We start from the raw sequence: 144179 nt of genomic DNA, 5'->3' as shown, positions 1-144179 counted from the left end.
TGTCGGCGGTTATGTGTAGAAGCGCTTCAGTAGATCTCCATTCCATGCTCGTGGCTCGTCCGTTTCCCTGTCGAGGTTGTAGAGTCGATATGCTCTGTTGTTCAGCACCTTAGAAATGATGAACGGTCCTTCCCAGGCGGGAGCCAACTTGTGTGGTCTCTGTTGATCCACTCGGAGTACCAGGTCGCCTGCTTGGAACGTGCGGCTCCTGATGTGCCGCGCATGAAATCGCCGTAGATCTTGTTGATAAATTGTTGAATGGATCAGTGCGATCTTGTGCTCCTCTTCTGAAAGGTCCACTCCGTCTTGCCTGGCTTGCTCTGCTTCGGCTTCGGAGAAGAGTTTGACTCGTGGAGAGTTGTGAAGCAAGTCACTCGGAAGGACTGCCTCTGCTCCATAAACAAGGAAAAACGGGGATCGCCCTGTCGATCTGTTCGGAGTTGTTCGGAGGCCCCACAGCACCGAAGGCAGCTCGGTGACCCATGTGCCGGCTGCATGTCCAACTTCCCGGAGGAGTCGAGGTTTCAACCCTTGAAGAATGAGTCCATTCGCCCGCTCCGCTTGTCCATTTATTTGGGGGTGCGCGACGGAAGCAAAATCCACTCGGATACCTTGGCCTGCGCAAAAACCTTTGAACCTGTCCGAGTCAAAGTTTGTGCCATTGTCGGTGATTATGCTGTGCGGAACCCCGTATCTGGCGATGATGTCTCTGATAAATTTGATGGCCGTAAGGGCATCAAGCTTCTTGATAGGCTTGGCTTCAATCCACTTGGTAAACTTGTCGACTGCTACCAGCAGATGGGAGAATCCTCCTTGGACTGTCCTGAATGGCCCGACTGTATCTAATCCCCACACGGCAAATGGCCAAGCGAGAGGAATTTTCTTCAGCGCAGACGTTGGCTTGTGGGACTTGTTTGAATAGAACTCACAACCTTCGCAACAGTCGACTATATCTTTTGCCATTTCATTCGCCTGCAACCAGAAGAAACCAGCTCTGAATGCTTTGGCGACGATTGCCCTTGAGGAGGCATGATGGCCGCAAGTTCCCGAGTGAATTTCTTCCAAGATTAACTGCCCCTCTTCAGGAGAGATACACCGCTGAAGGACGCCTGAAACACTTTCCCTGTATAACTGGTCATCAATGACGGTGAAGGACTTCGACCTGCGAACGATCTGCCTAGCTTGGACTTCGTCTTCTGGTAGCTCTTGCCTCATGATGTACGCAATGAATGACACAGTCCATTCGGGAATGACAGCTAGAATCTCCATGATCAAATCAACCACAGCGGGAACCTTGACTTCAGTCTGATCTGTTGAGCTCTTCGGTTGTACAGGTTCCTCTGTAAAAGGTTCTTCTTTTACCGAGGGGAGGTGTAGGTGCTGGAGGCAGACATCACTCGGGACCGGTCTCCGTGTGGATCCAAGTTTTGCCAATTCATCTGCTGCTTGGTTTTTCAGTCGAGGAACATGGTGAAGTTCCAGAACTTCGAACTTCTTCTCGAGCTTCCTTATTGCGTTGCAGTATGCATTCATGGTGTGGTTCCTTACATCCCACTCCTTCATTACTTCATTAACCACTAGATCTGAGTCGCCATAGACCATCACGCGACGGACGCCGAGTGTGATGGCCATGCGCAACCCGTAAAGGAGAGCTTCGTACTCTGCTTCGTTGTTGGAAGAATCAAAATGGATCTACAACACATACTTGAGTTTATCACCTTTTAGGGATATGAGCACTACGCCGGCACCGGAGCCATTCAACATCTTGGACCCATCGAAGAACATGGTCCAATGAGCCGAGTAGATGTGAGTCGGTTGCTGTTGTTCTACCCATTCCGCTATGAAATCAGCAAGAGCTTGAGACTTTATAACTTTCTTGGCTTCGAACTTGATGTCGCAGTATAGCATCTCCATTGCCCACTTTGCCACTCGGCCTGATGCGTCCCGATTGTGGAGAATTTCCGACAACGGAGCATCAGATATGACAGATACCGAGTGTCCTTGTAAATAATGAGCCACCTTCTTTGCAGTCATGTAGATCCCATAAATAAGCTTCTGATAATGGGGATACCTCTGCTTGGAAGGAGTCAGGACTTCGGAAACAATGAGGAATCCGATAGATCCAAGAACTGAAGTCTTGTCCTCAACTACGAGGACAGGTAAGGAACTGCCATCTAGCTCTGCACTTGATTCACCTTCAATTATGAGTAAGTTTGCGACACCACCTCCTGCTAGAAATCTTGATATGTCGTCTGTGCTTGATGATGCTACTTCTGCTACCCATGATGCTTATGATGATGCTATGCTTGATACTGCTTTCCCTAATGATGTTATGCTTGATACTGCTTTGCCACTAGGCGCATTCCTTGATGCACAAATTGCTAGAGTTGCTGCTAGATGTGATGATACTTCTGAAACTGCTGATACTATTGAAGTAGAACCTACTATTTTGCGTGCTAGAACTAGCTCTCCTAGACATGAATTGCCTGATATGCCTGAGTGTTATGTTATGGAGGGAGATATAGCTGAGGATTTTCTTGCGTGTAAGGATAGCTACAATGTTGAGAAACTACTACTCAAGTGGAAAGAAAAATCTCTGAACGCTAGGATGAAATATGACCCGAAGTTTGCTACTTCGCCTATCTTTGTGACCGACAAGGATTATGAATTCTATGTCCACACTGAGTTAATCACTCTGGTCGAATCTGATCCTTTTCACGGTTATGAGTCTGAAACGGTTCTAGCCCATCTTACCAAACTGCACGATATAGCCACCCTATTGACTAGTGAGGAAAAGATTCGCCACTACTATATCCTCAAACTGTTTTCTTTCTCGCTAAAGGATGATGCTAAGACTTGGTTCACTTCCCTTGCTCCTGGTTGTGTGCGTAGCCCCCAGGATATGGTCTACTACTTCTCTGAAACATATTTCCCTGCCCATAAGAAGCAAGCTGCCTTGCAGGAAATATACAACTTTGCACATGCTGGAGAAGAGAGTCTCCCACAAGCTTGGGGGAGGCTCGTCCACCTACTGAATGCTTTGCCTGATCACCCTCTTGAGAAGAATGAAATACTTGATATCTTCTATAATGGACTTACTGATGCTTGTAGAGACCATCTAGATAGTTGTGCCGGTTGTGTTTTTAGGGAATGAACTCTAGAACAAGCTGAGATCCTATTGAATAATATCTTGTGCAATGAGAATGCTTGGACTATTCCCGAACCACCTCCTAAGCCAACTCCGAAGAAAAGAGGTATTCTATTCCTCGGTCCTGAAGATATGCAAGAAGCTAGGAAATATATGAAAGAGAAAGGCATTAGATCTGAAGATGTCAAAAATCTACCACCTATCAAAGAGATCCATGGTCTCGATAACCCGATACAGGTAGTAGAAGTAAATTCTCTACGTAGGTTTGATGAAAGTGATATTCCTTTTGATAAACCTGCTAGCCTATGCCTGGATGAATTCGATTACTTTGTTGCCAAACAACAGAGTTTCAATGATTATGTTAGCGGACAATTGGAACAGAATGCTCGTATGCTTAGTCATTTAAGTGCTTGTGTGGACAGAAATGTCAATGATCTTAAGCTTCTGAGTAAACATGCCTCTATGGTTACTACTCAGGTAGAACAAGTACTTAAGGCTCAGAATGACCTGCTCAATGAGTTGAATGACAATTCCGTCAAAGTCTTCACTAGAGGCAGTAGAATGACTCAGGAACCTTTGTATCCTGTGGGTCACACAAAGAGAATTGAACAAGATTCTCAAGGAGTTAGCGCTGATGCACCTAGTCATCCTAGGAAGAAGAAGAGAGATGATAGGAACTTGCACACTCGCAACCCAGATGCTACAACACCTGAGAGTCCAAACGATGTCTCTGTTTCTGATGCCGAAACACAATCTGGTGATGAACATGAGCCTAATGATAATATCAATAGTGATGTTCAGGTTGATGCTCAACCTAGAAATGATAAGGATGTGGAGATTGAACTTGTTGATCTTGATAACCCACCGCCTAAGAATAGAAGATATGATAAGAATGACTTCACTACTAGGAAGCGCGGTGAAGAAAGGGAACCATGGGTTCATAAACCCATGCCCTTACCTCCCAAACCATCCAAGAAAAAGGATGATGAGGATTTTGAGCGCTTTGTTGAAATGATTAGACCTGTCTTCCTGCAAATGTGTTCGACAGATATGCTCAAAATGTCTCCGTATGCTAAGTACATGAAGGATATTGTTACTAATAAGAGGAGGATACCCGAGGTTGAGATTTCCACCATGCTTGCTAACTATACCTTCAAGGGTGGAACTCCTAAGAAACTAGGTGATCCCGGAGTGCCCACTATACTTTGCTCCATTAAAGGCAACTACGTTAGAACTGCTTTATGCGACCTTGGAGCCGGTGTTAGCGTTATGCCTCTTTCTCTTTATCGTAGACTTGAACTGGATAAGTTGACACCCACTGAAATCTCTCTGCAAATGGCCGACAAATCAACTGCCTTCCCTATTGGCATTTCTGAGGATGTGCCTCTTCTGGTTGCTAACGTTGCTATCTCAACGGACTTTGTTATTCTGGATATTCCCGAGGACGATGCCATGGCGGTCATCCTTGGAAGACCCTTTTTAAACACTGCAGGGGCTGTTATAGATTGCAACAAAGGCAATGTCACTTTCCATGTCAACGGTAATGAGCATACGGTGCACTTTCCGAAGAAACAATATCGAGTACATTGCATCAATGCTATGGAAAAAACTTCATCGATTCTTACTAGGAGCCTTGAATGCCTATACCTCATGTTAAGATGAAGTATGATATGCTTGTTGGAGAGATACACATCCCCATTGAGGTAACCTAGTGACTTTACGAAAATTCTCCGTCTTCTTTTGCGATTCAAAAAAGCTTGTCAAGGAGACTTGATCAACCTCACTGACGGATTTCTTTCGATGACCATGAGATGGATGAATCGAGGAGTCACAAACCTCTGTTCCAAGCTTTCACCTTCGGTTGCTTAGAAGACAAATGATAGGTTTAGTTTAGTTTTCCCTGTTTTTTGTCTTAGCGTCCCGTAGAAAAGTACCCCGAAAATAAAAGTTCTCCGAACGTCCTGAAAATCAAGTATGGTTTTTTCTGGAATTTTTTAAAAATATTGAGACGAAGAGCTAGTCTGGGGGATGCGCTAGTGGGTCACAAGCCCAGGAGGCCCGGCCACCCCCCTGGCCGGGCCTGGCAGGCTTGTGGGACCCACATGCACCCCCTGCACTCATTCTATCTCTCATCCACTTCTCCTACCTCCAGAAAAAATTGTTTCGCAGCTCAAACCCGTGTTCTTGCTCCCCTTGCTGGGATTTTCGATGTCCTAGCTCAAAGCACCATTATCCGAACTGTTTTGGGGAAATTACTCCTTGGTAAGTGACTTCTCCATTGGTCCAATTAGTCTTTGCTCTAGTGCCTTATACTTCGTGTATTTTTGGTGCCTTGGTGACCATGTTCTTGAGCTTTGCATACTAATTTTAGCTGGTCCCATGTAGTTTTGATGCGTAATATGGCCTCTAGGCACTTGTGGGAGTAGTTGCTATGAGTTTTGTTGAGCCTTGTTCACTTTTCCTTAGAATTACTAAAAATTTCAGAAATTTTCAGAGATAGAAAAGGGAAAAGATGAGGAGGTTCTTAAGAGGCTCTTCAAGCCGTGACCCCAAGGATGATGGAAGTGAGAAGAAGCCCAAGTATCCGGTCCCTCGAGTTGCAGAAGTTCGAGCGTGCGAATGGCCAAGCAATGTGTTCTTACGCGCCGCCGGACTTTATGAGGACTTTTACTACCTGGTGGACAACGCAGGCCTTACCGCCTACGTTGAAGATAAGTGTCCGCAATACCTCCTCCTCACTAATATCTTCGTACAAAGCGTCAACTTCTACCCGAGGAAGAATCCTCCTATGGTTGAGTTCAAACTTTATGATATCCCCCAGCGCATGTCACTCCAGGATTTTCGCAATGTTTGCAAATTACCTTACGTTGGGGATATTCATGAACCTCGTACATGGGACTTGGAAGATTTCATCGATAATATTGTTGTAGGAGAGGAGAGAGGAGTGTCTTGCATTAGAGCTGCTAGCATACATTTTCCCGTGTTTCGGTACTTCTCACTATTTGTGGGAAAATGTTTGATTGGCCGTGGGAAAGTTGGATCACTTAGCTCCCCAGATCTTGCGGTCTTGCACGAAGCCCTTTATAACGATAAAACTTATAGCTTGGGCGCTATAGTAGCTCATAGGTTGAACACGAACCGTTCTAAAGGCGTTGTCTATGGAGGTATCTATGCTACTCGTCTTGCTAGACATTTTGAGATACCTATTAGACTGGACGAGGAAGAAGAGATTCTTCTTCCTGAGAGATATCTAGATTATGATAGCATGGTTCGCCATGACTTTCTTGATAGAGATATAAATAGAAGGATGATTTATAACCTGGTATTTAGTCAGGGTACTCGTGAGACTATTACTTTGCCTGCTCCTTCTTTGTTCAATCTTCATGCAGGCAGGTACATTATTATGCCCTCAGAAATCTACGCATATTGGGGCTTAGCCCAACCACAGGTGCCCGTGCCCGAGCCACCAGTCAAGTACCAAACGCCGGTTTATTAGTCGGAGCCAGAGGAGCTCACACAGTAGTGGCATCCTCAGTCCACTCCGGAGTACCCGGAGCTGGTTATTTCCCTCCTTGGGAGTAGACTGACTTAGGCCAAAACCCTAAGCTTGCGGGAGTACGTGTTTCTCGCCGACTTTACATTCTTGCTTATGCTTTCACTTTGTTAGTCGGTGTTCACGCTTTGCCACTCTATCAGCCATGCTAGTTTATTTCTTTTTCTACTTCTCTTTTCGTTTCTCTGTCTAGTTTGAGAAAACCCAAAAAGATTTTCTTGTTCTTCTTTTGCTTGTTGGGAGCTTTCCCGTGTAAATAATTTTCTTTTTCTTTGGGTCAAGGTAGAAGATCATGGTTACAATGTTTAGTGGCTCTCGCATGCATATCTGCTTATATGTTAAAGATCCATATTACTTTGTCTTCTCCTTTGTGTTTGCCTGCAGATTCCAGCTTAGTCCAATGCACGAGCACTCTTATTATTGTTCACATCGTTCGATCGTGCAAGCGAAAGGCAATAATGACGATATATGATGAAATGACTGAGCCTGGAAAAGCTGGTATGGACTCGATCTATTTTGTTTTTGTAAATATGACTAGCTCATCGTTTCTAGTTCAGCTTTGTTGTGAGAGAAACATGTTTGCAATGACAACTTAGAGATCATAGTTTCTGATGCCATGCTAAATTAGCTAGGAGCTTATAATGGTTTGTCTTGGATGCCCACATGAATGTTGAGATGACTATGATGTAGTATGATAGGATGGTATCCTCCTTTGAATGATTTAAGTGGCTTGACTTGGCGCATGTTTACGCATGTAGTTGAAACAAAATCAACATAGCCTCTATGATATTCATGTTCATGGTGATTTATGTCCTACTCATGCTTGCACTCAATGTTAGTTAATCTCAATGCATTTTGATGACTGATGTCGCTCTCTACTTGGTCGCTTCACAGTCTTTTGCTAGTCTTCACTTGTACTAAGCGGGAATACTGCTTGTGCATCCACTTCCCTAAACCCAAAGTTGTTCCATATGAGTCCACCATACCTACCTATATGCGGTATCTACCTGCCGTTCCAAGTAAATTTGCATGTGTCACTCCTTAAATCTTCAAGAAATAATTTGATTTGCATGCCCGAAACGGTCATATGGTGACAGGGGCCTATGAGTATCTTCCATGCTAGGCGTGGTATCCTCGATATGTGTTTCTTCACTATCATTCACGAGAAAGGGACCGGTAATTGGAATGCCCAGTTCCATGCTCAAATTGAAGAGATAATTGCAAACAAAACTCCCCCTGGATTGATGTTGGTATGGACGGCACCCGAGTATTCGGCTAGTCGTGGAGTGTGATTGATTGGTGGTGGGGGAGTCAAAACTTTACTTTTTGTTTGGGAACCGCCTATAGCATGTGTAGCGTGGAAGATGGTGAGAACTCTTAGTCATTACGTTGACAATGAAAGTATGCCACCCAAAATTATTATCTCTGTTTTCAAAGCTTGAGCTCTAGCACCTCTGCAAATCAATGCTTCCCTCTGCGATGGGCCTATCTATTTATGTTCCTGTTGAGTCGTCCTCTTCTTATAAAAGCACCAATTAGAGAGCACCTCGGTAACTTTTATGCTTTGCTTTTAACTGTGTTGAGTATGACTGTGACTGGATCTTCTTTGCCATGAATTACAATGTTTAGTCAGCCCTTGGTCTTTGAAGGTGCTTTGAATTTATGTTTTGGGGTCTCAGAAAGACCTAGCGAGATACCATCTATTCGTACTGCTTCATGATTGTTTTGATTGAAGTGTTTACGTTTGAAACTTATTATTATTTGCTCGCTAGTTGATTATGCCATTGATATGAGTTTATCGTGAGACCTAGATGTCATTTGGTTTTGTGGTTTGCTTATGATCTTGCTGAAATTCTGGATATGGGTTAGGCATAATTGCAACAACAAGATCAAACAGAGTTCGTAAAAGTTTTTCTTTTGTCTCTTTCAGTTTGTCAACTGAATTGCTTGAGGACAAGCAAGGCTTTAAGCTTGGGGGAGTTGATACATCTCCGTCGTATCTACTTTTCCAAACTCCTTTGCCCTTGTTTTGGTCTCTAATTTGCATGATTTTAATGGAACTAACCCGGACTGACGTTGTTTTCAGTAGAATTGCCATGGTGTTGTTTTTGCGCAGAAATAAAAGTTCTCGGAATGACCTGGAAATCTACGAGGATTTTTTGTGGAATGTATAAAAAATATTGGCGCAAGAATCAACTGGAGGGACGGAGCCAGGAGCTCACAAACCCACTAGGCCCGCCCCTCGAGGCTCCGCCGCCCCCAATTCCAGCTCTATATATCCTCTTTCGTCCGGAAAAAAATCAAGGAGAAGAGTTCATTGCGTTTTACGATACGGAGGCACCTCCACCTCCTCTTCTTCCTCTGGAGGGCAGATCTGGAATCCGTTCTAGGCTCCAGAGAGGGGAGGTCGTCGCCATCGTCATCATCAACCTTCCTTCATCGCCAATTCCATGATGCTCTTCACCGTTCGTGAGTAATCTCATCGTAGGCTTGCTGGACGATGATGGGTTGGATGACATCTATCATGTAATCGAGTTAGTTTTGATGGGGATTGATCCCTAGTATCCACTATGTTCTGAGATTGATGTTGCTACTACTTTGCCATGCTTAATGCTTGTCACTAGGGCCCGAGTGTCATGATTTCAGATCTGAACCTATTATGTTGTCGCCAATATATGTGTGTTTTAGATCCTATCATGCAAGTTGTAATCACCTACTATGTGTTATGACCCGGCAACCTCGGAGTGACAATAGCCGGAACCACTCCTGGAGATGACCATAGTATGAGGAGTTCATGTATTCACCAAGTGTTAATGCGTTGGTCCGGTTCTTTATCAAAAGGACAAACTTAATATCCCATAGTTTCCATTAGGACCCCGCTGCCACGGGAGGGATGGACAATAGATGTCATGCAAGTTCTTTTCCCTAAGCATGTATGACTACATACGGAATACATGCCTACATTAGATTGACGAACTGAAGCTAGTTACTTATCTCTCCGTGTTATAACTGTTGCATTATGAATAGCATCCGGCATAATCATCCATCACCGATGCAATGCCTACGAGTCTTTCCTACTGGTCCTTGCTACGTTACTTTGCCGCTACTGCTGTCACTCCTGCTACTGTTACTGTGTTGCTACTGTTGTTACTTTGCTACTACTGGTTACTGTTGCTACTGCTGCTATCATACTACCTTGCTACTAATACTTTGCTGCAGATACTAAATCTTTCAGGTGTGGTTGAATTGACAACTCAACTGCTAATACTTGAGAGTATTCTTTGGCTTCCCCTTGAGTCGAATCAATAAATTAGGGTTGAATATTCTACCCTCGAAAACTGTTGTGATCCCCTATACTCGTGGGTTATCAGTATGTTATATACCACGAGTCATGGATGACATGGAATTTTCCCGGATCTCGTGGGTCCAGCGTACTACCTCTGTAGACTGTAAACTATTCGAATAGCCGTGTCCATGGTCAAGGACAGTTGGGTAATCTTGCTTAAACTACGTCCAGACGTTTCTGCATAAACCAAGTGTGTGTGAGTGATGATAAAAAGGTGTTATTATGGTAGTAATGATATGACCAAGTTTGGTGACTTGGCATATAGGGTGAGCCCGGATGGTTCAGCCCTCGGCAGATGTATTGATATATGTAACATGTTCTTCAAAAGTAATTATTTAACTTGATGCATATTCATGATCATTCCACCAAAGATGCATGTTATTGTTATCCTTCACTTTCAATGTTCATATCATTGGTTGTTTGCGAGTACAGTCCAAAGTACTCATTGGCTTGCCACTGGTTATATTATTGACCAGACATGGAAGGACCGGAGTTTGGAGATGAGTATGTCTTCGGAGACGCCCCTGCAAACTAGGACGATTCCGAGTCAGAAAGTCTGTCGGTGTAGGTTTGATGGCATGGACACACGCTTAGCCCCTATGATTTCCGATATTAGTTATATCAGTATGATTTGGCCTTAGGCCCCACCTTGTGAACTTGACCATTCGATCATGTGATGTAATAATTCGGTACTCGGATGTAAGACTCTTATTATTCAGTATCTTTGTGTTCGGTGAGCATTGATCTCTGGGATCACTGAGCACGATCATTCGGCAATCTCGACTTGTAAGTCGGGGTCCTCACAACATCCCCCCAAGAGGGATAATCTAATCTTGGATTTTGTCGTAGAAGGCTTCAAATAGGTGAAGTAGTGGTGGGTGCTCATTGTTGATGAAGATCATCTTGAGTTGGCAGCAATCCTTGTCGTTTCTTACTCTTCTCACCTACATGGAGTTTGTCACAAAGAAAAAGGAACAAATGCAAAGATATAAATGGACATGGAGTGAAATACATGGGAGGTGATGTCCAAAGATACATTAATTACGTTGTCCATTGCTCACCTTTGAGGGAATGTGTGACTCCTTGAACTAATGCATATGGTTATAGTTGATTGCATATAGTTTTTGCCAAAATGTACAAGTGTGAATTTCATTGGCGGATTCACCCCTCAAGAACTTTGTAGTTCCTCCTCTTGGGGACCCACATCACCTTTATGGGGATCCTTGGAGTTGTGGTAGCACTAGATGAGGTAGTACGAGAAGTGTCCTTGGGAACCCACTAAACCTTGGCTTGGCGTTCTTCCTCAAATGAGTCAATCTCCTCTTGAACATTTCCCTTGTCCTTGTGGTCTTGTGGTAGAATGCCATCTTGAAAGCTTGTTCCATTGGGAGGAGTAGGATAATACTTCTCCTCTTGAGGAACAAACTTGGGAATGGGATATGGACCTTCTTCCCGAACTTCTTCATTGATGTTGAAGTATCCAACACCTTGCTTCTTCAGATGTCCTCCTTGCTTGCGAACAATTTCCGCGAATTGCTTACTTCCCGCAAGACTCTTGAAGACACCTCTCTCTATAATCCCTTTCAATAAATCGTTTTCTTGCTGAACTGTAACTTGGATAAGATAATCATTAGAGGAATCAAGATATCTACTAGCAACAACATCATTTGATATAGCTTTAGCATTGTAGTTACTAGATGAAGAAACTTTCTTGTCTTTGTTACTAGTGTTCTTAGGTTTAACTTGTGGAACAAAAGTAGACAAGAGTAATCATTTGGCTAGATAAGAAAAACTCTTCTTTCGAAGATCATCATTGATTTCTTTTAGAAACTCATGTTCCTGCTCTAAATTTAGCTTCTCGAAGCATAGCTTCTCATGAGTTCCTGCAAGCTCTCTATGATCTTCTAGAGTAGTTTAATGATCTGACTTAAAGTGGTTAATTCTTTAGTTAGTCGTTCAATCTCATTCTTATCATCATCATTCGATTTTTTCGAACTAGCATGAATAATTTCAAGTTCATTTTCAATATTATCACTAGTCTTATCAAAGATCAAGTCATCTTCTCCAAACAACTAATCCTCATCACTATCAATGTCAAAGTACTCGGGGTGTGATACCTTGGGGACTTTTGCCATGAAGCAGTTTCAAATCCCTTCATTTGGTGAACCAAATAAGTCGTAGGAGTTGGAGGAAACATGTGCAATGCCAACAACACCTTCATCTTGACTGTAGTTGGAGTTGGAGTGATAGCTTCTCTTGGATTGGTTCTCAGAATCGTAGCCAGAAACCCATTCACCAACGTGAGATTGATTTCTTCTTCTTGAATTGCTCTTTGTGTACTTGTCCTTCTTCTTCGATTCCTTGCCTCTCCATGAGTGTCTTCGTTCATAACGATCTCCTTTACTCATTCTCTCTCTACGATGTGACTCATCTCTTGAGATTTGTCTTCTAGGTGACTCTTCTCTTCGTTTGTGAGGAGCCGAGCACTCATTGGAAAAGTGTCTAGGCTTTCAAAAGTTGTAGCAGTTTCGGTCATGACTAGATGAACACTTCTCATCATATCTTTAGATTGAGATTCTCTCTTTGCCTCTACTCTTGTAAAACTTGTTGAACTTTATGACCATGTGGCTGATCTCTTCATTGGTAACAAGGTTGTCACTTGAAGTAGCGGGAGAATCGACTGAAGCTTTGTAAGCACCGCTTGACTTGTTGTGCAACTCATCTTTGTCCTGAGTGACATTTCATGAGGAACAATACCTCCAAAGACTTCAGTTGAATTGAGATCCTTCTAATTCGGCATCATTTGGATTAATGTGCACAAGGTGTCGTATCTTCCCTCCAAGGCTCTAAGTATCTTCTTGATGATGAATTTGTCGGTCATCTCTTTGCTTCCTAAGCCGGCAAACTCATTTGTGATGAGAGCTAGCCTAGATAACATCTCAGCGACTCCTTCACCATCCTTCATCTTGAACTTGTCAAGCTGACTTTGAAGCACATCCAACTTACATTCCCTGATAGAATCAGTCCCTTCGTGCATATCAATCAAAGTATTCCGAATTTCTTTTGCATTCTCAAGGCAACTGATTTTGTTAAATTCTTCGGGACACAAGCAGTTGAAAAGGATATCACGGGCTTGAGCATTGTATTGCAACATCTTCACCTCATCCGCTATGGCATCACAATCTGGTTCTTTTCCTTCTCCTAAGAAAACACCATGCACACCAACACGAACAACAACCTAAATGGCAGGATTATGACCAAGAATATGCATTTTAATTTTATGCTTCCAACTAGCAAAATTAGTGCCATCGAAATATGGAACTCTAGGGTAATAATTTCCCTCACTAGACGCCATACTATCCTAGGTTGTGAAACCAATACAATGGAGACCAAAGCTCTGATACCACTTGTAAGATTGAAAGTATGTCTAAAAGGGGGTGATTAGACTACTTGACAGGATAAAAACTTAGCCTTTTCCCAATTTTAAGTGTGACCAGTTCTAGCAATTATGACTAGTCAAGTACACCCTACACATGGCATCTAAGAGTATAGCAGCGGAAAGTAAACACATGCAAGTGTAAACAAGAGGGTAAGGTAGGGAGATCAAACACAAAGGTTGACACGTCGATTTTTGGCATGGTTTTGATAGATGGCACTATCGTACGTTCATGTTAGTAGAGACTTAAACCCACGAAGGGTAACGGCTGCGGGAGTCCACGAAGGGCTCCACCTACAAGGGGTCCACAAAGAAGCGGCCTTGTCTATTCCACCACGGCTTCCGTCCACATAGGACTAGCCTCACTGACGGTAGATCTTCACGAAGTAGGCGATCTCCTTTCCGTTACAAACATCTTGGTTCAACTCCACAACAAGAAGTTGGAGGCTCCCAAGCAACACCTAACCAACCTAGGAGGCACCACCCTCCGAAAGGTAATAGATGTGGTAGAAGGATGTACTCCTTGCTCTTGTGCTTCAAAAGATAGTCTCCTCAACACTCAGTCACTCTCTCTCGGATTTGGCAGGGATTGGAAAGATTGATCTTGTGGAAAGCAACTTGGGCAGGCTAGAAATCAAGGTTCAAATGGTTGGAGTCAAATCTCTTGATCTCAACAAATGAGTAGGAGGCTCTCTCCCAAATAATGGATCTGACATATGTATGTGTGTTCTGAGTGCTTCCTCTATGAATGAGCGGTAGGTGGAGGGGTATACATATGCATCCCCCAAAATACAATCGTTACAAGATTATTTCCCAACTAGGTGAAACCGAAATGAATCTCAGTGGTACCGAGTTGCACTAAATGTGGCAACTTTTGAATTCTCGATGAAACCGAAATAGGAATCTTGGTGGTATGTATACCATGTCCTAGGTTGGTTTCCAAATCTCGGTGAGACCAATTTCAAACTCGAATATTCCAAAACTTGAGATCTTCTCAATAGAAAGTTGGTCACACAATCTCGATGGCATAGGTTCTGTCAAGTGTAAAATCGGTAGGGTCGAATGGCAATTGTTGGTGGCACCGATTTTGCTGGTTTGGGTTTGGACGGAGATATTTTGTGGGAGAATGGTTGAGTAATTTTGGTGGCTACCTCTAATCACTTGAGCAATCAATTCATCATAATACCTCATCCTCTTTTAATAGTATTGGATTTCCTATGGACTCAAAGTGATTTCTCACAAAGTATGAAATGAAGAGTCTTCTTGCGTGAAGCTTGAGACAATCCTCTTCCTTCCTTGCATCCAGAGGCATATCCTCACAATCCTATAGCCAAAGCATCTTTAAACTTTTCTGAAATATACTTGAGTGGTCTCATTAGTCCAATGATTCATATGATGTGATTAATTACCAAAACCACCTTAGGGAGCAATTGTGCTTTCACCAAAGGACACATAGTCCCACGACACACGATCCTTAATGTAATCTCCTCGAGCTAAGGACACACAGTCCTCGCCCAACACTCGTGGTATCTCTTCAGGGCACACTTCCAAACTCTCACAAACTCGGCCACCCAATGATCCACAATTTACTGTTGGATGCTCTAGACCATGACGGCTAACCATGTGGAGGATGCATAGTCTTCAAAGGTAACAGGCGTCGGTTTTACACATGAACAATATCTTCAGTGATGCTCAATTACTTTGGGGTTTTTGGGTTTTGGTTTGGGTGTTTGGGGTTTTTCCTCACTAATGATTATCTCTCAAAGTCTTCGAGGAATGGGTTGCTCTGAAATAACAAGTTTTAGTTTGTCTCGCAGAGCAGCCAACTAGCTAGTGATTATGGGGGCGGATATTTATAGCTGGGGAACAATCCCGACTTGATTTGACATAAATACCCCAATGATATGACCGTTATGTGGATAAGGTTAGGGACAGCTGGCACGCGGTGCAGCAACTGTGAAAGTCCTCATGTCACTCATGTTCCTCACTAGTAGGTAACTCACATTGGCGAAAACGTAATTCCTCAGTTAGAGAAAATTCCTCAAAACAATTTGACTAAATTGTAAAATATTTCCAAAGGCTTCACTCGAAGGATTTGTACGTGTAGGCTTTAAGATGAGCATCACTTGGAAACTTTTCCTTAGTTTTACCTATGACAGTACGATGGTCCTATGACTCAAAATAAAGGAAATGAAGCTTCGAAAACAAAAGTCTTCACGCAAAGTCCTTGCATCAATTTCTTCGCCGACACACCAATGTCCTCACTTTCAAAGTCTTCAAGGAAATACGGAAGTCTTCCGCCGAAGAAATACATTTTTAGGGGTCGATATTTTTTGAATAACTCAAACTCCTCAGCCACTTATAGAGCATGTGTACACTCATAAACACATTAGTCTCTTAACCTATTAGTCTTCAATACACCAAAATCACTGAGGGGCACTAGATGCACTTACAATCTCCCCCTTTTTGGTGATTGATGACAAATAAGTTTTCAACGGGGATAATAATATGAAGTTTAAGTACAGTGTTTGAGGGATTTGATTGCAAGATATAGAAAGACTCCCCTGAAGATGTGCATATTTGAGGAATCTGCTTTGGACTGCAAATGCACATTGTAGGTTTATACAATGGAGATCTCCCCCTATATCTTGTAATCCATGCAAGCATTTGACATATATAATGAGGAAATTGAAATGCATGACGGGAAGTCGAGTATGACGAATTTCAGCATGCGTGCATTAATCAACTAAGGAATAAGCATGCGAAGAAAAACGGTTCAAAAGTGCAAGACCACCATCGGACATAAGTTTACAACTCATAGAACCAAACACTTCAGCAAAATGAGAGTTGCAACTTAAACTATATAGTTCAAAAGCCCATAAAGTAGACCCGCTTGAAGACTAACTCAGATTTCTTGCCCTTTGTCATCAAGTGATGAAAAGGGAAGCAACTGAGGACTAACGCCCCTGAAGAATATCAACTTATTGGTGGAGTAGGAGCGTCGACATTGTTGGGGTCGTTCATCATAATTGGACCGGTAGCAGGGTCATCAAGATCCCCAGCTTCATTAGTTGTGCGTGATGAAGAATATGAAATCGCCACCAAGTGAGGAACTACAACTTTGTTGAATTTTTTCTTGGGCGGCCAGGACCATTAAAAATCTTGCTGAAACTCCATTTCAGAAAGTTCCTCACGAGTCTTGAGGTGAGACAAAATGGCCCATGTGCGGTCGAAGATTTCATGAAGATAATAGTTATTTTTCTTCACTGCATTTGGCATCACATTTATATAACAAACAATGTCTCCAAACTGATGCTTTACCCACTTGTGATTGTGATCAACCTCTTGATGAAGACTAAGCAGAAGCTCACCGACAGACATCACGTGTGGGGCAGACTCACGAGGAGCTTTAGCTTTTGTGTCTGAGTCTTGTAACGTAGTGTCTTCATTTGTGGAGTGGGATGCAGCCTTGTGAAATTGTCCATCAAGGGGACGAGACCCCTCATCAATCTAGGATTTGCCTTTGCCTTCAATCAGATCGAAGGATTTCTTGACTAAATCTATTGGGGGCAAATAGCTGAGGTGATTTTGAACATATTCCTTGTAAAGAATTGAGGATCTGGCCCTGATGAATTTCAAAATCCATGGCACATAAGGCATCAGATCAAAAGGTGACAAAGTATTGTTGGTCAAACTCCTCAAGAAGAAACCGTGAAGATTTATTGGAATCCATGGATGATACTGAATAGCAAATTTTCATGATTCCCACAACATCTTCTTCTTTAGAGTTATGGCCCTTGATTGGACTGAGGATTTTGGTCAAAATGCGGTAAACTATCCTGGGCACATAGACCAGTTACTTGACAAGGAAAGTGGGTCTTTGCGGCTTGCCAGTAGCCAAAGGCTTCATCAGCACTTGCATCATGTGATTGGGCAGTGCAGTTTCATCATCGATGCATTTGGCTCCTTCTGGGGGAATTGGAACTGGGACTTCATGAAGTAATTCTGACGCAGGAGATTTGGAATGAGTGTCTTCAGCCATCTAATCCAGAACACAAGTGTTGACATCAGATGCTTCACCTGAGATATGCAAGGTAGCATAGAATTGAAGAATCATTTCCTCATTCCTGTCGCAGATACCCATGCAGAATGGCAGTAGTCCAGCTTCAAAAAGAACATGGAGGAATGGATCAAGGAAAATGAATATTCTCCATATCGGCATGAGGAATTTGCTGATGAATTTTTTTGTTCTTGTTAAAGAGAACAACACCATAGTAGTTCAGCTGAGTAGTGTTCCAGATGTCCATGAAGACTGAGGATTATCAACATGAGGTTCAACAGTGTCCTCACTCTGAGGAGGAGCATTTTCTTCAGCCTTAGTTTTGTCAGTGTGAGGAATATGATGTGTAGATTCATCAACTTCACGTGCAGCAACTTCCTTAGTGGTTTTTTGATTCATAGTGTCTTTAGCTGATGCAGCTGATTCATTCTCCTGGATGGACTTCATCGGAATATTTTTGTCATCAAACGTGTATGAATTTCTTCAGCGGCTCCAGGGGACTAAGGTAATTGAGGAAGTAGAATTTCCATTGGTGAGTTGGGATTGGCTGCTTCCCAGTATTCATCATTGACAACACGTGTTATGCTGCTAATGCCCACTTCATCATCTTTTTCTTCATCTCCCAAATATGTTCTCTTCGGAGGCCGGGGAGATGAGGCTTGAGGAATTGAAGGATTTGGTTCTGCTTCAATTTCTTCATTGAGCTGCTCTGTGGAAGCAACAGTTCGAGTATCTTTGATTTTCTGATCCCCTTTTGGGATGACGTGATCGACACAAAATGGCACCATTTGGTAAGAGGGTGACGTGCTGATAGGAGTAGGATCAATATGTGTAGTTAATGAACTTGTCAAAGTCCTCAAGCGTTTCGGTACTGAGGACTCTGAACTTGTTGAAGCCTTTCTCTTCTATGCCGCTTCCTTTTCAGTAGCCTTCGTTTTCTTCACTTCTGATGCAGAAGGAAGTTGACTTTCTTCACTTTTAAAGACTTTGGTGCCGGAGCAGATACTTCAGGCATGGCTGATGTAGTCGGCCTGGCAATAGAAGTTACTTCGGGCACAACTATTTCTTTAGTTGCCCTGGTAGGTTCGTCGTGTTCAGGTTTTTCACGCACAGAAATTTCTTCATCCCTGTCAGAGTCGTCACGTAGTTCAACAGTGTAGCTGGCCTAAGGAATTTTAGGTTGCGTTTAGGCCGCAACCCGTTTGTTGTGGTCGTTGATGACTTCATTCGCAACATTGACTAATCTGACCTTTGCACCCTTTGAGTCCCCTTTAAAGCGAGTGTATTCTTCACTGAGGTTTTTGATCTTAGTTTGTGCAGAGACGAGCTCATGAGCAATCATAGTCAGAATGTTTTTCTTCACAATAAATACTTTCTGAGTTTGTGCTTTTCTACCACATTTGGCCTTCTCAACCTTCCATTTTTCTTCACTTATGAAGCTAGTGAGCATGTGACCTGGCCGAGGTGGAAGCTTAAAGTCATCAATAGGTCTTCGATGATCTTTGTACCATAGGTCGGTGAAGTATAACACCAACTTTGGATCCATCATGAGGGGAATTGTGGTGCCTTCGGCCTGTGCAATCATCTCCTGCTTGTTTCTGATGATTGCAACAAGTACTTCATCATCAGCTTCTTCTTCTTCTTCTTCAGATCTAGAAGGAACATTGAGGACTATCATGCTAGGGCTGGGACTTTTTCCTCTCATAGCGATCATATTTGTCTTCATGTTTGCACTTGAAGAAGTATGTGTAGAGCCAGAAGCAGAGGGTCCTAAGGGAATTGAAGTCCCCATTGGATGCTGACTTGTAGTCAGTTTCAGCAGTGGTGAGGACTGTGTGCGAGTAGCGGAGGACTTTTGTGTCACCTTAGGAGCTGACTGAGGTAATTGCTATGAGGTATTTTAGTTGAGGACTTTGGCTTGACAATGTTTTCTTCAACAGAGCTCGCTTCGGAGCAGTTTCAGTACTAGAGGCCTCAGCAGCAGAGGAGGAGGCAACAACAGCTGCGGGAGTAGATTCCTCATTGAATCTCTTCTCGGCCTGTTTTGCAACTTGCTATAGTTTGGCATGTTGCTTTGCCCATTCTTCAGGATAGTCTTCACCAGGGTAAAGGCTTGTGGGATCAACAACTTGTTGATTGCCGAGAGGAGATCTTTGGCATGGAGGCTTCAAAGAGAATTTCTTCATGTATTTTGGAGTCACATACGTGTACTCCTTCCATTATGTGGCACATCTCCTCTCAATTTTCTGCAAGCGCGTTTTGCGCTTTTTGTTTGTCTCTTTCGCACAAATTTCTACATTAGGGGTGTAGTATTCATCATATATGTCTTCGGGGATTTCAAAACTAGTGTTGGTGTCAGCCTTCTTTCCACCCTTCTGTTTCTTTTCATCAGCTGTTTTCTTCACTTGAGGAATATGAAGTTTTAAGGAATGCGAAGAGGTATGCAAATTTCCTTCAAGAAATACTACAAATGAGTTAAGTGGATGAGAACCTAGTGATTCGTCAGTAGACATTTTGTACCTGTGAAGAAAGTATAGGTGCGAAGAATTTTAAGAGGTCATATGCTTTCTCACGAGATTTTCATAAATCACTCAAGTTGAAGACGTTGACCAATACTATTTTTGAGGAATTTCTCTAAGTGTTCTTTTCATGGGTTCGAGAGCGATGCAGATCCGAAAATTGAAACAATCGAGGAATCTCTTGAAGAATTGAGTAACTTAGTAAAATTTATCAAGTGTTCTAGACATAGAAGTGTTCATCTCATGAATTTGCTGAGGAATAACACTTTTAGAAGATCTTATGAAACACAAAGAACTACAAGGGCCGTAAACTTAGATTTTAATTACCCTGGTTGAAGAATATGAAGAACACGATGAACTGTACATGGTTAAATAGAAGCTCATCAGTTCAGATCTTCAGCGACCTAACTTGGCGGCTGAAGACAACTACAACGGCGATGGAGGAAGGAGATCCATGGTCGACATGAGTACGGTGATGACGAGGCCGAGCCAGTGAAGCTCTTCCTCACCGGTGATGATGATTTCTACCGGTGGTGCTACGTCTGGCTTCGAGCGGTGAGAGGTGGAAATAAGAGGAATAGATTGACTCAAGGGAGTGAATGTGGTATTTATAGCCCACGTGAAAACAGTCCGTCCCAAAGTTTTAGGATCGGATTGCCCATGGCCCTTCCTCTCTGCTTGACATGTGGCACCCACGCATTAAGTAGTGAAGTTAGTGTAGATCGTGCAGATCATGCTTATCCAATCGTGGGTAGTGGGTGCGGTTTGAGCGGTAACGGCCGAATTTTTTGGAAAAAAATTGAGGACTTTGTTCACAAATTATTCAGCTAACAAGGACTCAGTGAAGACATTGGACCAGTTTCAAATAGAACGCATATGAACAATTTGAGAACAGACTGAGTTGATCTTGGCATACATGGGGAATGGGTCCGATCACATTCACTTAGAGGAAAAATGCAACATGAAGACTTAGCAATAAGTGAATGATGTTGAGGACTTTGAAAGCTCACCAATAGGTATATAGTCAATGAAGAAAACATTTTTATAAGTTTGAAGAATTTGAAATTTTGTGGAATTTGCAAAGCTGAGGAATTTGAAAGTTTAATGAATTTGAAGATTTGAGGGATTTGCCAAAATCTCAACTTTCAAGAATTTCAACTTGAAGAATTTCAAATTGGGTTGGTCACCCGACCCACCATATAAGAATGATGATTTCAGACACCACGTACAATTGTCGTAGGGTCCTAAGAATCAAATTATTCATTAATTTCTTCACACTTAGAGTGTTACTGTTCATTGATTGAAGTAGAACGTTACTTCGTGTGTTGCACATCTAAGTCATCAATTTTGCATAAGTGTTAGGATGTGTGTCCTTTCACAGAATATTCAAAGACTCTAGGATATTTAGCTCACACCGGAACTTGCAAAATTTCTTTTCATCCAAGGGCTTAGTGAAGACATCTTCCAGTTGTTTTTCAGTCTTCACGTGGTCGAGGACGATGTTGCCCTTGAGTACATGATCATGAAGAAAATGATGACGAATCTGGATGTGCTTGCTCTTAGAGTGTTGTACTGGGTTGTATGCAATCTTGATTGCACACTCATTGTCGCATTAAAGTGGCATATTCTTCATATTGATGTCGTATACCTTGAGGGTTTGCTTCATCCACAGTAATTGAGCACAACACGAACCAGCAGCGATGTACTCACCTTCAGCACTGGAAAGCGGCACGCAGTTCTGCTTCTTTGAGGACCAACAGACTAAGGATCTTCCAAGGAAATGGCACGTGCCTAATGTTGACTAGCGATCCACACGGTCACCAGCATAGTCAGAGTTAGAATATCCAACGAGATGAAGATTTGGGCCCTTGGGGTAACATATGTTGGAAATATGCCCTAGAGGCAATAATAAAGTGGTTATTATTATGTTTCCTAGTTCGCGATCATTGTCTATTATTCATGCTATAATTGTTTTAACCGGAAACCGTAATACATGTGTGAATATATATATATCACAATGTGTCCCTAGTGAGCCTCTAGTTGGCTAGATCGTTGATCAATAGATGATCATGGTTTCCTCATCATGGACATTGGATGTCATTAATAACGGTATCACATCATTAGGGAATGATGTGATCGACAAGACCCAATCCTAAGTATAGCACTAGATCGTATTGTTCGTCTGCTAAAGCTTTTCTAATGTCAAGTATCATTCCTTAGACCATGAGATTGTGCAACTCCAAGATACCGTAGGAGTGCTTTGTGTGCATCAAACGTCACAACGTAACTAGGTGATTATAAAGGTGCACTACATGTATCTCCGAAAGTGTTTACTGGGTTGGTACGAATCGATACTGGGATTTGTCAATCCGTGTGACGGAGAGGTATCTCTAGGCCTGATACGTCTCCATCATATCTACTTTTCCAAACTCTTTTGCCCTTGTTTTGGACTCTAATTTGCATGATTTGAATGGAACTAACCCGGACTAACGCTGTTTTCAGCAGAATTGCCATGGTGTTGTTTTTGCGCAGAAATAAAAGTTCTCGGAATGACCTGGAAATTTATGGGGATTTTTTGTGGAATATATAAAAATACTGGCGCAAGAATCAACCGGAGTGGTGGAGCTGATAGCCCACAAGCCCACCAGGCGCGGGCCCCCCTGGTTGCGCCTGGCAGGCTTGTGGGGCCCACGTTGCTCCACCGCCTCCAATCTCAGCTCTATTTAGTCCTTTTTGTCCGGAAAAAAATAAAGGAGAAGAGTTCATCGCGTTTTACGATACGGAGGCGCCGCCACCTCCTGTTCTTCCTCTGGAGGGAAGATCTGGAGTCCGTTCTGGGCTCCGGAGAGGGGAGATCGTCGCCATCGTCATCAACAACATTCCTTCATCGCCAAATCCATGATGCTCTTCACCGTTCGTGAGTAATCTCATCGTAGGCTTGCTGGATGGTGATGGGTTGGATGAGATCTATCATGTAATCGAGTTAGTTTTGACGGGGATTGAGCCCTAGTATCCACTATGTTCTGAGATTGATGTTGCTACTACTTTGCCATGCTTAATGCTTGTCACTAGGGCCCGAGTGCCATGATTTCAGATCTGAACCTATTATGTTGTCGCCAATATATGTGTGTTCTTGATCCTATCTAGCAAGTTGTAGTCTCCTACTATGTGTTATGACCTGGCAACCCCGGAGTGACAATAGCCAGAACCACTCTTGGAGATGACCATAGTATGAGGAGTTCATGTATTCACTATGTGTTAATGCGTTGGTCCGGTTCTTTATTAAAAGGAGAACCTTACTATCCCGTAGTTTCCACTAGGACCCCGCTGCCACGGGAGGGATGGACAATAGTTGTCATGCAAGTTCTATTCCCTAAGCACGTATGACTACCTACGGAATACATGCCTACAATACATTGACGAACTGGAGCTAGTTAAATATCTCTCCGTGTTATAATTTTTGCATGATGAATAGCATCCGGCATAATCATCTATTTGCGATCCAATTCCTACGAGTTTTTCCTACTGGTCCTTGCTAAGTTACTTTGTTGCTACTGCTGTCACTTCTGCTACTATTACTCTATCCCTACTGTTGTCAGTGCTCCTACTGTTACTCTGTTGCTGCTACTGTTACTTTGTTGCTACTGTTGCTATCACACTACCTTGCTACTGATACTTTGCTGCAGATACTAAGTCTTTCAGGTGTGGTTGAATTGACAACTCAACTGCTAATACTTGAGAATATTCTTTGGCTTCCCCTTGTGTCGAATCAATAAATTTGGGTTGAATACTCTACCCTCGAAAACTATTGCGGTCCCCTATACTTGTGGGTTATCAAGACCTTTTTCTGGCGCTGTTGCCCGGGAAGCATAGCTATATTCTCTGAGTCATTTGGGATTTACGTCTGCTGGTCACTATGAGGAATCTAAAAGACACAAAAACCAAAGTCTTGCCTCAACTACGAGGACAGGTAAGGAACTGCCATCTAGCTCTACACTTGATTCACCTTCAGTTATGAGTAAGTTTGCGACACCACCTCCTGCTAGAAATATTGATATGTCGCATGTGCTTGATGATGCTACTTCTGCTGTCCATGATGCTTGTGATGATGTTATGCTTGATACTGCTTTGCCACTAGGTGCATTCCTTGATGCACAAATTGCTAGAGTTGCTGCTAGATGTGATGATACTTCTCAAACTGCTGATACTATTGAAGTAGAACCTGCTATTTTGCCTGTTAGAACTAGCTCTCCTAGATATGAATTGCCTGATATGCTTGAGGGTTATGTTATGGAGGGAGAGATAGCTGAGGACTTCCTAACTTGTAAGGATAGCTATTATGTTGAGAAATTACTGCGCAAGTGGAAAGAAAAATCTTTGAACGCCGGGATGAAATATGACGCGAAGTTTGCTATTTCGCCTATCTTTGTGACCGATAAGGATTATGAATTCTCTATCGACCCTGAGTTAATCACCCTGGTCGAATCTGATCCTTTTCACGGTTATGATTCTGAAACGGTTGTAGCCCATCTTACCAAACTGCACGATATAGCCACCCTATTCACTAGTGAGGAAAAGATCCGCCACTACTATATCCTCAAGCTATTTCCTTTCTTGCTAAAGGATGATGCTAAGACTTGGTTCACTTCTCTTGCTCCTGGTTGTGTGCGTAGCCCCCAGGATATGATCTAATACTTCTCTAAAAAATATTTTCCTGCCCATAAGAAGCAAGTTGCCTTGCAGGAAATATACAACTTGGGGGGAGGCTTGTCCAGCTGCTGAATGCTTTGCCCGATCACCCTCTTGAGAAGAATGAAATACTTGATATCTTCTATAATGGACTAACCGATGCTTCTAAGGACCAACTAGATAGTTGTGTTGGTTGTGTTTTTAGGGAACAAACCGTAGAACAAGCTGAGATCCTATTGAATAATATCCTGTGCAATGAGAATGCTTGGACTATTCCCGAACCACCTCCGAAGTCAACTCCGAAGAAAAGAGGTATCCTATTCCTCAGTCCTAAAGATATGCAAGAAGCTAAGAAATCTATGAAAGAGAAAGGCATTAAATCTGAAGATGTCAAAAATCTACCACCTATCGAAGAGATCCATGGTCTTGATAACACGATGTAGGTAGTAGAGGTAAATTCTCTGCGTAGTTTCAATAAGAGTGACATTCCTTTTAATAAACCGGCTAGCTTATGCCTCGATGAATTTCATAACTTTGTTGCCAAACAACAGAGTTTCAATGATTATGTTAGCAGACAATTGGAACAGAATTCTCGTATGGTTACTTATCTAAGTGCTTGTGTGGACAGAAATGTCAATGATCTTAAGCTCCTGAGTAAACATGCTTCTATGGTTACTACTCAGGTAGAACAAGTACTTAAGGCTCAAAATGACTTGCTCAATGAGTTGAATGACAATTCTGTCAGAGTCGTCACTAGAGGCGGTAGAATGACCCAGGAACCTTTGTATCCTGAGGGTCATCCTAAGAGAATTGAACAAGATTCTCAAGGAGTTAGCACTGATGCACCTAGTCATGCTAGAAAGAAGAAGAGAGATGATAGGAACATGCACGTTAGCAACCCTGTTACACCTGAGAATCCAAACGGTGTCTCTATTTCTGATGCTGAAACACAATCTAGTGATGAACATGAGCCTAATGATAATATCAATAGTGATGTTGATGATGATGCTCAACCTAGCAATGATAAGGATGTGGAGATTGAACCTGTTGATCTTGATAATCCACAGCCTAAGAATAGAAGATACGATAAGAACGATTTCGCTGCTAGGAAGCATGGTAAAGAAAGGGAACCATGGGTTCAGAAATCCATGCTCTTTCCTCCCAAACCATCCAAGAAAAAGGATGATGAGGATTTTGGTCGATTTGTTGAAATGATCAGACCTGTCTTTCTGCCAATGCGTTTGACAGATATGCTCAAGATGTCTCCGTATGCTAAGTACATGAAGGATATTGTGACTAATAAGAGGAGGATGCCCGAGGTTGAGATTTCTGCCATGCTAGCTAATTACACCTTCAAGAGTGGAACTCCTAAGAAACTAGGTGATCCCGGAGTGCCCACTATACCTTGCTCCATTAAAGGCAACTACATTAGAACTGCTTTATGCGACCTTGGAGCCAGTGTTAGTGTTATGCCTCTCTGTATTTATCGTAGACTTGAACTGGATAAGTTGACACCCACTGAAATCTCTCTGCAAATGGCCGACAAATCAACTGCTTTCCCTATCAGCATTTGCGAGGATGTGCCTGTTGTTGTTAACGTCACTATCTTAACAGACTTTGTTATTCTGGATATTCCCGAGGATGATGCCATGGCGGTCATCCTTGGAAGACCCTTTTTAAACACTACAGGGGTCGTTATAGATTGCAACAAAGGCAATGTCACTTTCCATGTTAACGGTAATGAGCATACGGTGCACTTTCCAAAGAAACAATATCGAGTACATTGCATCAATGCTATCGAAAAAACTTCATCGATTCTTATTGGGAGCTTTGAATGCCCTATACCTACTGTTAAGATGAAGTATGATTTGCTTGTTGGGGATATTCACATCCCCATTGAGTTAACCTAGTGACTATTCGAAAATTCTCCGTCTTCTTTTACGATTCGAAAAAGTTTGTCAAGTAGAATTGATCAACCTCATTGACGGATTTCTTTCGATGACCACGAGATGGATGAATTGAGGAGTCACAAACCTCTGTTCCAAGCTTTCACCTTCGGTTGCTTTGAAGAAAAATGATAGATTTAGTTTAGTTTTCCCTGTTTGCTGCTTTTTGCGTCCCGTAGAGAAGTACCCCGAAAATAAAAGTTCTCGGAATGCCGTGAAAATCAAGTATGATTTTTTCAGAAATTTTTGAAAAATTCTGAGGCGAAGAGCTAGTCAGGGGCTGCACCAGTGGGCCACAAGCCCTAGAGGCGCGGGCACCCCCCTGTCAGTGCCTACCAGGCTTGTGGGGCCCACGTGTACCCCCTCCACTTATTCTAGCTCCAATCTGCTTCTCGTACCTCCAGAAAAAATCGTTTCGTAGTTCAAACCCGTGTTCTTATTGCGATTTTCGATCTCCTTGTGGAAAGCACCATTCACCAAGCTGTTTCGGGGAAATTGCCCCTTCGTAAGTGACTCCTCCATTGGTCCAATTAGTTTTTGCTCTAGTGCCTTATACGTCGTGTATTTTTGCTGCCTTGGTGACCCTGTTCTTGAGCTTTGCATGCTAATTTTAGCTGGTCCCAAGTAGTTTTGATGCGTGATATGGCTTCTAGGCACTTGTGGGAGTAGTTGCTACGAGTTTCATTGGGCCTTGTTCACTTTTCCTTAGAGTCACTAAAAATTTCAGAAATTTTCAGAGATAGAAAAGGGAAAAGATGAGGAGGTTCTTAAGAGGCTCTTCAAGCCGTGACCCCAAGGATGATGGAAGTGAGAAAAAGAAACCCAAGTATCTGGTCCCCCGAGTTGCAGAAGTTCGAGCATGCGAGTGGCCTACCGATGTGTTCTTATGCGCCGCTGGACTTTATGAGGACTTTTACTACTTGGTGGAGAACGCATGGCTTACCGCCTTCGTTGAAGATAAGTGTCCGCAATACCTCCTCCTCACTAATATTTTCGTGCAAAGCTTTAACTTCTATCCAAGGAAGAATCCTCCTATGGTTGAGTTCACATTATATGATATCCCCCAACGCATGTCACTTCAGGATTTTTGCAATGTTTGCAAATTACCTTATGTTGGGGATATTCATGAACCTCGTCCACGGGACTTGGAGGCTTTTATCGATACTATTGTTGTAGGAGAGGAGAGAGAAGTGTCTTGCACTAGAGCTACTAGCATACATTTTCCCGTGCTTCAGTACTTCTCAATATTCGTGTGAAAATGTTTGATTGGCCGTGGGAAAGCTGGGGCCTTTAGCTCCCCAGATCTTGTGGTCTTGTGCGAAGCCCTTTATAATCATAAAACTTATAGCTTGGGCGCTATAGTAGTTCAATGGTTGAACACGAACAGTTCTAAAGGCGTTGTCTATGGAGGTATCTATGCTACTCGTCTTGCTAGACATTTTGAGATAACCATTAGACTGGACGAGGAAGAAGAGATTCTTCTTCCGAGAGATATCTAGATTATGATAGCATGGTTCGCCATGACTTTCTTGATAGAGATATAAATAGAAGGACGATTTATAACCTGGTATTTAGTCAGGGTTCTCATGAGACTATTAATTTACCTGCTGCTTCTTTGTTCAATCTTCATACAGGCAGGTACATTATTATGCCCTCGGACATCTACGCATATTGGGGGCATAGCCCAACCATAGGCGCCCGTGCCCGAGCTACCAGTCGAGTACCAGACGCCAGTTTATCAGTGGGAGCCAGAGGAGCTCACACAGCAGTGGCACCCTCAGTCCACTCCGAAGTACCCCGGGGACGGTTATTTCCCTCCTTGGGAGTAGACCAACTTAGGCCAAAAGCCTAAGCTTGGGGGAGTACGTGCTTCTCACCGACTTTATATTCTTGCTTACACTTTCACTTTGTTAGTTGGTGCTCACACTTTGCCACTGTATCATCCATGCTAGTTTATTTCTTTTTCTTGTTTTCTTTTCGTGTGTTTGTCTAGTTTGAGAAAACCCAAAAAGATTTCTCGTTCTTCTTTTGCTTGTTGGGAGCTTTCCCGTGTAAATAGTTTTCTTTTTCTTTGGGTCAAGGTAGAAGACTATGGTTACAATGTTTAGTGGCTCTAGCATGCATATATGTTTATTTGTCAAAGAGACATATTACTTTGTCTTCTCCTTTATGTTTGCTTGCAGATTCCAGCGTAGTCCAATGCACGAGCACTCTTATTATTGTTCACATTTTTAGTTCGTGCAAGTGAAAGGCAATAATGACTATATATGATGAAGTGACTGAGCCAGGAAAAGTTGGTATGAACTCGATCTATTTTGTTTTTGTAAATATGACTTGCTCATCAGTCCTGATTCAGCTTTCTTGTGAGAGAAACATTTTCAATGACAACTTAGAGATCATAGTTTCTGATGACATGCTTAATTAGCTAGGAGCTTATAATGGTTTGTCTTGGATGCCAACATGAATTTTGAGATTACTATGATGTAGTATGATAGGATGGTATCCTTCTTTGAATGATTCAAGTGGCTTGACTTGGCGCATGTTTACGCATGTAGTTGAAACAAAATCAACATAGCCTCTATGATATTCATGTTCATGGTGATTTATGTCCTACTCATGGTTGCACTCAATGTTGGTTAACCTCAATGCATTTTGATGACTGTTGTCGCTCTCTAGTTGTTCGCTTCCCAGTCTTTTGCTAGCCTTCACTTGTACTAAGCGGGAATATTGCTTCTGCATCCACTTCCATAAACCAAAAGTTGTTCCATATGAGTCCACCATACCTACCTATATGCGGTATCTACCTGCTGTTCCAAGTAAATTTGCATGTGCCACTCTCTAAACATTTAAGAAATAATCTGTTTTGCATGCCCGAGCCGCTCATGTGGTGACAAGGGGCGATCAGTATCTTCCGTGCTAGGCATGTTATCCTCGATATGTGTTCATTCACTATCATTCACGAGAAAGGGGCCAGTAATCGGAATTCCCAGTTCCATGCTGAAATCGAAAAGATAATTGCAAACAAAACTCCCCCTGGATTGATGTTGGTATGGATGGCACCCGAGGATTCGGCTAGTCATGGAGTGTGATTGATCGGTGGTGGGGGAGTCCAAACTTTACTTTTCTGTTTGGGAACCGCCTATAGCATGTGTAGCATGGAAGATGGTGAAAAACTCTTAGTCATTGCGTTGACAATGAAAGCATGCCACCCAAAATTATTATCTCTGTTTTCAAAGCTTGAGCTCTGGCACCTCTACAAATCAATGCTTCCCTCGGCGAAGGGCCTATCTATTTATGCTTCTGTTGAATCATCCTCTTCTTTAGAAAAGCACCAATTAGAGAGCACCTCTGTCATTTTTATGCTTTGCTTTTGATCGATATTGAGTATGACTGTGACTGGATCTTCTTTGCCATGAATTACAATGTTTAGTCAGCCCTTGGTCTTTGAAGGTGCTCTACATTTATGTCTTGCGGTCTCAGAAAAGAGCTAGCGAGATACCATCTGTTCGTATTGCGTCATGATTGTTTTGATTCAAGTGCTGACGTTTGAAACGGAGGCGCCGCCACCTCCTGTTCATCGCATTTTACGATACGGAGGCGCCGCCACCTCCTGTTCTTCCTCTGGAGGGCAGATCTGGAGTCCGTTCTGGGCTCCGGAGAGGGGAGATCGTCGCCATCGTCATCACCAACCTTCCTTCATCGCCAAATCCATGATGCTCTTCACCGTTCATGAGTAATCTCATCGTAGGCTGGCTGGACGATGATGAGTTGGATAAGATCTATCATGTAATCGAGTTAGTTTTGACGGGGATTGATCCCTAGTATCCACTATGTTCTAGATTGATGTTGCCACTACTTGGCTATGCTTAATGCTTGTCACTAGGGCCCGAGTGCCATGATTTCAGATCTGAACCTATTATGTTTTCGCCAATATATGTGTCTTTTAGATCCTATCTTGCAAGTTGTAGTCACCTACTATGTGTTATGACCCGGCAACCCCGGAGTGACACCCGGAGATGACCATAGTATGAGGAGTTCATGTATTCACCACGTGTTAATGCGTTGGTCTGGTTCTTTATTAAAAGGAGAACCTTAATATCCCTTAGTTTCCATTAGGACCCCGCTTCCACGGGAGGGATGGACAATAGATGTCATGCAAGTTCTTTTCCCTAAGCACGTATGACTACATACGGAATACATGCCTACATTAGATTGACGAACGGGAGCTAGTGACTTATCTCTCCGTGTTATAGCTATTACATGATGAATCACATCCGGTATACTCAACCATCACCGATCCACTGCCTACGAGTCTTTTACTACTGGTCCTTGCTACGTTAATTTGTCCAGGCTTGTCCCTTGCTACAAAAGGGATTGGGCCACTTTGCTACTACTGTTGCTAATGTTGTTACTGCTAATACTTGAGAATATTCTTTGGCTTCCCGAAGTGTCGAATTAATAAATTTGGGTTGAATACTCTACCCTCGAAAACTGTTGCGATCCCCTATACTTGTGGGTTATCAGGGCCAACTCGGTAATACCTCATCATAATGAGCTCAATGTGACTAGGGAATTCACCACGGGATGATGTGTTGTGGAACGAGTAGAGGGACTTGCCGGCAACGAGATTGAACAAGGTATAGGGATATCGATGATCGAATCACGACCATGTGTCATACCGGTTGACCATGATTGAATCCCCGACACCGTCGTTCATCCGATGAGATCATCGTGGAACATGCAGGAACCAACATGGATATCCAGACCCCGTTGTTCGTTATTTAACGGACAGGTGTCTCGGTCATGTATGCATGTTTCCCGAACCCGTTGGGTCTACACACTTTAGGCTCGATGACGCTAGGGTTGTAATGGGAATAGTATGTGGTTACCAAAGGTTGTTCGGTGTCCCGGATGAGAACCCGTACGTCACGAGGAGTTCCGAAATGGTTCGGAGGTAAAGATTCATATATAGGAAGTGAGGATTTGATCGCTGGAAGTGTTTCGGGATTCGTCAGTAATGTACGAGGACCACCGGAAGGGTTCCGGGGGTCCACCGGGAAGTGCCACCAGCCCCAAAAGGCTACATGGGCCAAGAGTGGAAGGGAACCAGGCCCTAGAGGGGTTGGTGCGCCTCCCACCTTAGCCCAAGGTGCAAGAGAGGGCCAGGGAAAAACCCTAGGCACGGGGGCTGCCTTGGGCGCCAAGCCCACCCTAGGGCGCCGCCCCTCCCCCACTTGGCTTCCGGCCCTCCCCATCTAGGGCTACCGTGCCACCTAGGGTGGAAACCCTAGGGGTGGCACACCCTCCTCCCTCTCCTCCTATATAAACCCAAGGGGTTTTGGGGCTGCAACACACAATTGCCTCTCTCCCTCGGCGCAACCCTACTTCTCCTCCTCCTCATCCTCCGCAGTGCTTGGCGAAGCCGTGTCGGAATACCACGCAGCTCCATCGTCACCACGCCGTCGTGCTCCTGGAGCTCTCCCTTAGCCTCTCCTCTCTCCTTGCTGGATCAAGGTGAGGGAGACGTCATCGAGATGCACGTGTGTTGAACGCGGAGGCGCCGTTGTTCAGCGCTTTGATCGGAATCCACCGCGATCTGAATCGCTACGAGTATGACTCCATCAACCGCATTTTAGTAACACTTCTGCTTAGCAATCTTCAAAGGTATGAAGATGCTCTACCCCTTGGCTCGTTGTTGGTTTCTCCTAGATAGATCCTTGTGTGATGTAGGAAAATTTTGAAATTACTACGTTCCCCAACAGTGGCATCTGAGCCAGGTTCTATGTGTAGATTCTATACACGAGTAGAACACAAAAGTGGTGGGCGATGATTTTGTTAATTGCTTGTCGTTAGTTGTCTTATCTTGATTCGGCGGCATCATGGGATGAAGCGGCCCGGACCGAGTTTACACGTACTCTTACGTGAGACTGGGTCCACCGACCGACATGCACTTGTTTCTCCCACTTTAGTCAGATCGGATTCGATGAAGAGGGTCCTTAGAAGGGTAAATGGCATTGGCATATTAACGTTGTGGCTGTCACGTAGGTAAGAAGCGTTCTTGGTAGAAACCCTAACCAGCCACGTAAAACTTGCAACAAGAATTTGCAGGGTATGATATGTGATGTGATATGGCCAAAAGGATGTGATGCATTAGATTGATCATGTTCTTGTAATAGGATTCACGACTTGCATGTCGATGAGTATGACAACCAACATGAGCCATAGGAATTGTCTTAATGTATTGTATGAGATGCAACGACATGTGATTACTTTACTTTATTGCTAACCGTTAGCTATAGTAGTAGAAGTAATAGTTGGCGAGAAGACTTCGCAAAGACACAATGATGGAGATCATGGTGTCATGCCGATGACAATGATAATCATGGTGCCCCGAAGATGGAGATCAAAGGAGCAAGATGATATTGTCCATATCATGTCACTATATGACTGCATGTGATGTTTATCATGTTTTTCATCTTATTGCTTAGAACGACGGTAGCAAAGATAAGATGATCCCTCATTAAAATTTTGAGATATATATTCCTCTAAATGTGCACCGTTGCAAAGGATCGTTGTCTCGAAGCACCACTTGATGATCCGGTATGATATATTCTAACGTTTGCATACAACGGGTGTAAGCGAGATTTACACATGCAAAACACTTAGGTTGACTCGATGAGCCTAGCATGTACAGACATGGCCTCAAATACGAGAGACCTAAAGGTTGAACATAAGTCGTATGGATGATACAATTAGCATGGAGATGCTCACAATTGATGACTAGTCTGTCTCATGTGATGATTGGACACAGGCTAGTCGACGTGGATCATGTAACACTTGGATGCCTAGAGGGATGTCGATCTAAGTGGGAGTTCATTAAATAATTGGATTAGATGAACTTAATTATCATGCACTTCATCTAAAATTGTCTTTACAAATATTGTAGATCCAACGTCCAACGCAAATGTCCCATTCAACTTCAATGTGTTCCTAGAGAAAACCAAGCTTAAAGACGATGGGAGGAACTACGTAGACTGGGCTCATAACTTAAAGCTCATCCTCATGGCTTCCAAGAAGGCATATGTCCTTGATGCACCGCTAGGTGTCCCTACTGTTCTCGTGGCATCCCATGACATTAGGAACGTCTGGCACTCGCGGACTGATGAATACTCTCTGATTCAGTGTGGCATGCTTTACAGTTTAGAACCGGGGCTCCAAATGGGTTTTGAGCAACATGGAGCATATGATATGTTCGAGGAGCTTAAACTAGTTTTTCAAGCTCATGCTTGGGTCGATAGATATGAAGTATCCAGCATATTCTTTAGCTATAAGATGGAGGAGAATAGTTCTGCAGTGAACACATACTCAGAATGTCTGGGTTGCACAACCGCTTGACTCAGCTGGGAGTTGAACTTCCAGATGACGCGGTCATTGATAGAATCCTCCAGTCGCTTCCACCTAGCTATAAGGGCCTTGTGATGAATTACAACATGCAAGGGATGGAGAAGACCATTCCGAGTAGTATTCAATGCTGACATCTGCAGAGGTAGAAGTCAAGAAAGAACATCAAGTGTTGATGGTGAATAAAACCACCAGTTTCAAGAAAGGCAAGGGTAAAAAGAACTTCTAGAAAGACGGGAAAGCAGTTGCCGCGCCCGGTAAACCAGTTGCCCGGAAGAAGCCAAAGAAAGGACCCAAGCCTGAGACTGAGTTCTATTACTGCAAGGGAACCGGTCACCAGAAGCGGAACTGCCCCAAATACATAGAGGATAAGAAGGCCGGCAATGTCAAAGGTATATATGATATACATGTTATTGATGTGTACCTTACCAGTGCTCGTAGTAGCTCCTGGGTATTTGATACCAATGTTTTTGCTCACATTTGCAACTCAAAACAGGAACTGCGGAACAAGCGTTGGCTGGCAAAGACAAGGTGACGATGCGCGTCGGGATTGGTTCCAAGGTCGATTTGATCGCCGTCGGCATGCTACCTCTACATCTACCTTCGGGATTAGTTTTAAACCTTAATAATTGTTATTTAGTACCTTCTTTGAGCATGAACATTGTATGGGATCTTGCTTGATGCAAGATGGCTACTCATTTAAATCTAGGAATAATTGTTGTTCTATTTATATGAGTGGTATGTTTTATGGCCATGCCCCACTCGTCAATGGTTTATTCTTGGTGAATCTCGAACGTGATGTTACACATATTCATGGTCTGAGTACCAAAAGATGTAAGGTTGATAATGATAGTCCCACATACTTGTGGCACCGCCGCCCTGGTCATAACGGCGTCAAGCGCATGAAGAAAATCCATACAGATGGACTTTTGTGGTCTCTTGATTTTGAATCATTTGACACATGCGAACCATGCCTCATGGGCAAGATGACCAAGTCTCTGTCTTCTGGAACAATGGAGAGAGCAACCAACTTATTGGAAATTATACATACCGATGTATGCGGTCCAATGAGAGGTGAGGCTCACGGTGGTTATCGTCTTGTTCTCAGCCTCACCGATGATTTAAGTAGATATGGGTATGTCTACTTAATGAAGCACGAGTCTTAAACCTTTGAAAGGTTCAAGGAATTTCAGAGTGAGGTAGAGAATCAACTTGACAAGAAAATAAAGTTCTTATGATGTGATCATGGAGGAGAATATTTGATTCACGAGTTTGGCACGCACCTAATAAAATGTGGAATTGTTTCACAACTCACGCCGCCTGGCACACCACAGCATAACAGTGTGTCTGAACGTCGTAATCACACTCTATTGGATATGGTGCGATCTATGATGTCTCTTACTAATTTACCGCTATCATTTTGGGGATATGCATTGGAAACTGCCACATTCACTTTAAATAGGGCACCATGTAAATCCGTTGAGACGACATGGTATGAATTATGGTTTGTTAAGAAACCTAAGTTGTTGTTTCTGAAAGTTTGGGGCTGCGATGCTTATGTGAAGAAACTTCAACCTGAGAAGCTCGAACCCAAAGCAGAAAAATGCGTCTTCATAGGATACCCTAAGGATGCTATCGGGTATACCTTCTATCTTAGATCCGATGGAAAAATATTTGTTGCCAAGAACGGATCCTTTCTAGAGAAAGAGTTTCTCTCGAAAGAAGGAAGTGGGAGGAAAGTAGAACTTGATGAGGTAATCATACCTCCTCTCGAACCGGAGAGTAGCGCAACACAAGAAAATGTTTTTGAGGTGCCTGCACCGGCTAGAAAAGAAGTTAATGATGATGATCATGAAACTTCAGATCAAGTTGCTATTGAACCTCGAATGTCCACAAGGACACGTTCCGCCCCAGAGTGGTACGACACCCTGTCATGGAAATCATGTTGTTGGACAACAGTGAACCTTCGAACTATGAGGAAGCGATGGCGAGCCCGGATTCCAACAAATGGCTTGAGGCCAGGAAATCTGAGATAGGATCCATGTATGAGAACAAAGTATGGACTTTGGTGGACTTTCCGGATGATCGGCAAGCCATACAAAATAAATGGATCTTTAAGAAGAAGACTGACGCGGATGGTAATGTGACCATATAGAAGGCTCGACTTCTCGCTAAGGGTTATCGACAAGTTCAAGGGATTGACTATGATGAGAACTTCTCACCCGTAGTGATGCCAAAGTTGGTCCGAATCATGTTAGCAGTTGCCGCGTTTTATGATTATGAAATCTGGCAAATGGAGGTCAAAACGACATTCCTGAACGGCGTTATTAAGGAAGAATTGTATATGATAATGCTAACAAGGTAAGCATGCTCCAGCGCTCCATCTATGGGTTGGTGCAAGCATCTCGGAGTTCGAACATTCGCTTTTATGAGGTGATCAAAGCGTTTGGGTTTGTACAGACTTATGGAGAACCTTGTATTTACAAGAAAGTGAGTGGGAGATCTGTAGCATTTCTCATATTATATGTGGATGACATATTGTTTATGGGAAATGATATAGAATTATTGGAAAGCATAAAGGCCCATTTGAATAAGAGTTTTTCAATGACGGACCGTGGAGAAGCTGCTTACATATTAGGCATCCAGATCTATAGAGATAGATCGAGATGCGTGATTGGTCTTTCACAAAGCAAATACCTTGACAAGATATTGAAGAAGTTCAATATGGATAAGGTTGTCGACGTTCTGGGAAAGGGGGTACCTAGAGCTGCCTGCCTATGGCCCAAGGCTGGCCCACTTCATCGACCGAAAACTAACTAGGCACGGCACCACTCAGGGCAAGGCCCTCGCGAGGGCCCGAGCCTTGCAAGGAGGAGCAGGATGAAGACCCACGGGGGGGGGGGGCTCCTCGAGACCCCTCCGGAGCGGCGGAGATTCCAAGGCAAGGCCCAGCCTCAGGTTTCAACGATGACGTGTAGGAAGGATAAGCGAGGAGAAGACAGAAGGGTGCAGCAGTTTCCCCTTTAGTGCAAAGGGGGCAAGAACGTACCGGGGTTCCCAAGGCATCTTCCAAAGGTCTCCCTTCTTGTGTAGCAAAGCCAACGCCACCCGCTAGCAGGACAAACGTCATCCCTGGACACGTCCCTGCAGCGCTGACAACCACTTTGCACGCCAAGACCACCTTTGGGCAGGAGAGCAGGTTTCCATGTTCCCCTTCAAAAATTGGCCATTGTGCCCTTCCCGCCGAAACGATAAGGGAAGAGCACCAGGGCCACCACTATATATAGAGGGTAGGTTAATTCGTAGAGGAGGACCCTATTCATTCATTTGCCCACTGGCACCACATGTAGTCCACCTAGCCTCGGGAGGCCCTCGAACAATGTACTAGTTCATCCACCAAACACCACGAGATGCAATCCACCAAAGCAGCAGTAGGGTATTACACTTCCCAGCGGCCCGAACCTGGGTAAACTACCGAGTTCTTTGTTTTCCTCACCATCGAGTGAGCTCCTTGCCATCCCCGACGAGTAGCGAGTTAGGTGAGGCGAGCCCACGAGAGACCCTCGTACAAGCCCGTGAGTTTGAATCTTTAGGGTTTTGCGGAGCCGGAAATCCGACATTTGGCCTGCCAGGTAGGGGGCGTGTCAAGGTTTCCTCCCAGCTCCGCCTTCACCAAGCTTCGCCGCTCCGACGGGTGACGCTCGCCGGGCTTGCGCCGATCGTCGCGACACCCGCGTTGCTCAGATGGCGCCCGCAGGCCCCGCCAACGCGTCGGTCACCATCGCCAGTGGTGAACACCGCCACAGGCCCTGATGCTCAGGAACAACAAGGATCCTCCCAGCCGGCTACCGAGCAGGCCGACGGCCGCACCGCCACTCCCTCGCTTGTCCAGGCTTCCGGGTCGGCCTCACGCGCCCGATTGGAGATGCCGCATGACCGGCGCGCGCTTGTCATGGCCACCGAACTGCTCCATTACCGCCCCGCCCCTGACCGCCACAATGTCTGGCTCCAGCACACCGAGGTGCTCGTCGTCGCTGCCGGTAACTCCGTTACATTCTGTTGCTCGCTTCGACCCCAACCATCCCTAACAAACGATGAGGAGCAAGATGCGCCACACCCACCTCCACCGCATGGCACGAACCCCGATCCCAGGCAGGAAGCGCGTCCCAGTGACCGGCCTCGCGAACCCAGGGCGGGGCCGGGAGATGAAGCAAGCTGTCAGGTGGTCCCTCGGCCACTCGCCGACGAGCGCGCGCTCCCGGTGCTACAAGTCCTGCGCCGCGAGTGTGACCCGTCGCCGTGCGCCGCGAGTGCTACAAGCAGACCCAATGGAACACCAGGACCAGGTCGCCGTCGTGCCAGTTGCACCCGTCGGGCCGGTGGGGTGCCTCGCCATCGCCCCTGAGCTCTACCCAACAGCATGGCCTTCCAAGTTCTAGCCTTTCCTACCCCCGCGCTACGACGACACCCTGGACCTGGCCGAGTTCCTGCAACTCTACATGTTGAGCATCAGGGCGGCAGGAGGAGGCGACAAGGTCATGGCATGCTGGTTCCCCATGGCTCTCAAGGGCGGTGTGCTTTCTTGGCTCCTCAACCTCCCAAAGGCGTCCATCACCTCCTGGGATGGTCAGCGCGAATGCTTCCTTGCCAACTTCCAGGGCACCTGCGACCGCGCTCCCACCATGAACGACTTACGGCGCTTCAAGCAGCAGGAGGGGGACACCCTCCACAAGTTCATACAGTGCTTCACAGTCATGAGGCTCAAGATCCCCAAGGCGTCGGATGAGGCCGTCATTTCAACCTTCACCGACAGAGTCACCGACCTCAAGATGAAGGAGGAGCTTGCCATGAGTGATGAAATGAGCACTGCACTTGAGATGTTCACCCTGACAAACAAGTGCGCCAGGGCTAAAGAAGGTCACATGTCACTCATCGGGCCTCAGGCAGCGGAACCACAAGAGAAGAAGGCCAAGGCCAAGGAAGCGAAGCGCAAGGCTATTGCGGTGCTCGCAGCCGAGCCTGAGACAAAGTATGACCAAGGAGGAGAGCGTCCGTCACAAGGGGGGCCAATGTGCATCGGCCATGGCACCAACGGCCATGATACCTCCGAGTGCCAAGAGCTCCAACTGGTCCGTGTCGAGCACTTCAGCACGCGCCCTAGACGGGGAGGCAGAGGCCCCACGCGCAGCGGTGGTCGCAGTGGAGGTCGATGGGATGACCGGGAGCCGCGTCAGGGGTGGCGTGAACAGCCTCATGAAGACCGTTGGTGCGGCCAACCTCAGGAGGACCGCTGGCGCGAGCAGACCCGCGACGACCGTTGGCGCGATGACCCTTAGGAGAGGCAATGACGCGGTTAGCCTCGTGAGGCTCGCCCTCATGAGGCTGAGCTGCCTCCACCACCCAGAAGGACGGATGAAGACAAGCAGGACGATGGGGCTGGGGGCTTCCACGAGGTTAGGGCGCTGGCCTCCATCCTGGGCAACGCCCAGATCCCGACTTCCAACCGCACCTTCAAGCAGTTCGCACGGGAGGTGAATGCCGCTCTCCTGAAGCCTGAAGTGATGCGCCCCCTCAACTGGTCCCAAACCACCATCACCTTTGAACCAAGTGATTATCTCAGGTGCTCGTTCATGGACGGCAAAGTCCCCATGATGTGCACCTCGACCATCAATAACGTCCTCGTCACCAAGACCCTTATCGATAGTGGAGCGAGGCTCAACGTCCTCTTGGTTGAGACCTACGAGAAACTCCAGCTACCGTATGAACAGGTCATGCTGACCGTGCCCTTCACACGAGTTACAGAGGGGTCCATCGTGCCCATTGGGCAACTGCATCTGCCATCACCTTTGTCGAGCGCATGAACTACCACACTAATATCATCTTCTTCGACGCCGCGCACATCTACCTGCCGTAGAACACGATCCTTGGGTACCCGGCTCTCCCCAAGTTCATGGCAGTGACCCACCATGGCTACAATGTCCTCAAGATGCCAGGGAGCGGAGGCGTTATCACCATCGCCTACGACAAGAAGGATGTTCGAGCACGCCTAACGCGCAGTGGCGACGGAACACTCTGATAACGAAGAAGACGAGCTACCTCGCGAGGACCCACGCAAGAAGAAGAAGCAACTCCTCCCCACGGAGCGCCCGGGGGCTTCGGGCTCCGTGCGCGGGGACAGGGCCATGCCTCCCATTGCATAGGAAGGCGCACTCAGCGCCCCCTTGGGTCAGGGATGGGGGCTCCCACCAAGGAGGCTCCGGGCCTGACCAGTGAGGCGTGGGTGGCGCTCGAGCACAACCGGAGGGCGAGCTATGGCACGCGTCCGCCCAGCTCCCGTGAGTCCATCATCACAACAATCCAAGAACTTTGGGAGGCCCAGGTTGTGCGAGGCGGAGACTATCCTACATCGCCAATCGTAGTCGCCGTTGTCGGCACGGTAGATCGGCCCCGCATCAGCATCAACGCTAGCGCAATCGACAGAGCCGCGGCTCAAGGCCCCTTTTGGCCCGTGCGAGCTGACCATCGGTCGGTGTGCCCAAGAGACGGCACCATCATGCCCTTTGGGCTGGGGAACGCGGCTACTACCTATCGGAGGCTCCAACAGGCCATGCTCATGCCTTGCCTGTTGGGGCATCGTGAGGAAGAGGAGGAGATGCTCGGACCAAGCGAAGGTCCCGAGCCTTGGGGGACGGCGGACCCGTCAGGGTTGCGATCGTTGAAGCAGGAGATCAAGCAAAGGCGGCGCCCTCGGCACTTCAGCGGCATTGCCGCTAGGTGACTTTTGGTTGGCTCGTGCGAGGTAACTTTTTGGCTTACTCCGTCCGAGGGCGCCCACGGGGCCGCGTGGCCTCCAGGAGTTCAGGGCATTCCCCACCGCTACTTTCATTTAAGTTGTTTCTATTGCACCCACTTCGAACCCTTACATTCTACCTTGCTTGCGTCTTCGGGCGGTCGACCCGTGCCTGGGGGCTCCAGTCGAAGCAAAATTGTCAGAATCGCCACTCAAGTCTTAGAATCTTACGATCTTACGATCCAAACTAGCCCCTCCAATTCTACGATTTTGCTCATAGAATCTAAGTTTCTATCGTCCTAATAGTTATGATTCTACGATTCACGATCCTAGCTACGAAACTCCGATCCGATTCAGAATCGCGATTCTGACAACTTTGGGCCGAAGCTTATCCTTGCAGGCCTCTTGAGGCACTAGACACATTGTCTCTCTCCCGATGAAGAAGAAGTCAGCAGGGTTTACCAATGACCCAAAGGGAATCGGGCCCCAATGCCTCGGGGGTAGGTACACTCGCGAGGCCAAAGCATCCTCGCGACCTCCCAGATACGCCCCCACCGTGACACTCTCACGTAATAACAAGCCGAGGCTATATACGCCTAGGGCCCCCGAGGACGCGGAGGGTCCATCCCACGCCTAGTGGAAGCCCTATGCTCCGCGCTGGGGAGAAGACCAAATGGAATCAGGCGCCTAATGCCTCGTCGATAGGGACACTCGCGAGGCCAAAGCGTCCTCCGACCTCCCAGCTACACCCCCACCGTGACACTCTCACATAATAACGAGTCGAGGTTGTATACGCCCAGGGCCCCCTCAGGACGCCGAGTGGTCCATCCCACGCCTAGTGGTAGCCCTACGCTCCGCGCTGGGGAGAAGACAGAGGCAATCAACCCAGTCCGCCAATGACTATGCCCACAGCTGGCAAAGAAATCAACACAGTCCACCAATGACTATGCCCACAGCTGGCCATGAAGTCAACTTAGTCCACCTATGACCACGCCAACGCCCAGTGCGGGGGACAGACAACTTGAGGTATGGAGCCGCTCGTACATCAAGGGGGACCCCCTAAGCTTCGCGACTCAGGGGCCTAACTGCACCCGTAGCCCCTTCCCTCTTGGGCCGTCCTGGTTTTCGATTGGTTCAACAGTAGTGGAGGTCCGCACAGGGTGGGCCCTGCCGACGCAGATCCTAGTGCGCTCAACAATCCACTTAAAATCTCTCAGGGAGAATACTCGAGTCGCTCGTACGTCAAGGGGGACTCTTGAGCATCGCGACTCAGGAGCGTGAGCTGTGCTCGTAGCCCCTTCCCCGTTTGGGCCGTCCTGGTTTCCGGTCGGTTCAACCGCGGCGGATATACGCGTGGGGCGGGCCCTGCCGACTCAGAGTGCTAAAGGAATTCGGGAATCTCAAATTGTCATTTTCTTAGCAGGGACATTGGAGTCGCTCGTACGTCAAGGAGGACTCTTGAGCATCGCGACTCACGCGCATGAAGTTTGCCCGTAGCACCTTCCCCCTTTGGGCCGTCCTGGTTTTCGGTCCATCCAATTGTGACGGAGTTACGCACGCGGCGGGACCTGCCGACGCAGAGTGCTGAAGGTATTCTGAAGTTTCAAAATCCTCGCCGTGTTCCTCTCGTGAGGGCTGCTCGCATGTCAAAGAGGACCCCTGAGCATCACGACTCAGGGGCCTAACTACGCTCGTAGCACCTCCCCCCTTTGGGCCGTCCTGGTTTCCGATCGGTTCTGTCGGATTTCAGGCTCCGCAAAACCCTAAGGATTCGAACACAAGGGGCATGTAGGACGGTCTCTCCCAGCTCCTGCCTCACCTAGCATGCTACTCGATGGAACCAACGAAGCACTCACTCGATGGTGAGGGGAAGACAGAACACAATAGTTTACCCAGTTTCGGGCCGCTGCGAGGCGTAAAACCCTACTCCTTCTTTTGGTGGAATGCCTCTCATGGAGGTTGGTGGATGAACTAATACAGTGCTCTCGAGCCTCCGGAGGCCAAGTGGCTTGGTGTGTTGCCCTTGGGTTTGGATGAACCGATCCGCCTACTAAGCGTCCTACCCTCTCTATTTATAGTGGAGGCTCGGGTCCTCTTCCCTTATCGTTGGCGAGAAGGGATCCCACAACGGCTAGTTTCGGTGGGGGACAAGGGAACATGCTTCCTCTATCAAAAGTGGTCTTCACCTGCAAAGTAGCTGCCAGCGCTGCAGAGGCGAGCGCAGGGATGATGCCCGTCCTGCTGGCGCGTGATACGTCTCCAACGTATATATTTTCCGAACTATTTTGCCCTTGTTTTGGCCTCTAACTTGCATGATTTGAATGGAACTAACACGGACTAACGCTGTTTTCAGAAGAATTGCCATGGTGTTGTTTTTGTGCAGAAATAAAAGTTCTCGGAATGTCCTAAAAATTTACGGAGAATTTTTCTGGAATAAAATAAAAATACCTGCGCAAAGATCCACCGGAGGGGGCGTGCGAGTGGGCCACAAGCCCCTGGGCCGCGGCCACCCCCCTAGGCTGCGCCGTGAGAGCTTGTGGGGCCCACGTGGCACCACCGCCTCCAAACTCAGCTCTATATCTTCTGTCTCGCCCGCAAAAAAATCAGAGAGAAGGATTCATCGCGTTTTACGATACGGAGGCGCCGCCACGTCCTGTTCTTCATCTGGAGGGCAGATCTGGAGTCCGTTCGAGGCTCCGGAGATGGGAGATCGTCGCCATCGTCATCATCAACCTTCCTCCATCGACAATTCCATGATGCTCTTCATCGTTCGTGAGTAATCTCATCGTAGGCTTGCTGGACGGTGATGAGTTGGATAAGATCTATCATGTAATCGAGTTAGTTTTGACGGGGATTGATCCCTAGTATCCACTATGTTCTAGATTGATGTTGCCACTACTTGGCTATGCTTAATGCTTGTCACTAGGGCCCGAGTGCCATGATTTCAGATCTGAACCTATTATGTTTTCGCCAATATATGTGTCTTTTAGATCCTATCTTGCAAGTTGTAGTCACCTACTATGTGTTATGACCCGGCAACCCCGGAGTGACACCCGGAGATGACCATAGTATGAGGAGTTCATGTATTCACCACGTGTTAATGCGTTGGTCTGGTTCTTTATTAAAAGGAGAACCTTAATATCCCGTAGTTTCCATTAGGACCCCGCTTCCATAGGAGGGATGGACAATAGATGTCATGCAAGTTCTTTTCCCTAAGCACGTATGACTACATACGGAATACATGCCTACATTAGATTGACGAACGGGAGCTAGTGACTTATCTCTCCGTGTTATAGCTGTTACATGATGAATCACATCCGGTATACTCAACCATCACCGATCCACTGCCTACGAGTCTTTTACTACTGGTCCTTGCTACGTTAATTTGTCCAGGCTTGTCCCTTGCTACAAAAGGGATTGGGCCACTTTGCTACTACTGTTGCTAATGTTGTTACTCTGCTGCTACTGTTGTTCCTTGATACTTTGATGTTACTTATTGCAGGACTTTTTTGACACCGTTGCCGGGGAAGAATAGTTCCCCGTCCACGTGCAACTTACTGGCGCCATTGATACAACAGTTAGGAATAGTCTGCCGTCAACAGATCTGTTTCTCACACCTTTGCTATCGTACTACCTTGCTACTGATACTTTGCTTGCAGACACTAATCTTTCAGGTGTGGTTGAATCTAACAAACTCAGCTGCTAATACTTGAGAATATTCTTTCGCTTCCCCTTGTGGCGAATCAACAAATTTGGGTTGAATACTCTACCGTTGAAAACTGTTGCGATCCCCTACACTTGTGGGTTATCAGCGCGCGGCCGTGGTCTCGTTGCACCGGAAGGGAAACCTTTGGAAGATGCCTTTGAAGCCCTGGTATACTCCCACCTCCTTTGCACTAAAGGGGAAACTGTCCCATCCGGCCATCTACTGCTCGCATGTCCTTCCCTGGCCTCATCCTTGACTCCTAAGGCCTAGCCTTGCCTCGAAATATTCCCCGCTCCGGAGGGGTCCTGAGGAGGCGCCCTGCGGGTCTTGATGTCGCTCTTCCTTGTGAGGCTTGGCCCCTCGCGAGGGCCTTGTCCTGGGTGGTGATGTGCCAGTCGATCGTGTGTTGATGAAGTGGGCCAGCCCTAGGCTACAGGCAAGCAGGTCTGGCTACCCCCATTTCCAGAACACCGACAGTAGCCCCCGGGCCCAAGGCGCACCTGGCTTGGCTTCTCGGCGAAGCCTTGAGAGCGGCCCGAAGCATCGCGGGCCCCATTTGCATGCGGGTCAGGCTACCCACCTGTCCCGTAGCTGCGTGGCGACGCTCTTGCTCCTCGAGGCGCCCGGGTGGTGCCAAGCCACAACGATGTGATCCCCAAGAGTCGTGCAGGCCATCATATTGCTCATTGAATGGCATGGGTGTGGCCTGACCAAACCCAATGGCCCTTGCGGATGTGACTGATCGCTGGACAGGTGAGGCGACGTGGGCGGCAGCGCTTCCGTCGGCCCACCTCTTGGCCCTCGTGGGGCGTGCGATGCCCATGCTCCTGCGGCGGTTCGTAGGTAGGGCTCGCCTATAAATTCACCCAGCCGCTTCGGGGGGCACCGCAACCTCGAGCTTCTTCTCGGCTTCGTCCGTCTGCCGCAAGGAAACCTCTTCTCTCCTTCGCCCTTCATCTTCATGGCGTTCCCCGGAGACGGCTCTGGCCGGGGGAAGCGTGTGGCGCGTCCTGCACCTTCGTCCGCCCCCGGAGGCAGCGGCGGAGGGCCCTCAGGGCCTACACGTGTCCGCCACCGCTGCGCTATGGCGGATGAGTAAGTCCTTCATTCGTTTCCTTTGCTTGTTGCTTCATCTGTTGTCCTCGGGTTGATCTTCCTTCTTCTTTAGCGCGCCCTCCTCCAAGAAGCCAAAGCTCGGCAAGCTCCAAGAGGAGGTGGAGGAGCTTCTGGCCCGGCTTGAGAGCACCCTGGCCACCCTCCGTACTCCAGCGAAGGCGAGGCGGCACACGCCGTGCGGGAGGCGGCACACGCCGTGCAAGCCGCTCAGGACGAGGCGTCGTACGCCCGGCTGATGGCGTCCTAGCGCGCCCTGAACTTCACGGACATTGCATACCAGGCGACCACCATGATGCGCCGGTTTGCGCGGGAGGACTCGGCGCTACCTAACGTGAGGAGCGACGGGGGCTGCCTTGTCTTCTTCCAGGAGGTCGTGGAGGTGCTTGAGGCTGGCGTCCGACGCATGGAGGAGGATTGCGCGTCCAGCGCGTGCGAGCTTCTAGGCCTTGCCCTGACGCTCGTCTTCTCCAACTTGCACTGCCTTGCTCCGGAGCTCGACCTTCAGCACGTCGTTGAGCCGACGCCTATTGAGCCCCGCCGTCTTCTCCGGGACAAGGTCCGCCCTTATGTGGACGCCCTGGTGGGGCGGTACGTCCAGGTGCCCGCCTCGAGTGAGGAGGGTGATCCCGACACCAGGCCAATTGGCGCCATGGGTGATGTGAGCAGCCCCTCCCTTTAGTGCCCAAACTCTAGTTTGCCTTCTCCTGTAATAGTGGATCAAGAACTCTGCCCTTTCAGGCGTTAAGCTTTTGCCATTATTACCTTCGATGTTCTCCTCTTTCCTTTTTGCTCCTCAGCTGATGGCTTGCATGTTGGTGGTTGTTGCGGCTGGGCTGCAAAGCTTAGGGCCCATCACTGCACCTGTCGTGGCTCGGGGCGACGGGGGAAGCGCGACCTATTGGAGGTCCTGCCCTCCCAAGGCACCTCTCGTGTCGCCGCGTGCTCGGGCGTTGGTCTCGCTCCTCGTTGCCGTCCAATCCTTGGGCCCTCCATCCCTTTGTTAGTGCGGATGTTTTCAATTCACCGCTAGTTTGTCATAAAGCGAGAAGGTCCCGGTCGGGGCCTGCGAGGCAGTTAGCTTGTGGGGTTTTGTCAGTCCTTTGCGTAGTTCCTCGTATGTGGTTCATGTTTTGTAAGTGGGACGAGGTGAAGACCCTTTCGGCACTCTATGTCTGCAGGTCCCGGTCTCGCACATTTCCCTACCGCCAAGAGGCGCAACCCGTTACCAAGGCTGCTCCTGACGGGGCAAAGCACCGGCCCCCTGGGGGCCGAGTGGCTTTGCGATAAGTAAGGCTCCTAAGATGCACTGCTCAGGAGCCCCCTTTGACACTCAAGCCGCTTTGTGTCATCAGGCCCCGGCCCTGCTCATCTCCCCACCGCAATTAGGCTCGCGCTTCACAAGGCGGGGCCCCGCCACTCCTGGCGCCGTTCGAGGCTCCCGAACAGCGCCAACAGTGGCGGGTGGCATTACGGACGGTAAGGATCCTAAGGCGTGCCCAGGAACCCCCTTTCTGGCGCCCGAGTGATTCCGCACATCGTTCCTTTGGTCATCGCACCAGGGGGCCCTGAGACCTCCCGAAACTATTTGTGGTGGAATCAAGTTTCGGTTCGGACAACCGAGCGGGAGTTGAGTACTGAAAAAGGTTGCCCCTGGGGTGGCCAGTCCTTGCATTCATGCTCCTTGACTCCTAGGGGCGGCGCGGAGCGATTATCTCCAAACACGTCCTTCGGACAGGAGGTTTCAAAGCCAGTGAAATCAGAAACGCAAGAGAAAGCCCCCCCCCTTTTATTTTTCAAACGTCAGGCATTGAGATTGGAAAAAACCAACTTTTGAAATCGGCTAGTTCAAACTCAGCAGAAGATAGTTCGAATCCAAGAAAAAGCAAGCAAGCACCGCGTTCGACCTTAAGGCTTGCATAATCATTGGCGGACTATATGGGTTTCCTTGCCAGCTGCGAGCATGGCCATTGGTGGACCATGCTAATTGCCTTCATCTTCTCCCAAGCGCGGAGCGTAGGGCTACCACTAGGCGTGGCATGGACCCCCTCCGCATCCTCGGGGGGCCGTGGGCGTATACAGCGTCGGCTCGTTGTTACGTGAAAGTGTCACGGTGGGGGTGTATAGGGGAGGTCGCGAGGATGCTTTGGCCTCGCTAGTGTCCGTATTCTCGAGGCATGGGGGACTGAGCTTCGGGAGTCATTGGTGGACTGTGTTGATTTCCTCCATCTGTACCCAGCGCGGAGCATAGGTCTTCCACTAGGCATGGGGTGGACCCCTTCCATGTCCTCGGGGGGCCCTAGGCGTATATAGCCTGGGCTCGTTATTGCGTGAGAGTGTCACACGATGAAGTAGATGCCAGAAGGATTGAAGGACGATGCAGAGGTGCAATGGGTTAATGCAGGTCTTGCATGCTCCTTCCCCGGAGGCCAATTAAGGGCTTTTCTATGACTCTACATCGACATGTCCTAGTCCTGCACATTTCCCGACTGTTGTTGCATGGTACCGAGTGAACGGATGTAGCTACGGGGTCGGGCCCTGCCTCCCCTAACAACGACAGAATCACCATGGACGCTGTCAGGGGCAGCAGGTGGCCTTGTCACCGGTAAGGTCCCTCAGGCGCGATGCTCAGGAGCCCCCTTCTAACGTTCGAGCAGCTCTACGTCGCCAGGATCCAGTCCTGCACATTTCCCGACCATCGTTGCATGGGACCGAGTGAACGGATGTAGCTACGGGGTCAGGCCCTGCATCCCCCGATAACGACCGGATCACCAAGGACGCTTTCAAGGGTGGCAGGTGGCCTTGCAACCTGTAAGGCCCCTGGAGCGCCATGCTCTAGAGCCCCCTTCTGACGTTCAAGATACTCTACATCGCCAGGACCCGGCCCCGCACATTTCCCGACCGCCGCTACTTGTGACCAAATGAACGATCTCAGCTACGGGGTCAGGCCCTGCCACCCGTGATAACCACCGGATCACCAAGGACGATATCAAGAGCGGAAGGTGGCCTTGTGACCGGTAAGGCCCCTGAGGCGCGATGCTCAGGAGCCCCCCTAGATGCTGAAGCGACTCTGATTTTATCCTGTCGATTGTGGTCCTGAGGAGCCGTGGCGCTTCCCCAATCCCCGCATTGGGGTGATGCGTACCGGCCGGTGCCCCCGAGCGAGGAAGGTGGATCAGCAAAATATGCAACCAAGGTAGTGTGTCAGGTCACCAAGTGGATGTAATGGAAATTGTAAAAGATTGCGCAAACGATACGACATGCAGAAGTATGCCCTCAATAGTTGAAGTCCCTACGATAAGAACACACCTCTTAAGGAAGTAAATCCAAAAAATTACCTAAAATAGCTCCTCTGCACCTGAGGAGCGCCTCATGAGGCCTGGCCCCTGACGCCCACTCCTGCATTGTGGTCGTCGCTGGTGATCCGTGCCACTTGCGTATGGTCGCGGCATTTGACACCTCCTCCTAAGGCTCGTGGGCTTGGCCTTACGTAGTTCTTCCGCAGGGAAGGCGGTTGGCGCCCCGCCCTGCGGCTTCAGGGCGCCTCCCTGCCCGCGCCTTCCTGAGGAGGATAGGCGCCCGGGGGGTGCGCCTGAAGCTCTTCCTCGTCAGGAGGGTTAGGTGATGCCACATACTCCCGCACGTACGGCTCCATTGTAGGCGCTCGACCATCCCCCATGGCCGGTGAGCAGTGCGACGGTGGCGGTCCTCCTTGGTGGCGGAGGGGGGTCTCCCCTACAGAATTGCACGGAGTTCTTCCTACGAAAGGATCTGCGCGAAGTCGCTTGTTGCTGTTGCTGTCATCAGTTGGTCCCGACGGTGTCCTGTGCTGACTCCCTCCTTGGTGTCCTGTCATGTCTCCGTTGTCGTAACTCATCCGCACCATCGCCTCCGTCCTCTGTTGGCTGCGTCGGAGGGAGCGCTCATGTCTAGACACCCCGGATTGTCAAGGGCCAACGTGGTCTTGGTGATGCGCGCTAGCGTGTGTGTCGGTCGCCCCACCTTTCTCCTCGTGTCCCTGGTGGTTGTCAGCGTGGTGCACCTCGGAGTCGATCGCTGGGGTCTGGAGAAGGAGGAGGTTTGCGCGAAGCGCGTCTCTCTCAACCTCATCCGGAGCGGGTAGGGCCCCGATGCTTGTAGGACCGGGAACCGGCATACAGTGTGAGGCCCCGGCGCCCGAAGCGTGTGGCCTTGAGGATGCACCTAGTTGGATGGTCTTATAGGTGATGGCGATCAACTCCATGATGTGGTCCGCCTAGGAAATGAAGCCCCTGGTGTCGGTCGTTGGCGGAGCATCTCTCTTGCCATCCGCAATGCGTCGTGTGCGCTGAGGTCCCCCAAGTTGATTCGGCGCCCTGCGGGTGCCTGGGCCGCCGTCTAGCCACCATGCGCCTGGGTGGCACGGGTGGCCGACACGATGGAAACGATGTTGATGACCTGGTACGAGCCGCCTGGTACCGCGACGCCGGCATGTGAGCTTCCAGCCGCTGTGATGTGGCGGTCGGAGACCAGCTCGCCGAGGCTCGGAGAAGCTGGTTGGTCACCGGCCATCGGTGCAGCGGTCTGGGAAGGAGGAAGCTAGGAGAAGACCTTCACACACCCCCTACGTGGCGTGCCAAATGTCGGATTTCGGGCTCCGCAAAACCCTAAGGATTCGAACACTAGGGGCGTGTACGATGGTCTCTCCTAGCTCTTGCCTCACCTGGCCTGCTACTCGATGGAAATGACGAAGGACTCACTTGATGGTGAGGGGAACACAGAACTCGACAGTTTACCCACGTTCGGGCCGCTGTGAGGCGTAAAACCCTACTCCTGCTTTTGATGGATTGCATCTCACGGAGGTTGGTGGACGAACTAATATAGTGCTCTCGAGCCTCCGGAGGCCAAGTGGCTTGGTGTGGTGCCCTTGGGTTTGGATGAACCAATCCCCCTATTAAGCGTCCTACCCTCTCTATTTATAATGGAGGCTCGAGTCCTCTTCCCTTATCGTTGGCGGGAAGTGATCCCACAACAGCCAGTTTTGGTGGGGGACTATCGGTGTTCTGGGAATGGGGATACCCAGACCTGCCTGCGTGCGGCCCAGGGCTGGCCCACTTCATGAACACAAGATCGACTGGCACAGTACCACCCAGGACAAGGCCCTCACGAGGGTCCAAGCCTCGCAAGGAATATCGACATCAAGACCCGCACTGGGCCTCCTCGGGACCCCTCCGGAGCGGCGGATATTTCAAGGCAAGGCCAGGCCTCAAGAGTCAAGGATGAGGCCAGGGAAGGATAGGCGAGCAGTAGATGGCAGGACGAGACCGGTTCCCCTTTATTGCAAAGGAGGTGGGAGCGTACCAGGGCTCCAAAGACATCTTCCAAAGGTTCCCTTTCGGTGCAACAAGACCATGGCCTCCCGCGGGCAGGACGGGCGTCATCCCTGTGCTCACCTCTGCCTTTGCAGCGCTGGCAGCTACTTTGGAGGCGAAGACCACTTTTGACAGGGGAAGCATGTTTCCTTGTCCCCCATCGAAACTGGCCATTGTTGGATCCCTTCCCACCAACGATAAGGAAAGAGTTTCCGGGCCTCCACTATAAATAGAGAGGGTAGGATGCTTAGTAGGGGGATGGGTTCGACTCAGCCCAAGGGAAACACACCAAGCCACTTGGCCTCCGGAGGCTTGAGAGCACAGTATTAGTTCATCCACCAACCTCCGTGAGAGGCAATCCACCAAAAGCAGGAGTAGGTTTTTACGCCTCGCAATGGCCCGAACCCGGGTAAACTATTTTGTTCTATGTTCCCCTCACCATCGAGTGATTCCTTCGTCTTTTCATCGAGTAGCAGGCTAGGTGAGGCAGTAGCTGGGAGAGACCGTCATGCACGCCCCTTTTGTTCGAATCCTTAGGGTTTTGCGAAGCCCGAAATCTGACATTTCGTGCGCCAGGTAGGGGGCGTGTGAAGGTCTTCTCCTAGATTCCTCCTTCCCAGGCCGCTGCACCGAGGGCCGGCGACCAACCAGCTTCTCCAAGCCACATCACAGCAGCTGGAAGCTTGCATGCCAGCGTCGCGGTACCAACCGGCTCATACCAGGTCGTCAACATCGTTTCCACCGTGGCAGTTACCCGTGCCACCCAGCCGCATGGTGGCTGGGCGGCGGCCCAGGCACCCGTAGCTCGCCTATCAACTTGGGGGACCTCAGCACACACGACGCGTTGCGGATGGCAAGACAGATGCTCCACCAACGACCGACACCAGGGGACTTCGACGCCTGGGCGGACCACATCATGGAGCTGATCGCCATCGCCCATAGGACCATCCAACCCAGTGCATCATCAAGGCCACAAGCGTCGGGTGTCGGGGGCTCGCATCGCGTGCCGGTCCCCGAGCCTGCAAGCTTCGGTGCCCTACCCGCTCCGGGCGTTGCCGAGAGAGAGGCGCTCCGCGCTGCCCTCCTCCTTCTCCAAACCCAAGCGACCAGCTCCAAGGCGCATGATACATCTCAAACGTATCTATAATTTTTGATGGTTTCACGCCGATATCTTGTCTTCTTTGGTTGTTTTATGAACCTTTTATATCTTTTTTGGGACTAACTTATTAATTCAGTGCCAAGTGCCAGTTCCTGTTTTTTCCGTGTTTTTGACTCTTTTCAGATCTGATTTCGGAACGGAGTCCAAACGGAAGAAAAAACCCGAAATGATTTTTTTCCCGAACGGACGAGGACCAGGGGAATTTTGGGCCAAGCCAGGTGCGCTCCAGGGAGCCCACAAGCCCCCACTCCGCCACCAGGGGGAGGCGGCGATGGGCAGGCTTGTGGCCTCCTTGGCCGCCCCCTGACCTAGGTCTTTGGCCTATAAATTCCCAAATATTCCGCAAAAAATCAAGGGAGCCTCGAAAATACTTTTCCGCCGCCGCAAGCTTCCGTTTCCGCAAGATCTCATCTGGAGACCCTTCCCGGCACCCTGCCGGAGGGGACTTTGGAGTTGGAGGGCTTCATCATCATCATCATCGCCCCTCCAATGACTCGTGAGTAGTTCACTTCAGACCTACGTGTCCGTAGTTAGTAGCTAGATGGCTTCTTCTCTCTCTTCGATCTTCAATACAAAGTTCTCCATGATCTTCATGGAGATCTATCCGATGTAATCTTCTTTGGCGGTGTGTTTGTCGAGATCCGATGAATTGTGGATTTGTGATCAGATTATCTATGATATATATTTGAGTCTTTGCTGATTTATTATATGCATGATTTGATATCCTTGTAAGTCCCTCCGAGTCTTGGGTTTTGTTTGGCTAACTAGATCTATGATTCTTGCAATGGGAGAAGTGCTTGGTTTTGGGTTCTACCATGTGGTGACCTTTCCCAGTGATAGTAGGGGCAGTAAGGCACACATCAGGTAGTTGCCATCAAGGGTAAAAAGATGGGGGTTTTATCATTGGTTTGAGATTATCCCTCTACATCATGTCATCTTGCTTAAGGCGTTACTCTGTTCTTATGGACTTAATACACTAGATGCATGCTGGATAGCGATCGACGTGTGGAGTAATAGTAGTAGATGCAGAAAGTATCGGTCTACTTGTTTTGGACGTGATGCCTATAGAAACAATCATTGCATAGATATCGTCACGACTTTGCGCGGTTCTATCAATTGCTCGACAGTAATTTGTTCACCCACCGTCTACTTGCTTTCATGAGAGAAGCCACTAGTAAACACTACGGCCCCCGGGTCTATTCACATCCATCGTTTACACCTCCGCTTTTACTTTGCTTTGTTACTTTGTAGCTTTCAGTTCTCACTTGGCAAACAATTTATAAGGGATTGACAACCCCTTCATAGTGTTGGGAGCAAGTTTTTGTGTTTGTGCCGGATCTTGAGATACTCCTCCACTGGATTGATACCTTGGTTCTCAAACTGAGGGAAGTACTTACCACCGCTACGCTACATCACCCTTTCCGCTTCGAGGGAACACCAACGCAAGGCTCCAAGGCCACGGGGGAAATCCTTTGCATACTTTCCTAGGAAGTCCCTTAAGGCGTAGCCGTAGCAGAAGGATCAAGCCAAGTATTCTCCCGTCGACGTGCCTATTTCTGGTGCCATTGGAAGATCTTTTTTTTGCAGTAGCAGAAGTATTTCTGGCGCCGTTGCCGGGGAGGAGAAATCAAGATCTATCCTAGTAGGTCTCACAAACTCTTCTCTTGCATTTACATTTGTTGCCGGTTTCCTCTCGTTTTCCTCTCCCCCACTTCACATTTGCCGTTTTCATTCGCCTTTCTCCTTCGCCGTTTTCTTTTGCCCTTGTCGTTTTCCTTTGTCGGTTTCTTGCTTGCTTGTGTGCTTGTTTGTTTGTTGAAGACATCATGTCTGAAAACACCAAACTTTGCGACTTCTCGAGCACTAATAATAATGATTTTATTAGTACTCCGATTGCTCCCGCCACTAGTGTGGAATCGTATGAAATCAACGCAAATTTGCTGAATCTTGTTATGAAAGAGCAATTCTCTAGCCTTCCTAGTGAAGATGCCCCATACCATCTCAATACCTTCATTGAGCTTTGCGATATGCAAAAGAAAAGACATGTGGATAATGACGTGATTAAGTTGAAACTTTTTACTTTCTCGTTGCGAGATCGTGCAAAAACTTGGTTTTCTTCTTTGCCTAAAAATAGTATCGATTCTTGGGATAGGTGCAAAGATGCTTACATATCCAAGTATTTTCCGCCGGCTAAGATCATCTCCATACGTAACGATATCATGAATTTCAAGCAACTTGATCATGAACATGTTGCACAATCTTGGGAGAGGATGAAGCTTATGATTAGAAATTGTCCCGCTCATGGCTTGAATTTGTGGATGATTATACAAATCTTTTACGCTCGCTTGAATTTCGCTTCTCGCAATATCTTGAACTCCGCCTCAGGTGGAACGTTCATGGAGATCACGTTAGGAGACACTACAAAACTCCTAGACAATATCATGACCAACTACTCTCAGTGGCACACTGAAAGGTCGCCTGCTAGCAAAAAGGTGCACGCTATAGAAGAGATTAACTCACTTAGTGCTAAGATGGATGAGTTGATGAATTTGGTTGCTAGTAGAAACGCTACCATAGATCCTAAGGACATGCCACTATCTTCTTTGATTGAGAGTAGCAACGCTAGTTTGGACGTGAATTTTGTTGGTAGGAACAATTTTGGCAACAACAATGCTTTTAGAGGAAACTATGTTCCTAGGCCTTTTCCTAGTAACTCCTCTAATAATTATGGCAATTCCTACGGCAACACTTATGGAAATCACAACAAATTACCCTCTGGTCTAGAGAGTAATATCAAAGAGTTCATCAACTCTCAAATGATTTTCAATGCGTCCATAGAGGAAAAACTACTCAAAATAGACGATTTGGCTAAGAGCGTTGATAGGATGTCTTTTGATATTGATGCTTTGAAAGTTAGATGCGCTCCTCCCAAGATCAACTTGGATGAAACTTTGAAAGCCATGCGTATCTCCATGAATGAGAGCAAAGAAAGAACCGCCCAAATTCGCGCTAGACATGAATGGTTTAAAAGGGTGCGTTCTAGTGATGCAAATCACGAAGATCTTAAAGTGCTTGGTGTTTCTCCTCTTGAATCTTTGTTTCCGTGTGTCAAACCTACTTATGGAGGGGCTGGATATGAATCCACTTTGGTTGAAAAACGCCCCAATGATTCGGAAACCACCTATCTTGATGATAAAGGTGTGGACAGTGGAGTAGAAGAAGTCAAAATTTTGGGTAGTAATGAAACTCCCACTTTGGATTTCAAGGAATTCAATTATGATAATTTCTCCTTGTTTGAATGCATCTCTTTGATGTAATCCATTGCAAACTCTCCACATGCTTATAGCCAAAGCAAAGCCTTTACCGCGCATATCGTAGATGCTATGATGAAATCTCTTGAAGAGAAGCTCGAACTAGAAGTCTCTATACCTAGAAAACTTCATGATGAGTGGGAATCTACTATCAAAATCAAGATCAAAAACTATGAGTGCAATGCTTTGTGTGATTTGGGTGCTAGTGTTTCCGCGGTTCCAAAGTCTTTATGTGATATTCTTGGTTTTCATGAGATTGAAGAGTGTTCTCTTAATTTGCATCTTGCGGATTCTACTGTCAAGAAACCCATGGGGAGGATCGATGATGTTCTTATTGTTGCAAATAAGAACTATGTACCCGTGGATTTCATTGTACTTGACATAGATTGCAATCCTTCATGTCCCATTATTCTTGGTAGACCTTTCCTAAGGACTATTGGTGCTATCATCGATATGAAGGAAGGGAATATTAGATTTCAATTTCCTTTAAAGAAGGGCGTGGAGCACTTTCCTAGAAAGAAAATAAGATTGCCTTATGAATCTATGATGAGGGCTACTTATGGTTTAAGCACCAAAGATGACTATACGTGATTCCATCACTTTCGCCTAGCTAAGGGCGTTAAACAAAAGCGCTTGTTGGGAGGCAACCCAACGAATATATCCTTTTTCTTTCTGTTTCTGTTTTCCACACTTTTATAATTCTGTTATGATTGTGTTTTTTGTGTTTTTTTGCGTTTGTGCCATGCAAAACCGTTATGATTAGTCTTGGGGATGATCGTTTGGTCATGCTGGAAAAGACAGAAACCTTCTGCTCACGAAAAGAATTTTAATTTTTTTTATGTAAGAGATTTTGAGTTGATTCTTTTTGCTGCTGATTGCTACGCAAATGCTTCAGACTTTCGTAATTGTTCAGAATTTGTGAAGTACCAGAGGTATAGGAAATATACAGATTGCTACAGACTGGTCTGCTGTTATCAAATTCTGTTTTTGTTGTGTTGGTTGCTTATTTTGATGAAACTATGGATAGTATCGGGGGGTATTAGCCATGGAAGATTGAAAGTACAGTAACCCAACATCAGCACAAGTAGAATTTAAGTTGGCGACAGTACCTAAGGAAGTGGTGGTTTGCTTTCTTGTACTAATGTTATCACGAGTTTCTGTTTAAGTTTTGTGTTGTGAAGTTTTCAAGTTTTGGGTGAAGTTCTTATGGACAAAGAGATAAAGAGTAGCAAGAGCTCAAGCTTGGGGATGCCCAAGCCACCCCAAGAGATTCAAGGATGCCGTAAAAGCCTAATCTTGTGGATGCCCCGGGAAGGCATCCCCTCTCTCGTCTTCAATCCATCGGTAACGTTACTTGGGGATATATTTTAATTCACCACATGTTATGTGTTTTTGCTTGGAGCGTCTTGTATCGTAGGAGACTTTTATTTTTGTTGTGTCACAATCATCCTTGCTGCACACCTAGATAGAGAGACATGCACTCACCGTGATTTTGTCGAGCTTCACTTATATCTTTTGGTAGACAATTCAGCTCACATGTGCTTCACTTATATCTTTTGAGCTAGATACTTTTGCTCTATGTGCTTCACTTATATATTTTAGAGCGCAGAGGTGCGTGGCTTTGTAATTGATCTATGCTTTGAAAGTAGTCTCAAAAGGGGTAGTTATCCAAAGGGATACGAAAACTTCCACCTTCATGTGCATTGAATAGTTAGAGAAGTTTGATTCATCTCAATTAGTTTTGAGTTGTGGTTTTGGTAATATTGAAAGTCATGCTAGTAAGGTGTTGTGGATCTAGAAATACTTGTGTTGAAGTTAGTGATTCTCGTAGCATGCATGTATGGTGAACCGCTATGTGATGAAATCTGAGCATGATTAGTATATTGATTGTCATCCTTTGCGTGGCGGTCGGGATCGCGCGATTGTTTATACCTACCAACCCTTCCCCTAGGAGTATGAGTTGAATGCTTTGTTTCGATTACTAATAAAACTTATGCAACAAGTATATGAGTTCTTCATGACTAATGTTGTTTCCATGGTTCAAATGCACTTTCACCTTCCACCATCACTATCTTCTTAGTGTCGTGCAACTTTCGCCGGTGCACAAAACCCACCATTAGCCTCCCTCAAAACAGCCACCATACCTACCTATTATGGCTTTTTCAAAGTCATTCCGAGATATATTGCCATGCAACTACCACCATGACATGTACCCCCACGTCTACTTTGCCTTCGCACGATCGTGAGATAGCTAGCATGATGTTTCCATTGATGTCTATGCCATGCTAGATCATTGCCACGGTACACTACCGAAGGCATTCCATATAGAGTCATCGTAACTCTAAGTTTTGAGTTGAAAGTGTGATGATCATCATTAATGGAGCATTGTCCCATGTGAGAAAATAGAAGAGGCCAAAGAAGCCCACAAAAAAAGAGGCCAAAGAGCCCACCAAATAAAAAAAAGGGAGAAAAAGAGAGAAGGGACAATGCTACCACTTTTTCCACACTTGTGCATACTAAGCACCATGATCTTCATGATTGAGAGTCTCTCGTTTTGTCACCACCATATAGCTAGTGGGAAATTTTCATTAAATAACTTGGCTTGTATATTCCAATGATAGGCTCCCTCAAAATTGCCTTAGGTCTTCGTGAGCAAGCAAGTTGGATGCACACCCACTAGTTTTCTTTAAGACCTTTTGCATACTCGTAGCTCTAGTGCATCATTTTTAGGGCAATCCCTACTCATTCACATTGATATCTATTGATGAGCATCTCCACAGTTCATTGATATGCCTAGTTAATGTGACTATCTTCTCCTTTTTTGTCTTGCAACCTCCACCACATTCCACACCATCTATAGTGCTATAACCATGGCTCACGCTCATGTATTGAGTGAGAGTTGAAAAGGTTTGAGAAAGTAAAGGTGTGAAACAATTACTTGGCCAATACCGGGGTTGTGCATGATTTAAATTCGTTGTGCAATGATGATAGAGCATAGCCAGACTATATGCTTTTGTAGGGATAACTTTCTTTTGGCCTTGTTATTTTGAAAGTTCATGATTACCTTGCTAGTTTTCTTGAATTATTATTGTTTCCACGTCAATAGCAAACTATTGATTTGAATCTAATGGATCCGAACATTCACGTCACATAAGAGGAATTACAAGGGACACCTATGCTAGGTAGCATGAAAGCATCAAAAAGTCATTCTTATCACTTCCCTACTCGAGGACGAGCAGGAGTTAAGCTTGGGGATGCTTGATACGTCTCAAACGTATCTACAATTTTTTATGATTCCACACTGATATATTGTCTTCTTTGGTTGTTTTATGAACCTTTTATATCTTTTTTGGGACTAACTTATTAATTCAGTGCCAAGTGTCAGTTCCTGTTTTTTCCGTGTTTTTGACTCTTTTCAGATCTATTTTGGAACGGAGTCCAAACGGAAGAAAAACCCCGAAATGATTTTTTCCCGAATGGAAGAAGACCAAGGGACTTTTGGGCCAAGCCAGGTGGGCTCCAGGGAGCCCACAAGCCCCCACTCCGCCACCAAGGGGGAGGCGGCGGTGGGCAGGCTTGTGGCCTCCCTGGCCGCCCCCAGACCTAGGTCTTCGGCCTATAAATTCCCAAATATTCCGCAAAAAATCAAGGGAGCCTCGAAAATACTTTTCCGCCGCCGCAAGCTTCCGTTTCCGCGAGATCTCATCTGGAGACCCTTCCCGGCACCCTGCCGGAGGGGACTTTGGAGTTGGAGGGCATCTTCATCATCATCATCGCCCCTCCAATGACTCGTGAGTAGTTCACTTCAGACCTACGTGCCCGTAGTTAGTAGCTAGATGTCTTCTTCTCTCTCTTGGATCTTCAATACAAAGTTCTCCATGATCTTCATGGAGATCCATCCGATGTAATCTTCTTTGGCGGTGTGTTTGTCGAGATCCGATGAATTGTGGATTTCTGATCAGATTATCTATGATATATATTTGAGTCTTTGCTGATTTCTTATATGCATGATTTAATATCCTTGTAAGTCTCTTCGAGTCTTGGGTTTTGTTTGGCCAACTAGATTTATGATTCTTACAATGGGACAAGTGCTTGGTTTTGGGTTCTACCATGTGGTGACCTTTCCCAGTGACAGTAGGGGCAGCAAGGCACACATCAAGTAGTTGCCATCAAGGGTAAAAAGATGGGTTTTTATCATTGGTTTGAGATTATCCCTCTACATCATGTCATCTTGCTTAAGGCGTTACTCTGTTCTTATGGACTTAATACACTAGATGCATGCTGGATAGCGGTCGACGTGTGGAGTAATAGTAGTAGATGCAGAAAGTATCGGTCTACTTGTTTCGGACGTGATGCCTATAGAAACAATCATTGCATAGATATCGTCACGACTTTGCACGGTTCTATCAATTGCTCGACAGTAATTTGTTCACCCACCGTCTACTTGCTTTCATGAGAGAAGCCACTAGTAAATACTACAGCCCCCGGGTCTATTCACATCAATCATTTACACCTCCGCTTTTGCTTTGCTTTGTTACTTTTTTGCTTTCAGTTCTCACTTGGCAAACAATCTATAGGGGATTGACAACCCCTTCATAGCGTTGGGAGCAAGTTTTTGTGTTTGTGCAGGATCTTGAGATACTCCTCCACTGGATTGATACCTTGGTTCTCAAACTGAGGGAAGTACTTACCACCGATACGCTACATCACCCTTTCCGCTTCTAGGGAACACCAAGGCAAGGCTCCAAGGCCACGGGGGAAATCCTTTGCATACTTTCCTAGGAAGTCCCTTAAGGCGTAGCCGCAGCAGAAGGATCAAGCCAAGTATTCTCCCGTCGACGTGCATATTTGTGGCGCCATTGGAAGGTATTTTGTTGCAGTAGCAGCGCACCACGCCGAAAAACACCAAGGACGCGAGGAGAACGGCGGGATGACCGACGCACACGCTAGCACGCATCACCAAGACCAAGTCGGCCCCTGAAAATCCAGGGCGGCTAGACAGGAGCGCTCCCTCCAGCACAGCCAGCAAAGGGCGTAGGCAATGGCGCGGACGAACTACGACAACAGAGACATGAATGGACACCAAGGAGGGAGTCAGCACCGGGCGGCGCCGGGACCAGCCAAGGGCAGCAACAGGAACATGCGACTTCGCGCAGAGGCCTTTCGCAGGAAGAACTCCGAGCAATATTGTCGGGGACAGCCCCACCGCCACCAAGTGGGACCGCCACCGTCGCACTGTTGACCGGCCACAGGGGACAGTCGAGCGCCTACATGGAGCCGTACGTGCCGGAGTATGCGGCATCACCGGACCCTCCCAACGAGGAAGAGCTTCAGGCGTCCCCCTGTGCGCCTATCCTCCTCGGGGGTGAGGAACGTTTTGGGGCCCCTCCTTGAGCCGGGCCCAAGAGGCGCGGGCAGGGAGGCGCCCTCAAGTCACGGGGCGCGGAACCAGCCACCCTCCCCGCGGAAGAGCTATGTAATGCCAAACCCACGGGCCTCAGGAGGACGAGTCGAATGCCGCAATGAGACACAAGTGGCACGGATCACCCGCGACAACCACGATGCAGGCGTGGGCGTCGGTGGCCAGGCCACACGAGGCGCTCCTCGGGCGCAAGGGAGCTATTCGAGGTAATTTTTTGGATTTACTGCCTTAAGAGATTTTCTGTTGACCATAGGAACTTCAACCATTCGGGGCATACTTATGCATGTTGTATCATTTGCGCAATATTTTACAATTTCCATTGCATCCACTTGGCTACCTAACACACTGCCTTGCTTGCATCTTTCGGCAATCCACCTTCCTTGCTCGGGGGCACCACAGCTCCTCAGGAACACAATCACAGGATAAAATCAGAGTCGCTTGAGCATCCAGGGGGCTCCTGAGCATCGCGCCTCAGGGGCCTTACCGGTCACAAGGCCACCTGCCGCTCTTGATATCGTCCTCGGTGATCCGATCGTTATCAGGGGTGGAAGGGCCTGACCCCGTAGCTGAGATCGTTCATTGGATCGCACGCAGTGGCGGGCGGGAAATGTGCGGGACTGGGTCCTGGTGACGCAGAGCCGCTTGAACATAAAAATAGGGCTCCAGAGCCCGGCACTCCAGGGTCCTTACCGGTTGCAAGTCCACGTGCCGCCCTTGACCGCGTCCTTGGTGATCCGGTCATTATCAGGGGAGGCAAGGCCTAACACTGTAGCTACATCCGTTCACTTGGTCCTACACAATGGCGGTCGGGCAATGTGTAGGACTAGATCATGGCGACGTTGAGCCCCTCAAACATTAGAAGGGGGCTCCTGAGCATCGTGCCTCAGGGACCTTACCGGTCACAAGGCCACTTGCCGCCCTTGACAGCGTCCTTGGTGATCCGGTCGTTATAAGGGGAGGCAGGGCCCGACCCTGTAGCTACATCCGTTCACTCTGTCCCTCGCAACGGTGCTCGAGAAATGTGTGGGACTGGTACCTTTCGACGTAGAGTCACAGAAAAGCCCTTAATTGGCCTCCGGGGAAGGAGCATGCAAGACCTGCATCAACCCGTCGCATCTCTGCATCGACCTTCAATCCTTCCGGAACCTACTTCATCGAGTGACACTCTCACATAATAAAGAGTCAAGGTTGTATATGCCCAGGGCCCCCCGAGGACGCGGAAGGGGTCCACCCCACGCCTAGTGGAAGACCTATGTTCCGTGCTGGGAACATATGGAGGAAACCAACATAGTCCACGAATGACTCCTGAAGCTCAGGCCCCAATGCCTCAGGGGTAGTGACACTTGCGAGGCCAAAGCGTCCTCGCGACCTCCCACATAGACCCCACCGTGACACTCTCACGTAATAAGGAGCCGAGGCTGTATACGCCCAGGTCCCCCCGAGGACGCGGAGGGGTCCATCCCACACCTAGTGGCAGCCCTACGCTCCGGGGAGAAGATGAAGGCAATCAGCATGTTCCGCCAATGGCCATGCTCGCAGCTTGCAAGGAAACCCATATAGTCCGCCAATGACTATGCCAGCCTTAATGCCGGACGCGGCGCTTGCTTGCTTTTTCTTGGATTCGAACTATCTTCTGCTGAGTTTGAACTGGACGATTTCAAAAGTTGAATTTTCCAATCTCAATGCCCGACATTTGAAAAATAAAAAGGGGGGTGGACTTTCTCTGGCGTTTCTTATTTCACTTGCTTTGAAACCTCCCGTCCGGAGGACATGTTTGGAGATAACCACTCCACGCCGCCCCTAGGAGTCAAGGAGCATGAAAGCAAGGACTTGCCACCCCAGGGGCACTAGTTTTTAGTAGTGAACCCCGGCTTGGGGGTCCGGACCGAAACTTGGTACCACCACAAAGAGTGTCGGGAGGCCTCAAGGCCCCCTGGGGCGATGACCAAAGGAACGAAGTGCGGAATTGCACGGGTGCCAACAAGGGGGTTCTTGCACGCACCCCAGGAGACTTACCCACCGTAATGTGACCCGCCACTATTGGCGCCGTCCGGGAGCCTCAGACGGCGCCAGGAATGGCGGGGGCCCGCCCTGTGAAGCGCGAGCCTAACGTCGATGGGCAGACCTGCGGGGACGTGGCCTAATGATGCAGAGCGGCTTGAGTGTCAAGGGCGGCTCCTGAGCAGTGCACCTCAGGAGCCTTACTGGTTGCAAAGCACTCGGCCACCAAGGCGCCGGGGCTTTGCCCCGTGAGGAGCATCCTTGGTAATGGGTTGTGCCTCACGGCGGTAAGGAAATGTGCGGGACCACGACCTGCAGACATAGAGTTCCGAAAGGGTCTTCACCCCGTCCCACTTACGAAACAGGAACCACACAGGAGGAACTACGTAGGGGACCGACACAAACTCACGAGCTAAGTGCCTTGCAAGCCCCGAATGGGACCCTTTTGCTTTACGACAAACTAACGGTGGATTGAAAACATGCGCACTAACGAAGGGATGCAGGACCTAAGGGTTCGACGACAGCGAGGAGCGAGTCCAATGCCCAAGCCCACGGCGTCACGAGAAGTGCCTCGGGGGGGACCTCCAGAGGGAAATGCTTCCCACATCGTCCCAATCCATGGCAGGTGCAGCGACGGGCCCTCAGCTTTGCAGCCCTTCCGCAACAACCACCAGCATGCAAGGTAATAATAGCAAAGGTTCAACGCCCGACGGGGTATGGTCTTTTTTCACATCGCACGAACAGGTAAGCAAAAGATGGGGGACACCTAGGGGAGGAACCGCCGGCGGTGCCCTTGACGACCACGGGCTAGGTGTCGGAGTCCTCCTCCTCGCTAGAGACGGGCACCCGGGCACACCGCTCCACCAGAGCAGCCACATGCGGGCGGACCTCATCCCAGAGAATACGGCGGGACTCAATAGGTGCCAGCTCAACGACGCGCCGAAGGTCAAGCTCCGGATCAAGGCAGCGCAGGTTGGAGAAGACAAGCGTCAAGGCAAGGCCCAAAATCTCACGCGCATCAGCCACGTTGTCCTCCTCCACACGGTAGACGTCGATCTCTAGAGTCTCCACGACCCTCTCAAAGTAGGTGAGGTAGCCCCCATCGCTCTTCACGTTGGGCAGCGCTGGGACCTCCCCCACAAATTGGCACGTCGCGTCGATCGCCTGGCTAGTAATGCCAGCGAACTACTTGATGTGCTGGTACGCCATCATTCAGACGTTCGACGCCTCACCCTTCGCAATCAGGACAGTGCCGGTCGCCTCCTGGACTTGCTTCTGTAGCGATGCCAACTCCGCCACGGCCTCCGCCTCGTCCCCACGGGCGGCCTGGAGTGCGGCTTCGGCATTTGCGAGACGGGCCCGCAGCCCCTCCACCTCCTCCTGAATCTCTTCAAGCTTTGGCCTTTCGGAGGAGGGTGCGCTGAAGAAGAAGGAAGATCAACCCCAGGACAACAGATGAAGCAACAAGCAAAGGAAACGCAATGAAGGACTTATTCATCAGCGAGAGCCCAACGGTGACGGACACGCTTAGGCCCTCAGGGCATTCCGTCGTTTCCCCCAAGGGCAGACGAAGGCGCCGGACGCTTCCCCCGACCAGAACCATCTCTAGGGGATGCCATGAAGACGAAGGGCGAAGGAGAGAAGAGGTTTTCTCGCGGCAGACGGATGAAGCAGAGAAGAAGCTCGAGGTTGCGGTGCCCCCCCCGAAGCCGCTGGGCGAATTTATATGCGAGCCCTAGCCAACAACCGTCGTGGGAGCATGGGCATCGCACGCACCACGAGGGCCATGAGGTGGCCCGATGGAAGCGCTGTCGCCCACGTCGTCTCACCTGCCCATCGATCGGACACATCCACGAGGGCCGTTGGCTGTGGCCAGGCCGCACCCATGTCATTCAATGAGCAACATGATGGCCTGCGCGACACTTGGGGATCGCATCATCGTGGCCTGGCACCACCCGAGCGTCTCGACGAGCGAGAGCGTCACCGTGCAGCTACGGGACACGTGGGTCGCCTGACCCGCGGGCAAATAGGGCCCGTAATGCTTCGGGCTGCCTTCAAGGCTTCGTCGAGAAGCCAACCAAGGCGCGCCTTGGGCCTGGGGGCTACTGTCGGCGTTCTGGGAATGGGGTACCCAGACCTACCGGCTTGTGGCCCAGGTTTGGCCCACTTCATCAACACAAGATCGGCTGGAACGGTACCACCCGGTACAAGGCCCTAGCGAGGGGCCAAGCCTCGCGAGGAAGAGCGACATCACTACCCGCAGGGGGCCTCCTCAGGGCCCCTCCGAAGTAGAGGATATTTCGAGGCAAGGCTGGGCCTTAGGAGTCAAGGGTGACGCCAGGTAAGGACAGATGAGCAGTAGATGGCAGGACGGGATAGTTTCCCCTTTAGTGCAAAGGAGGTGGGAGCGTACCAGGGATCCAAAGGCATTTTCCAAAGGTTCCCATTCGGTGCAACAAGACCACGGCTTCCCTCCGGTAGGACGGGCGTCATCCCTGCACCCACCTCTGCAGCACTGGCAGCTACTTTGTAAGCGAAGACCTCTTTTGACACGGGAAGCATGTTCCCTTGTACCCCATCGAAACTAGCCGTTGTGGTATCCCTTCCCGCCAACGATAAGGGAAGAGGACCCGAGCCTCCAGTATAAATAGAGAGGGTAGGACGCTTAGTAGGGGGATCGGTTCATCCCAACCCAAGGGAACACACCAAACCACTTGGCCTCTGGAGGCTCAAGAGCACTTTTTTAGTTCATCCACCAACCTCAGTGAGAGGCAATCCACCAAAAGCAGGAGTAGGGTTTTACGCCTCGCAGCGGCCCGAACCTGGGTAAACTGTTGTGTTCTGTGTTCCCCTCACCATCGAGTAAATCCTTCGTCGTTCCATCGAGTAGCAGGCTAGGTGAGGTAGGAGCTGGGAGAGACCGTCGTACACGCCCCTTGTGTTCGAATCCTTAGGGTTTTGCGGAGCCTGAAATCTGACACGGACAAGCGAGCATGCTTCCCCTATCAAAAGTGGTCTTCGCCTGCAAAGTAGCTACCAGCACTTCAGAGGTGGACACAGGGATGACGCCAGTCCTGCCGGCGGGCGGCCGTGGTCTCGTTGCACAGGAAGGTAAACCTTTGGAAGATGCCTTTGAAGCCCTCGTACCCACCCACCTCCTTTGCACTAAAGGGGAAACTATCCCATCCTGCCATCTACTGCTTGCATGTCCTTCCCTCGCGTCATCCTTGACTCCTGAAGCCCGACCTTGCCTCGAAACATCGGCCGCTCCAGATAGGTCCTGAGGAGGCCTCCTGTGGGTCTTGATGTCGCTCTTCCTCGCGAGGCTTGGCCCCTCGAGAGGGCCTTGTCCCGGGTGGTGCCGTGACAGTCGATCTTGTGTTGATGAAGTTGACCAGCCCTGGGCCGCAGGCAGGCAGGTCTGGGTACACCCATTCCAAGAAAGCCGACAGGTTCACTATGTCAGATTTCGGGCTCCACAACACCCTAAAGATACAAACTCAGCGGCATGTAAGAAGATCGCTGACGGCCTAACCTCGCCTAGCTCGCTACTCGATGGACAATGCAAGGAACTCATTCGATGGTGAGATAGACACAGAACACGGCAATTTACCCAGGTGCGGGCCGCTGAGAAGCGTAATACTCTACCCCTGCTTTGGTGATGAACTAGTAGAGTGTTCTTGAGGGCCTCCGGAGGCTTGTGTTGTATCCATGGGTCAATGGAATGAGTTCGTCCTTCTATGAAGCAACCTATCCTCTATCTATAGTGGCGGACTGGGTCCTCTTCTCTTATCGTTTTGGCGGGAAGGGATCCCACAATGGCTTCTTTCAAAGGGGGACAGGGGAACATGCTTCCCCAGTCCAAAAGTGGTCTTCGCCTTCAAAGTGGCTGCCAGTGCTGTAGAGGCAGGTTCAGGGATGACGTCCGTCCTACCGGCGGACAACCATGGTCTTGTTGCACCAAAATAGAAACCTTTTGGAGATGCCTTGGGAACCTCTGGTACGTCCTGGCCTCCTTTGCACTAAAGCGGAAACTGCGCCGCCCCTTTGTCTGCTGCTCACATGTACTTCCCTTGCGTCATCCTTGAACTCCTGAGGACGGGCCTCGCATCGGAATATCCGCCGCTCCAGAGGGGTCGTGAGGAGGCCCCCTGCGGGTCTTGACGTCGTTCCTCATCATGAGCCTTGGCCCCTCACGAGGGCCTTGCCTTGAGTGATGTTGGGCCCGTTAGCTTGCTTGATGAAGTGGGCCAGCCCTGGGCCGCAGGCATGCAGGTCTGGGTACCCCCATTCCCAGAATGCTGACAGAAGCCCCCGGGCCCAAGGCGCGCCTGGGTTGGCTTCTCGGTGAAACCTTCCGGGCGGCCCTAAGCGTCGCGGGTCCTAGTTTCCTGCGGGCCAGGCGGCACACGTGTCTAGTGGACATGTGATGACGCTCTCGCTCCTCGAGGCGTCCAGGGTGCGCCAGGCCATGATGGCACGATCTCCAAGAACCGTGCAGGCCATCATTGTTCTCATTGAATGGCGTCGGTGCGACCTGACCACACCCAACGGCCCTTGCGGACACGTGAAGCGACGTGGGCGGCAGCGCTCCTGTTGGCCCACCTCGCGACCCCCGTGGTGCATACGACACTCGCGCTCCCACGATGGTTGGTGGCCATGGTTCGCCTAAAAAACTGCCCCGCACCCGTCAAGGGGGAGGCACCGCAATCTTGAGCTTCATCTCTGCTTCCTTTTGCTCCATCGGGAAAAACTCCTCTCCTCTTCATTTCTCTATCTTCCATGGCGTCTCGAGGAGGCGAACCTGGCAGGGGGAAGTGCGCGGCACCGTCCGCGCCCCTGTCCGCCCCCGGAGGCAGCGGCGGATGGCCATCGGGGCCTCCGCGCGTAGGTCACCGCTCTTCTCTGGCCAATGAGTAAGTCCCTCGCCTTTGCCTCTTTTCCTGGTTATCCCGTGAGTTGCTTAGTGGTTGATCTCTCCTCTTCTCCAGCGCACCCTCCGCCAAGAAACCCAAGCTTGGCGAGCTTCAGGAGGAGGTGGAGGGGCTGCGGGCCCAATTCGAGAGCGCTGAGGCTGCCCTCCAGGCCGCACGCCATGGCGAGGGGGAGGCCAATGCAGAGCTAGCGTCGATGCAGCAGCAGGTCCAGGAGGCGACCGACGCCATCCTAGCTGCCAAGGAAGAGGAGTTGCACGCCCGGATGATGGCATTCCAGCGCGCCAAGCAATTCCTGGGCGACCAGGACGGGATGCGCCGGTTTGTGGGGGACGCCCCGGCGCTGCCGAATGTGAGAAATGACGGGGGATACCTCGCCTTCGTCCAGAAGGTGGTGGAGACGCTGGAGGCTGGCGCCTCCTGCATGGAGGAGGACAGCGTGGCCGATGCGCGCGAGCTTCTGGGCCTTGCCTTGACGCTCGACTTCTCCAACCTGCGCCGCCTTGCCCCGCAGCTCGACCTTCGGCGCGTCGTCGAACCGGCGCCCGCTCAGTCTCCTCGTCTTCTCCGGGACGAAGTCAGCCCACATGTGGACATACTGGTGGAGCGATACATCCAGGTGCCCGTCTCCAGCAAGGAGGAGGGCTCCGACACCGAGCCTACAGGCGCCAAGGGTGACATCGGTGGCCTCTCCCCTAGGCGCCCCCAGCTTCTGTTTACCTGCTCCTACGATGTTTGATCAAGAACCCTGCCCTGTCGGGCGTTAAGCTTTTGTCCGTCGTTTTCCCGTTCACTCTTGAATTGATGGTTTTCTCGCTCGTGGTCGTTGCGGCTTGGCTTCGAAGCTTAGGCCCGTCGCTGCCCCAGCTAGTGCTCGGGGGCAACGGCGGCCAGGGCCCTCACGAGGTCCCTTCCTCCAGAGGTACCGCTCGTGCCGCTGCACGCTTGGTCGATGGCCTCATTCCTCGCCGCAGCTGAATCCTTAGGCCGTGCATCCCTTTTTAGTACGAATGTTTTTAATTTGTTGTTAGTTTGGCGTGAAACCAAATGACCCCCATCTGGGCTTGCGGGGTACTTAGCTCGTGGGTTTGCGTCGGTCCCTTCCGTAGCTCCTCCTGAGTAGCTCCTTCTTTGTATGCAGGATGGGGTGGAGACCCTTTCCGCACTCTATGTTTGCGGGCCCTGGTCCCACTCCGTGTCCGGTGAGGCTCCAGAGGCTTGATGCTAAGGAGGCCCCTTTGGCGCTTGAGTGATTCCTCTTCCTGTTCCTTTGGCCATCGCCCCAGGATGCCCTGAGGCCTCCTGGGACTCTTTGTGATGATATCGTGCTTCGATTCGAACCCCCGAGCGGGGGTTGATCACCGAAAATGTTTGCCCCTGGGACGGCAAGTCCTTGCTTTCGCTCCTTGGCGGAGCATTCAGCTCCTCAGAGAATGTCATCCATAAAAGAGGCCTCAAAACAGGCGAAATGAGAAAGCGCAAGAGAAAGTTCCACCCCCTTTTTTCAAACATCAACTTCTAAAATTGACACATGTAAGTCCGGCGGCAGATAGTTCGAAATCCAGGGAAAAGCAAGAAAATGCCACGTCCGGCACCTAAGCTCGCATAGTCATTGGTGGACTATGTGGGTTTCCTTGCCAGCTACGGGCATAGTCATTGGTGGACTAAGTTGATTGCCTCCATCTGCACCCAGCGCGGAGCATAAGTCTTCCACTAGGCGTGGGGTGGGTCCCTTTCGCGTCTTCGGGGGGGCTGGGCGTATACAGCCTCGGCTTGTTATTACGTGAGAGTGTCACTATGGGGGTGTATATGGGAGGTCGCGAGGACGATTTGGCCTCGCGAGTATCCCTAGCCCCGAGGCATAGGCACCTGATTCCGGAAGTCATTGGGGGATTATGTTGATTACCCCCATTTTCCCCCAGCGGTGAGCATAAGGCTTCCACTAGGCGTGGGATGGACCCCTTCCGCATCCTCGGGGGGGGGGGGGGCTAGGTGTATACAGCCTCTGCTCGTTATTACGTGAGAGTGTCACGGTATGAAGTAGGTTCCAGAAGGATTGAAGCACGATGCAGAGGTGTGACGGGTTGATGCAGGTCCTTAGCGCTCCTTCTCCTGAGGCCGGTAGAGGTATTTTCTATTGCTCTACGTCGGCAGGTCCTAGTCCCGCGCATTTCCCTACCGCCGTGAGGTGCCTCATGGGGCAAGGCCCTGGCTCCCCTGATACCAACCGAATGTGCCTGGACGGCACCAGGGTGTCCAAGTGGCTTTGTGACCTGTAAGGATCCTGAGGCGCGATGCTAAGAAGCCCCCTTTAACGTTCGAGCAGCTCTGCATCGCTAAGATCCAGTCCCGCACATTTCCCCACCGCCGTTGCGTGTGACCAAATGAACGGATGTAGCTACGGGGTCAAGCCCTGCCACCCCTGATAACGACCGAATGTCCGTGGACGATATCAAGGGTGGCAGGTGGCCTTATGACCACCAAGGCCCTGGAGGCTCGATGCTCAAGACCCCCTCTTTGACGCTGAAGCGACTCTGCGTCGCCAGGACCCGGTCCCGCACATTTCACAACCGCTGTTGCTTCCGGTCGAATGGACGATCTAAGTTACGGGTTCAAGCCCTGCCACCCCTGATAACGACCGAATGTCCGTGGACGATATCAAGGGCGGCAGTTGGCCTTGTGACCAATAAGGCCCCTGAGGCGCGATGCTCAGGAGCCCCCCTTTGACGCTCAAGTGGCCCCCATTTCATCCTATTGATTGTGGCCCTGGGGAGCCGCGGGGCCTCCCAAGTCCCCGCATCGGGGCGACGCGCACCGGCCGGAGCCACCGAGCGAGGGGGATAGATTGCCCGGAGATGCAAGCAAGGTAAGATGTCAGGTCGCCGAATGGATGCAGCAGGAGATATAGAAACATGAGTAAATGATATGATAGGCAGGGGCATGCCGTGAACACCTGAAGTCCCTATGATCAGCAGGCACCCCCTAGAGGAGTGAACCCAAAAAATTACCTCGCATATCTTCTTCGCGTACCACGGGCGCCACGTGAGGCCTGGCCCTCGGCACCTACTCCAGCCACGTGGTTGCTGCGTGTGGCATGCGCCACTTGTGCCTCGTTGCTTCATATGACTTGTCCTCTTGAGGCCTGGGGTCTGGTTCTTCGCAGTTTCTCCGCGGGGGCGACGGTTGGCGTCGCGCCCCACGGCCTGGGGGTGCTGGGGCCTCCAGGGCGCTCCTTACTCCTAGGGAGAGTAGGCACCCGGGGTGGGCGCTTGAGGCTCTTCTTCGTCGGGAGGGTAGGCGGCATCGCATACTCCGGTACGTAGGGCTCCATGTAGGCGTTAAATTAACCTCCAAAGTCGTTCAGCAACGTGACTGTGGCGGGCCCCCTCATTGGCGGAGGGGTCCCCCAGGCCGTGTTGCTCAAAGATCTTCCTGCGATGAGCTTCCGCACGAAGCCGCTCGTTCCTGTTGTCGCCGTTGGTTGGTCCCGGTGTTGCTCGGTGCAGACTCCCCCTTGGTGCCCTGGCGTCTCTCCATTGTCGTAGCTTTCCCGCATGGACGTCTCCGCCACCTGCTGGCTGCGCCTGAGGGAGCGCTCCCGACTGTCCTCTCAAGGTTGTCGAGGACCGACCTGGTCTTGGCGATGTGCGCTGGCGTGTGCATTGAACACCATGTCGTTCTCTGCGCGCCCATGGTGGTCGCCATCATGAAGTGTCGCGAGGCAGTCCGCCGGGACTTGAAGGAGGAGGAGGGTAGCGCGAGATGCGCCCCTCTCGGCCCCGCCACTTTCAGGAGGGGCTAGGTCGCTTGCAGGCCCAGGGACTGGCACGAGGTGGGAGCCCCCGACGACCGGCGCCTGTGGCCATGAAGGAGAGTGGGGTCGGATGGCCTTCTAGGCGATGGCGATCAGCCCCATGATGTGGTCTGCCCAAGCATCGAAGCCCCTTGCGTTGGTCGTTGGAGGAGCATCTCGCTCGCCATGTGCATCGGTTGGTGCCCGCCGAGGTCCGCCAAGTTGGTGCCGCGGGGCGGGGATGCCGGGGTCGCCTCCGAGCCATCGTGTGCCTGGGTGGCACGAGTCGTCGCGACGGTGGAGCTGATGTTGACAATATGGTACGAGCCGCCTGATACCACAACGCCGGTACACGTTGTGGTATGACGGTTGGAGGCCAGCTCGACGAGGCTCGAAGGACCTTGCTGGGCACCGGTCATCGTGGCAGCGGGCTTAGGGGCGATGAACCTCGGAGAAGACCTCGACACGCCCCCTACCAGGCACGCCAAATGCAGATTTCAGGCTCCACAAAACCCTAAAGATTCAAACTCAGGGGCATGTACAAAGATCTCTCACAGCCTAAACTCGCCTAGCTCGCTACTCTTTGGACAAGGCAAGGAACTCACTCGATGGTGAGGAAGACACAGAACATGGTAGCTTACCCAGGTTTGGGCTGCTGAGAAGCGTAATGCCCTACTCCTGCTTTGGTGGATTGCCTCTCTTGGAGGTGGGCAGATGAACTAGTAGAGTGTTCTTCAGGGCCTCCGGAGGCTTGGTATTCTGCCTGTGGGTTAATCGAATGAGTATAGCCTTCTACGAAGCAACCTATCCTCTATATATAGTGGCGGCCCGGGTCCTCTTCCCTTATCATTTGGGTGGGAAGGGATCCCACAGTGGCCAATTTCAAAGGGGGCGGGGGAACATGCTTCCCCTATCCAAAAGTGGTCTTCGCCTGCAAAGTGGCTGCCAGCGCTGCACGGGCGGGTTCAGGGATGACGTTCGTCCTGCCGGCGGGTGGCCATGGTCTTGTTGCACCAGAATGGAAACCTTTTGGAGATGCCTTGGGAACCTCTGGTATGTCCTGGCCTCCTTTGTACTAAAGGGGAAACTGCACCGCCCCGCTATCTGTTGCTCGCTTCTCCTTCCCTTGCGTCATCCTTGACTCCTAAGGACGGGGCTCGCCTTGGAATATCCACCACTCCGGAGGGGTCCTGAGGAGCCCCCCTACGGGTCTTGATGTCATTCCTCCTCGTGAGGCTTAGCCCCTCATGAGGGCCTTGCCTTGAGTGTTTCTAGGCCCGTTAGCTTGCTTGATGAAGTGGGCCAGTCCTGGGCCGCAGGCAGGCAGGTCTGGGAACCCCCATTCCTAGAACGCCGACACACTTGAGGCGGAGGTACGCACGGGGCTGGCTCTGCGGACGCAGAGTATCACAGCAAACATGAAAGAAACTAGGCGAAGAAACCATTCAAGTAGTCAGCCAGTTAGTACAAGCCTCAACAAGTTCTTGAAAACACAAATAAGTTTGACGCCTCCACGAGGCACGATGTGCATTGCAAGGAAAAAACAGGGAGAAGAAATCAGGAGGAGCCGCCGCCGCCGATCGCTCCATCTTTAGGGGGCTTGTCGTTGGCGTCAGAAGCATCGCCTTCCCCTTCGTCGGCTTCAGCGGCACCCGGAGATGGAGGAGCTGCGACATGGGTGAACCTCTTCACCAACGCCTCCACGGGGCCCTTCACCGCCTCCGCAACACTGTGGCAGACCTGAGTGGGGACCAAAAGGATCACGGAGCCGCAGTCAAATCCCGTCTCACGAAGATGGAGGTAACTGAAGACGTGTGACGCAGCCTTGAAGAAGAGGTCGCGGAACTCGCTGCAAGATCTTGTCCACCTGGGCGATGGCGTCCTCCAACGCCACGGCGAGCTCCGACACGAGCATGGCGAAGCCGCTCTTTGGGGTGGCCAGAGGCTCGTCTAACCTGTCCCGGTAGAGGGTGCGAAGCCTGAGCTCAACATCATGGAAGCTGAACAGCTCCACGTCCTTCTTCTTCTCAGCCGCAGTGAGGGCTTCCCCCTTGGCATCGAGAAGGGTCTTCCTCTAGGTGATCTCCTTCTCCTGCTCATCCAAGCACGCCTACTTCGCGCCCAGTTGATTTTCCTCCTGAAACAACTCTTCTTCCCGGGCGGCGAGCTTGGCCTTGTGGGCCACAAGTTCCTCCTCTTGCAGGCAAAGCCGCTCGGTTAGCTTGGCTTGTTCTACTTGGAAGACATTCAGGCGATCCTCCGCCTCTTCGTACTGTTTGGAAGCTGTCGTGGCTTCCTTCAGCGCCTCTCGACTACGGCACGGGCGGCTTTGGCCTCCTTCTCGCCCTTCGCCATCGCAACGATGACCCTGCCCAGGGTCGTGAAGGCATTGTTCAGGACGCCCTGGGTGAATACCAAAGTCTTCAGGATCTCCTCCTGAGGGGACTCTGGTGCTGCCGCGGGCAGTGCTGTCATGGAGGCATCGTCACGAAGGACAAGGGGCTCCGGAGGCTGCTCAGAGACTGCGAGCATTGGCGCATCAGTAGACCGAGGGGCCTCAAGAGCCTGCCCCTCGGGCAAGAGCACCGCCGCGACCTCCTCAGGATGCGTCGGGGGCTCGGGGGGCTCGGCGACCAAGGCCAGAGAGGTCGCCCACGAGCCTCCCCTTCTTCATCGGCAGGCTCTGGCGCATTGGGGAGAGCCGGCGGTGCGTCAGGAGTAACCTTCGGCTTGACGCCCGCCTTCTTCTTCTTCGCCCCCGGCAAAGCAACGTCCCTGGACATCAGGCAACAAAAGAATCAGCCATGCACGGACGATGAGCGCGCGGAGCATGCCAAGACGAGCCACTTACTCTTCAAAATCGCGCCACCTCTTCTTCCTCTCCGCCTAGGAGACGGTAGGGGCGACAGGGCCCCCCACGGAAGGCGTGAGCCCGACGCCTCAGATCTCCCGCCGGGAGAGGCGGGACGAGCCAAGGGCGGCTCAGCCCTGTGCCTCTGAGGGGCGAGCACGCACGTGGACAGCGTGGCGCGCGAGGCCGATGCGGGTAACCTAGAGGTCTTGGTCGGGCGCAAGGACATCACCATGGAGACCTTGCCGGTGGCATCATCATCTTTAAGCTTGCACAGATGGAGGGCCTGCGATGCGGGAGGCGCGATCGCGAGGCACTCTTCAACGGTCTTCTCCGAGTCCTCCCCGCCGGGGGTGCATCTGATGATACCTCCACCAAACTGCATCCCTTAGGCATGTCACAAGATCCCCCGATCATCGAAGACAGGTAGCGCGGCGATCAAATCAGCCCGGTCGTCGAGATGGTACAGCAGACCCAGAGACTCGGGCATTTCACCAGGGTCACCACCCAGGAAGATCGCCACGGCCCTGTTCAGCTCCTGAGTGGGAAGGTCCTGGGACCGGAGCCTAAGCTCGTTGTCACCACCCCGGTAGTCCTACAGGGGCCTGGAGTGGGCCTGAAGAGGCGCCAGGCGCTGCGCCAAGAATTGCTTCACTATCACTCCTCCAATCAGCCTCCTGGCGCTCATGTCGCGGGAGAAGCGCTCCAGAATTGGCATGACCCGAGGGTCGGAGAGCTTCGTCGAGCTCCACGCCGAAGTTTTCTCCGGGAGCAACTTTGGATTTTCTAGTCGAGGGTTGGCGTCTGTGAGACTCATGAGAACCCAGCGGTGCCTGAAGTTTTCCACCTTCTTTCCGGCCTTCAGTAGCAAATTTCCGCTCTAGGCCGCTACGAAGGAGACGCACGCCGACAAATGGGCGCCGTCGTGCAAACGTAGGCTGAAGAAATGACGGAAGAGGGCTACTAAAGGTCGCACGCCCACGAAGGCCTCGCTCTAGAAAGCGAAGAGGGACAGAAGCAAGATGGAGTTGGGCTGGAGATGAAGGGCCTGGATCCCGTAGTGATTCAGAATGGCGGTGAAGAATGAGGAGAACGGCGGCATTAGACCGACGAAGACGCTATGGAGGAAGAAGCAGTATACCACCTTCGAAGCGGGCCGCTTCTCCATGGCGCCAGGCCAGATCAGGGTCCGCCCATACTCGTTGGACTCGGCCGTTGTCCATGGAATCACGTGGGCAAGATCCACATCCTTGGATAGGGCACACTCCAGGAGCGGAGGAGCCGGGGCAGGACCTTGCACCTCTAGATTCTACTTATCGACGGGCGCCATCGCTGAACTGTCAAGGGAGCAACGCGGCGCTGGATCTGGGAGATGCCGGATGGAGTTGGAGACCGAGGAAGAAGAGCGAGTTTGGGAGAAGGTAAAGCAATAATGGACCAACGCAATGGGTCAGGTTCCTGAAAACTCGAGTGAGAACAGAAGGCAAGGGAAACCCGACATCAGTCGCAAGACGTGCGCCAGACCTAGCCCACAGGCGTTAAGGGCCCACGGCGCTTCAGTACGCCCTCAAGGCTTCGCCGGAAAGCCAGCCCAAGTGCGCCTTGGGCCCGGGGGCTACTGTCGGTGTTCTGGGGAAGGGGGTACCCAGACCTGCCTGCTTGTGGCCCAGGGTGGCCCACTTCATCGACCGAAAACCAACCAGGCACGGCACCACTCACGGCAAGGCCCTCGCGAGGGCCCGAGCCTCGCGGGGAGGAGCAGCATCAATACCCGCGGGGGCCTCCTCCGGGCCCCTCCGGAGCGGCGGAGATTCCGAGGCAAGGCCCAGCCTAAGGAGTCAAGGATGACGTGTAGGAAGGACAGGCGAGCAGCAGATAGCAGGTCGAAGCAATTTCCCCTTTAGTGCAAAGGGGGCAAGGACGTACCGGGGTTCCCAAGGCATCTTCCAAAGGTTTCCCTTCTGGTGTAAGAAAGCCATCGCCGCCCGCCAACACGACAGACATCATCCCTGGACCCATCCCTGCAGCACTTGCAGCCACTATACAGGCGAGGACCACCTTTGGGCAGGAGAGCATGTTCACCTGATCCCCTTCAAAAACTGGCCATTGTGGGATCCCTTCCCGCCGAAACGATAAGGGAAGAGGACCGGGGCCGCCAGTATATATAGAGGGTAGGTTACATAGTAGAGGAGGACCCGATTCATTCATTTGCCCACTCGCACCACACATAGGCACCTAGCCTCTGGAGGCCCTCTAACACTGTACTAGTTCATCCAGCAAACTCCATGAGAAGCAATCCACCAAAGCAGGAGTAGGGTATTACGCTTCCCAGCGGCCCAAACCTGGGTAAACTGCCGTGTTTTGTGTTTTCCTCGCCATCAAGTAAGCTCCTTGTCGTCCCCGACGATTAGCGAGTTAGGTCAGGCGAGCCCACGAGAGATCCTCGTACACACCTCTGAGTTCGAATCTTTAGGGTTTTGCGGAGCCCGAAATCTACCAAAGGCCAAGAAGGGGTTTTGCCTGTATTACAAGGTGTGTGGTTGAGTACGACTCAACGCCCGACCACGGCAGAAGATAGAGAAAAGATGAGTATTGTTCCCTATTCTTCAGCCATAGGCTCTATTATGTATGCCATGATGTGTACTAGACATGATGTGAACCTTGCCATAAATTTGGTAGGGAGGTACCAAAGTTATCTAGGAGTGGATCAGTGGACAACGATCAAGAATATCCTAATGTACCTGAAAAGGACTAAAGATATGTTTCTCGTTTATGGAGGTATCGAAGAGCTCGTCATAAAGGGTTACGTCGATGCTGGCTTAGACACAGATCCGGATAACTCCAAGTCAGAAACCGGATACGTGCATATTTTGAATAATGGGGCAGTCAGCTAGTGCAGTTGCAAGAAAAGCATCGTGGCAACATCTACATGTGAAGCGGAGTACATAGCTTCTTCGGAAGCACCGCAGGAAGGAGTGTGGATGAACGAGTTCATCACCGACCTAGGAGTGATTCCCAGTGCGTCGGGCCCGATGAATCTCTTTGTCACAACACTGGTGCTATTGCCATTGCCAAGGAGCCCAGGTTTCACAAGAAGACCAAGCACATCAAGCGCCGCTTCAACTCCATTTGTTGATATATCCAGGATGGAGATATAGATATTTGAAAAGTACATACGGATCTGAATGTCGTAGATCCGTTGACTAAACCTCTTCCATGAGCAAAACATGATCAGCACCAGCACTCTATTGGTGTTCGATTCATCAAAATGTAACTAGATTATTGACTCTAGTGCAAGTAGGAGACTGTTGGAAATATGCCTTAGAAGCAATAATAAATTCCTTATTATTATATTTCCTAGTTCATGATAAATGTCTATTATTCATGCTATAATTGTATTAACCGGAAACCGTAATACATGTGTGAATGTATAGATCACAATGTGTCCCTAGTGAGCCTCTAGTTGGCTAGATCGTTGATCAATAGATGATCATGGTTTCCTGATAATGGACATAGGATGTCATTGATAATGGGATCACATCATTCAGGAATGATTTGATGGACAAGACCCAATCCTATGCATAGCACTAGATCGTATTGTTCGTCTGCTAAACCTTTTCTTATGGCAAGTATCATTCCTTAGACCATGAGTTGTGCAAATCCCGGATATCATATGTCGACGATGCTAGGTCAACACCTATGGGGATCAATGTGATACCCTTGTGATCGTAGGGCGGGGAAGACAGTGTCAAGAGCAGATCTAACGATCAACACCCAGCAAACCCTTTTTACCTAGGTTCGGGCCACTTACGCGTAAAACCCTACGTCCTCCTCGCCTGATCGTATTATGCATTTTTTGTTGTTCGTTACACTAATGATAACCGCCTTCTTGGCCAATATCCAAAGAGTCTAACCCCTTGTGAATGAGCTAAGGGCCTCCTTTTGTAGGCAAAGGGGTCACCTACACTGCTCGATGGTAGGTTTACAAGATGTTACACTGAACCTAGAGCGGTGCTTATCCATCTACCGCTGTCAGGTGCATTAAATGCACGTCTTGTCCTTGTCAGCTAAGTGCTGGTGAAGACATGTGTCCAGGTGTTTCGACACCTGGACGCCCCACTGGCGCATGCGGAATGCGCTGGAACTCAGGGGGGCGGTGGCACTGGGGCGAGGGTGGTCGCCCTCGAATGTCTAGCCACGTCATCCCGGCAAGGGTGCTTGCCTAGACCTTGGGTCTTCGTCCCGGCAAGGAAGCTTGTTGGTGGCTTCGGCTATCCTCCCGGCGAGGGAGGCTCGCTGGGGTCTTGTGCTTGGTGCATTCATCACGCCCATTAAATAGATGTGGCCTTGGGTATCTTCCCGGCAAGGCAGGCTTGTCGGGGCCTTGGATATCTTGGGGGTGCGTCTTGTGTGGACTCTGCCACGCCCTGCCGTCAGGGGCTCTTTGCGCCCATGCACAAGTCTGGGGCACTGGAGACCCTAGTCTTTAGAGCACCGACAGGAGCCCCTGGGCCTGGCCAACACACGCGCGCGGAGCGTTGTTGGGCTAGGCCCAAAGAGGTGCACGGGCCTTCGTGGCTGGATCTGCTGGCAGTTGCCTTTCCCCACGCCGCGCATCAGATGCATGAAGTGGGATATCATGCGCGGAGTGGCCTCTCCGCCTCCTGAAACGCCTCTGCCACGCACGTGGCATGCGCAGTCATTGATGGACAGGTGGCAGACGAGGCCTTGAAAGGCGCAGTAGTGGCTGGGGCCGCCCGTGCATGCATTGACGCATCAGGGCGGTTCTCTGTTTGCCCGTGAGCTTGAGCGATTGCTCGTAGAGGGTGGCGGCTTCTGGAGTAAGGGAGGCTAGCCCCCGCGCCCCGCCCTATAAATTGGAGGGTTTTTCGAGGGGTTTTGCTCACTCAACTCCCTTTGAATCCACCAACTCCTCGATCTTGGCCTTCTGAATCTTCTTATGTATGTTGGTGGCGCTTGCCCCTAACGGGGTCGGCCACCGTCGGCCGTGAGGGCGACGAGGGGATCCCGTTCTAATCATGCCACAGCTTCTGAGGGTGTCGCGGTGGAAGGGGGCCCGAACGCCCGTGGTGGAGGAAGGGCGAGGGGCCAAGGTCGCCGCGGCGGTCGAGGCCGAGGGAGCCGGAGCGCTACTCCAACGCCTCCGCCTTCCCCGGGGCTTGCTCCTATGGCGACCCTCCATGTTGCTTTACGGGGCCCCACATGTGCTTCTCGACTGCTGCGAAGGTCGCTCGAGCGGCATTGGGAGCTCCGCTTCGAGCGGCGATGACGAGGGGGACGGCGTCGGTGAGGGTGCCAGGCCTAGTCACAAGCCTGGGGGAATTGAATCAGATGGCGATTCCCCTGGCTGGGACTGAGTGCTTCCTGCACTCACGCGTCCCGGCTACGCCCCTCCCTCGCCTCGGAGGGGGGATCTCAACAGGCTCCGTCGCCCCCTTCTCGCGGCTTGATGAGGCCGAACCAGCTTCCGTCGGTACAGCGCTGGGTGGGCCAGTATGGATGTACAGCGGGCCTTGTCGCGTCCTGTTTTGCATGAACTCCAATTCCTCCGCGTAGGTTAATCCTCGTCAAAAGACAGAGTGTTTAGGTTGGGATAACCACGCTTTGTAAGTGAAGCCAAGTGTATCCATTCATATGAATGAAAAAAGACTGTTTTTCCCTTTTTCGATAGCGTTCTTTGTATGATTCGTTTTTGCATAATCTGGGAGCTTGTCGGCGACTACCGGCAAGGCTCCTTGCCGCGTTCGGCGCAACCATGGAAATCGCCAAGCGCAGCTTGAGATGAAATCAGGTGCTACGTAGTCGCTTGGTTTGTTGATCAGGTTCGCAACTGTTTGAAGGCGCTCTGTGGCCATTTAGGTCATTTGAACGAGTTCGAAACAAAGACAAGGTGCATCGAACTATGGGAAGATCCCAGTACGCGCAAACTCCTCACACAAAGATTGGAAACTTTAGAAATGAAAAAGCAAATGATCTATCTACTTCAGATCTGAATCTCAAACTTAAAAACTTATCTGTCCGCGTCGTGGTTACGGGGCGCTTGAATCTTTTGCCGGGGCGTCGGAGCCCTCGGCAAGCAAGAAATCACCGCTCCAAGCGGTCTCTTCTCCGGCAGGGACTTCTTGCCGACGGTCCGTGTCCGTCGCTTGGAGAAAGAGCCAGCTAGGGTGTAACCCCTTTGCCTTTCTATTGCTAGGTCGTGCTTGCGGAGCCCCCGAGCACGTCTTTGGACGACGATGTGACGCTCTCAGGGGCGCAACACTCGTGCTGCAGTGCGCGCCGGGGCTTCGGGACCATGTGGCGCATGCTCAACGACTATGCATCCCTCCGCGGAGGTGCGTCCGTCGGAGTATGCGGTGGGGCCTTTGTGAAGCGCCCAAGCACGCCCTCGAGAGTTGCACATCGGCCCCCGAGCGATGCATCGGTCTGACGATGCTGCTCTTGGAGCCTCCGCCTCCCTGCCCCGCTCGCGCTGTGGGGACCCCGACTTACGAATCGAGATCGCCGAATGAACGTGCTCAGTGATCCCAGAGAACAATGCTCACTAAACACACAGATACTGAATAATAGAGTCTTATATCCAAGTACCGAATTATTACATCACATGACCGAATGGTCAAGTTGACAAGATAGGGCCTAAGGCCAGATCATACTGATACAACTAATATCAGAAATAATAGGGGCTAAGCGGGTGCCCATGCCCTCAAGCCTTCACCGACATGCATTCTGACTGGGAATGGTCCTGGTTTGCAGGGGCGTCTCCGAAGACGTACTCATCTCCAAACTCCGGTCCTTCCATGTCTAGTCAATAATATAACATGTGGCAAGCCAATGAGTACTTTTGAATGTACTCGCAAATAGCCCATGATATGAACAATGAAAGTGAAGGATAACAACATCATACATCTCTGGTGGAATTCACCTTGGTGGTAAATGATCATGAATATGCATCAAGTTAAAGAATTACTTTTGAAGAACAGGTTACAGATATCCATATCTACTGAGGGTTGAACCATCCGGGTTCACCATGTATGCCAAGTCACCAAACTTGGTCATAACATTACTTTCATAATCACTCCTTTCATCACAACTCACACACACACTTGGTTTATGCGGAAACAACTGGACGTAGTTTAAGTAGGATTACCCAACTGTCCTTGACCATGGACACAGCTATTCGAATAGTTTTACACTCTGCAGAAGTAGTACGCTAGACCCATGAGATCCGGGAAACTTCCGTGTCATCCACGACTCGTGGTATATAACATACCCGAGGTAAGTACCCGATTAATGCCTTTCCCATGACGATACTAGACAAAGAGGTCCACTCGATTGGTACCCAGACCACATGTTGTACGTCTTACGAGCACCAACTTTGGACAGTATCAACCATGCAGGGACCAATGGTGTGCCTGGAACACATAAAAACGGCATAGGCGCCCTACCTGGCACGACCTCATCACGAGAGTGACCACACATCACTCCCGCCGCTAGTATAATGTGGCTCTTTGCTAGCACCGACCAGAGTAATCAACACAGCCCCGTCCCATAAAGGGGTAACGTGGTCGTACATGTAAGGTTGGAATGTTCGTCATATCATAAATCTATTCCCATTTCCGAAACCATACTCACGCAAATACCTGGTGCACCACTTCACCAAAAGTGGCCAACTTGCTCATCTTCACCCTCGGGCATTAGTGGCACCCGACGGGGTTTTCATAAATCTTTGATTTATACCAACACATGCTCATGCTACTGTTACTCTAGCTTTACTTGTCATCGTGATACAAGCATGACCCTCATAGGTGGTAGGATCAAGCTTAATGCATGTGCTCCGGAGGAGCCATCGGTAACATCACATCATTGATTTATAGGCACTTATGATCATATGAAACGGAAATACTTGCTATAATAACATGCAATATAACATCTGCTCAGTCATTGTCTAAGGGATGCTTGCCTTGGTCAGCTAGGTATCCAGGGTCTTCGAGGTCTTCCGCACCGATTCCCTCGTCACACGGATTTTCTATCATCATCAAAAGAATAAATAAGAAATAGCTCACTCAAAAACAGATCACAAAGTCATTTTAAAAATGTTATTTATTACTGATAACTCTAAGTTTTTATTTTTAAAAATAATTGCCTCTGATTCCAATGTAGGAACATTTTTAAAACCAACCAAACAGAAGCAAAACTATTCCAATTTAATCCTTTTTATTATTGTAAACATAATAGTTGCTGAAAAATTTAACCAATGGTTTTATTAAATACTACATATTTTTAGAAAAATATCGGTGGAAAAATTATAGTTTTACACTTGTTAAATATTTTTATAAAAATCTTCGAAAACCCAGTTTTCAAACAAAAGAAAAATGGGCAACAGTCCCTGGCCTGGCTTGGCCTGGAACTGGGCCATCCCAAAGGCCAGCCAGCAGCCTGCCTAGGCGCGCGCGTCGTCAGGTTTGAACCTGATGTGCGGGGCCCTGCAGTCAGTGGCTGCGGGCAGCGAGGGAGAGGGGGTTGGGCCACACACAGGTGGGGAACACCTGTCGGGGTCGTCTCCTACCTCTAGCCACAGAGGAGGAGGAGCACGTCGGTGAGGCTGCCGACGTCCTCGGGGCCCAACGAAGATAGAAATGGGTTCGGCTCGTCGTCGCCTACCTACTGGTGCTCGTAACAACGAAGGAGAGGCTCAGGTTCAACGACGACGAAGAGTCCGTGGCGGAGGAATTTTGAGAGGTGGTCGAGAGGGTAGCTAGGGGCACGGAAATGCTTGGGAAAGTTGGGGGAAAGCTTCCTGTGGTCGAGGGGAGTGGTTTGGTGGGTCGTGGGACGCAGGAGCCATCGTGTAGCCAGAGATCGATCGGAGCTCCGAGGCGGAAGGGCCTCGGTCGATCTCGAGCATCGGGGCTCTGCTGGCTTGCTGGGGTGGCTAGGGAGGTGCTAGTGGTCGTGGCGAAGCTGTCTGAGGGGTGTTGGAGCGAGGGGGAGGGCTATAAATAGGCCCGCGACAGTGAGTCGATTCGGGAGCGCTGGTGACTCACCGTGGCGTGCATGGGGGTGCAGAGAGGAGCTGCGGTCAAAACCACGGTCTCAGGACGTGGTTTTGGACTGCCAGAACCATCTTCAAAAGAGCGAGAGAGAGGGGAGTCGAGCATCAATGGCCGCACAACTTTGGCCGATACTGGTGCGCACGGGCACGCATCGCAAAAACTCTAGCGCTGGAGAGGAGGGGCCGTGATGGTCGCTCGATGCAGAGGGGTTGTCGGGGAAGAGGTTGGACACCTTGGGGGAGGCTGGAACTGGTCGAGGGCGTCGCCTCCACCTTGGTGGCTTCCTGTAGAGCGCACCCAGAGCGCAGGTTTGGCATGCCACGGCATGCGGGTGCGCTCTGAGGTGCTTTGGACATTTCTAGCATGTCCTGGGCACTAGCTGGGATAAGGCTAGCCGTGGAAGTCTCGTGGGAGCTTCGGCTGGTCTAGGGAGACAAGAGAAACATGTGCTGTCAGCTTTGAGCTCAAGCTTAGATTGGGGTTTTTTGGCATTTCTACTTCGAACCAGAGAGGGGCCAGTTGACTGGGGATGGGCATTGATACTGGCCACCTAATCTTAGAGTTTGGAGTAAAGGGGTTGGGTTTAGCTATGGCTAAGGGGCCTTTTACCCATCTGTCAGAAGGTGCTTGACAGTGGTTTGGGGTGGTTGCACCCCACCACTGGTGCTGCAACTTAACAGGTTTTGGTTTGGTGCTAAAACATGGGGTTTCACCAAGTTTGAGCATCACTGGACAAGTTTAGCTTTGTAAACTTGAAAATTTCACCATTTAACCAGACATGTCCCTTCCAAAGAGAGTGTGGGCAATTTTAATCCCACAAATCACATTTTTGGTGGGGAACCCTCATTTGAGGTATTAGGCACGCCTGCAAAGTTTCAACATCATTGGACATACGTTGATATGTAGAGTTGCTGTAACTTCATTCTGGACAGAAGGGGTTTTGTAGTTATTTGGGGTCCTTAATCACCTTGGATTAAAGTGAAGATTTATGTGGACACCAAATATGGCTTAGGGATACCACTGGAATTTTCTAGGATTTTATTGAGAATATTTCCTTTGGAAATAATTCAAAAGGTGAAAACAGACAGAAATGGTTTTCAGGGTTTTAGTCAAAAAATTATAATATAAATAGGGGTTTAAAATCTTATGTATGGAAAATATATGTCCTTTTGATCATCTCAAAATTTAATGAGATTTTTCTAAGGTAGAAAGGTATTTTTCCATGTAGGAATACCATTTCTCGCCTCAGAAATGGACATGCAAATAAATTTAGAAAACAATTCACAAAATAATTATTTTGTGGTTTTGGAGCACTAAAATATAGTTAAAATCAGATCACCAACTTTGGGTAGGAACACTCCTTGCCATCAAGGGCATGTAGTGCAACCGAAAGTAGGGTTTTACCTTAATCAAAAACAAGTAACGGTTTTTGGAAATAATTCAATATTGTGAAATGGGGTTTTTATCATCACATGATCAAACACACAAGCATACAATGACAACCATGGCACTCACAACATTAGTTTTGAAAAAGTTTTAACTAGCTCAGATTTTTGCTTTACAAAGAAAGTGGTAGTGAAAACAGGGTGTGACACACGCGCGTGTAGCAATGCGCTCGTGCAGGCCTTGGGAAGCCGTAGCAGAACAGGGCGCCCGCCGCGGTACCCCATTTCCGGGGGAACGTGGCATAGCGCCCAAGCTACGATGGAGTCGATGTTGAGTTTGCTCCGATTCACGTGTCTCTCCCCCCCCCCTACGTGGCGCGCCAAAGATGTCGGCGATGCTAGGTCGACACCTATGGGGATCAACGTGATACCCTTTTGATCGTAGGGCAGAGAAAGACAACATCAAGAGCAGATCTAACGGTCAACACCCCGCAAACCCTTTTTACCCAGGTTCGGGTCGCTTACGCGTGAAACTCTACGTCCTCCTAGTCTTATCGTATTAAGCGTTTTTTGTTGTTCGTTACAATGATGATAACCGTCTTCTTGTCCAATCTCCAAAGAGTCTAACCCCTTGTGAATGAGCTAAGGGCCTCCTTTTACAGGCAAAGGGGTCACCTAAAGTGCTTGATGGTAGGTTCACGAGATGTTACAGTGAACTTAGAGCGGGGCCTATCCATCTAGCGCTGTCAGGTGCATTAAATGCACGTCTTGTCCTTGTCAGCTAAGTGCTGGTGAAGAAAAGTGTCCAGGTGTTTCGACACCTGGACGCCCCGCTGGAGCGTACGGAATGCGCTAGAACTCTGGGGGCGGTGGCACTGTGGCGAGGGCGGTCGCCCTTCAGTGCCTAGCCACGTCGTCCCGGCAAGGGTGCTTGCTGGGGCCTTGGGTCTTCGTCCCGACAAGGAAGCTTGCCGAGGGCTTCGGCTATCTTTCCGGCGAGGGAAGCTAGCCGGGGTCTTGTGCTTGGTGCGTTCATCACGCCCATTAAACGGACGTGGCCTTGGGTATCTTCCCGGCAAGGCAGGCTTGCCGGGGCCTTGGATATGTTGGGGGTGCGTCTTGTCTGGACTCTGCCACGCCCTCCCATCAGGGGCTCTTTGTGCCCGTGCACAACTCTGGGGCACTGGAGACCCCAGTCTTCAGTGCACCGACACCGTAGGAGTGCTTTGGGTGTATCAGACGTCACAACGTAACTGAGTGATTATAAAGGTGCACTACAGGTATCTCTGAAAGTATTTGTTGGGTTGGTACGAATCGATACTGGGATTTGTCACTCCGTGTGACGGAGAGGTATCTCTGGGCCCACTCGGGAATCCATCATCATAATGAGGTCAATGTGACTAAGGAGTTAGCCACGGGATGATGTGTTACAGAATGAATAAAGAGACTTGTCGGCAATGAGATTGAACAATGTATAGGGATAGCGACAATCGAATCTCGGGCAAGTGTCATACCGGTAGACAAAGGGAATTGCATACGCGATTGATTGAATCCCCGACATCATGGTTCATCCGATGAGATCATCGTGGAACATGTGGGAACCAACATGGATATCTAGACCCCGGTGTTCGTTATTGACCGGAGAATTGTCTCGGTCATGGCTGCATGTTTCCCGAACCCGTAGGGTCTACACACTTAAGGTTCGATAACACTAGAGTTGTACTGGGAATAGTATGTGGTTACCGAAGGTTGTTCAGAGTCCGGGATGATATCCCGAAAGTAATGAGAATTTCCGGAATGGTCATGAGGTAAAGATTCATATATAGGAAGTGAGGTTTTGATCACCGAAAGTGTTTCGGGATTCGTTGGTAATGGATCGGGACCACCAGAAGGGTTCCGGCGGTCCACAGGCAAGGGCCACCAGCCCCAAAAGGCTACATGGGCCAAGAATGGAAGGGAACGAGCCCATAGATAGGCTGGTTCGCCTCCCACCCAGCCCAAGGCGCAAGAGAGGCCAAAGGGGGGGCAAACCCTAGGCGTGGGGGCTGCCTTGGGCGCCGCCCCTCCTCCACTTGGCCACCGGCCCTCCCCATCTACGGTTGTCGCACCACCTAGGGTGGAAACCCTAGGGGTGGCGCACCCTCCTCCCTCTTCTCCTATATAAACCCAAGGGGTTTGGGGGCTGCAAAACACAATTGCCTCTCTCCCTCGGCACAACCCTACTTATCCTCATCCTTGTCCTCCGTAGTGCTTGGTGAAGCCCTGTCGGAATACCATGCAGCTCCACGTTCACCATGTCGTCGTGCTGCCGGAGCTCTCCCACAACCTCTCCTCTCTCCTTGCTAGATCAAGGTGTAGGAGACGTCACTGGGTGGCACGTGTGTTGAACACGTAGGTGCCGTTGTTCGGCGCTTAGATCGGAATCCACCGCGATCTGAATCGCTACGAGTACGACTCCATCAACCACGTTCTAGTAACGCTTCCGCTTAGCAATCTTCAAAGGTATGAGGATGCTCTACCCCTTGGCTCATTGTTGGTTTCTCCTAGATAGATCATTGTGTGACGTAGGTTAATTTTGAAATTACTATGTTCCCCAACACCATAATCCAAGCGTTGGTGTGTGAGCTAGATATCGAAGAATACGCTTCACAGCCTTATGGTGTGATTCCTTCGGTGTTGCTAGGAAACGGGCACACATGGAAACAGTAATCATAATATCTGGCCTAGATGCACACAGGTACAATAAAGAGCTAATCATAGAGCGATATACCTGTTGATCGAAATCTTTACCATTTTCTTCAGTGCATAGGTGGCCGTTGGTAGGCATGGGAATTTGACGCCTTTGCATTCATGCATGCCGAATTTCTTCAAGACATCCTTGAGGTATTTCTCTTGAGAGATGAATATGCCATTGCATTGTTGACGAATTTGTATTCCTACAAAGAATTTCATGGACATTTTATATTCTTCACCCATCATGTAGGCAAATTCGTCACTGTAACGTTTGTCAGTACAACAAAAGATAATATCGTCTACAAATATTTGGCACAAAAATAGTTAATTATCATAGGATTTTTTTAAAAGAGTAGGATCAAGTGAACCGGGTTTGAAGCCTTTATTCATGAGGAATCCCTTCAATGTGTCATACCACACCCGAGGGGCTTGCTTGAGGCCATAGAGAGCCTAGTTGAGTGTGAAGACTTTGTCCGGATGCTTTGGATCTTCAAAACCTGGGGGTTGAGCAACATATACTTCTTCCTCAAGCTTATCGTTCAGGAATGCGCTTTTCACATCCATTTGATATAAGTTGATATTGTGATGGTTAGCATAAGAAAGCAATATACGAATAGCTTAAAGTCTAGAAACAAGTGCAAAAGTTTCATCAAAGTCAATTCCTTCAACCTGTGTGTAGCCTTGGGCTACAAGTTGTGCCTTGTTCCTCACTACCTGACCATCTTTTTCTTTCTTGTTTCGGTAGATCCACTTGGTACAGATGAAATTTTGCTTGTGAGGATCAGGCTACTTGACAAGTCCCCACACATTGTTAAGCTTGAATTGATGAAGTTCTTCTGGCATTGCTTGAATCCACTCTGGTTCCATGAAGGCTTCATCAACTTTTGAGGGTTTTGTGATAGACACGAAGGAAGAATGCCCACAAAAGTTAATTAAATGTGAAGCTTTTGAGTGAGTGAGGGGACCTGGTGCATTGATGTCACCGAGGATTTTGTCAATTTGCACTTCTTTTGTGATCCTTGGATGCGCGGGTTGAAGACTTTGATCGGGTTGAGGAATTTGACCAGGAGCAATGTAACACCATGTGTTTAGCTTTCCTGACTAATTAACTTATTTCAAAAATTAGGACCAATTAAAAAATTTGTGAATGCCTGTGATGCTTGAAGCGACTATTGTTTGCTTGCTTGCTTGAATGCATGTGTTTGCTTCTCAACAATTTCTATTACTCTCCAGACTCACCTCCTTAGCCCAAAACTCCTGCCTAATGATCATGCCATGTGTTTAGGACAAGAAACTAATTTTTACCAAATACTATTTCACCAAAATGCATTTCTTTGAATTAAACTTTCAAACCCCTGAGATGAGATTTGTACTACAAGTCCTCAAATTAGGTAATTTATCTTGCTCCAATTAATTTATTTAAAACCTATTATGAGAATGTCTTCCAAAAACCATAATATTATTATTTTAAAAGTTATTTTATTATTTTATTTAAATGCCTTTTTGTGAGGCCAGAAATGGTATCTTATGAAGGAAAGTTATTTTTATTACTTTCAAAATATTTGAGAAAATTTAGGGAAACTCAATGAGCATATATATTCCATATATATGAGTTTCAACACATGGTCATGTTCAAAATATTGAGCAAACCCCTTCCAAACCTTTCCTGCCTATTTCAAGCTTTTGGAATATTTCTATAAGAAATATTCTCAATAAATTCCAGTAAAATTCGAGCATGTCACCTAAGATATGTTTGATGATATTGCCAAGTTTCCTATCAATCCAAGTTGATTTGACTCCCCTAATTATTCTAAAACCCGGTATGACCAGATCCAAATTTGAGCAACTCTACATTGTCAATTATCTCCAAATGTGCTCAAATTTTGTAGTCATGTTCTGATACTCAAATAATGCATCCACACCAAGTGGTGTATCAAGGAGAATAGAAGAACTTCTCCCAAGCCCCTCAAAACCCTCTTTGTTGATTTCTGACTTTGGGAAACTTTATATTATAAAGTTTCTCCATTTGCCCCCAAACTTTTTGGGCATGCCTTAATTCTCAAATAATTCCCCCACACCAAATATTGGATTTGTGGAAATTGATTTGAATAGTTTTGTAAGTAGAAACCTATTTCTGCCCATTTCATGTGTTTTCCAAGTCTACATTGGAAACCTTCTTCACCAAATCCCAAATTTGGTGTCCAAGCTTATTTTCATCTATTATTTGATCCTGTTAAGTTTCATATCCATTGAAGTCCACCTGGTTGCTCTACCACTCATCAAACACCTTGTGTGCATTCACTTTAATGGCTACTTTGGTCCTTTCCACTTTTACCCTTGAGCTCAACTTTCTACCACAACTTCATATAGCTGCATTCTACCTCCAGTAACATTTCCATGACCACTCGTCAATTATTGGAGAGTGGCTCCATGTAACTATTCCTCATTTTTACCCTTGGAATCACCATTTTTACCCTCTTGCCCCACTTCTACTTAAGCCAAAGCCCCCATCTCTTTCCAAAGGACCCCTAGCATCCCAAGGCATCATTTCAAACCAACAGATGGCATGCTCACATGGAGAAAATGAGCAGCACATCTAGAGCTAGATTTCTGGCTAGAAAGTAGCTTTGTACATCAAGTAGTAGCTACCCTCCCTTGCTTGAGCTAAAACTTTGCACAAATGTAGTCCTTCCATGCCTAAGGCTGCTACACATGCTTTCTCCCCATTATCTCCCGTGTTAGTGCCGTCATTAGTAACCCTAAGTTTGTTGTTGCGAACTCAACACCAGTCAAAACCTGTTCAAACCAGCTCCACTTGGGGCCAAATTTCACCAGTGCCTTGTGGCCTGCATGCCTTGCATGTTTGACAGCTTGGCCTGACCAAAAGGTAGCCCAGGACAACAGGTGGGGTGGTGACCACCACCCTGGAGTGCAGAAATGGTGCTCTGCACTTTTTCTCCTTGCTCCAGTCCATTTCTAGCTGGTCCAAGATGTCTCAGTATGTCTCAGATCCTTCTCTTAACCATTCAAATCACTTCCCATCACGAGCTAGCTTCCAAGCACCCTCTAGAGCATGTGGCACCCATGCACAAGGATGCCCCCGAGAGCTTCCAAGCTATCTTCCTTCCTCTAACTCTCTTATCCCCCCCTTTTCTCGAGTGTCTCTTGCTTCCCCTACCTTGTGAACATCCCATGCTCCCCTTTTTTAGCCCATGCTCTCTCCCCAAGCCCTCCTCCTTTTCCTGCCATGCCATGGACGAACACCACCAGGGGTCTTCGCTCATGCCGGGCTAACCAGGGGGTTTCCCCTCGCCTCTAGCTTCCCCTCGGGTTCCTCCTAGCTGGCGCTGCTCCTCCCGAGCACCTCCGGCTCCCTCCCTTCATCGCTAGTGCCGAAACCAGAGAGGTCGTCGGTCTCCCCGCAGCTGCCGCCGCCGGCTCCCCTTGCAGCCTCTCTACGGGCGCCTTGTTTGGGAATGGGGGTGGCACGGTCCCCCGAACCCGCCGGTGCTCTCACCTGGGCAGGGGATGGACGAAGGCGCGACGCCCGCGCGGCTACCTCCCTCTCTTCATGGTTCCTCCATGCCGGCGTGAGGAAGAGGATGACCCTACACGGGGGGCCCCGTGTCAGTGAACTGGGCTAGGCCAACTGCCTCTTGTGGCCGCGCCTCCGTGGGAGTGCGCCACGTGCGGTGAAGGCGCACTAGCGAAAACCGCCTTCGGCGTGTCCCTTCGTTGGCGGCCCAAGCTGCTAGGACGGACCGAAGGCCTATCTAGCGCCCTGGGCGCAAGATAACCCCGAAGGCTGAGCTACTTTTTCTGATTTTTCCCTTTTGCATAACTTCAAAAATCCATTCAAAAACCATTCTAACTCCAAATTGTTTGATTCAAATTCCTGCAGGTTCCTAAAATTCAGGGCTATCCAAATATGAGCCTTGCACATTTTTCCAAGCAATCTTTGTGTGGGGTTTTTATTAAAATTCAAATCTGGATAATTTAAACCCCACTTTGTGAAAATCCTTGACGATTCAAATCAACTCCAGTTGGAGTGATTCCAATTTCCAGAGACTTATTATATCATGCCCCATTTTTGAAGCGCTGGTCAACATTTTTATCTAAGTTTATTCTCTTGTATTAAATAAATAGCTTCCTATTGCTATTTATTCCATTAAAAAATTCCTAGAGTATTCATCCCAACTTCAAATCCAGTGAAACAACTTCCTAAATATTTCTAAAATTCCTCTCTATTAAATGAGTGCCTCCGCTCATTTTTATCCTAATATTTTCTGTGGGCTTCATAAATAATTCCCTACTCCTCCTTTACTCCAATCAGAAATCCCTGATGGTCCAACTCTCCTCTAGCAAGCTTCATGTATTTTTCTTATGACCAGAGATGTCCAAGAAAAATATAACTTCTATTTATGTAGCACTTTTGTTTCTGCGTGCTGTGTGGCTTACCGTGGTTGTTTCCAATGATAGTTGACACGTAGACGGAGTACTCGGAGTTGGAGCGGAAGACCTTGAAGACACCAAGGACTTATGTGAGCAAAGGCAAGCAGCCCTTTGACCATGACTGAGCATATGTTATATTGCATGTTAAGATAGCAAATATTTATGTTGCATATGATCATAAGTGCCGGTAAATCATTGATGTGATGTTACTGATGGCTCATCCAGAGCACATGCATAGAGCATGATCCTACCACCTATGAAGGTCATGCTAGTATCATGTTAACAAGTAAAGCTAGAGTAATAGTAGCATGAGCATGTTGTTGGTATAAATCAAAGACTTAAGAAAACCCCGTCGGGTGCCACTAATGCCCGAGGGTGATGATGAGTTAGGTGGCCACTTTCGGTGAAGTGGTGCACCTGGTATTTGCGTGAGTATGGTTTTAGAAATGGGAATATATTTTTGATGTGTTGACCGTCCCAACCTTACATGTACGACCACATTACCCCTTTATGGGACGGGGCTGTGTTGATTACTCTGGTCGGTGCTAGGAAAGAGCCACATTACTAGTGGCGGGAGTGATGTGTGGTCACTCTCGTGATGGGGTCGTGCCATGTAGGGCGACTATGCCATTTGTATGAGTTCCAGGCACACCGTTGGTCCCTACATGGTTGATACTGTCCAGAGTCGGTGCTCATAAGATGTACAACATGTGGGCTGGGTAATAATCGAGTGGACCTCTTTGTCTAGTATCGTTAGGGGAAAGGCATTGATCGGGTACTTACCTCGGGTATGTTATATACCGCGAGCCGTGGATGACATGGAAGTTTCCCGAATCTCGTGGGTCCAGCATACTACCTCTGCAGAGTGTAGAACTATTCGAATAGTCGTGTCCACGGTCAAGGACAGTTGGGTGGTGCTGCTTAAACTACGTCCAGTTGTTTCCGCATAAACCAAGTGTGTGTGAGTATGTGGTAAATGGAGTTTTATGAAAGAGTTGACATGACCAAGTTTGGTGACTTGGCATATAGGGTGTACCCGGATGGTTTAGCCCTTGATAGATATATTGATGTTTGTAACCTGTTATTCAAAAGTAGTTTTTAACTTATGATGCATACTCATGATCATGTTTATTTACCACCAAGAGGATATCCAACAAAGAAGCATATTATTTTTATCCTTCACTTGCATTGTTCATATCATGGGTTGTTTGCGAGTATAATCAAAAGTACTCATTGGCTTGCCACTGGTTATTTCATTGACCAGGTATGAAAGAACATGATTTGGTGAAGAGTAACTCGGTGACGTTCTTGCGAGCTAGGACACTTCCCAGTCAGGATGCCTGTAGATTAAGGCTCATGGCATGGGTTCACGCTTTCGACCAATAATTCCTTTATTGGTCCAGTTTGGTGTGTTGGCCCTCAAGGCCCTATATATGTAAGACTTGACCGATAAGGTCATTTATTGTACCAAATGATATGAATGGATGTAAGACCCTTAATATTCAGCATCCGTGTGTTTGGTGAGCATTGATCTCTCGGATCACTGAGCACGTTCATTCGGCGATCTCGACTCGTAAGTCGGGGTCCCCACAAGCAATTTCCTCAAGTGCACCAACACAAATTTCTTTGTTTTTTGGGATGACTTCTTCAATAGACTATTGTTCTTCAGTGGGAATGATATCTTCAGTAGCCTTGAACCTAATTTATTCCTTAGGAGGCATTTCATCTACCATAGGAGACCGTGCTCTCTTTGCGAGTTGTTAGTTTCATCGAACTGCACATCTATAGTTTCAACAACTTTGTTGCGGTAGTTGTTGAAGACTCTGTAGGTGTGTGAGTCCTTTCTATAACCAATCATAAAACCATCATGTGCTTTCGGTGCAAACTTTGCACTATGGTGAGGATCTCTAATCAAACATCTTGCACTGAAGACTTTCAAATAACTTACGTTGGGTTTCTTGTCAGTGAGGAATTCATATGAGGTCTTCTTGAGGAATTTGTGAAGATATACCTTGTTGATGATGTGGCAGGCTACACTAGTAGGAGAAATGCTAGTAGTAGCGCTGGTTTTTCCCTTACCAGTAGCGCTTGTGCCAGCGTTACTGCAATCGCGCTACAGCTAATCTATTAGATGTAGCGCTGAAAATACAAGCGCTACTGGTATACACATTAGAAGTAGCGCTGGAAAAAATAAAGCGCTACTGCTAAGCCAGCGCTACTCTAATATTCCTGCTTTTAATATTTAATTCGCGTCGTATTTATGTACCCCCTATGTATTTGTGCATGCTCTATACAGTGGTTTCATCATATCATAATAAACATGCATAATTTGCATCACATCATACACATAAAGTAGTCTCTTCATTTATACCATCATCATCATCATTATCCAACACAAATATCATCAAATCTCGAAAATAGCAATACACACGAGTCATGGCACACCCACAAGTTTCATCATCCCTATATAAACCATCATGTAGAAGAGAAGGGCGATCAGCATGAGCAAGAGCGCGACTATGTAGTACTTCCTGAGGCACCGGTTTGGCTCCATCTCTTGACGTAGCATCCACCTCAAGTAACTCATTTCCGCTTCGGCTTTGCTATCGAACCCTATGTGGCTAGCCCCCAGTTACCTGTCCACCTGGGCCTGAGCGTCTGGCCAGTGGTCGAACACTCCTAGAACCCTCCCAATGAATACGACGTAGCAGTCCTTCGCCATCTCCGATCTATGTACCTGCATCGTATGTTGATTAATTCAATGATATATAATATGCAACATAATGTACTTGAGAAACACAAGCAGTAAACATATATAAATAACGAAGTTCCTCATACACAAACTAATTAACTAGAGCGATGTACGGTAGTTCATATAAAGACTAGTAGTATAAATTATAACTGAACACACACATTGTCATCGTCAATCACTATTCCTCATCGAAGTTCCAATCTTCATATTCAGGGATGAAGCACCCGAGCTTCTTGAAAGGATTCATGTCTAGACCCTGAGCGACTAGCACATCTAGGACATTCTCCCGCCTCATTGTCCCATGGTAGAACATCCCTCCTTGTTCGATGACCTACTTCGTGATCACCTGGGCAAGTTCACACTAGATGTGATAAAACTCAGCTCGGATTCGATGATCCGGTGTGCTTCCTATGCTTGTGGCCCAGTTGAGAATCTCGGCATCACAGGAATTAGATGACATGCAAAGGCATTGTCTATCCCCTCTGAACTCGATCATGTGATGCATGAGGTTGAATAAATCAGCCCTACTACCATTTGGTTGCTGGATGCACCAGAAGTTGGTCTTATGGCCGAAAGTCGGTGCTCTGTTCCTGTACTTTTTCACCTTGATATATCCACCAGTGAAGTTGTAGGTGAAAATGTCACTATCGAGAACATTCTTTATGTGCGTGTAATCCTTCTTCTTGATGTTCATCGATGAGTCCAAGTACAGAGCATAGGAGTATTGAGGGTACAAACAGATGAGGACGCCCCCCCCCCCTGCTGTGCAAAATAAACAAAGCTCAAATTAGCCTCCATGCTTGTAAAGGAATGGTCAAAACTTACGAAAGTATATCCATGGATAACATACGTGGGATGATAAGGCACGAGAATCATTTCCTTGTCCTTATTAGCAAGCATGAAGTCGCTGATGTACTTGCTCGCAGAGTCCCGGTGCTCTTGGCACTCTGCCAACCAGCTCTCGTGCATATAGTACGAGTCCCCAACACACATATATTCTATGTTCTCGCGCCAGATGATGTAGTTGATATGTAGCTCATACAGGCGGATGAACTGAAAATCCAGCTTGGTCAGGTGGAACATGTCATAGATGTAGTCAAATCCCAAGATGAACTTGTCCGCGGGCCATGTGTCGACGTATCCACTCGCACCCGGAACCTGAACCGGGTAAAGCTGGTATCCTGGTTTTTTGAGCTAAGAAGTTTCTTCTCTATGGCCAGCACATCATCATGAAGTCTCCTTAGATCATTGTTTTTATGCTCTCTACCGCTTTCTGAGGTAGGATCGGGTGGCCGACAACATGGAAACGCTCCGCACCTTCGACAGGTATCCTATCTACCTCCCGGGGCTGCGGCTGGCTGCTTGAAGCAGCTCTGGCACCTTTACAACCTTTCTTTTCCGGTCTCCTCCTTTGCTTCTTGGAAGGTGGTGGTAGTGAGCCCGCCATACCTTCCCTAACCACACCCCCAGCGTCGTCGGGCTAATTATTAGTGGACGGCCCCTGTGTTGTTCTTGCTGGGTAGAGGCGGCATCTGGAGGCGTCTCCTACGAGGATCGCATGAAGAGAGACTTTTTGCAATCAGCCGTCGGACTCCGGCTCCGGCAAATCAGGCATCATCATGTCATATGCATGTTCATAGTCTAAGTCATATTGTTGAGCATCGTCACAACCGGTATTGATATATTGGTTAGGGTCGTCTTCATCATCCTCCTCCATGACATCATCAACATTTGCTTCTTCGACGCGGGCGACGTCATCTCGCACTAATGGAGGCTCTCCCTCACCGCGTCGTCCGCTATCTCCCCCCATGCCAGGTGCAGGACATTGGGTAGGTGGGGTGGTGTTCATACCTTGCTAATGAGTTGACGTTGGTGTGCTATGAGGTGCCTAGACATGAAGGTGAGTCTTTGGCCAAGGCAAGAACCAGTTCTTGCATGCGGCAATCAGTTGAGGGTTCTCGTCATCACCGGCTAGTGCCGGAAGAGCCAAATCCTCGAAGCCCGCTTTGACATTGGCCACCCAAACTTTGAAGACGCCATGGGGCATCTGCTTGTTGGCGATCATGGGGTCATTCGGCTTGATTATCGTTGCCTTTCCCACGTCCACCTTTTGGCCGTTGATATCATACAGTAGGGTGCACAGGGTTTCGTCGGCCTGCGAAGACATGACTACGACGTTAGACATGCGAAAGGCAACTGAAACGGAAGACTATATAGATATGCTTGTGACTAGTGTATGACACATAATTACTGTGATGGCGTCGAGCTCAGCCAAAGAAGAAGCCCCGCCGAGCACGCCAGAGATGGAGGACGGGCAGCTGTGAACCAGAGCGAGACCAGGTACGGGAGCATTTGCGGCTGCATGAGCAGGTGCTGGTGGTGCGATGTTCGCCGAATTGCTCCCGACAAAGATGAGTAGTGGAAAGTCCTCTGTCCGTGCTCCTGGATTCCTCCTCACATACTCAAAAACTGCCGGAACCAATTGGCACAAGGAAGCTGCCACAGTTGCATTGACCTTATTGTCAACTACCTTGGTCAACTCTTCTTTGGTTTGATCGACCGCCCGCGCGACCTTCTCGTCGATGGTCAGTTGAGTATGATCCCGTATGTTCTTTCTTTCCTCCGGCTTCTCGTGGTAGCATCTCTTCCACGAGGAGCCATCTCTGACGCCGTGCACACGTCCACGCGACGAAGGTTTGTACATCGAGACATTTTTCAGTATGTTCAGGGTCCGGTTGAACGGTTGTCCCACTTGGGCGTCGCCGACGACTGACATGACTCGTTCCTTTCAGCTGCCTTTTGGTGCTACTCTTTCTGCAGAAGGAACGTGGATGGTTTACAAATGTGACAAAACTGGTTGTCGAATTAACTAGAAGCTAATTAATATAATTAAGGTGGTAATACAACAATTACCATTAGTCTCATGAACTCCCTCGTGTTTGGGTCAGTGTAAAATATCTTCTTGACGGGGTCCCACTTGTGCCTGACCCTAATCCAGTCACGCTCCAACGGGTCGGTGAACTCCGCCAAGGGGTCTGGAATTCCGTGAGTTTCACGTTCGGCGTCCTCCTTGGACCATGTGCTCCTCTTCCCCTCATAACCACGGCTTCCAAGGCGGTGGGTAGGCGTGTTCCTGGCTTGGAGCCCCTTCATTTTCTTCGACTTCTCCTGGGCTTCTTCTGTAGCGCAATTCTCTTTGAATTTTTCAAAATCCTCTTCCGTTATTGACAAATTGTCAGCATGAATCTTGGACCACGGTTCATTCTTCAGAATAGCTTTTTTCACCCGTACTTTCCAGGCGAACAAGGTGTTGGTGAACGTCACCATTGCCTTGCTGTTTATCTTTGTCATGTTTTTGTCCTTCCACGGATGTTCTACATCTAAATCCCGGCCGGGGAACAGGAACCTGTTGTGCAACTTCGTTAGGAGTGATTGCTCCATATGTGGTATCTTCTTCAACTATCTGTCATTGATGTTGGCGGTTTCCCAGCGGATGCATCCTAGTTGATTGCCGTACGACTTGCGCGCTTTCTCCGGCTCCGTTGGCTCTAATTTCGTGGGGCGCAATGATACGTCTCCGTCGTATCTATAATTTTTGATTGTTTCATGCCAATATTCTACAACTTTCATATACTTTTGGCAACTTTTTATACTATTTTTGGGACTAACATATTGATCCAGTGCCCAGTGCGAGTTCGTGTTTGTTGTATGTTTTTTGTTTCGCAGAATATCCATACTAAACAAAGTCCAAACGAACTAAAAACTTACGGGGATTTTTTTTGGAATACTTATGATTTTTGGGAAGAAGAATCAACGCGAGGCGATGCACGGAGGGTCCACAAGCCCTGTAGCCGCCACCAGGAGGTACGACGGCGGCTGGCAGGCTTGTGGCTACTCCTTAAGGCGGTTGGAGTCCTTCTCTCGCCACAAGAAAGATAATATACGGAAGAAAATCGTGTTAAAATTTCAGCCCAATCGGAGTTACGGATCTCCGGGAATTTAAGAAACGGTGAAACGTTGAATCTGGGAGCGCAGAAACAGAAGGACACAGAGAGAGATCCAATCTCGGAGGGGCTCTCACCCCTCCGCCGCCATGGAGACCATGTACCACAGGGGAAACCCTTCTCCCATCTAGGGAGGAGGTCAAGGAAGAAGAAGAAGGAGGGGGGCTCTCTCCCCCTCTCTCCCGGCGGCGCCGGATAGCCGCCCGGGACATCATCATGTGACAGCGATCTACACCAACACCTCCGTCATCTTCACCAACATCTCCATCATCTTCCCCCATCTATATTCAGCGATTCACTCTCCCGCAACCTGCTGTACCCTCTACTTGAATATGGTTCTTTATGCTACATATTATTATCCAATGATGTGTTGCTATCCTATGATGTCTGAGTAGATTATCGTTGTCCTATCGGTGATTGATGAATTGCTATGATTGGTTTAATTTGCTTGTGGTTATGTTGATGTCCTTTGGTGCCCATCATATGATCGCGCGCGTGGATCACACCATAGGGTTATTTGTATGTTGATAGGACTATGTATTGGCAGGCTAGAGTGACAGAAGCTTCAAACCTAGCATAGAAATTGATGCATATGGGATTGAAGGGGGACCAATATATCTTATTGCTATGGTTGGGTTTTACCTTAATGAATGTTAGTAGTTGCGGACGCTTGCTAATAGTTCTAATCATAAGTGCATAGAATTCCAAGTAAGGGATGACATGCTAGCACAGGCCTCTCCCACATGATACTTGCTATCGATCTAGTAACGTAGTCAATTGCTTAGGGACAATTCCGCAACTCCTACCACCACTTTTCCACACTCGTTAGACACTCGTATTTGTTTCTTTATCTAACCAGCCCCTAGTTTTATTTACGTGTTCTTTACTTTCTTGCAAGCCTATCCTATCACTCCTACAAAGTACTTCTAGTTTCATACTTGTTCTAGGTAAAGCGAACGTAAAGTGTGCGTAGAGTTGTATCGGTGGTCGATAGAACTTGAGGGAATATTTGTCCTACCTTTAGCTCCTCGTTGGGTTCGGCACTCTTACTTATCGAGAAAGGCTACAATTGATCCCCTATACTTGTGGGTTATCAAGACCTTTTTCCGGCGCCTTTGCCGAGGAGCAATAGCGTGGGTTGAATATTCTCGTGTGTGCTTGTTTGCTTTATCACTAAGTAGATTTATTTGTTGTTCTAAGCTGTTCTTTATCTTTAGTTATGGATATGGAACACGAAATACCAAAAAAATTAGGTGTACTTGCTACTCATGGAGATGGGGAACCTCCTAAAACCCTCGATGCTCGTTACGTGGAAAATATTATATACTTCTTTAATAATCCTGAGAAAGCCCCATTCAATTATATAATGGGATACACGTTGGATCAACGTGAATACTTTAGGGATTATCACTTGACTCAAAAAGGGAAACTTTTATGGGATCAAATCCATTTGTTGAAATGGTATGCTTGGGAACTATGCAAGAGACATGGTGTTACTTGTTGCTCTAGGATGAAGGCTCCACACCTTCCCTTTCCTTGTGAGTTTAATGATCATAGAACCTTGGCTTCTTATGCTAATGGTATATATGATTACTATGATGTGGATCAAATAGAAGAGTTTGTTGCTTTTATGGGTGTTTATGAAATTGAGGCTCTATTTAAAAGGTATGATGATAATGATGATACTCCTTACGGATCTGAAAATTTGGCTATGCTTCGTTATTGTTATACTAATTATGAATATAATGCCCATATTGAACGATTTAAGGAGAAATCCTATGCTGCCCAAGAAGAGACTATTATTTTGCGGGAAACTATAGAAGAAGAAAATGTTGAAATTGTGAGCTCATTAGATGAAAAAGATGAAGAGGAGAGCGAAGAACAAAAGGAGGAAGAGCGGACTAGCTACTCGTGTCCACCTTCTAATGAGAGTAACTCTTCTACTCATACATTATTTAATTTTCCTTTGTTCTTACCGAAGGATGAATGCTATGATCCCTTGGATTCGTTTGAAATATCCCTTTTTGATGAACTTGATGCTTGCTACGCTTGTGGCCATGATGCCAATATGAATGATGCTTATGAAGATGAGCTAGCTATAGTCCCTTATGTTACACATGATGATTTTTATGAATATAATATACATGTGCTTGCTGCTCCTACTTGCAATTATTATGAGATCGTAACTACATCTCCACCTCTCTATGTTTCCAATGCGGAAAATTGCAAGAAACTGCTTATGCTATGTATTGGCCTTTACTTGATGTGCATGAATTGTTTTTTTACGACATGCCAATGCATAGGAAGAGAGTTATACTTCGTCATTGCATGATATTTGTTACCTTGTGCTCACTACTAAATTTCAAATCATTGCTAATTAAAATTGGCTTTGATATACCTTGGGATCCGGGTGGATCCATTACTTGAGCACTTTATGCCTAGTTTAATGGCTTTAAAGAAAGCGCTGCCTGGGAGACAACCTGGAAGTTTTAGAGAGTCATTTATTTCTATTGAGTGCTTTTGTTTAGTTTAGAAACAAAAAAACATATAGAGGGGAACTTAAAATATTTTCAAAAAGAGAAGCGATTGAAAGGTGATGCATTGCGGAAGTGAGGGTCGACCTTGAACACTTGTGTTCATGCTCATGGAAACAATGTAGAAATTTTCATGGAAGTTTCTCACAAAAATAATTATACCCTTGTACACTTCCTTTGTTTTGTTAAAAAAATAATGTGCCAAGCAAAGCCTTTACGATTAGTTTGGGTGATAGTTGTTTGATCACGGTGAGAAAAGACAGAAACTTTCTACTCACGAAATTAGTTTTCATTTTTATTCTGGAAGAGTTTTTGAGTTGATTATTTTTTGTAATGATTCATATGCAAATTTTCCAGACGTTCGTAATGTTTCAGATTTTTTGAAATATCAGAAGTATACGGAATATACAGATTGCTACAGATTGTTCTGTTTTGACAGATTCTGTTTTCTTTGCATTGTTCTCTAATTCTGATAAATCTATGGGTAGTATCGGGGGGGTATGAACCATGGTGAAGTTGGATTACAGTTGATATAATGCTTATATGAATTTAGAATGAGTTCACAACAGTACTTGAAGTGGTGATTTATTTTATTATACTAACGGATCTCACGAAGTTTGTTGAGTTTTGTGTGATTGAAGTTTTCAAGTTTTGGGTGAGAGCACGATGGATGAAGGAATAAGGAGAGGAAAGAGCATAAGATTGGGGATGCCCGAGGCACCCCAAGGTCATAATCAATGAAGACTCAAGCATCTAAGCTTGGGGATGCCCTGGAAGGCATCCCCTCTTTCGCCTACAATCTATCGGTAATTTTACTCGAAGCTATATTTTAATTCGTCACATGATATGTGCAAATGCTTGGAGCGTCTTTTGTGTTTATTTTTCCTTTTTCTTTTATGCACCATTCTGGTATGAGATAGTCCTTCGTTGGCTTTATGGAATGCCTCTTGTGCTTCACTTATATCTTTTGAAGTTTGGATTGCCTGTCTCCCTACACATAGAAAACCGCCATTTGTAGAATGATCTTTTGCTTCACTTATATTTGTTAGAGCAGGGCATATCTTTTGTAGAAAGAATTAAACTCAAATGCTTCACTTATACCTATTTAGAGAGTTAACACGAGTTGGCCATTCACATGGTTAGTCATAAAATCCTACATAAAACTTGTAGATCACTCAATATGATATGTTTGATTCCTTGCAATAGTTTTGTGACATGAATATGTGATATTAGAGTCATGCTAGTGAGTAATTTTTTATTCATAGAAATACTTGTGTTAAGGTTTGTGATTCCCGTAGCATGCACGTATGGTAAACTGTTATGTGATGAAGTCGGAGCATGATTTATTTATTGATTGTCATCCTTTGTGTGGAGCTCGGGATCGCGCGATGGTTAACTCCTACCAACCTTTCCCCTAGGAGCATGCATGTAGTACCTTGTTTCGATGACTAATATACTTTTGTAATAAGTATGTGAGTTCTTTATGACTAATGTTGAGTCCATGGATTATACGCACTCTCACCCTTACACCATTGCTAGCCTCTCTAGTATCGCGCAACTTTCACCGGTGCATTACACCCACCATATAGCCTTCCTCAAAACAGCCACCATACCTACCTATTATGGCATTTTCATAGCCATTCCGAGATATATTGCCATGCAACTACCACCGTTCCGTCTCATGACATGTGCCACCACTTCCATATTGCCATTGCATGATCGTAAGATAGCTAGCATGATGTTTCCATGGCTTGTCCGTTTTTTGATGTCATTGCTATGCTAGATCATTGTCACGGTACACTACCGAAGGCATTTCATATAGAGTCATCATTGCTCTAAGTATTGAGTTGTAAGTGTGATGATCATTATTAATAGAGCATTGTCCCATGTGAGGAAATAAAAGAGGCCAGCGAAGCCCATTTACAAAAAAGAGGCCAAAGATGCCCACCAAAATAGAAAAAATATATTAAAAAAAGAGGCCAAAGAGCCCACACAAAAAATGAGAGAAAAGAGAGAAGGGACAATTGCTACTATCCTCTTTCCACACTTGTGCTTCAAATAGCACTATGATCTTCATGACAGAGAGTCTCCTATGTTGTCACTTCCATATACTAGTGGGAAATTTTCATTATATAACTTGGCTTGTATATTCCAGTGATGGGCTTCCTCAAAATTGCCCTAGGTCTTCGTGACCAAGCAAGTTGGGTGCACACCCACTAGTTTCTTTTGTGAGCTTTCATACACTTATAAGCTCTAGTGCATCCGTTGCGTGGCAATCCCTACTCACTCGCATTGATATATATTGATGGGCATCTCCATAGCCCGTTGATACGCCTAGTTGATGTGAGACTATCTCCTCCTTTTTTGTCTTCTCCACAACCACCATATTCTATTCCACCTATAGTGCCATGTCCATGGCTCACGATCATGTATTGTGTGAAAGTTGAAAAGGTTTGAGAACACTAAAGTATGAAACAATTGTTTGGCTAAAACTGGGTTGTGCATGATTTAAATACGTTGTGTGGGGAAGATGGAGCATAGCCAGACTTTATGATTTTGTAGGGATAACTTTCTTTGGACATGGTATTTTGCGAAGACATGATTTCTCTATTAGTATGCTTGAAATATTATTGTCTTTATGTCAAATGATAGACTATTGCTTTGAATCACTCGTGTTTTAGTATTCATGCCATGATTAGATTATACGATCAAGATTATGCTAGGTAGCATTCCACATCAAAAATTGTCTTTTTTATCATTTACCTACTCGAGGACGAGCAGGAATTAAGCTTGGGGATGCTCATACATCTCCGTCGTATCTATAATTTTTGATTGTTTCATGCCAATATTCTACAACTTTCATATACTTTTGGCAAATTTTTATACTATTTTTGGGACTAACATATTGATCCAGTGCCCAGTGCCAGTTCCTGTTTGTTGCATCTTTTTTGTTTCACAGAATATCCATACCAAACGAAGTCCAAACGTAATAAAAACTTACGGGAATTTTTTTGGAATATTTATGATTTTTGGGAAGAAGAATCAACGCGAGGCGATGCACGGAGGGCCCACAAGCCCTCTAGCCGCCACCAGGAGGTACGGCGACGGCTGGCAGGCTTGTGGCCACTCCTTAAGGCGGTTGGAGCCCTTCTTTAGCCGCAAGAAAACTAAATCCGGAAGAAAATCCTGTTAAAATTTCATCTCAATCGGAGTTACGGATCTCCGGGAATTTAATAAACGATGAAACGCAGAATCTGGGAGTGCAGAAACAGAAGGACACAGAGAGAGATATCCAATCTCGGAGGGGCTCTCGCCCCTCCGCCTCCACGGAGACCATGGACCAGAGGGGAAACCCTTCTCCCATCTAGGGAGGAGGTCAAGGAAGAAGAAGAAGGAGGGGGCTCTCTCCCCCTCTCTCACGGTGGCGCCGGAACGCCGCCCGGGACATCATCGTGTGACGGCGATTATACCAACACCTCCGTCATCTTCACCAACATCTCCATCATCTTCCCCCATCTATATTCAGCGGTTCACTCTCCCGCCACCTGCTGTACCCTCTACTTGAACATGGTGCTTTATGCTACATATTATTATCCAATGATGTGTTGCTATCCTATGATGTCTGAGTAGATTATCGTTGTCCTATCGGTGATTGATGAATTGCTATGATTGGTTTAATTTCCTTGTGGTTATGTTGATGTCCTTTGGTGCCCAGCATACGATCGCGCACATGGATCACACCATAGGGTTAGTTGTATGTTGATAGGACTATGTATTGGCAGGCTAGAGTGACAGAAGCTTCAAACCTAGCATAGAAATTGATGCATATGGGATTTAAGGGGGACCAATATATCTTATTGCTATGTTGGGTTTTACCTTAATGAACGTTAGTAGTTGCAGACGCTTGCTAATAGTTCTAATCATAAGTGCATAGAATTCCAAGTAAGGGATGACATGCTAGCACAGGCCTCTCCCACATGATACTTGCTATCGATCTAGTAACGTAGTCAATTGCTTAGGGACAATTTCGCAACTCCTACCACCACTTTTCCACACTCGTTAGACACTCGTATTTGTTTCTTTATCTAACCAGCTCCTAGTTTTATTTACGTGTTCTTTACTTTCTTGCAAGCCTATCCTATCACTCCTACAAAGTACTTCTAGTTTCATACTTGTTCTAGGTAAAGCGAATGTAAAGTGTGCGTAGAGTTGTATCGGTGGTCGATAGAACTTGAGGGAATATTTGTCCTACCTTTAGCTCCTCGTTGGGTTCGACACTCTTACTTATCGAGAAATGGTACAATTGATCCCCTATACTTGTGGGTTATCATGCATCGCTGTGGCCATGATTTGTCTAGTGCCGAGGTCATTTGGTTTTATTGCCCTCTTCGACTTCGGTCCTTCACCGACTAAGTCAGCATCGTCGCTAGACTTGGGGGCGGTGTCGGTGCCGGTGGCGGTGCCAGCGTCGGTGTCGGGGTTGGTCTCACTGGCACCCTGCATCCCCGGTTTGCATTGGTCCAGGTATTTGAAATATTCATCTGCTTCCTGAAGATGGTCATCTCCGGCGCGACCAGAACCCACGTCTTCGTCGTGGCTAGAAATATTAATTTCCTACGAGTTGTTAATTATTATAGTTTAATTCTAGGCCGAATAACATGAATAATAAAAAGGGACCTATTATAATAGTTCATGTCATTTATAAACAGAATTAACCTAAATAATTATGAAACAAAATTAACCTAAATAATTCTAAAAACAGAATTAACCTATAAAAATATAATTCCCTCTCCTTCCTCCTCTTCTTCCTCTCCTCTTCTCCTTCCTCTCCTTCCTCTTTTACTTCTCCTCTTTTTCTTCTACTTCTCCTCTTCTTTTATTTTTCCTCTACTTCTCCGATTCATTCCCATTTCCGGAAATTCCAGGGCACTCCATATGTCCTAGTTTCTAGCACTAGTCATGCTGAAATTCACGAAAAAATTCGGCATGACCTTTGCTAAAAAGTGGACATATGGAGCGCCTAAAATTTGCCGGAACAGAAATTAATCAACATTTCGGAAAAACATAGGTCACTCGGATATAGCAAAATGAAGAAGTAAAACTGAAAACCATATAGGCAAATCATATCACTGGCATTTATGCTGGACATGTTCCTCAAAAATCATATACTCCTAACTCATTTCTCTAACAGTCAAAAAAACCAATACTCTAATTGTCTGGAAAAGCAATACCATATGTCTAGAATTTCCACTCTGGAGATACATGCATATTAATTAAACTACTAACTAGTGTCCCGGATCATCTCCTAATAAGTAAATCTAGGTACAAAATGAAAGAGAATATGCCATAATTAAAGTAATGCTTATCATTTTGAGTAAAATTTATGCAAAATTGAGATGCGCCGTTTTCCTTGCACTTGCATGTTACATGTCTCCGGCAAACAAGTGAATCTTCCTCAGCAAAGTCCCCGTCTCTTTTTTGCTATTACTAGCTAGCTTTGGTTGTATGCATTCACATACCAGGTTCTTGGGATAGCTACATGTTTAGAACAAATTTTCCCTAGACATACATATTGTAGATTTTTTTTCTGAAACAAATTGTAGAATTGAGATGAACAAATTAGAAAACAAAAGAAGAGGTCTGATGTTTGTCGCCAAAAAAAGGCACAAGCCCTCCCCGTGCTGGTTCCTATTCTTGGGGCTAAAACCACCTCCGATGGGGAGGGCTTCGGGGGAGGGCTCCGGTGGGGAGGGCTCTAGTGGGGAGGGCTCCGATCGGGAGGGCTCCGGGGGAGGGCTTCGGTGGGGAGGGCTCCGGTGGGGAGAGCTCCGGGCAGGGCTCCGGTTGGGAGGCCTCCAGGGGAGGGCTCCGGTGGGGAGGGCTCTAGGGGAGGGCTCCGGTGGGGAGGGCTCCGACGGGAGGGAAGCAGGGGCTTACCGGAGCAGGAGGGCTCCGGTGGGCGGGGAGTTGGGGGCTCACCGGCGTGGGGAGGGCTCCTGCGAGCGGGGACGGCTCCAGCGAGCGGGGACGGCTCCGGCGGGCGGCAGCGGCGAGAGGGGGAGTAGAGCACGCGTGGGAGAGGGGGAGAGGGAAGGACTGGAGGGACAGGGGGAGTTAGGGGATTTTGGGTCGGGTTAAGCAGAGATAGCAGTAGCACTAGATTGGTTCCAGCGCTACTGCTAAGTTAGCAGTACCGCTGGTGCTAACCGAGCGCTATTGCTAAATGACCTAGTTTATATAGCAGTAGCGCTGGTTTGGTTCCAGCGCAACTACTAAGTTAGCAGTAGCGTCGGTGCCAAACGAGCGCTACTATTAACTTTATTTTCTTTATTGCTTTTATTTATTAATTTGTTTTATTTATTTTTCTTTATAATTTTAATTTTTCTTTATTATTTTATTTTTATTACCTTTCTTTCCTTTTTATTATTTTCCTTTCCTTTTCTTTTTCTTTTGTATTGCTTTCTCCCTTTTTGTTTTTTTTGGTTTTTCTCCCAGCGGCCTCTCTCACGCATGCAGTCGATGACGAGAACATCTCCCTCAGACACTATGTGAATATCACTAGAACCATGTGTTGTCCGGTACACAAAATGCATACATATATATAAATGATTGTTTCTCAACTGCATCGAAGACGTTTCACGTTGAGCTTCTTCCCTTTCTTTTTCGTTGTCTTGATTTTTCTTTTCCGACACCATGGAGTATGATCTTTCTTTGGTAATGTAGTTTTGATTCTTCTTTTCACGTATGCTTCATCGTCATCGCCATCGTCATCTTCCCTCATCGGGCTGCCGTATTGGTTGTAGTCTTCCTCGTTGGCGACTCCATCCATTCCGACGATGTTCCTTTTGCCTCTCCTCACGACAACACGGCTGGGATTGGTCGGGTCGGTTATGAAGAAGCATTGTGTCATGTGCTTAGCGTGTATCTATGGCTCAGTTTTGGCGATGACATTAACGTTGATGGTAACGCTCTTTGCATCGGGTATAGACATGGTAGTGAAATACTTATTTTCTCTTACGGCGGCCTTAGCCCACCTGACACGGAACGTTTTCGCATCGTGCTTTCCAACATAGTTAAGCTCCCAGATCTCTTGGACTCTTTCGTAGAATCTTTCAGTTGTGCCGTTGGAGTCGGTCACGTATTCAGTCGTCACCCCTGAGTTTTGGTAATCACTGTCCATGTCTTTGGCCTCCGTGTAGAACGTGTACCCATTGATATCATATGCCTCATAGGACACGAGTTTGGGCGCAGGGCCCTGTGCTAAGACGTGTATGAAAACCCGTCCGCACTGTCCTCTACGGGGGGATTACCACGAACTTTCTCTTTGAACCAACGCAAGAAAGTGGCGTTGTGCTCTATAGTAACTTCATCGTCTGTCTTGCGCATCCCCTGATCACGGTACTTCTTTGTGATGATGTCTTTGTGTAGTGTTACATAATCATATACCACATCTAGGTTTTGTAGCACTACTAAGTTAGCCATGTCAAAGTCGTCCCGTCGATCCGAGTAGTCCACGTGCAATTCCCTCTGGCCGTTGTTGTGGCCTTCTCCTCCGAGCCTCCCATGGTGCTTGTTGACGGGCAAACCAACAACACGGTCTTCTTTCCCCATATAATTCTCGCAAAAGGAGATGCACTCTTGGGTCAGATACCCCTGGACGATGCTCCCCTCGGGACGGGCCATCTTACGAACGAATCCTTTGATCACCCCATTCATCCTCTCCAACGGCATCATGCTGCGAAGGAATGTCGGCCCGAGGTGGATGATGTCGTCCACGATGTGGACACATAGATGCACCATGATGTCAAAAAATGCAGGCGAGAAGTCATCTCGAGCTCACATAGTATGACAACGATCTCTTCCTGTAGCCTTCGCAGCTGGCTTCACACTGATGGACTTTGGAGAGATAACGTCGAACAAGTTGCAAAGACCAGTAAGTGTCTCACGGACGTGCTTGTCCATTATCCCTCTAATGGAAACCGAGAGTATCTGCGTCATCATCACGTGACAGTCAGGAGACTTCATCCCGCTGAACCTTTTCTTCTTGGTGTCCAGAAATCTGCTTATCTTCCCACAATAACCGGAACTAAATTTGATTCCTGTAAGGCACTTGACGAATTGATCGATCTCCTTCAGAGTTTAGATGAAGCAAGAAGGGGGCAACAATTCTGCTCTTTCTTGTTGACTTTTCTTCCGCTTGGCTCCGTCGCCGTCTCCTTCTCTGTCTCCTCCGTCGACTTTTTATAGGGCATGTGGAGATCCCCCCTGATCTCCAAATCCTCCAAGTCTGTCCTTTCCTTCGGCCCATCTTTGGTCTTCTCCGGCATGTTCATCAGTGTGCCAAGCAATATTTGGATTACATTGTTCGCTATATGCATTTGATCAAGGCAATGAGGTGTGTCAGGATTGGGCCAGTACTCCAAGTCCGAGAAAACAAACCTCGTTTTCCATACCTTCAGAAGCGGATCCAACGCCTTTTCCATCTTTCCCGGCGCGGGGCACTGTTGATAGTTATTCAACAGCTCGTTGATTTTGGTGCCGCTCCTCTTACATGGAGGTTCTCGATGCTCATCCAAACCACTGAATAGATCTCCACGTTTTCTCCACCGGTCATCCTTTTCGAGCCATCTATGATGCCCCATGTACACGATTTTCCCAGACCCGCCATCTTTTGTTGATGTAAGCTGCTGAGACGTTGTATCATCCATGCACCTCATACATCCGTTGTATCCGTGGCACACCTGGCCTGAGGTGTACCCGTAACCGAGATAGTCGTGCACTGTCTTCATCAGCACAACTCTCATATAGAAATAATCTCTTGTGCTGGCGTCCCATGTCTTGACCAGCGATTTCCATAACGTGTCTAGCTCCTCTTTCAGAAGCACCATATATAGGTTAATATTATTTCCTAGTTGTTTTGGCCCTTGAATCATCATGCTCATGTGTATGTACTTTGTCTTCATGCACTTCCATGGGGGGGGGGGGGGTTGTACATCCATACAAAAACGGGCCATGTGTTGTGGTTGGTACTCTGGTGTCCAAACGGATTCATGCCACCGGTACACGCACCAAGCACGATGTTCCCTGCATCTTCTTCGAAAAACGATATTCGGCATTGAGTGCTCTCCACTGGCTACCATCTACGAGGTGTCTCACCTTCAGATCATCTCCATCATCGGGCTTCTTACTCTCCTCGTGCCGGCGCATGAGCCTTGGTTCCTTAGGATCTAAGAAATACCGCTGCAGACGGGGAGTGATCGGAAAGTACCATACAACTTTTGGTGGAGCTTTCTTTCCTGCCTTCTTGTATCGAGAAGCATTGCACACTGGACACCTGGTTTTTTTTGCGTGCTCACCCCGATAAATGATGCAATTGTTGGTGCATGCGTGGTATCTAATGTGCGGCAGATCCAGAGGGCAAACGATTTTCTTGGCCTCATCGACACTAGTAGGACATAGGTTCCCTGCGGGAAGAACTTTATTTTCAAGATACTTCAAGTGCTCATCGAGGCTTTTGTTTGTCCATTTGTTTTTGGCCTTCATCTTTAGAAGTTCGAGCGTGAAACTCAAGCGGGTAACCTCGGGATGGAAACCGTCATATAATCGAGTCTTCGAGTCTACTTCAAGTTGCGCCAGCTTGGCCTCCTCTCTATAATCAACTGTGTTGCTATTCATACTCTTGTGAAGGAGGTCTCGAACATGAGGGTACTGCACGACTGAACTTAGTAGTGTCGAAGTCTGCGGCATGTCCATAGACTCTTCTCCGCCATGTCCGGACTCTGCTTCTTTGCCATGTCCAGAATCTTCTCTGACGCCATGTTCAGACACTTCACAGCCATCGTGTGCGGCGACATCGTCTTCGTGTCGATCGGTCATCTCTTCATCTAGACCCATGTCATTATTCCCTGCCATGTGGACGTCCTCATCATCATCTTCACTTATCCACCGAGTATAGCCATCCATGCAACCACTGATCAGCAAGTGGGCCTTCAAACTGCCACAATCAAAATGATCCAAATTTACTCATTCTTTGCATCTTGTACACGGACATCTAATCCGAGTCCAATCATTTTCATACATGTCCATAATCGCGGATTGCAAGTATCGCTCCACCTTCCTACCACTGACCTTCATGACTGCAAGGTATAACAAGCAAAAGGGTCATAAACAAAATGCATGCATATAAAAATTTGGGATGACCTTGCCTAAAAACAGGACATATCTTGTTTGCTCGTAATTCGCCAAAACGGAAATAAATCGACATTTCGGCAAAACATAAGCAACTAACGGGTCATGTGACTCACACAATATCCCTTCATATCGCAAACACACATATTCCCATTATTGAAATGCACAATTTTTTACTCACCTATATATATCTCGAGAGAGATTGTGCACGGCTAAACAGTGGAGAAGTAACAATGGTGGAGAAGTAACTTAGAGAGGGGAAAGGAGAAAGGAGGGTATAGGGTAAAGGGGGGAAGCGGGAGAGGGGGTGTGTGTGGGTGAAATGAGGGCAACAATGGTGGAGGAAAGGAGAAAGGAGGGGATAGGGTAAGGGGGCAGGGGGAGAGGGGGGTGTGTGGGTGATAGGTAGAAGGAAGAGAGAAGAAGGGAAAGAGTGGTGGAGAAGTAACAATGAAGGAGGAAAGGAGAACGGAGGGCAAAGGGGGAGGAAGGGGGAGAGGGGCTGTGTCTGCGGGTGAAAAGCTGCCCATAGCCATGTGTAGCAGTAGTGCTGGTTCCAGAGGAGCGCTACTACTATTGCACTTAGCAGTAGCACTTTTCCCCAGCCAGCGCTGCTACTACAGATGCTGTCGGTGGCCTCGTTAGTTCCCTTTTAGCAGTAGTGTTGGTTCCAGGGAAGCGCTACTGCTATGGAACTTAGTTGTAATGCTTTTTACAGTCCAGCGCTACTACTACAGATACTGTGGTGGCCTTGTTGGGCCCCGTTTAATAGTAGCGCTGGAACTGCAACCAGTGCTACTACTACGGTAGTTAGCAGTAGCACGTCCTATTTCCAGCGCTACTCCTAAGTAGCAGCAGCGCGTGCTATTTTCTAGCACTACTACTAGGCTCCTACCTATAAGGTTTTTCCTCCTAGTCTTATGTTGATTGCCTCAAGCCACAAGCGACGAGGAGTCTGATATTCTTCAAGCATAGTGTGTGCCATCTCCACAAGAGTCATGTTCTTGTACTCCACGATGTCATTCTGTTGAGGAGTATGAGGGAGAGAGAGCTCATGAGTAATACCAATTTCATCAAGATAGTCATTAAGACCAGTGTTCTTCAACTTTGTCCCATTGTCACTCCTGATGTGCTTGATCTTGACGCCGAAATTCGTGGACGCCCTTAAGGAAAATCGTTTGAAGATTTCCTGCACTTCAGTTTTGTAAAGGGTAATATGCACCCAAGTATAACGAGAATAGTCATCAATGATGACAAAGCCATATAGTGATGCTGCATTGGTTAGAGTGTTGGAAATATGCACTAGAGGCAATAATAAAGTAGTTATTATTATATTTCCTAGTTCATGATAATTTTCTATTATTCATGCTATAATTGTATTAAACGGAAATCGTAATACATTTGTGAATATATAGATCACAATGTGTCCCTAGTGAGCCTCTAGTTGGCTAGCTCGTTGATCAATAGATGATCATGGTTTCCTGATCATGGACATTGGATGTCATTGATAACGGGATCACATCATTGGGGAATGATGTGATGGACAAGACCCAATTCTAAGCATAGCACTAGATCATATTGTTCATCTCCTAAAGATTTTCTAATGTCAAGTATCATTTCCTTAGACTATGAGATTGTGAAACTCCCGGATACCGTAGGAGTGCTTTGGGTGTATCAAACATCACAACGTAACTGGGTGATTATAAAGGTGCACTACAGGCATCTGCGAAAGTGTCTGTTGGCTTGGTACGAATCGAGACTGGGATTTGTCACTCCATGTGAGGGAGAGGTATCTCTGGGCCCACTCGATAATGCATCATCATAATGAGCTCAATGTGACTATGGAGTTAGCCACGGGATGATGTGTTACTGAACGAGTAAAGAGACTTCCCGGTAATGAGATAGAACAAGGTATAGGGATAGCGACGATCGAATCTCGGGCAAGTATCATACCGGTAGACAAAGGGAATTGCATACGTGATTGATTGAATCCCCGACATCGTGGTTCATCCGATGAGATCATCGTGAAACATGTGGGAGCCAACATGGGTATCCAGATCCCGCTGTTGGTTATTGACCGGAGAGGTGTCTTTGTCATGTCTCCATGGTTCCCAAACCCGTAGAGTCTACACACTTAAGGTTCGATGACGCTAGGGTTGTAATGGGAATATTATGTGTTTACCGAAGGTTGTTCTGAGTCCCGGGTGAGATCCCGGACATAACGAGGAGCTCCGGAATAGTCCGGAGGTAAAGATTCATATATAGGAAGTGGAGATTTTATCGCCGGAAACGTTTTGGGAATCGTCGGTATTGTACCGGGACCACCAGAAGGGTTCCGGGGTCCACCGGGAAGGGCCACTGATGACGAGATGATGTATATACTTCTCGCACCTCGTTGGTTACTGATACGTTGATTTTGCATCATGCTTTCATGTTGATATTTATCGCTTTATGGGCTGTTATATTACATTGTAGTACCATATTTATGCCTTTTCTCTCTTATTTTGCAAGCTTTGTTTGAAGAGGGAGAATTCAGGCAGCTGGAATTTTGGACTGGAAAAGGAGCAAATCTGAGTCCTCTATTCTGCATAACTCCAAGTGCCCTGAAAATTTACGTGGAATTTTTTGGGAATATATAAAAAATACTGGGCGAAAGAAGTACCAGAGGGGAGCTACCAGGGCCCCACAAGCCTGGTAGCCACCATCCCCCTGGTGGCGGCTACAGGGCTTGTGGGCTCCCTGACGGCCCACTGGCCCCCCTCTTTTGCTATATGAAGGGTTTTGTTCTAGAAAAAATCAAGAGGGAGCTTTTTCGTGGTTTCTCCACCGTCACGAGGCGGAACTTGAGCAGATCCAATCTAGAGCTCCGGCAGGACGATCCTGCTGGGGAAACTTCCCTCCCGGAGGGGGAAATCATCGCCATCGTCATCACCAACACTCCTCTCGTTGGAGGGGAGGCATATTCATCAACATCTTCATCAGCACCGTCTCCTCTCCAATCCCTAGTTCATCTCTTGTAACCAATCTCCGTCTCGCGACTCCGATTGGTACTTGTAAGGTTGCTAGTAGTGTTGATTACTCTTTGTAGTTGATGCTAGTTGGATTACTTGGTGGAAGAGTTTATCTTCAGTTACTTGATGCTATTTATTACACCTTTGATCATGATTATGATTATGCTTTGTGAGTAGTTACTTTTGTTCCTGAGGACATGGGATAAGTCATGCTAATAACAGTCATGTGAATTTGGTATTCGTTCGGTATTTTGATATGTTGTATGTTGTCTTTTCCTCTAGTGGTGTTATGTGAACGTCGACCACATAACACTTCACCACACTTGGGCCTAGCGGAAGGCATTGGGGAGTAGTAAGTAGATGATGGGTTGCTGGAGTGACAGAAGCTTAAACCCGAGTCTATGTGTTGCTTCGTAAGGGGCTGATTTGGATCCACTAGTTTAATGCTATGGTTAGACCTTGTCTTAATTCTTCTTTCGTAGTTGCGGATGCTTGCGAGAGGGGTTAATCATAAGTGGGATGCTTGTCCAAGTAAGGGCAGTACCCAAGCGCCGGTCCACCCACATATCAAACTATCAAAGTAACGAACGCGAATCACATGAACATGATGAAACTAGCATAACAGAAATTCCCGTGTGTCCTCGGCGAGCGTTTATCCTCCTATAATACTTTGTTCAGGCTTGTCCCTTGCTACAAAAGGGATTGGGCCACTTGCTGCACCATTGCTACTACTAGTTACTTGTTACTTTTCACTTGCTACGTTTCACCTCGCTACATCATCACTTGTTATCGCTACTTTTAGCGCTTGCAGTTATTACCTTGCTGAAAACCGTTTATCAGAGCCTTCTGCGCCTCGGTGAGTTCGACACTCTTACTTATCGAAAGGACTATGATTGATCCCCTATACTTGTGGGTCATCAAGACTCTTTTCTGGCAACGTTGCCGGGGAGTGAAGCGCCTTTGGTAAGTGGAATTTGGTAAGGAAACATTTATATACTGTGCTGAAATTTATTGTCATTTGTCACTATGGAAATTGTTCCTTTGAGGAGTTTGTTCGGGGTATCTTCACCACGAACGGAAGCACGAGGAGTTGTTCCTCAACCTGAGGTACCTACTGAAAATATCTTTTATGAAATTCCTTTGGGTATGCTTGAGAAACTGCTGGCTAATCCTTTTACAGGAGATGGATCTTCACATCCAGACTTGCATCTGATCTATGTAGATGAAGTTTGTGGTTTGTTTAAGCTTGCAGGTTTGCCCGAGGATGAGGTAAAGAAGAAAGTCTTTCCTTTATCTTTGAAGGATAAGGCGTTGACATGGTATAGGCTATGTGATGATACTGGATCATGGGACTACAACCGGTTGAAATTGGAATTTCATCAAAAGTTCTATACTATGCATTTAGTACATCGTGATCGGAATTATATTTATAACTTTTGGCCTCGTGATAGGGAAAGCATAGCTCAAGCTTGGGGGAGGCTTAAATCAATTTTATATTCATGCCCCAATCATGAGCTCTCGAGAGAAATTATCACTCAAAACTTTTATGCTCTGCTTTCTCATGAAGATCGTACCATGCTTGACACTTCTTGTACCGGTTCTTTTATGAAGAAGGATATTGACCACAAGTGGAATTTATTGGAAAGAATCAAACGTAACTCTGAAGATTGGGAGCTGGAAGAAGGTAAGGAGTCAGGTATGAATTTCCAGTTTGATTGCGTTAAATCTTTTGTTGAAACAAACACTTCTAGAGATTTTAGCGCTAAGTATGGACTTGACTCTGAGATAGTAACTTCTCTTTGTGAATCTTTTGCTGCTCATGTTGATCTTCCCAAAGAGAAGTGGTTTAAGTATCATCCTCCTGTAGAAAGCAACATAGTCAAAACCAATCTAGTTGAGGAGAAATTCATTGCTTTTAGTGATCATGTTGTTCCTTGTTCCTACGTTGAGAAACCACCTTACCCTGCTAGGAAAAAGGATTATTCTAAAGCTCCAACTGTAATACGTAGGGGTTACATTAGACCACTTGCACCCCCTGAGGAGATTAGAGTTGAACCTAGTGTTGCTATTATCAAAGATCTCTTGGCCGAAGAGATAGATGGGCATGTTATCAAATTCTGTGAGGACTCTGCTAGAATTGCTAAACCTCACGTGAAAGACAAATACGGACATGTAGTTGGCCTGCCCGTTGTTTCTGTCAAGATAGGAGATCACTGTTACCATGGTTTATGTGATATGGGAGCTAGTGTTAGTGCAATACCCCGTTCCTTATATGATGAAATCAAAGATGAGATTGCACCTCCTGAGCTGGAACCCATTGATGTCACTATTACGCTAGCTAATAGAGACACTATCTGCCCTGTGGGAATTGTGAGAGACGTAGAAGTCATGTGTGGTAAGACGAAGTATCCTACTGATATCCTCGTCCTTGGTACTGCACAAGATAGCTTTTGTCCCATCATATTCGGTAGACCCTTTCTCAACACTGTCAATGCTCACATTGATTGCATTAAGCAAACTGTCATAGTTAGTTTCGAGGGTGTGTCTCATGAATTTAACTTCTCCAAGTTTGGAAGACAACCCCATGAAAAAGAGTCATCTGGTAGGGATGAAATCATTGCTCTTGTCTCTATTGTCGTACCTCCTACGGATCCTTTAGAGCAATATCTGCTTGAGCATGAAAATGATATGCATATGGAGGAAAGAGATGAGATAGATAAAATTGTCTTAGAACAATATCCTATTCTCAAGAATAATCTGCCTGTTTGCTTGGGGATCCTCCCCCACCAAAGGGTGATCCTGTGTTTGAGCTTAAACAGTTGCCTGATACTCTTAAGTATGCCTATCTTGATGAGAAGGAGATATATCCTGTTATTATTAGTGCTCTCCTCTCAGAGCACGAAGAGAAGAAGTTACTAAAAACTTTGAGGAAGCACCGTGCTGCTATTGGATATACTCTTGATGATCATAAGGGTATTAGTCCCACTCTATGTCAGCACAAGATTAAAACCGATCCTGATTCAAAACCAGTTGCTGATCATCAAAGGAGATTAAATCCTAAGATGAAAGAGGTCATTAGAAAATAAATATTAAAGCTTCTGGAAGAAGCAACCATTTATCACGTTGCTCATAGTGATTGGGTAAGTCCAGTACATTGCGTACCTAAGAAGGGAGGTATCACCGTCGTTCCTAACGATAAGAATGAATTAATCCCACAAAGGATTATTACTGGCTATAGGATGGTGATAGACTTCCGAAAACTGAACAAGGCAACCAGGAAAGACCATTATCCTTTGCCGTTTATCGACCAAATGCTAGAAAGGCTATCCAAACACACATACATCTGCTTTCTAGACGGTTATTCAGGTTTCTCGCAAATACCTGTTGCACAATCTGATCAGAAGAAAACCACTTTCACCTGCCCCTTCGGTACCTTTGCTTATAGACGTATGCCTTTTGGCTTATGCAATGCGCCCGCCACCTTTCAAAGATGTATGATGGCTATATTATCTGACTTTTGTGAAAAGATTGTCGAGGTTTTCATGGATGACTTCTCCGTTTACGGGTCTTCCTTTGATGATTGCCTCAGCAACCTTGATCGAGTCTTACAGAGATGCAAAGATACCAACCTCGTCTTGAATTGGGAGAAGTGCAACTTTATGGTTAATGAAGGCATCGTCTTAGGACACGAAATTTCTGAGAGAGGCATTGAAGTTGATAAGGCTAAGGTTGATGCAATTGAGAAAATGCCTTGCCCCAAAGATATCAGAGGTATACAAAGTTTCCTATGTCATGCTGGTTTCTATAGAAGGTTCATTAAAGACTTCTCTAAGATTTCTAGGCCTCTTACCAACCTCTTGCAGAAGGATGTTCCTTTTGTTTTTGATGAGGATTGTGAGGAAGCTTTCGAAATACTTAAGAAGGCTTTGATAACCACACCTATTGTTCAACCACATGACTGGAACTTGCCCTTTGAAATCATGTGCGACGCTGGTGATTATGTTGTTGGTGATGTTCTAGGACAAAGAGTTGACAAGAAGTTGAATGTTATTCACTACGCTAGTAAAACTCTAGACAGTGCCCAAAGAAACTATGCCACTACGGAAAAGGAGTTTTTAGCAGTCGTGTTTGCATGTCAAAAGTTCAGATCTTATATAGTTGATTCCAGAGTCACTATTCACTCTAATCATGCTGCTATTAAGTACCTTATGGAGAAGAAGGACGATAAGCCTAGGCTGATCAGATGGGTTCTCCCGCTACAGGAATTTGATTTGCATGTCGTTGACCGAAAGGGTGCTGATAACCCTGTAGCAGATAACTTGTCGAGGCTAGAGAATGTCCTTGATGACCCACGACCTATTGATGACAGCTTTCCTGATGAGCAATTAAATGTCGTCCGCACTTCACATAGTGCACCGTGGTATGCTGATTACGCAAATTATATCGTAGCCAAATACATACCACCCAGTTTCACCTATCAGCAAAAGAAGAAATTCTTCTTTGATTTGAGACACTACTTTTGGGATGATCCTCACCTTTATAAGGAAGGATTAGATGGTGTTATTAGACGTTGTGTGCCTGAACTTGAACAGGGACAGATCGTGCAGAAGTGTCATTCCAAAGCCTACGGAGGACACCACGCTGGAGATAGAACTGCTCATAAGGTATTGCAATCAGGTTTCTATTGGCCCACTCTCTTCAAGGATGCCCGTAAGTTTGTCTTGTCTTGTGACGAATGCCAAAGAATAGGGAACATCAGTAAGCATCAGGAAATGCCTATGAACTATTCACTTGTCATTGAACCGTTCGATGTCTGGGGCTTTGATTATATGGGACCCTTCCCGAGTTCCAGTGGGTACACTCACATCTTAGTTGTTGTGGATTATGTCACTAAGTGGGTAGAGGTTATCCCCACTAAAAATGATGAACCCACACCTCTATTAAGATGCTTAAAGAAGTCATTTTCCCAAGATTTGGAGTCCCTAGATATTTGATGACTGATGGCGGTTCACACTTCATTCATGGTATTTTCCGCAAGATGCTCGCTAAGTATGATGTCAACCATAGAGTTGCATCTCCTTATCATCCTCAGTCTAGTGGTCAAGTGGAGTTGAGTAATAGGGAGATCAAATTGATCCTACAAAAGACTGTCAATAGATCTCGAAAGAATTGGTCTAGCAAACTTGATGATGCACTATGGGCTTATAGGACTGCTTATAAGAATCCCATGGGCATGTTGCCGTATAAAATGGTTTACGGTAAGGCCTGTCATTTAACTCTTGAGCTGGAACACAAAGCTTATTGGGGAATCAAAGAGCTCAACTTTGATTTCAAACTTGCCAGTGAGAAGCGGTTGGTTGATATCAGTTCATTAGATGAATGGAGGGCCCAGGCATATGAGAATGCCAAGTTGTTCAAGGAAAAGGTTAAGAGATGGCACAATAAACGAATACAGAAACGAGAGTTCAATGTAGGTGATTATGTCCTGCTATACAATTCTCGCTTAAGATTCTTCGCAGGCAAGCTTCTCTCTAAATGGGAAGGTCCTTACGTTATCGAGGAAGTATATCATTCCGGTGCCATCAAAATCAATAACACGGAAGGAAATTTTCATAGAGTGGTAAATGGGCAAAGAATCAAGCATTATATCTCCGGTACTCCCATAAATGTTGAGACCAATATCATCAATATCATAACTCCAGAGGAGTACATAAGGGATGTTTATCAGCCTTTTCCAGACCCTGAAAACGAAGAGGTATCTATTCCGGTAAGTAATTGGACTCCGAAGCTTTTCCAATAGTAAATTTCCTCCATTTTGGAATTTTTGGAAAATTAGAAAAATAAAAACCAGTCCGGAGAGCGCACGACGCAGCCACAAGCTTGGTAGCCGCCACCTACCCCCCCTGGCGGCGGCTACAGGGCTTGTGGGCACCTCGTGTGCCTCCCGGACTCCGTTTTCTTGCGGAGCACTCCTTCTGGTCGAGAAAAAATCATTATATATACGCCGGAAGGTTTTGATCTCTGTATCGCGCAGTTTTCCTCTGTTTTCGTTTTGAGCCTGTTTCTGTGGGAGATCTAGATCATCATGGCTTCCCCAAATGCTCCTAAGGACAAGATCTTCGAGAAGGTCATCAATCCCTACCTCACGAAAGTGCTAAAACACCCTCAATCTATCAAGATGAGCAAGGGGATGTTGCACATCCGTGATGTTGAGGGGCGTAAGAAGACCGGAAGCGTCGAGACGAGGCTCGAAGCAATGGAGCAACAAGTCTTCAAGTGTCAAGGGATGGTGGAGCGTGGACTCAACGCCAACCACATGATGATCAAGGAGTTCACCAGCAATCACTAGATGGATGCCATTGACATTGGGAAACACCTCTCCAGGCTCTATGACATGGTTGACCAACTTCAGGGCCAGATCTATGACCTGCAGAACCAAAACTATGAGTATGAGTATAGATTTAAATCAATATGGTTGGCTGCAGATTTGAGGATTCCGGCGACTCGTTCATCCTATCATGATGGAGCACCTATGCCTTGGAAGATGGAGGATTAGACTACTTCAACAACACCACCACCATCACCACCAAAGGAAGACAACTAAGCATTGGTATGGGCAATCCCCTTGGCTTCTGCCAAGCTTGGGGGAGTTGCCCTGGTATCGTATCACCTTTATATCTTTTGCTTTTACCTTTGTTTTAGTTCTTTCCTTTTTAGTTTTTATTTCTTCTCTTGGTGGAATAAGTCTTTAGTGTTTCGTTTGAGTCTTTTGCCTTGTGTCTCCCCGATGTATTCAAGCTTGCGAGCTATATAATAAAGAGTATCTTAGTCAAGGGCTTTGCTTTGTGTCGTGATCAAAAGTATGAAAAGAACGATAGCATGAAAGATCATGAGATGGTCTTATGGAAAGTGATAGCTTCACATATGACACGTATGATGATTGAAACTTGTTGAGAATAAATCAACATAGACCTCAGTCATTGTTGCAATTAATAAGAAGTAATAAGGAAAGAGAGGTTCACATATAAATATATCATCTTAGACACTTTTTACAATTGTGAGCACTCACCAAACTATTACATGCTTAGGAGTAGATGTTGGACAAGGAAGACAACATAATGAATTGTGTTTGCTTGGTTCGAAACAATGTTATATGATTAAAGATCCCTTAGCATGTGACGATTGCTTCCACCTCATATTAGCCAAAACTCCGCACCAAGTAGAGATACTACTTGTGCATCCATAAACCTTCAACCCAGTTTTGCCATGAGAGTCCACCATACCTACCTATGGATTGAATAAGATCCTTCAAGTAAGTTGTCATCGGTGCAAGCAATAAAAATTACTCTCTAATATGTATGATCTATTAGTGTGTGTAAAATAAGCTTTGTAAGAACCTGTGATGAGGAAGACATAAAACCGACAGACTGCATAATAAAGTTCTTTATCACAGGAGGCAATATAAAGTGATGTTCCTCCGCACTAAGAGGACACGCATTCAAACCTCAAAAGCGCATGACAACCTATGCTTCCCTCTGCGAAGGGCCTATCTTGTACCTTTACTTTTTGCCCTTGTAAGAGTCATGGTGATCTTCACCAATTCCCTATTTTTGCCTTTGTCTTGGCTACCGTCACATGCTTGGGAAAGATCTATATTCTTATATCAACCTGGAGTTGAGTACTTATGCTTTATTATTGTTGACTTTACCCTTGAGGTAAATAGTTAGGAGGCAAAACTATAAGCCCCTATCTTCCTCTGTATCCAGCTGAAACTTTGATACCATGAGTACCACGTGAGTTGTAATTAGTGTGGAAAACAAAAGAGATGATTGAGTATGTGGGTTTGCCTTACAAGCTCTTATTTGACTCTTTCTGATGTTATGATAAATTGCAATTGCTTCAATGACTTTGGACTGTTGTTGGTTACTTCTCAGTAAGGTTTTTGCTTCATACTTTGCTTTGTGAAGGAATTGTTACTTTCCCATAAGAATCTTTATGATGTATTGTTGTTCTATGTGTGATCATGATGCCCTCATGTATGTATTATGTTTTATCGACACCTTCGTCCCTAAACATGTTGACATGTTTATGGAACTTGGTTTTCGCTTGAGGACAAGCGAGGTCTAAGCTTGGGGGAGTTGATACGTCCATTTTGCATCATGCTTTCATGTTGATATTTATCCCTTTATGGGCTGTTATATTACTTTGTGGTACCATATTTATGCCTTTTCTCTCTTATTTGGCATGGTTTGTTTGAAGAGGGAGAATTCAGGCAGCTGGAATTCTGGACTGGAAAAGGAGCAAATCTGAGTCCTCTATTCTGCACAACTCCAAATGCCCTGAAATTTTACGTGGAATTTTTTGGGAATATATAAAAAATATTGGGCGAAAGAAGTACCAGAGGGGAGCTACCGGGGCCCCACAAGCCAGGTAGCCGCCACCCCCCCCCCCCCCCTTGGTGGCAGCTACAGGGCTTGTGGGCTCCCTGGCGGCCCACTGGCCCCCCTCTTTTGCTATATGAAGGGTTTCATTCCAGAAAAAATCAAGAGGGAGCTTTTTCGTGGTTTCTCCGCCGCCACGAGGCGGAACTTGAGCAGATCCAATCTAGAGCTCCGGCAGGACGATCCTGCTGGGGAAACTTCCCTCTCGGAGGGGGAAATCGCCGCCATCGTCATCACCAACACTCCTCTCGTCGGAGGGGAGGCATCTTCATCAACATCTTCATCAACACCATCTCCTCTCCAATCCCTAGTTCATCTCTTGTAACCAATCTCCGTCTCGCGACTCCGATTGGTACTTGTAAGGTTGCTAGTAGTGTTGATTACTCTTTGTAGTTGATGCTAGTTGGATTACTTGGTGGAAGAGTTTATGTTCAAATCCTTGATGCTATTCATTACACCTCTGATCATGATTATGATTATGCTTTGTGAGTAGTTACTTTTGTTCCTCAGGACATGGGATAAGTCATGCTAATAATAGTCATGTGAATTTGGTATTCGGTCAGTATTTTGATATGCTGTATGTTGTCTTTTCCTCTAGTGGTGTTATGTGAACGTCAACTACATAACACTTCACCATACTTGGGCCTAGAGGAAGGCATTGGGGAGTAGTAAGTAGATGATGGGTTGCTGGAGTGACAGAAGCTTAAACCCCAGTCTATGTGTTGCTTCGTAAGGGGCTCATTTGGATCCACTAGTTTAATGCTATGGTTAGACGTTGTCTTAATTCTTCTTTCGTAGTTGCGGATGCTTGCGAGAGGGGTTAATCATAAGTGGGATTCTTGTCCAAGTAAGGGCAGTACCCAAGCACCGGTCCACATACATATCAAACTATCAAAGTAACGAACGTGAATCACATGAACATGATGAAACTAGCATGACAGAAATTCCCGTGTGTCCTCGGGAGCGTTTTTCCTCCTATAATACTTTTCAGGCTTGTCCCTTGCTACAAAAGGGATTGGGCCACTTGTTGCACCATTGCTACTACTTGTTACTTGTTACTTTTCACTTGCTACGTTTCACCTCGCTACATCATCACTTGTTACCGCTACTTTCGGTGCTTGCAGTTATTACCTTGTTGAAAATCGTTTATCAGTGCCTTCTGCTCCTCGTTGGGTTCGACACTATTACTTATCGAAAGGACTACGATTGATCCCCTATACTTGTGGGTCATCACTTACCCCAAGTGGAAGGTTGAGATGTAGTCAGCAGCTAGCTTTCCCTTACACTGAGACTCCTAGGATCTACAAGTAGGTGTCTTCCACCCGGGCGCTAGCAGAAGATGTGGACCTGCACACACAACAAATAACTTTGCTCCCAATGAGTACAAGTAGTTTGCAAAGGATCAAAACACAATACAGAAGGTAATAGTGATTGCAATGGGAAAGTAAATGAAAGCAGTAAATGATGAAGGTGTAAACAATGATGGTGATATGGACCGGAGTCAGATGATGGTCTCTCGTGATGTCTCTCTCCCAAAAGACGATAAACAACTATGCTTGGGTAAACAAATCACAGTTGGGCAATTGACAGAATTTTGAACGCACCGCAATGCTAATTATGCTACTTGATAGTTAGAGGCTCAATAGTAATGGGCAGTACGCCCAGAAAATTAGACCATTTATTCATCAGCATCTACTTACTAATCATCCACGTTGAGATATCTATCTAGAACATCTCGCCGGTATTAAGTGGCGAGTCCCACCCAAAGTGTAAACTCAAAGCAACGGACAACTGCATTAACGAACCATGCGTAAGGTAAACAATCCTTGCAACCGTGGTCACAAGCACCATTGTTTTCACCCTGGTGGCAACAGCACATCCCCTAGTCTCATGTTTCTGTCACTCAAGCTAGACATTGAGGGGCATGAACCCACAATCATGCATAATGCTCCCTCTTGGAGTTACAATCTACTACTCGGCCAAAGCAATAAATAGTAAGAGAGAACATGCATGAATCACTAAGCAACATAATATAAAAGGATAATAAAATACATAACTCATAACAATCTGAACATAATCTCATAATCCATCGGATCCCAACAAACCGAGCATAGCAATAGCAGGAGAATTACATAGATGCATTGATCATGTAGGGCAGCTCACAATGACTAACCATTGAAGCACAAGATTGGAGAGAAGACATCACATAGCTACTGGCCATGGACCCATGGTCCAAGGAGGACTACTCACGGCACGTCCGGGAAGTGTCCATGGCGGTGGAGAAGCTCCCTGAGGCCAATCCTCCCTCCGGTAGGATGCCAGGAAGAGGTCTCCTGGCGCCCGATCTCGGAAGTGCTGCGGTGGCGGAACGATGGAGAAATTCGCGATTTTGGAAGTTGTGGAAGGATTTCCTCTCGAGACTCTAAATATAGGCCAAAGGATGGCACCGGAGGAGGTGGGGCCCACCCAGGCGGCCTCCTGGCGCGGCCTAGGGCCTGGCCGCGCCAGCAGGTCGCCTGGGCAGCCCGTGGCACCCCTCTGGCCCATCTTCGGTGATCCGGAAGCTTATGTTTCGCAGATTTTTTATATATTTTTCCTGGAATTTTTCAGGTTTCGGAAAATTGGGTAAAAGCCCCTGCAAAATAGTCATCAGCAGACAGAAACTAGATATGATGTGAGGAGTAGGGATTGCCATGTAACGGATGCACATATGAGCTAAGGTAAGCTGTCCAATGGAACTAGTGGGGGTGCATCGAACTTGTTTTCTCATGAAGACCTATAGCTCATTTGAGGAGGCTCGTCATTGTAATATGCAAACCAAGTTCTATAGTGTAAGGGTCCCCACATAGTTATGCATGAATGATAATCTCTATGTAGTACCAACATAGCAATGGAGTACGAGTGTGGATCTTCAAAAACAATAGTAGTGTTGCCCCCTTCTCTCTTTTTATTTCTTTTTCTTTTTCTGTTCCTCTTTTTATTTTTTATTTTTTTTGTGGCCTCTTTGGCTCTTTCTTTTTATCTCTCATTTGTCCTCTTTGGGATCTTTTGTTTGTCCTCTTTGGGATCTTTTCCTCACTTAAGGGCAGCACTCTATGTTTTACATGAAAATAAAGAAGATCATCACACTTTATAAGAAGTACTCAACATAAAGACAAGTGAAAACTATCATGATGTATGCAAATGTATGCCTCTGCCAGTGTAGCAGGATATGCAGTGATACTAGCACATCATGTAGCAATAATTGGAGCAAGACCCAACTATCATGCGGCTCTATGATCAAGCAAAAGCATGTATGACATGAAGATCAAGTCATGAGATGGTGGATGTTGCATGGCAATGTATCTCGGGAAGGCTATGGAAATGCATTAATAAGTAGGTATGATGGCTGTTTTGAGGGAAGATATAGTGAGGCTTATGTATGACAGAGCGTATCATGTCATGGGTTTGAATGCACCGGCGGAGTTTACACCAACTCTCAATGTGAGAAAGGGCAATGCACGGTATCGAAGAGGCTAGCAAAATATGGATTGTGCAAGTGCCAACAATCGAATACTCACATTAGTCTGAAGAACTCATACACTTATTATCGGTAACTCTCTATCTAGTTAGGAAATTCACAAAGATACAAGTAGCCCTAGGAGGAGTGTTTGGGGGTTTGGTTATCCTTGCGCATCCTCGACTCATGGTAAAGTGAGGGTACTCTATATATTCCAACCCCTCCAGAGGTTAGCGATCAATTTAGTAGCTAGAGTTCTCAACTAATTTTTGTTTTTGGAAAACATACGGATTTCCTAAAATGCGACACCTATCACTAATAGGCTCAAGCTCTTGGCACAAATATTCCAAACATTACTCAAATCAATACCTCAAAACTATTGCAAGTTAATATTATATTTAAATAGCAACCTCAATTACCTACTCATGCAAGACACACAACTCAGTGCAACGAGCCAACTCTCTAAACAAGATAAGCATGATAACTCAAGAGAGTTGCAAAAGCAACCTAAATAAAATCTCTTAAAAAGATAAGCATGAAAACTAAGAGCTAAGCATGATAGTAGCTATGAAAAGATGAAGAACACACAAAGAAGATAAGCATGAAAACCTATGTTGTGCTCTAGAGTGGAATGGAGCGTGTCTCTCTCCCAAACAAGGTAGTCTAGGTTCCGACTTGTTATGAACATCAAGCAAAACTAAAACAGACTAAAATGTAAAGAGTGGGACGCTCCAAGCATAACACATAACATATGAAGGGATAAAAATATAGCATGGAGATGGACGAACTGATGATTGTTGATAGAGAAGGGGATGCACGGGGGCATCCCCAAGCTTACACGCTTGAGTCTCCTTTAATATTTTTTGGGGTGCATGGGGGCATCCCCAAGATTGAGCGCTTGACGCTCCTATATCTTCTTTCATCATCTCCCATCGCATACTTGAAAACTCCCTTCATACGAAACTCATCATGAGCTGATTAGAGTGGTTAGTACCCCTTAACAAAATAATTCATTACCAGCTGGAAATAAATATTTTCATGAAAAGCTACTGGTTCTCATGATTGTGAAAAGGTTTTTGCAAATAAAAAGTAAGTTTAGGATTTGCAAAACAATGGAAGCACAAAACATGGCACAATCTATGAAAAACAAAACAACAGGTAGTAAATAAATTATTCGGGGCACTTCTGCAACTCAAATCAAAAACTCAGAACAGATGCCAGAAAGGAAATTATATAGAGCATGCTTTAAAAAAATTAGATCAAAAATATGATCTGGTGATTTCTGGCGAATTTTTCCGTCAGGCAGACATAATCTGTTTTTCGGACAACATGTCACAATTTTTGAACTTTCTTGCAATCAGAGACTATAACTTGGCACAAAGCTTAAAAATAAAGATACAATGATGGTGCTACAGTAGTAACAAGCATAAAGACCACTAAAGCAGAAAGTAAAAACTAATTGGGGTTCCTACCAACAAGCGCTTTCTTTTATGCCTTTGAGCTAGGCATAATGCAAGAACATCAAGTGTTATCAACTCCAAAAGAATAACTTGCCCGAGTAACGGACTCATAAGGTAACTTGATCTTCTTCCGAGGGAAGTGTTCCATTACCTTTTTAAGGGGAACTTGGAATTTAATAATTCCCTCTTTCATGTCAATGATAGCACCAACGGTGCGGAGAAAAGGGCGTCCCAAAATAATTGGACATGAAGGATCACATTCAATGTCCATCATAAGAAAATCAACGGGCACATAATTATCATTGACAATAATAAGCACATCATCAATTCTCCCTAAAGGTTTCTTTATGGAAGAATCAACAAGACGAACACAAAAAGAATGTGGATCTTAAGGTTTCCAATCAAGCATATCATACATTCTTTTGGGCATAACGGAGGCACTAGCTCCAACATCACACCATGCAAAGCAAGAGATATTATTCAATTTTATTTTGACCATAGGATCCCAACCATCTTCTAGTTTCTTAGGAATAGAAGTCTCTAGCTTGAGCTTCTGCTCCCTAGCTTTGATAATATCATTGGTAATATGCTCGGTGAAGGAAATATTTAGTGTACTAGTGTGGGGGTCTTTAGCCATTCTTTGCAAAAAAAGGTGATAACTTCGGAAAGACTACAACTGTCAAAATTTATAATATTGCTATTAAGTAAAATTGTAGTGTCATCCTCTATGTTTGATTTGCTCTCTATTATAAGAGTTTGGAACCCATGGCAACAAGCAAGAGCAGAGCAACTAATTTTTTTGTGGTTTTTGGTATAGGACTCTAAAGCAAAAACTAAAAAGCAAACTAACAAGGCTGAAAAAACAAAGGTAAAAGATAGCGTGCAACTCCCCTATCTTGAAGACTGGAGTCCCTGACAACGGCGCCAGAAAACTTTCCTTGATGACGAGATGATGTATATACTTCTCGCTCCTCATTGGTTACCCCAAGTGGAAGGTTGAGATGTAGTCAGCAGCAAGCTTTCCCTTACACGGAGACTGTAAGGTTTATCGAACCAGGAGGACTCCTAAGATCAACAAGTAGGTGTCTTCTACCCTAGCGCTAGCAGAAGACGTGAACATGCACACATAACAAATAAACTTTCTCCCAACAAGTACAGAGAGGTTGTCAATCTCTCCAGCCTTGTAGTTTGCAAAGGATCAAAACACAAGCGGGAAGGTAATAGTGATTGCAACGGGAAAGTAAATGAAAGCGGTAAATGATGCAGGTGTAAACAATGATGGTGATATGGCCCGGAGTCACATGATGTTCACTAGTGATTTCTCTCTCCCAAAAGATGATGAACAACTATGCTTGGGTAAACAAATCAGAGTTGGGCAATTGACAGAATTATGAACGCACCACAATGCTAATTTTGCCACTTGATAGTTAGAGGTTCAATAGTAATGGGAGGTTCGCCAAGACAAGTAGACCGTTTATTCATCAGCATCTACTTACTAATCATCCACCTTGAGATATCTATCCAAAACATCTCGCCGGTATTAAGTTGCGAGTCCCACCAAAAGTGTAAACTCAAAGCAACGTACTACTGCATTAACGGACTAAGCGTAAGGTAAACAATCCTTGCAACCGTGGTCACAAGCACCGTTGTTTTCTCCCTAGTGGCAACAGCACATCCCATAGTCTCATGTTTCTATCACTCAAGCTGGACATCGAGGGGCATGAACCCACAATCATGCATAACGCTCCCTCTTGGAGTTACAAACTACTACTCGACCAAAGCAATAAATAGTAATGGAGAACATGCATGAATCACTAAGGAACATAATATAAAAATATAATCGAATAAATAACTCATCACAATTTGAACATAATATCATAATCCATCATATCCCAACAAACCGAGCATAGCAATAGCAAGAGAATTACATAGATGCCTTGATCATGTAGGGCAGCTCACAAGGACTAACCATTGAAGCACAAGATTGGAGAGAAGACATCACATAGCTACTTGTCATGGACCCATGGTCCAACGAGGACTACTCATGGCACGTCCGGGAAGCGTCCATGGCGGTGGAGAAGCTCCTGGAGGTCAATCCTCCCTCCGGCATGGTGCCGAGAAGAGTTCTCGTGATGCTCCCGATCTCGGAAGCGCTGCGGCGGCGGAACGATGGCGAAATTAGCGATTCTGGAAGTTGTGGAAGGGTTTCCTCTCGGGACTCTAAATATAGGCCAAAGGAGGGCACCGGAGGAGGTGGGGCCCACCCAGGCGGCCTCCTGGAGTGGCCTAGGGCCTAGCTGCGCTAGCTGGTCGCCTGGGTAGCCCCTGGCCCCTTTGGCCCATCTTCGGTGATCTCGAAGCTTCTGTTTCGCTGATTTTTTATATATTTTTCTTGGAATTTTTTGGGCTTCAGAAAATTGGGTAAAAGCCCCTGCAAAATAGTCATCAACACACAGAAACTGGCAGTGGGTGCACTAAGTTAATAGGTTAGTCCAAATATGTGTAAAAAGATATAAAAGTGTAGCAAAACATATAACAATGTCACCCAAAAGATCATGGAACAAGCAGAAATTATAGATACGTTTGGGACGTATCAGCCACCAGCCCCGAAGGTCTACATGGTCCAAAAGTGGATGGGATCCAGCCCCTAGGTGGGCTGGTGCGCCACCACCAAGGTCCCAAGGCGCATAAGAGGGCTAAGGGGGCCAAACCCTAGGCGTGGGAGGCTGCCTTGGGCGCTAAGCATACCCTTGGGCGTCGACCCTCCTCCATCTTGGACGTCGCACCTCCTAGGGTTTCCTTAGGGGTGGCTGGCCCCCTCTCTCCCTCCCTCCTATATATAGAGAGGGATTTGGGAGTCCTCCACGCACAATTACACCTCTCCAAGGCGCAACCCTACCTCTCCCTCTTCTCCTCCTCTGTGGTGCTTGGCGAAACCCTACTGGAGAACTGCATAGCTCCACCGTCACCACGCCGTCGTGCTGCCGGAGCTCTCCCACAGCTCATCCTCTCTCCTTGCTGGATCAAAGCATAGGATATGTCACCGGGCTGCACGTGTGTTGAACACGGAGGCGCCGTTGTTCAGCGCTTAGATCGGAATGTTCCGTGATCTGAATTGCTACGAGTACGACTCCATCAACCGCGTTCTAGTAACGCTTCTGCTTAGCGATCTTCAAAGGTATGAAGATGCTCTACCCCATTTCTCGTTGCTGGTTTCTCCTAGATAGATCCTTGTGTGACGTAGGAAATTTTTTGAATTACTACTACGTTCCCCAACAGTGGCATCCGAGCCAGGTTCTATGCGTAGATTCTATGCACACTACAGGAATCAGCTTCTTTGCCGTCTGCCATCACAGACGGCAAAGAGTAAATCCCGGATGGCAAAGAGAATATCACAGATGGCAAAGAATCTCACGGCCGGCAAATTTTTTGCGTCAGCCTACGACGGCATCGTACCTTATTTGTCGTCTGTCTCCCCAAAGCGGACGGCAAAGAGCTTTGCCATCAGCTTGCATAGGAGCAGTCGGCAAAGTGATTGAGACGACAGCCGACAGGCGTTGCCTCCGTTAGGGGCTAACAAAGGCTTTGTCGTCTGCCTCCCCCTCTTCTTTGTCGTCTGCCTCCCCCCCTCTTCTTTGTCGTCTGCCTCCCCCTCTTCTTTGTCGTCTGCCTCCTCCTCCTCCTCCCCCCCCCCCTCCACTCTTTGTCGTCTGCCTACCCCTCCCCCCCTCCTCTGTGCCCTCTTCTTTGTCGTCTGCCCCCCTGGAAGCAGACGGCAAATATACTATATGGCCAGCTGCTACTGCCCAGGTTGCACAGCTGGGACCACGTGGCACCTTTGTTGTCGGTCAGCTGATGGCAAAGGCCTTTGCCATCAGCTGGCAGACGGCAAAGAGCCTATATTGTCACATTTTTGTTTATTTTTTCTATTTCACATCACATATACATATAATCCAGATAACATATATGATAAATAGGTCACAACACATATATGATATACATATAGAGCTCATCAATGCCATTTGTTCATCAACGTACATCCCATATATCAAAAGAACCAACACATACAAAGTTTCATCTATATATACATACATATAGTTGAACATATATTGTTCATCCATATATACATATACATATGGTTCCACATTGTTCATCAAATCAAATAAAAACGGAAACTAAAACACTCCAATGCCAGCTTCCATGCATGTAGTACATCCAATCTGCAAAATGGGAATAAGAAAGTCAGAATAAGAAGAACAACAACATATATATGACAAATAAGCTAAATTGAAGAAGAAAGAGAAGAAGAAAGAAGAGAACAAGGAGAAGAAAAACAAGAAGGAGGAGGAGGAGGAGGAGGGGAAGGGGAAGGAGAAGGAGAAGGAGGAGGAGAATAAGAAAAAAGAAGAGAAGGAGAAGGAGAACAAGGAGGAGAAGGAGGAGGAGAGAAGAAGAAGGAGAATAAGGAGGGCTCCTTCTCCTCCTTCTCCTTCTTCTTCTTCTCTTCTTCTTCTCCTCCTTCTTCTTCTTCTCCTTCTCCTTCTCCTTCTCTTCTTCTCTTCTTCTTCTTCTTCTTCCTTCTTTTCATTTCTCCTCTTCTCCTCTTCTTGGAGCTAAATTAGCTAACTATGTCCTTTTGGAGCTCAATGGTCTAATTATGTCATTATAGAGGAAAACAAGCTAAGTATATAATACTAATGAGCTAACCAAGGTTCTTATGCCATTTTGAGCTTATAATGTCTTTTAGGAGCTAAATTGGCTAATTATATCATTGTTGGGGAAATTAAGGCAAGGAGAATATGAAAGAGGAGAAGAAAGAGGAGGCGGAGGAGAAGAAGAATAAATAAAGAAGAAGTAGAAGAAGGAGGAGAAGGACTAGAAGGTCCTTGGCCTTCTCCTCCTTCTCCTCCTCCTCCTCCTCCTCCTCCTCCTTCTCTTCTTCTTCTTCTTCTTTCTTTTGATTTTTCCTATTTCTTCTCCTCTTCTCCTCTTCTTGGAGCTAAATTAGCTAAATATGTCTTTTTGGAGCTAAATGGGCTAATTATCCCATTTTAGAGAAAACAAGCTAAGTATATAATATTAATGAGCTAACCAAGGTTCTTATGCCATTTGGAGGTTATTATGGCATTTTGGAGCTAAATGGGCTAATTATGTCATTGTTGGGGAAATTAAGGCAAGGATAATATGAAATAGGAGAAGAAAGAGGGGGAGGAGAAGAAGAAGAAGAAATTAAGAAGAAGGAGGAGAAGGAGGAGGAGGAGAAGGACTAGAAGGTCCTTGGCCTTCTCCTCCTGCTCCTCCTCCTCCTCCTCCTTCTCCTTCTTCTCTTCTTCTTCTTCTTTCTTTCTTTTCATTTTTCCTATTTATTCTCCTCTTCTTGGAGCTAAATTAGCTAACTATGTCTTTTTGGAGCTAAATGGGCTAATTATCTCATTTTAGAGGAAAACAAGCTAAGTATATAATATTAATCAGCTAACCAAGGTTCTTGTGCTATTTTGAGCTTATCATGGAATTTTGGAGCTAAATGGGCTAATTATGTCATTGTTGGGGAAATTAAGGCAAGGAGAATATGAAAGAGGAAAAGAAATAGGAGGAGGAGGAGGAGAAGAAGAAGAAATAAAGAAGAAGGAGGAGAAGGAGGACGAGGAGGAGAAGGACTAGAAGGTCCTTGGCCTTCTCCTCCTTCTCCTCCTCCTCCTTCTCCTCCTCCTCCTCCTCCTTCTCCTTCTTCTCCTCCTCCTTCTTCTCCTTATCCTTCTCTTCTCTTTCTATTCTTCTTTTTGTTCTTCCTTTTCATTTCTCCTCTTCTTGGAGATAAATTAGCTAACTATGTCTTTTTGGAGCTAAATGGGCTAATTATCCCATTTTAGAGGAAAACAAGCTAAGTATATAATATTAATGAGCTAACCAAGGTTCTTATGCCATTTTGAGGTTATTATGGCATTTTGGAGCTAAATGGGCTAATTATGTCATTGTTGGGGAAATTAAGTCAAGGAGAATATGAAATAGGAGAAGAAAGAGGAGGAGGAGAAGAAGAAGAAGAAATAAAGAAGAAGGAGGAGAAGGAGGAGGAGGAGGAGAAGGGCTAGAAGGTCCTTGGCCTTCTCCTCCTTCTCCTCCTCCTCCTCCTCCTCCTTCTCCTTCTTCTTTTCTTCTTCTTCTTTCTTTCTTTTCATTTCTCCTATTTCTTCTCCTCTTCTCCTCTTCTTGGAGCTAAATTAGCTAACTATGTCTTTTTGGAGCTAAATGGGCTAATTATCTCATTTTATAGGAAAACAAGCTAAGTATATAATATTAATGAGCTAACCAAGGTTCTTATGCCATTTTGACCTTATTATGGCATTTTGGAGCTAAATGGGCTAATTATGTCATTGTTGGGGAAATTAAGGCAAGGAGAATATGAAAGAGGAGAAGAAAGAGGAGGAGGAGGAGAAGAAGAAGAAATAAAGAAGAAGAAGGAGAAGGAGGAGGAGGAGGAGAAGGACTAGAAGGTCCTTGGCCTTCTCCTCCATCTCCTCCTCCTCCTCCTCCTCCTACTTCTTCTCTTCTTCTTCTTCTTCTTTCTTTTCATTTTTCCTATTTCTTCTCCTCTTCTTGGAGCTAAATTAGCTAACTATGTCTTTTTGGAGCTAAATGGGCTAATTATGTCATTGTTGGGGAAATTAAGGCAAGGAGAATATGAAAGAGGAGAAGTGAAACTTACCGTAGTGGTCATCAAGGAGGAGAAACACCTGGAGAAGGGTCGTGCGATGCCGCTCGGGAGTTATTCTGCAGAATAGATATTTTGCAATGTCTCGGTTAGCATGATGACACTCAATTATTAATACTAGTTTATAATGAAACTCGCCGTGCCAATCGAAGAGAAGACGGGCATCGGCGGAGGGACTTGACCGCTCTTCTCGCAAAGATCCTGAAGAGTGGGTCGTATTAGTTAGTAATGAAATAGACATTACACACATGATTTGGCTAATGTGAAAAAAAAACTTACCACAAAAAGCTCGTACAGGGCCCGTTGACCCGCCTCATTCCGGGACCTCTCCTCCTCAATCAATCGTGCCGTGGTCTGGTCCCTCTCATCAAGAGCAGCCTGACTTACCAATCTCCCTTTCTCAAGAGCAGCTTCAAGAGCAGCCTGGCTTGCCAATCTCTCTTTCTCAAGAGCAGCCTGGTTTGCCAATCTCTCTTTCTGAAGAGCAGCCTGAAACACCATTCCTCGTTACCACAGTAATGATCTATGGCGACACACATAATGAAATGGATGAAAGTGTTCTTAGTCCGTACAACTAACCTCGATGGCAAGATCGACTGGCCGTGGACGACGCATTATCTCAGGACAGCTGCTCGACTGGCGCGCCTTGATCTCCGGGAGAGTGAGTGGACAACGTATTATCCTATCTCCAATGGCTATCGAGCCATGGGGCCTCCCACCACCAGATATCATCACCAGCTCTGGATCCAAAGGTTCCTGGCTAGGGTTAAAGTCATCCCCTTTCGTAGCCTTCCCCGCGTCCCTGTATGCCACGAGCTTTTGGTGGGATGATATGGTGGTGAAGTTATTGGGATCATCCAGGTCAGACTCAGAGAATGCCTTCGCCTTCTTGTACGAGGAAGTATGGGCCATGCCATAAAGGTCGTACAAGTGTGGCATCTCCGTCTTATTGTGATGCGCCTAAAAGAGAGGAACAAAATATTAGCATGAAGAGTGAATTGCATGAATCATGAAGCAAATCACATACCCAGTTTCGTCCGAACTAAAGTAAGTTGGCGCTGCCTTGATGGTGTGGCACACCAACCATTTGGCTACGCCGATCCTTCGCATTCTCGTGGACGGCTCGCCAGCTGCCTGTGCACCACTCATCAACCAACGCCTCCCAACAATCCATCTTATCCGCACACCATCTCGGGGGCACTTGTAAGTTATTAGAAAGAATTTTCAGTGCTACGCCTATGAATGAAATCAAGAAAACTACGTAGAAGGACTTAAGAATAGGTAATTACCTTCATGTATTGCTCCTTCTTCAGAAACTTTCCACGGCAATCCTTCTTCTGCTTCTTAATACCTTGTGTGGCGTAGTAATCTCGAATAGCATGCGGCCGAGCCTCGTGGCGCAAGTTCTGTAGTAACCGCCTACACTCGGCCTCGAGAACCCTAGCCGCCTCCTCCTCATATCCATCCTCACACCTATAGAAGGTCTGCAATCAAACGTGAAAACACCGATTAGTACAATAATTAGCTATATTGTTAATTTTAGATTCTGTAAAAGGATAATTTACCCAAAAGCTCTTGATCACCATCTCGGCCCTCGTGTGGCACAAGACACCATCTATAATCTCCTTCGGCGGGGCCTGCGCAGCCTGGTAGTGCTCCCAGGAAAATCCTAGTGTAGGAACCTCACCCTCACCAGGCAACGTGACAAACCCCGGGAAATTTGTCCGGCAAAGCACACCAAGGATGGAGTTCGGCCTGCGGACTCCAAGAGGGTGTACCCATCCCCTGCAGTATGATAAGTTCAACGCATTAGATATTTGAACAAACTTGAAGGCAAAAGCTAAAAAAAGAGTAAATGTACTTACCTATCTCCTTCAGGTTTAATCACCGGCCTCTGCTCGCGGGTAGCCGGTGCTACCGGGAGACGTGTACTACCACGCTTGTACACGGTGGCCCCGTCCACCTGCACATCGCCCTCACTATCCGTAAGCTCATCCCTGCCATCCCTGCCCCCTGAGCCACCCGGACCCTCGGTCCAATCTGGCAACTCGGTACGATCCGTCCAGGTCTCCCATCCAGGCCTCTCCACGTCGGGTGAAGCCTCCGGAACCGTAGTCTCGTGGGCCGAATGCACCTCGACCCGTGGCTGCTCCTGGACCGGAGTCTCATGGGACGAATGCCCGTCAACACCAGGCTCCTGGAACGGAGTCCCCGTAGCCTCCTCCGCAAACGGGTCGACCATAGTAGTCCTATGATCGGGTGAATGAGCTGGTGGTGGTGGCGAGGACGGCTCAACAGTCCTCCTGGATCTTCCGTGGCCACCACCTCTCCCTGTACCCTTCCCCTTCTTCCCTACCCGACCAGCACCTCTCCCAGTGGGCAATGCCGCCGACGAAGAAGAACCCACGGGTGGTGTCGACAGACTGTCTGCCAAGGCTCTACGGAGAAATAAGGGTGGAAGGGAAGTACCGCCCCTCGTGCGGGGCGCCTGGGAAGAACCCGTCGAGCGATCTGGACCAGCGCCCACCATCTTTCCACACCTGGTGACCTGCCATGATAAAGATTAAAAGAAATTAGTACAACATAAAAAAATAGAATAACTCACATGAATAATAATATGTACATGAATAACAAAGATTAAAATATATGTAATTTAAGTTGTGAATCTTACAAACTAATAATCATCATCAATAAATGCATCATCATCATCCCTATCACGCATGTCTTCATGAATGACGTGCTCGTCGGGTTCAACGGCGTGAAGTTGTGAAAGGCCTTCCTTTAATCGTTGAAGCATTGATAGGTCATCCGCATTAGTAACCTCTACGAGTTCCAGGTCTTCTGGTTCCGGATCAGGGCTGGAGTCGGATTCATTGTCGCTGTCTACTTCCATGTTCTTGGGTGAAGCACGGCGGTTCTTGAAACGTTTCTTGGAAAGACGTGTTTCTTGGAAGAATTCTCCATCATATGTGTCTGGGTTAATGTGAGGTTCATAATCCTGTTCATTTGGGAGAGGTGGTCTGACATGTGGCGACACTTCAAAAACAACATACCAACCTTCCAGATTCTTATCCGTTTGGCATGCCCACGGTAGATAGAAAACTTGGGTCACCTGTTGAGCCGTAATATAGACATCGGGAACATCTAAATGGGTGTTTGGATTGATTTCGACTAGTCCTATATGTTCATGAGTCCTTCTAGTCTTCTTCGGCTGGAACCAATAACATTCGAAGACTACGACGTTCGGTGGGTTTTCACCATAGAATTGAAGTTCATAAATTGCTTCAACTCTTCCATAATACTCGATAACACCTTCGCCGATAGCAGAGACACCACAATTTGTAGATTTCAGGTCGGGCATAGATAGCTCTATGCCAAAGGTACGAAAGAGATACCCGTTGATGTCGTATTTCTCAAATGAACGAACCTTATAGTCAAAACCATTAGCGGCTTGTCTCAATTCGGCGTCCATAGACTCTGAATTAGCCTACAAGTTTAATATGAAACGATTGTTGCATTAGCCGCAAGTTAGACCAAGAAATGAAATGGCCATTATTGATAATTACCATTTGTTTGAACCAAGAGATGAAACCGGGATAGCCGCCTCCTATCATTGATAGAAGCTCATACTTTTCGACGGAATCATTTTCGATCACCGCTCCATCCAAGAATTTGGCGACGTAACGGTTGTTTGAAATATCCGGGAATAAGAGCAGTTCAAATGAATTAGAAGTTACAGGAAAATGTGCCGAGAACTCACTCGATGTACGGCCGCACTTCTGTTAGGTTGTTGAAGATATACAACGGAATGTTCCGCCATTCTTCGACATCCAACGTTATTGCTTTTGAAGCACCGGCTGGTGCGAGCTTCCCTTTGAATAGGCTGAGGTTGGACCCACCTTTTTTAGGGTCTGCATCATTGTGCCGAGGCTTCGGATTATGCAAATGATGATTTTTGGCTTCGTAGTGTGTTGTACATGTACCACACACGCATTTTGAAGTTTTCTTTTCTAGCGACATCGTATGTCTTGACCCCATTATCCCAAGCTTCTTCCAATTCATCCTTAAGCGGTTGCAGGTACACATTCATATTCTTCCCTGGATAATTGGGCCCTGGAATTATCAACGTCAGAAATATGTTCTTTCTTTGCATAATCTGCCCGGGGGGAGATTGAGTGGAATGACAAATACAGGCCAACAACTGTATTGGGTTGTCGTCATGCCGAAGGGATTAAAACCATCTGTGGCGGCGCAGACTCGAGGATTCCTTGGATCTGCCGCTTTATCCTGATGCAATCCATCGAAATGTTTCCACGCTTCCCCATCCGATGTGTACCATCATCTTATTCCCATTCACATATAGTTCGGTTCTTTTGCCCAATTTGTGCCATGTCATCTGTCTGGCTGTCTCTTCGACCATGAAAAGACATTGAAGTCTTAGTACGATTGGCATATACCGAAGAGCACTAACTGCGATTTTCGTCTGCCTCTTCTCACCCATACCGTTGTCTACCACAAGATACCTGCAAGACTCGCAATTGGGACAATAGTCCAAGTGTGCATACTCCTTCCTAAATAAGACACATCCTTTCTCACATGCATCTATCTTCTCATAGGTCATCTTAAGTACATGAAGTATTTTGTCCGACTGGTACAGGTTTGCAGGCATGACATGGCCTTTGGGTAGGAAGCGTCCAAATAGTGTCATCATCGCGTCGTAGCATTCTCTTCCCAAGTTGAACTGAGCCTTCATAGCCATTACTTGTGCAATTGCATCCAGCTGACAGAGCTCAATGTGCTCATGGAGATGACGTTTTGAAGACTCCAACATTTCATAAAAGGTCTTTGCAGATTCCTCCATCTCATCTTCCGAATCCCAAGCATCATCAAAGTCTTGCACCATGTCTTCGATCCCGGTACCATGCTCGTCCGTGCGACGACGGACCACCTCAGCTCTTATGCGTTGTATAGACTCACCATGAAATGTCCACACCGTATAATTAGGCTTAAAACCCCTCCTCTGCAGGTGTTTAATCATTACAGCCTCTGTCGTCTTTTTGTAGTTGTCGCATCCAGGACAGGGGCAATAGTTTCTTTCCTGGCCATTTGCGAATGCGGCTTTCACAAATTCCTTTGTTTTTTACAAACCATTCTTTCGTCATCTCTTTCTGACTACGGTGACCGGTATACATCCACGCACGATCACTCGTCTTGCATAGCTACTAAAGATAGAAGAAATATATTTATATATAATTTAGCATTTATATTCATCGGTTAATCAGGTTCGCCATTTTTATTACGTCCAGGCAACCTACACGCTAATAGGTAAAGATAGGTCCTAATCCCACCCGAGTATGTGTAGATTGGGTTCGTTTTCCCATGCTCTGCTCCGGATCGAACGCAAAATTTCGGCAGCACCTCCCCGCTGGTCTCGTGATACATGTCTCCGCAATAAACAGAGAGGATGTGCATCCGGAGAACAACAGGGAGGCACTGACGAAATTCCGCATCGGATCCAGAGCACAACATACGGGAAAACGAACCCAATCTACGCATACTCGGGTTGTCCATGGGTAATGTTGGACAATTCGAAAGGATGGCGGTTATAAATATGCAAAGACATGCATATATATAGATGTCGCCCTTTCGAACGGGAGACGCATATTGGTCACGCATACTGATAAATTAATTTAATTACCTAAATCTAGAAAGTTTCATCCGGAAACCGAGCCACAGTAAATGAAGGGGTGAGGAGGAGATGAAATTTGTACTGACCCACGAATGCAGGGGCGGAGCTCGTAAAACGCACGGGCAGGTCTTCGCACAGCAAACCTCACAGCGACGAGACAACTATCACATGTAAATCCACCCGATCAACACAAATATTCTAATTATGTCATTTTAGAGGAAAACAAGTTAAGAATATAATATTCATGAGCTAACCAAGGTTTTTATGCCATTTTGTAGCTAAATGGGCTAATTATCTCATTGTTGGGGAAAATAGGGTCAGAAGAATAAGATAGAGGAGAAGAAAGAGGAGGGGGAGAAGAAGAAGAAGAAATCAAGAAGAAGGAGAAGGAGGAGGAGGAGAAGAAGGAGGGGAAGAAGGAGGAGGAGAAGGTATTCTTCTTCTCTTCTTCTCTTCTTCTTCTCTTCTTATTTTCTTCTTCTCCTTCTTATTTTTGTCTTCTCCTCCTCCTCCTCTTCTTCTTCTTCTTCTCCTCCTCCTCCTCCTCTTCTCCTCCTCCTCTTCTCCTCTTCTCCTCCTCCTCCTCTTCTTCTTCTTCTTCCTATTCTTTCTATTAAGCTACTAACTAACTAACCAAGCTAACTAAACCTATCGCTAAACCTAGATAGCACTAAACAGCAAAAAAAGAGAATCTACCACTAAGTAACTAAAAAAGAATCTAGCTACCACTAAATACCAAACAATAAAAAATCAACTTGTTCTTCTTTTTTCTCTTCTTCTCCTTCTTATTTTTTTATTATTCTCTTCTTCTCTTCTTCTTATCTTCTTCTTTACTTCTTCTCCTTCTTATTTTTTCTTCTCTTCTTCTTCTTCTTCTTCTCCTTCTTCTTTTTTTCTTCTCTTCTTCTTCTTCTTCTTCTTCTTCTTCTTCTTCTTCTTCTTCTTCTCCTCCTCCTCCTACTCCTACTCCTCTTCTTCTTCTCCTCTTCTCGTCCTCCTCCTCCTCCTCTTCTCCTCTTATCCTCCTCCACCTAACTAACCAAGCTAACTAAGTAACCTAACTAAAACTACTAACCTAACTAAATCTACCACTAAAACTACTAACAATAATCTAGCTACCACTAATTAACAAAAGAAAACTAAATCTATAAATTAGCAAAAAAAGAAAGAAAAAAAAAGGACTCACCGGAGGGGGGCGGCCGGGGCGGAAGAGGGTGCGCCGGTGGAGGAGACGACGGTGGTGGCGGAGCGGGTGGTGGTGGAGAAGGGGCGAGCTCTGACGGCGGTGGTGGAGGAGGAGGTCCCGGGGAGGAGGAGGGGGCGTGGTGGAGGAGGGGGCGCAGGGAGGAGGGGGCACAGGGAGGCCGGAGGAGGGCGGAGGGAGGCCGGAGGAGGAGGGGCCGGCGGCGCAGGGAGGCCGGAGGCCGGAGGAGGGAGGAGGAGGGGTGCAGGGAGGCCAGAGGAGGGGGCGGCGGCGCAGGGAGGCTGGAGGCCGGAGGAGCAGGGGGCGCAGGGAGGCCGGAGGAGGAGGGGGCGCAGGGAGGCCGGAGGAGGAGCGGGCGCAGGGAGGCCGGAGGAGGTGGGGTGGCAGCGCAGGGAGGCCGGAGGAGGGCGCGGTGGCGGTGGTGGTGTCGGGGGCGAGAGAGAGGGGTGTGGGGTGGCCGTTAGGGGGTGAGAGAGAGGCGCGTGGGGGTGGGGCTAACGGCCGTTAGGGGCGCACCCTCTTTGCCGTCCCCCTCCCGACGGCACAGAGGAGAAAAGCGGACAGCAAAGAGAGAGGCCGTTAGAAGGGAGAGAGGGGGTGCGGGGTCGGCCAGCCGAGCGCTTTGCCGTCTGGCTAAGTTAAGTTTGCCGTGAGCCCAGATCTTTGCCGTCAGCCTGACTAGTGTTTGTCGTGAGCCATCAGACGGCAAAGAAGCAGCAGATGGCAAAGACTCTCTTTGCCATCAGCCTTCTCTTTGTAGTCTGGTTTCTGGTAGCTGATGGCAAAGAGGGTCTTTGCCATCAGCCAGCAGACGGCAAAGAAGCAGCAGATGGCAAAAAACTGTTTTCCAGTAGTGGCACAAGTGGAACACAAAAGTCGTAGGCGATGATTTTTTCAATTGCTTGCCATTGCTAGTCTTTTCTTGATTCAGCGGCATCGTGGGATGAAGCGGCCCGGACCAACATTACACGTACTCTTAGGCGAGACTATTTCCACGACCGACATGCACTTCTTGCATAAGGTGGCTAGCGGGTGTCTATCTCTCCCACTTTAGTCGAATCGGATTTGATGAAGAGGGTCCTTATGAAGGGTAAATATCATTGGCATATCAACTTTGTGGTTGTCACGTAGGTAAGAAGCGTTCTTTCTAGAAACCCTAATCAGCCACGTAAAACTTGCAACAACAATTAGAGGACGTCTAACTTGTTTTTGTAGGGTATGCTATGTGATGTGATATGGACAAAAGGATGTGATGTTACATATGTGATATATGAGATTGATCATGTTCTTGTAATAGGATTCACGACTTGCATGTCGATGAGTATGACTACCGGCAGGAGCCATAGGAGTTGTCTTAATTTATTGTATGAGATGCAACGCCATGTGATTACTTTACTTTATCGCTAACCGTTAGCTATAGTAGTAGAAGTAATAGTTGGCGAGACGACTTCGCAATGACACAATGATGGAGAACATGATGATGGAGATCATGGTGTCATGCCGGTGACAATGATGATCATGGTGCCCCGAAGATGGAGATCAAAGGAGCAAGATGATATTAGCCATATCATGTCACTATATGATTGCATGTGATGTTTATCATGTTTTTCAACTTATTGCTTAGAACGGCAGTAGAAAATATAAGATGATCCCTCATTAAAAGTTCGAGATAAGTTTTCCAATAAGTGTGCACTATTGTGAAGGATTGTTGTCTCGAAGCACCATGTGATGATCGGGTGTGGTAGATTCTAATGTTCGAATACAACGGGTGTAAGCCAGATTTACACACGCAAAACACTTAGGTTGACTCGACGAGCCTAGCATGTACAGACATAGCCTCGAATACGGGAGACCGACAGGTCGAACATGAGTCGTATGGTTGATACGATCGGCATGGAGATGCTCACCATTGTTGACTAGTCCGCCGCACGTGATGATCGGACACGGGCTAGTCGACGTGGATCATGTAACACTTGGATGACTAGAGGGATGTCGATCTAAGTGTGAGTTCATTATATAATTTGATTAGATGAACTTAATTATCATGAACTTAGTCTAAAATTGTCTTTACAGATATTGTAGATCCATTGGCCAACGCAAATGTCCCATTCAACTTCAACGCGTTCCTAAAGAAAACCAAGCAGAAATACGATGGGAGAAACTATGCGGACTAGGCTCATAATTTAAAGCTCATCCTCATGGCTTTCAAAAAAGGCTATGTCCTTGATACACCTCTAGGTGATCCTCCCGTCCCCGCGGTAACCCAGGACATTAGGAATGTCTCGCAGTCCCGGAGTGATGACTACTCTCTAGTTCAGTGCGGCATGCTTTACAGTTTAGAACCGGGGCACCAAAGGCGTTTTGAGCAACATGGGGCATATGAGATGTTCGAGGAGATGAAACTAGTTTTTAAGCTCATGCCCGCGTCGAGAGATATGAATTCTCCAACAAGTTCTTTAGGTGTAATATGGAGGAAAATAGTTCTGTCAGTTAGCACATACTCAGAATATATGGG

Source organism: Hordeum vulgare, chromosome 7H, assembly GCF_904849725.1.
Source record: "Hordeum vulgare subsp. vulgare chromosome 7H, MorexV3_pseudomolecules_assembly, whole genome shotgun sequence".
NCBI lineage: Eukaryota > Viridiplantae > Streptophyta > Magnoliopsida > Poales > Poaceae > Hordeum > Hordeum vulgare.
The sequence above is the reverse complement of the archived record's forward strand: the minus strand, read 5'-3'. Positions refer to the sequence as shown.